The 144179-nt window shown below is 35.6% G+C and overlaps 1 protein-coding gene and 2 non-coding genes across 7 annotated transcripts; 2 read left to right on the forward strand and 1 right to left on the reverse strand.

Annotated features, from left to right (window-relative positions):
- Window positions 1-20656: 20656 nt before the first annotated feature.
- ARHGAP5 (Rho GTPase activating protein 5) lies at window positions 20657-92301 on the forward strand. Of its 5 annotated transcripts, XM_069486426.1 has the most exons (8): window positions 21017-21226; window positions 26927-27022; window positions 33203-37066; window positions 58621-58768; window positions 81116-81193; window positions 84374-84505; window positions 86664-86769; window positions 90781-92301. In XM_069486426.1, the coding sequence occupies exons 3-8, from the start codon at window positions 33350-33352 to the stop codon at window positions 91103-91105; spliced, it is 4506 nt and encodes a 1501-aa protein (XP_069342527.1). In that variant the 5' UTR covers window positions 21017-21226; window positions 26927-27022; window positions 33203-33349; the 3' UTR covers window positions 91106-92301. The 5 variants fall into 5 exon arrangements, with proteins under 5 accessions (XP_069342535.1, XP_069342545.1, XP_069342527.1 ...); XM_069486434.1 differs by lacking the exons at window positions 21017-21226; window positions 26927-27022 and adding an exon at window positions 20657-20688; XM_069486444.1 differs by lacking the exons at window positions 21017-21226; window positions 26927-27022 and adding an exon at window positions 20813-20849.
- Window positions 92302-125474: 33173 nt separating this feature from the next.
- Window positions 125475-125581, forward strand: LOC138380987 (U6 spliceosomal RNA). The gene has a single exon (XR_011232945.1). It is a non-coding gene; the product is annotated as a U6 spliceosomal RNA (small nuclear RNA).
- Window positions 125582-126615: 1034 nt separating this feature from the next.
- Window positions 126616-126722, reverse strand: LOC138381072 (U6 spliceosomal RNA). Its single transcript, XR_011233018.1, has one exon. It is a non-coding gene; the product is annotated as a U6 spliceosomal RNA (small nuclear RNA).
- Window positions 126723-144179: the final 17457 nt, after the last annotated feature.

Below are 144179 nucleotides of genomic sequence, written 5' to 3' on the forward strand. Positions count from 1 at the left end.
CACTGTAATATAATAATCTCTTTATAGGTCTATCTTTGTTAGACTGTGAGCTACTTCATTTTTGTATACACAGTATCTAGTACAAAGCCCAGAACACAGTAAGTATTTAATGTTTGTTGGAAGGAAGGAAGGAAGCAGGCAAGGTATTATACCTTTCATCTATATTAACAAAGAAAAAAAGAAAATGTTAAACTGGATAATATTTATGAGGAAGGCTCATTAAATGTTCTTGCTTTCACCCTTTAGTTAATACTCTTAGATCTGCAGTTTTACCAGCTATGAAATACCAGCCCCTCTCCCAAAAAAGCTTATAAGTTATAATATGTTAAAAAATTACAGGGTTGTAAGGCCTCTGGATATTACTTGGTTATAGAACCTATACCAATACTGCCCCCAAAAAGGGAAGAAAAATTACTTCCTAGTTCAAGGATGCATATAAACTGTGAAATTAAAGAATTCTCATTAAATAGAGATCAGGTAAGCTATTTAACTAGCATTTCTAGAATCCTCCATATTCTGTATACAGTGCCAATGCTTTTGTTTTCAGGAAAATTCAGTTACCCAATTGTCAATTCATTTCTATTCTGAATTGATTGTTAATAATAAAATGATACTGGTGTCTTCTTATACTTGAAATTCAAAACTTAATTATTAAAAACAAACACTGTTTCATTGTCATGAACTACAGCAGCTCCTTTCTTTCTGTTTGTCTAAAAGTGAGCTTTGGCAGTGGGTAGCAAGATTCCGGGGTTCTAGTTTAGGAGCAAGTATTAACAAGTCAATTAATCCAGCCAAGTTTATAATTTCCATCCTAATGGCATTGCTGATCATTTCTTAGATACTTTGAAATTTTTTTAACACTTGAATTTTTTTTGCAATTCAAGTTCTTCATTTGCAAAAGGAAGGTAAAAATACCTATGTGAAGATATGAAGGTTAAATGTGAAGGTTAAATGAATAATGTCTGTGAAACATCTAACAACATGGTGTTTGGAGGGTAGTTAATGTTAATGCTCAATAAATGTTATTCTCTTTCTCATCAGGATTTTGTTTATGACACCATGTTTTATTCAGATTCACCTGTATACAAATGGGTTGACCCCACTACCATGTGAACTCATCCAAGGCAGGGATTATGTCATACTCGTCTTTAGATTCCTAGCATCCAGCACACTTATGTTTGACACATGGGAGGTGTTTAATACGTATTTATGGAAGGCAGGCAGGCAGGCAGGCAGGCAGGCAGGCAGAAAGGATAGGAGGAAAAAAGGAAAGAAAAAAGGTGGAAGAGAGGAAAGGAGAGAATTAAGTACTAGATAAAGTTGAGTACCATGGAACAAAAATTATAATACAGGTTATTACATTTTAATCATTTATGTTTTATCATATTAATTATAACAATTCTAAGAAATTACCAGCATTATAAAATATATAATTAAATTCTCCTTCATAGTTTTGAATGGAAAAAACCTGATATATACATGAACGAGCATTACTGAATGAAAATCACTTGTCAAAAATATAACCAATGTGAGATGGGGCTATGATTTTGATGGTATGTGTCATTTATGTCAGCAAAATGAGAGGAGTGTCACCATGTTTCAGGGCTCTTATATGGCACTTAGAAAACTGCAGTATGCAATCTACTTGTTCTGTGACATAGTCAGGGTGATTTATCACAGGTAAAATGCATGTGTTTTATGCCTTTTTAGTGATATGCTTGACACACATTACAAAATGGTACAATCTGTGTGGTATAAAGTTGCAATGCATACCAATCAAAGATGTTATACATTTGGGTTACATAATTAAGTGTTTGAAAATGCCCTATCTGATATCAAGAAAAGAACAAAAAGCTGATACCAAGACAGTTTTTAGCTTTTTCAAATAGAATTCTAGTACCCCTTCCATAAGGTGTGCTATGGATCTTAACTTTCTTTATTTTAGGCTTTTTGTTGCTATTGTTCTTTTCTCTTGGTTAACAATTGATGCATACTGGCTTTGTTTTTTTTTAATTTAAAAAAGTTTTAATCATAAACACTTAAATGGCATAAAAGCATAAGAAGTAAAAAATTCCTTTTCACCATTTCCTTACCCCCTTTCCATTGTACTCCATCCACTTTCCTCCGTAGGTTTGCATCCTTCCAAACCTTTTCCCAAGCAATATGCTTTTTTCACTTAATATGTCTTGGAGATCTTTTGATGTTATATAAATAGACCTCATTCATTTTAATAGTTGCATAGTATTCCATACCAGTTCTAACATAATCTATTTAACCATTCCACTTTTAAGTAAATAAATTTGTTTTCCCTTTTTTTTTTCCTATATAAACAGTACATCAATGGATGTTCTTGTCTATTTACCTTTCTACAGGATAGAGTCCTAGAAGTGGAATTGCTGTGTTAAAGGACATACCGTTTTTGAGTACCTCTTAAAATAATCAATTGCAACACTTATTATTAATAGCCCTTTGTTTTGTTATTCTTCCCTATTTTATATGAGGTTGGAATTCTGCTCTGGTTTAACGGATCCTTGAAATACTTTGAGATGTCATCAAAAAGAAGCTTTAGCTTCTCAAGCAGAAGGGGGACAAAGGAAAGATTGTGTACTTTTATTAATTTAATCAGGAAGTTCTAATGATGTCTTATTGTTTGGGTTTTTATAATAACAAGATTTGTTTTAAAGTTGAGTTCAGTTTAAGTTTTATATTTATTCTATTTTGTACCACATCCGAGGAGAGTTTAACTCTTTAAATGGAGTAGTCCCTTAAAAAAATTATTCCACGGCATGGATTTCAAGGCACAGGCAAAAATGGAATGAAGTACTTCTTAATAGATTAGATAATTGTAATCTAGTTCTACTGAAGCTCCACAAAATGATTGCTAATTTAATGTACATTTTCTTTTTTTTTTTAAACAAATGCTCCCATTATTTCCTTTCTATTAGAAAAAGTGAGGCATTTAAGAATTCTGAATTTTTAAGCATTGAAAAATGAGGGCTTTAGACTACAACTATATGGGTCATATTTTGAATTATGTTTTTAAAAGGGCATGGAGATTTCTAAGAATGGGGATATATCACAACTTCTCACATGGGAAATTATAAATAATGTTCAAAGAAGATTGAGGAACCAGGGCCACAGAGTTTTGCAAAAATATTGGATGGTGGCTTAAATTATGGGCCACTGGGCCATGGCTCCTGGACTTCTATATTCTCCCTGCACCTTCTTCCCCTACCTATACTATCTGCTATGATCACAAATGAGAGTTGACCTTCTTTATCACTTTTATTGTTAAGTCTATGCTACAGCCTCAAAAACCAGAAAATTTTAAAGTGGAAAAGGGGTCCTTGGGGACTATTGACTCCTTTCTCTGGCCTGAAGCAACAAAACTATGAGCTGCAGTCTAGTGTAATCACAGTTCATCTGTCTTTCCAAGTGATTCCTATGGAGTTTCTTCCTTTTATCTTTTTTTCCATTTAAAAAAACAAGGGATAATGAGAACAGAATGAAATTAACTCAAATCAAAACTTAAAACTACCCCTTTCCACACCTCTGCACAAGTACCTATTCCTTGACCCTTTCCTACTCTGTTCATGACAGCTCTTCTATTCCTTCAGACTCCAGTTAGTCATCACCTCCTCAAAGAACCCTTCCTCAGTACACCTTCATTCCCCATGGAGAGTGTTCTGTCATGATTGTCACTACAGTTTGATATTGTTCTTTTTCCTGTTTGTCTCTCACATTAAACAATGAGGATAGGGATTTGTCTTTATCTTCTTATCTCCAGCACCAAGCACAACATCCAGCATTCATAAAATATTGGTCAAATGAATGGCCAATTGGCTGATTAAGCCAATTGGACAAACAATTAATTAATAGATGTCATCAGTGTATTTCAATCTAGAGGAAGAAGGATGGTTTAGAGGTCACTGTCTACTTTCTGAGTCCACACTAAAGCCACAGTTATTTTACTTATACTTCTTAAAGTCTTTATGTAGGAAGAATAACCATTACTTTGGAAAATGCCTACTGCATGATTTAGTGGTTGTTGATGTGCCAAAAGGCATCATAACAGCAACTGTCCATCCATCATTTGGTAATTACTGGATTCTCACTCAGCCCACAGAAGTGATTCCAGAGGTTTGCTACAGAGTCCTCTGATCAATTAGACTGGGCCAAACTGATATATAAGAATTTGAATTTTTCTAGGGCATTTGTACCAAGAAGCATTCCAAAATTTGTATGTGATTGTGTTTAGGTTCAATTACCCTTTTTATTTGCTAGGATGAGTATAAGCATGATAAGACCAGTATCAGACTAAATATGCTGTGAAAATTGCTTAACAGTGGCATTTGGAAAACATGGATAAGTGTATGTGCTTTTATAAAAGTGATTAAACTGAAACATGATTAGCAAAAATTTAAGGTTCAAGATTAGCATAGAAATTAATTTCTGAACAAGCAGGTTGTCTTGTTTCATTTAATTGCTTCCTGTGTGATTATATAAAGCTGAAATTAATTTCTGAACTTTTTTCTTTTAGCTTTGAAAACTATAGTTGTGCTTCTCAACTTATTTGTGTCTATGTCTAGAATCACATTTGGTGTCCTCTTGATCATGCAGTGGCCAATCAGGGCCTATTTATACCCTTGTGAGCTTCTGACCCTAATTATCTCATGCAGCACTTTCTAGTTTGTTTCTGAACCATCCCATACTCAGTATATTTTTGAAGATCCTCCTCTACTGACTCCGCCAGGAGATTCTGGGAAAGCTTCCTGAAGAGACTGCTTAGCAGCCTTGAATCTGCAAGTGCTTAATCAGTATGCAAAGCCTGCTCCTCTGGTTTGGAGAGTCAGCTTCCATAAATGCATCTATTTCCACACAGCAGAGTAACTGTGAAGGTGGCTGACTCCTTAGAGGGGCCTAAAGTGGGGTCTAGTCTTCCTATTTCACTCAGGAATGAGACAGATAAGATAAGAAGGAAAGGCTGAGATGACAGAAGTCTCAATGCCGTACTCCTGACTCTGTGGAAGTTTTCTGAGTTTAAGTTCCTCATGTCCTGGGTTCTATTTTTCTCCCTTCCACTGCCAGCTAACCCCCGGACCTTTATTATGCTTATCTTATCTTGACATCACTCCTTAGATTCTTAATGTAATTTTTTATACCTATATGAAATGTTAATATACTAAGCCCTTGTTAAACTGGTACTGGTTTATTCTGAACAGTAGTTCTATTGCTCCAAATTGAAGGCTACTCTTCTTCCTGGTACATTGGGTGTTCGGTTGGTCTTAAAACATTGGGCATCTCAAATTTCTTGGCTGTCTCTTCATGTCTAGACTCCCAGTATTTTAAAACAAAAATGTTTTCCTATGATTAGGCTTTACAATGGTGGTATAGTTAAGAATAAAAGCTATTCCTATGGCCACCTAAAATTTTCAGTGAGAGTTCAAAATCATCAAGAAAAGGAAGAGATATGTACAGGGCATTTAGATATTAATATATGTGTTTATGTATAAAATTTTAGTTTTAGAAAAAACATGGTCAGAAGAGTAAAATAAATACTAATGATAACTCTAAAATCATTACTGAAGAAAAGTAAACATAACAAATAGGTCATTAAATATTAAAATTAAAATGTGACTTAATATTTTAAATTAAAGAATATACCAATTTATTGAAATTTCTAAGAACAGCACTTATTAGAATTTTACTAACTCATTTGTTCTCAAAATTTTCTTGCAAATTCTATTTACATAAAGAAGGTATAGTTCAACTTCAACATTTAAAAAACATACACAAACTCTGATATAGCAGCATTACAATCTTTTATTCAATTATAATCAAATAGCATAAACTAGAAAAATACTGAGTTAACTGTCATCGGTAATTAGGAAAATGATAATTTCAGAGAAGAGAATCACCTACAGTTATTATTTCAATAACTTACTCATTACTATGAAGAGAACATAAACAGCTTCTTTTGGCATTCTTTGCAGAAATCATCTCCTAATGAGAGTGCTGTTCTGATCTCTGTCACTGACTTACTATGTGATGCTTTGGACAGACTTCAATGTTTCCATCTACGATACAGGGATAAAAATGTTGAAACTTAATTTTTAAGATATATTGACTGTTATGCTCTGAATATGTGTGTCCTCCCAAAATTCATATGTTGAAACCTAATCCCCAATATGATAAAATTAAGAATTGGGTCTTTTTGAAGGTGATTAGATTATAAGGGTGGAACTGTCATGAATGGGATTAATTCTCTTATAAAAGAGGCCCAAGGGAGCTTGTTTTCATCTTCTACCATGTGAAGACACAGTAAGAAAGCACCATCTATGAGGAATAAGCCCTCACCAGACACTGAATCTTCCAACGCTTTCATCTTGGACTTTCCAGCCTCAAGAACTGTGCGAAGGCCAGGTGCAGTGGCTCACACCTGTAATCCTAGCACTCTGCGAGGACAAGGCAGGAGGATTGCTTGAGCTCAGGAGTTGGAGACCAGCCAGAGCAAGAGCGAGACCCCGTTTCTACTAAAAATAGAAAAATTAGCTGGGCGTCACGGTACGTGGAGAGGCTGAGGCAGGAGGATTGCTTGAGCCCAGGAATTGGAGGTTGTAGAGAGCTAGGCTGATGCTACTGCACTCTACCCCGGCAACAGAGTGAGACTCTGTCTCAAAGGAAAAAAAAAAAAGATCTGTGGGCAATACAATTCTTGTGTTTATAAATTACCCAGTCTATGATATTTTTGTTATAGCAGCCCAAATGGACTGAGACATTGACTAAATGAAATACAAAAGATAAAGCATTATTTAAGAATAGTCATACTGAATATTTGTAATGGGTTCACTAAACATGAATATATAGGGATAGTGATAAAATTTTTTACAAGAACAACTTCCCTAATATGAAAAACATAGTAATATTGCCACACATTGACATTTACATCTACAGATGGCATTTAAATCCAGTTGTCTATGGTTGCTAAATAAAGGACATGATATAATCAAAGAACTTTTAGAGCTCAAGGGATTCTATCTCCTTATTCTATAGATGAGAAAATTAAGGTTTGGAAAGAGAGAAGGTATTTTCTTATGTGCTCAAGGAATTACTACAAAGCCAGGTCTCCTCAGTCTGGTTTTTATTTCCAACCTGTTGATCCAGATCCTGGGAAGGCTGACTTTTGCTAGGAACCCTTAAATATGCATACCAAGCATTGTCTGGAGACTTAACATACAGTGCCCTATAGGTTCTATTTTTCAAATGTACATAAATGCCACTGGGATTAACAAAATGCACTCATTTTAAAATGGTAAGAAATTCATGGGTTTTTAAAATCATTTTGTATTTGTCCCATATTTTGTCAAGATACAAAATATCACATGGAAACTGTTGAAATTTCTTGAAGTGAATATGAAAAGTTTGGGAACCATGGCATAACATCCCTTCTATTTATTAAAACTATGGATGATTCAAAATGTCACAAATATTAGAAAGGGATAATGATTTAATCCACCATTATTCTTATTTATAATAATAACTATTATTATTATTAACTATGGGAACAGAGGACCAGTAGTACTGGTCTGAGACCAGTACTCAGTCTGAGATCGAGGACTCAGACAAGTACTCTGATGAAGAAACACTATAATATGATAATCATGTTGATATTAGTATGTACAATGTGCCACTGGAGCACTACTTACCATGAGCTTTTACCAAGTGAAAGGTAATCTCTTTGTTTTATAGGCATGTTAAGATACATATTTTAATGGCACTTTTCACTTGACAAGACAAGTAGCATAGGCACATACACCTTTTATCCTGACTTACCAGCACCACACCTGACTCTCTCTGGTTTTTTAAACACCTCCAGAGAAGCCTGCAAAACCCTATAGAATTTAATTTTTACACCCGGAGCTGTCAGGACATTCTTCCTTCTTTTTAACTTTATGGTTGTGTAAGCTCACTTCCTTTTGTTCATTCTTCACTGTATCCTTTATCTGCTTAAAAATAGTTTTCCTTTTCTCAAGCAAAAGAATCCAAGTTACTTCAGCTTTTATGGAGCATATTTCCCATAAATTAGTGTTCTCAGAACTATTGGTATTAAGTTGTGCTCAGTGAAGAGACAGTGAGCTGCATATATCACTAAAACAAAACATTCCGCCATGAGTCTGCACAAAGGCAGGTTCGAAAAAACGTGCCAAGGCTTTCCAAGATGAAACAAGGACCCAGGATAAAATCCTTATTACCATTCAACAAACCAACTGGACATTCACAATCAGAATGTTCTCAGTGTCTCCTCTGCTGTTATATTCTGTGGGTTCCGTGCTTGCCTTGATGTATGTGTGTCATTCCCATTAACTTTCATCAGTTTTACAGGCACATCAAAAGAGACTGACCCCTGTATGTAAGGAGCTGCCATTAACTGTATTTCTCAGGAAACAAAATGCCACAGGAATAACATTACATGAAAATATAGCCAAGGTCTTCCTTAGGGCCTTCTCTCCATAGCAGAATCCGTCCCTCAGTTTCCCTTGGCATTTAAAGTACTTGGAAGTCCACATAAATTTTTGCATTTAGAAGAAAAACTAAGATTTTTAGGCTAAAAATTTGGCAGCCCAGAAAAGTCTAGTTTTTGTTTAAACAGTTTGAGAAATAGCGCACATTACTAAAGAATTATGAATATTATTTCTATTGGACGACTAATACATGTACAAATGTTGACATTTTTAATTCTGGAATTTTCTAAATTCATTTAAAAGGGTTGATGTTTTATGTGTTTATGATTTTTATATTTTATACTACTGTTATTGATGATTCTCCTGCTGCTACTGTACTATTATTACCACCAGGAGGACTTATTGTGTAAGAAATCTGTATTTTGCTTTTCTTAAAACACCTCCCTTTATCACCTTTCTTGGAATGTTCTGCTAAACGTTTAGTTACATTGAAGGAAATGGAAACAGTATATGAAGAAGGGATGGCTTTTATGAAATGGAATTTGTGGAATGCCCTTATATTGGATGTGTTGCAGACATCCAAATTCCACAGAAACCCAAATAAAAACAGTTATATGCCAGTTAAAACAAGACTTCACTCAGTCTCAGAATGGCCTCTATGTCATTTGGTGGCATGTGGCTAACCTAAAGACTGCAAAAAATAAAACCACGAGACTACAAATCTGACAGTAGAAGAGAATAACAACAGAGTTGATTCAAAGTGCCTGCAAACATTCACAATGTGAGTTTTGAAAACACCCTAATCATATAAGTGATTTGGGCAAGTTAGTTGGTCAGTTTGATAAAGGAGAAATTATTGCCCATTCAAATTTGTCACTCAAAAAAAGACTCTATCATCCATCATCTATCTATATCTACTTATCTATCTATCTACCTATCTTTTAAAATCATGCTTGTAATGTTTAAAACCAGAAATTGTAAATGATGAAGCTATTACAGTGTAACAGAAATTGAAAAACTTATTTGCTCTTCACTAAAAGATGTAATCTATTAGCCTACTTCTCAGTTAAGCTCCAATCCTAGGACATGAAGATGAGCTTGTTGCAGGTAGGAATCATGCCTTTCCTCTTTATATATCTAGCTCGAGCAGTCTTTGGCACATAGTGGGTGCAAACTAATAATTGTTAAATGAGAGATTGTCTTAAAGCAGTACTCCCAACAGAAAGTCTAAGATTTAAAACTCGTGTTTATTATATTCTACCAATTACTGTAATGTTAAGGAATGTTTTCAATGAGAAGATATAATTAGCAAGTGCATCATTAAAAAAATCCTCTTTTTTAAATTCTAAGAAAATATGAAGATATATAAGAAAACATATAAAAATGTAAGATGATATATAAGAAAGTATATAAGATGAATATATTTTTTAGAAAATTACCCAGAGAGAGCCACTATTAATATTTTGATATATTTCCTTCCAGGCTATTAAACTACTCATTTGTTTTTTATATTTGTACAAATTTGGGATCATATTGCATTTCCAGAATATATTAAGCCCCAAGTAGATCTCATATATTAATATAAAATAATCCAGAGTAAACTAAAAATGATTACCCTATAGTCAGCTTATACATATCATTTTTAAACAATGAGTTCTCAACAAAATTAAACTAAAAACTAAAACAAAATATGATATAGATCAAATTAATAGAACTAGGGGGACTCAGGAGAGTGTCTGGATCTCTAGACTGTCAGCATTCCTAAAGTGTCTCTACTCTGTATGAAGACTCCATTTTCAAAGGAGGACATTTCCTTTTTAGTAACTTAAACAGAGTATTTATTCTCTATGTCTTAGGAGAGTTTGATAGGCAAGAGTTCTCTCTAAGCTACAGGTGTACGTAATGGCATCTGACCAGAAAATACCTTTGCAGAGACCTATTATTGTAATGATTTAGCTAAAAATACTTATCAGAATGGTGGGCTGTGGCCGTCAATTACACTGAGTTAACTGATGAGATGATTGAGGAGATGAAGAGTTTTACCCTCAGGTAAATGCAAAGAATTGTCAGCAGCCTTCTCCATTACAAGGCAAACATACAGAACACTGTCAAAGCCAGAACTCTTTTATTAGAATTAGGATGACACTTGGGATGCTTACCACAGTAACTTGAACCCGCAGGCCACACTGAGGATGTACACATAGTAAATCAGAAGTGAGTATCCAAACTGCAGTAACCTCTTTTCTTTCTAATCCCTAAATCACTGTGGCACATGATTTCTTTGGGGCCAAGAAGTTGCCTTGCACTACAAAATATTAAAAGGCATGGCAGTATTTTGAGGTATCAAATGAAAAGATCACGTTGAACTACTCTAAAATTGTACTCCCTTGGCTTAAAAGAGTTAACTCACTTTCAAAGACACTTACTAACTGAAAATGAATTAGGCACCAAGGAGAAGGTTAGTTGTAGTCACTCACTTTCAATTGATATGCCTCAAAAGTCCTGTGAAATGCTCACATTATTAAGAGGGAGAGCCCAATTGTAAGTGGATTAGGTAGCATACTGCTCGCTGCTTAATAGTCCTTCACCCAGATTTTCTGATAGAGTGAATGTACTGTTTCTACAAGTCAAAAAGGATAACTGACATCAAGCTATCCTGCTTGTACAAGGAGGAATAGGGAAAGTCTAAACAACCATGTATTGCCAGTGAAGTAGAATGACTGTAAAAGAATGCCCTAAAAGAGAGAGTATTTTATTCAATGACATTGTATCTTTCACAACTTTTTGCAAATTGGGAAAAAGAAGTACTACTAACATGCAAGGAAATGGGGAAGTGTTGCAAGGAAAATATTAATATAAAATCATCACTGCATTAAGAAAACATTTTAAGAATTTGTTTTGAAAGTTCAATCAAAGAATTTAAGATCCAATTGATTAACTCAATTATAAGACTAACAACCCAATTTAAAAATGAGCAAAAGATTTGAATAGATACATTATCCAAGAAGAGATATTTAATACCAATGGCTAATAAGCACATAAAAAGATGCTGAACATCATTCATCATATAGCAAAATGTGAATTCAAGCTACAATGAGATACCACTTCATACTCAGTAGAATGGCTATTATAAAAAAGACAGACAATAATAAGTATGGGTCAAATTGTAGACAAACATGAAACTTCATACATTGGTAGGAATATAAAATGATTTGGCCACTTGGAAAAATGTTTGGCATTTTCTTATACAGTTAAACATAAATTTACCATCTGACCCATCAGTTCTACCCATAAGTATCTACTCAAGAGAAATGAAAGCATATGTCCATACAAACGTTTGTATGTGGTTGTTCATAGCAACATTATCCATAATAGCCAAAAGTGGAAACAATCTAAATACTAATTAATGGGTGAATAGACAAAATGTATATCCATGCAATGGAATACTATTGAGCGATGAAAAGGAAGGAACTAGTGAAGCATGCCAAAATATGTATGAATTTCAAAAATATTATGCTAAGTAAAAGAAGCCAGATCCATAAGATCATATATTATATTATTTAATTTATATTAAATATCCAGAAGAGGCAAATCTCTAAGGACAGAAAGTAGATTAATGATTATCTGGGACTATAGATAGAAATGGCACTGGTTATAAATGGGCACAAGGGACAAAAATATGGCCTGAATAGATTTCTAAGCAGTGTTATAGGGACCCAGGATGGGCTGCTGGATGCTCTGGATTGTACTGCTTGGTGACAAAGTGATGAACAAATTTTGAGAGTCTAAAAAACTACAGGCTTAGAAAGTACAAAGCAACCTTTTGGCAAAGAGGGTACAGAGTAGGTGACCTTATGACTCAGATGGAACATGCTTGTTCTGGGAAATCTGGAGATTCTAAGCTAATGAAATAGATTTTAGGTATGGGGTTTGGTTGAATATAAATTTACTTGGTTTCATCTGGATGAAGTTTTTGTTTTTGTTTTTTATCTTTGTGGGGAGGAATAGAGTAAAGGACCCCAGACAAAATTGAAAGGGAAGCTAAGAGTAACAGCTTTGTCTTAGATATGGTGATGGGTGTAAGTGGGTGTTAAATTAAGTGTGAACCAGGAAGAAGTGAAACCTGGTCTGCAGGCTAACCTTGCAAAATTAACTTCAAACTAAACAATGTTAGAGTGGCAAAGAGATCATCCTATGGGTGTGGAAACCAGCTCAGGGAGAGTCAATGACTTCCAAAGATCACCTGAGATAAGATTCAGGCCTCCTGACTCCCTAGTTCGGTGGTCTTTTTACTACAGGCTAATTTGTACATGATAATTCCTTTACATTGTAATATGACTATTTTTACCTTTTCTTTAAACTTGTATTGATTGTGCTGTGCTGAGGAAGATAGAGTGGAGGAGGAGCTGTCCAAGAGAAATGCCCCAACTTGGAAAAGCAGCCCTCAGTTACCTGGTGTGGTGGAATCCAAAGGTAACCCAAGTGTCAGCAAATCCAGATGGGAAACTACCCAAATGGAACACATTTTATCATAAACCTTATGGTCCAAAAGGGAAAGACCAGAGCATGTGGACAGATCAGCTCAGCTTTATCAGTATTAGAGAAAACTATCTATTGTCTATACCTAATAGCTTCTGAACACAGAGTGATAGTATAGAAACAGAATTTTAAAAATACACTCTGTTCCTTGAGACCATCTGCAATGCAGGCAATGCTATTGATTGGCACATTTACATAATTAAAAGTAAAAGGAGAGTCATCAAATATAATAAAATGTATGTCCTTTGCTCGATATATTTTTGCCTGAATGAACTTATAAAAAAGTCATTAAAGACAATACAACCCAATGGTGGTGATGATATGTTTGCCTAGATAATTTCATTCCATTACATCAGAGGTTGCTGCAAACAGAACCAGGCAATGCCCAATGTGTCCTGCAAGAGGCCCAAGAGAGAAGGAAAAGAAGATGGAGAATCAAAAAGAAAAAGAAAGGAAGAAGGAAGAAACACCTAAAGTAGGGATAAGAGGGGAAAAAAAGAAAAGGAAAGAGAAAAAGAGAAAATAAAGAGATATATGTGGTAGGCAGTTTAGTTGCTTCAAGACAATTTACCTTATCTTGCTTTACATACTGTCTCTGTCTTTCAAAATTTTCAACTGCATTATAATTCAATTTTTTTTTTTTTTTTTTTTTGAGACAGAGTGTCACTCTGTTGCCCGGGCTAGAGTGCCATGGCATCAGCCTGGCTCACAGCAACCTCAAACTCCTGAGCTCCAGTAGTCCTTCTGACTCAGCCTCCTGAGTAACTGGGACTACAGACATGTGCCACCATGCCCGGCTACTTTTTTCTATATATTTTTAGTTGTCCAGCTAATTTCTTTCTATTTTTAGTAGAGACAGGGTCTCACTCTTGCTCAGGCTGGTCTTGAACTCCTGAGATCAAACAATCCTCCTGCCTTGGCCTCCCAGAGTGCTAGGATGACAGGCATGAGCCACCGCGCCCGGCCAATTCAAATTTTTATTGTGTAAGAAATAATATGCTCATTGTAGAAAATCAGAAAATACAGCAAGCCAAAAAGAAGAAAATAAACATTAGCTATAATCCCACCATCTAGATTAAATCTCTATTTACATGTTGGGCAATAATATAGTCATCTTGTTTTCAGACATTTATTTTCTTTTTACAAAAATCATACTGCTCTTGCTGTTTGCTAGCCTTGTAGTACATAAAAGAAAAAAAATCATACTGCCTTTATCACTCTGTAGCCTGACTTTTTTCCACATAAAATATCATGGTTGTTTTTCCACCTCAATAAATATATGCTTCTAAAATATCATTTTAAATAATTGCCTCCAAATCTTCTGTAATCATATATTTTCTCCCAATTATTTTTAAAATTCTTATATGATTGAAGTGTTTATTATTTTTGGTGCTCTCATTTGATTTTTGTATGTTTTCATTAGTATGAAGTTTCAGTTTTTAAAAAAATATAATTACAGCCTTATTTGTGGTGTACTTTTAATTTTTTATAATCTTTTATTTTGATAAAAAGTTGTACAAAAAGAAGATAGAGGATACAGACTATAGTAAATGGCTCTCTTATCTATAAGTAATTAATTTTATTCATGTCCATTTTATTGTTTATTCATTGCTCTGTCAACAACTAAAGATATGCTAAATAGTCTTACAACTATTCTGTTTATGTCCATTTCTGTATGTTTTTCTAACAGTATCTTTTCTATGTGTTAAAGGCACATCACATGGTTAATGAGTGAAAGTAATAAGTATAGCACTGTTATGGATAATCTTCTACATTAAAAAGCAGAGATCATAAAAAATAAATAAATAAATAATTGCCTCCATTTAAATTTAATTTTATAATTTGATTTATAGGATGCATAGAGCTCTTTATCAATTTTTGCCACATCACTTTTACTTTATCATGTTTGTAAAATCTGAGAATTCCTAATGTAAATACTTTTGTATTTACAAAAATAAAAAATAGTTAATGTCTATTCCTATAAGAACTAGACTGAGAAACCAATGAAGTACGTGGTATAGCCCTCCCTTGGACAGTGCTGAAGAGGGATGTGAAATCTAGTTGGGGAAAGAGGATTAGTACTATTATTCCTCACTATAAAATAAATGTATATGAAAGAAGCTATCTGTCCATCAGAAAAATCACATTGTAATTTGAGAAATATAGCTATACAGATGCTTCTTGACTTACAATGGGGTTACGTCTCAGTAAACCCATCATAAGTTCAAAATATCATAACGTCGAAAATGCATATAATACATCCGACCTACTGAACATTATAGCTTAGGCTAGCCTACATTAAACATGCTCAGCACACTTACAATAGCCTATAGGCCAAAATCATCTAACATAAAGCCTATTTTATAATAAAGTGTTGAATATCTCATGTAATGTATTGAACACTACTGAAAGTGAAAAACAGAATGGTTGAGATTATGGATGCTCAAAGTTCAATTTCTACTGAATGCTATCACTTTTACACTATTCTTCAAAAAGCCAAAAATCATTAAGTTCAATGAACCATTGTAAGTCAGTGACCATCTATATTTAGAAGTACGTATATATTTATTGAACTAGAAGAATAGCTATAATATTTTTGGCTTTTTGAAGAAAATGCAGAAGCATGGATTGACAGAATAGGTGTTTACCATCTATTGTATTTTATAATAATAGAGAAAACTGACAGAAATGTAATCGTAAAGTGATTAGCCACCTTATTGTTGATTTCAGAAACTCTTATTCTGCACCAGTCTTTTTGTTTCCTGATGTTTCAGACCCATAGTTATTTGTTGCTAGTAACTCACATTTACCTACTAGAGAGATGTTATGTGGAGACCTGTGGGTTGTACTTGGGGAAAGACATCTAACTCGACTTTCACAGGCTAATTCAGCAATTTCTTTAAAAGATTTGTATTTTCCAAAGTGATTATCTCAGCTGGCACTTCAAAATATAATCTAAAGCCTTCTGTTAGCAATAAATCCACAGAAATCCATAAAACCTAGAGTGTTTCATATTATTATCATCAAACATTTATTGAGCTCTCTACTAATGATCTTCTAGTTATTGTATAGAGCCAAAGGTTCATTTGTTATTCCTACCTAGAGGGGCTCACAATCTAAATTTGGTCTAAAGAGAGTGGAAAATTCACAAAAGTTACGTTCATGTAGTTAAATAGTCAAGCAATACAAGTTCCTGTTTCCCATTGTAATGATTTACAAATGACAGTGGTAACAATCTCAAAGAGAGAATTCAGATCCTTCAGTTAGCAACCCTTGCAATTATTTTTTAGCTTTATGGGGTTAACCTTATTCGAGTTGATTAAATTCAAGCTGCGATCTTTCATAAAAACTCAATGGAGGGTCCAGATGGCCCAACAATACCTCCTTTTGTGAGAGAAAATAATTTGAAGACTTTTGTCTAATTAAAGTATTTGTGCTGGTGGGACCTGAATGAATTGTTATTCCTTTAAAAGGAGTCTGCATTACAAATAATCTTTATAAAATACTAATTATTTAAAAATAGATTGCCACTTTCACTATTTCAGTTATGTCCTAGGACCACAGTGGCATGAGCATGACATTTTCAAGCTAGACTCTGATACCATCTTTGGGATTTCGGTCTGAAAATACAATTCTAGAAAATCAACAGAACAAGGCTCCATGGAACAAAATGCCAGGAAGGTCAATGCATTACTTTCCTCCTGTTCCAGTCCCACGCTCACAATTACCTTAACTCTTGTCAAAATATTTTCTACAGTTACAGCCAAGACATAATTAGCACCTTTTCTTCATGTTGGAAATATCATTGGTAGCCATAAAACAAATTTGGGGAAAGCACTTAAGCACCTTAACTTGGCAGATGGTTACAGTGGATAGGAATACCATGATTTGCCTACCTATAGGAACAACACACCATCTTATCCTGCCATCCCCCTTTCCTCCAGTAGTCCTAACTGTATGAGACAGGAACAAAAACAGAAGTCTAGGCAGGAGGTGGGGATAAGGTAGGGGGTAGAAATGAGTTGTGAAATGCTATAGGAAATTAAACAAATAGTCTTACCTGTACTTTGGTTATTTAATTACATCATTATTCTCCAACTTCTTTGCGTATTTTGTCTGTAATCAAGGTGATATTCCGAGGTAGTTTATTCTCCAAAACCCTATTGTATCAAAGAGGCAAAAGTATTGGTCAATTTTGTCGTGAGTGGAAAGGCCCTTTATTTGGCTTTTTATATGTTCTTGGTTGAGGCTACAGAAGCCAAAGTTGTTATGATCAAAGATTTCCAGCAGGGGGTGCAGCCGCTTCTGTAGGGTAAGTTCTTTTGACGCTACATCACATGCAACAGTTGAATATTGCAGTGTTACCGTTGATGGTAGAAGCTGGATTATGATACCATTTTTTTAATGACTGTCATGTCTTTTGATCTAAAAGAGACCATGCATATTAATACTTTATTAGAATGTATTGAAGAACTCGAAATTTGCGAAGAAAATTTAAATTAAAAACCTAAAATGCCTGACAAATCTTATTCTGCTGATTTTTTCAAAGTAAACGATGAACAAAGCTTCGGGTGATTTTAATTACCCAGTACAGCAGAACGTATGCTTAAATTTTTTATTCTAGATAAGAAGAGTAGTGTATCTGAGAGGGTTTGGTAATATTGATTCCATTTCACCCCCATATTTGCATGTGTGTGTATATGTGTGTACGTGTGTGTGTGTGTGTGTGTGTGTGTGTGTAAAAAGAATAAATTCATCATCTTTTCAAAATCTCTCCTTTTGGGTGGGGTGGGTTTTTACAGCTTTTTCTCTGAAGGCATGGCTCCTGATCAATTTTAAAAGATGCCATCTTATCCTTTGTTTTTTCCCCTGCTTTTTAATGCCTTTTATTTATGATACATAAGCATTATCAACCACAGAATTTTGACCCCCAATTCCCATTTTCAGATTTTTATTGGTACAAAAAACTGTATATTTTCTTTTTTGAGAAGAGCAAATAATATAAAAACAATAAAAGTGATAACTTATTTGTACAGGTAAGCAGCTTTAGACTATTAGTATTAATAAGATGCAAAGTCCTACATTTCTAGGCTCCCTAAATCAAGATGGATGATGTAGGACTAAAAATAATGTCAGCTATGAAAATTGTTGTTTGAAAATCACAACTTTTTTTTTTTTTTTAACATTTTCTGGTGTTTTCATTATGAGAAAATGCAATTTCAAGTCCTCCCCCTCATCCTGTCCTGTAATTGAAAATCACACCTTTTTAATTTTTTGTTTGTTTGTTTTTTGGTTTTTTTAGACAGAGTTTCACTTTGTTGCCTGGGCTAGAGTGCCATGGTGTCAGCCTAGCTCACAGCAACCTCAGACTCCTGGGATCAAGCAATCCTACTGCCTCAGCCTCCCGAGTAGCTGGGACTACAGGTATGCGCCACCATGCCTGGCTAATTTTTTCTATATATTTTTAGTTGTCCAGCTAATTTCTTTCTATATTTTTAGTAGAGATGGGGTCTCACTCTTGCTCAGGCTAGTCTGAAACTCCTGAGCTCCAAGGATCCTCCTGCGTTGGCCTCCCAGAGTGCTAGGATTACAGGTGTGATCCACCACACCTGACCTTTTTAATGTTAATATTTCCTTTAGCAGCTCCAATTTATTTGATTTTGGTTTATGTTGATACATGTTCATGATTACTAAAATTTCTGGTTATTTAGGAAATGATTTTTAAGGTATCTTTAGGGTAGACACCCTATAGTACTTAACATTTTACTCAGGTTATACCTTTGAATTGGCTTCATGTATTTTTAAGTACTTTTTTACAAAGATCAAAAATACATTTAAATGCATTAACCTTTATACCTATATAAGTGGTGCAGATACTTATGGCATTAGTACCACATTTTGGTTGTTGGACCCCTTCTCCCCAATTTCCTTCTCTCCTCTTTTTCTTCTTTTCCTCCTCTGTTTACTTTCATTGCAAGTTTTCTTCAAAGTCCCTCTTCCTAGCCTAAAGTTTGTAACTGAAAGAATTAAGTACCTACAGACCTTATTTAACCATTCAGTAGGTAGCATTCAGATGCAAGGGAGTGGCTGGAGTAAGGAATTCTAGTCATGCCTTTTTAAACTTAGGGAATAAGATACATACAAAAATTAGAAATGTCTCTCCTGCCTTTATCTATTAAGTTTACCTTTGAGAAATACAGAGTAGAGGGGCAGGGGAATGGAACAAACGAACAGAACTTCTGCTGGAATATTGTGACAGATTTACTGACAAATATTTTCTAACAGATTTTTACCAACAGGCAGTTTTTGTTTTCTTTACTGACAGACCATAAATATACTTCTGGTTGGCAGCAGCTGCATCATTATAACACCAAAAAGCAACCTTGGCTAACTTCAGTACCTTATGTAGCATAAGAAATAAAGAATATCTTGAATTTAAAAGACTTTTCATATGTTAACTTTACTGATGATAAACTATTTTCAATGCAGGAAATAAATCTTTCCCCAAAGAGAAATTCAACACCAATTATTTCTTCCTTTTAGACTTAACAATTTGGGGTAGATTTGTGTTTTTGCTCATTCTTTTATCAATTGGCAACTGTTTTTAGACCTCTGTGTAAGGCAGATTCTGATGACCTTGGGAAAGTCAGAGGACTTGAGTTTCTTCAATGGTAGAAGCAAAGGCAGTGGTTTCTACCGTCCTTTTTCCTTCATTGACTGTCAATGCCCTGATGAGAAATACATCGAAAGCCCAGTGTACTGTACCCCCAAACTTGTGCAATTTCTAGAAGTCTCAAAAAATATTGAATATATTTAAGGCAGTATAATAAAAGCAGGTGGCCGATAGTTCCTAAAGTTGGGCTGACAGTGGTGTCAGCAGGGGTCTTTTGGGACCACTCAACTCCACCCCAAGTCTTGACATCTTGCTCAACTTCCAGTGAAGAACGGACTGAATCAAGGGCTTGCGTCCCTGTGCCTTGTCAACGGAGAAATGGACTCCCCTTCTTGCTCCCATGGAGTTTTGCCTTATGGGTCTGTGTAGCACCAGGTCTTGGGCGAGTGATCCCCCGCCAGAAAACTGGCTGCACACAGAGGAGCATGCATATAGGCAAGCATGTCCCTGCGAACGAGTTTGGGAGCATATTTTCCTCCCTTTCATTCTTTAATGCACAGAGACCATAGGCGGATTTATCGAGAAGCATTCAGTACCCATGCCATGTTTTGCAACAGAAGGTTTCTTTGCAGTATTGTGGTATGCTCTGAGTTACGACCAGAAACCGGAACACAAGGAAAGGGTTAGAAAGCAGAGGAAGTTCGGGGACGACGGTGCTCTGGACTGCACGACAGCAGTTTCTAAGGCGTAGAGGATAGGGTGGGTGGAGGAGGAGCAGAACACGGAGAAGGGAAAGCTGAAGAAAAATACTCACGCCAATGGGTAAAAGGGAAAAGGTGAGAAGGAATGGAGTAGGAGACGGAACCAATGGTGGGAGAGGCGGAGGAAGAAGGGGGAGGGGCAGAAGCCAATCGGGGAGCGGGGGAAAGGAGGGAGCGGGGACGCGAGCGAGGACGCGGCCTCGCGCGCTCGCTCCCCTCCCTCAGGCGGGATCGCTCGCGCCTTCCCAGGCTCCCGGGAGACGAGGGCAGGGGCGGGGCCGTGCCGAGCGCGCGGCGCGGCTGGCGTCGCGAGGTGAGGGGGGCGGGGGCGGGGGATTGTGGGGCTGGCGGCGCGGGCGCGTGAGTGCGCGCGCGCGGCCAGTCCAGGCTGCGGCGCCGCTCCGCCCCCGGCCGGGTGTGTGGCTACGCGCGCGCGCGTGCGTTCTGGCGGTGCGCGCCGGGAGAGATGCTGAGGTAAAGTTCGGGAGAGAGGGAGAGATCCGTCAGCGAGAGGGAGCCCGAGTGGCCGCCATTACTGAGCCCGGCACGGCTGCGGGCGCAGGGGAAGGGGGGAGGGACGGGGCCGCTGCTGGTGGCGGGGAGGGAGGGTGAGTGGGTTACCAGGCAGCGGGAGCTGTAGGGCTAGGGTTTCGGGGCGTGTGAGTTGCGGGGGGGTGGGGGGAGGTGGCTGAAGGGACGCGGCGCTCGGTGAGCGCGCCGGGGAAGAGAGGCGAGCAGAGAGTGGAGGAGGAGGTGGCGGCGGCGGGAGCGCTCCCCAGGAATGTCGCTGCCGCCGCCACCGCCGAGGCTACTGCCGTTGAGGAGGAGACGAAGGAGACCGACGTTGTTAGGTAGGACCTTGCGGCCCCCTGCTCCTCCGGGCCCGCCCGCCCCCTCCCCGCCCGGACACAGACCCTCCCGCGGCCGGCTGCCCCGCTCGGTCGCCGCCGCCGGTTGTAACCAGTTGAAGGGGCTGGGGCCCCGCGGCCACCGAGGGGAGCCTGGCGCCGCGCTCCGTTCTCACAGGCCGGGCGGGGAGCAGCTGCTGCGGCGGGCTACGGTCGGCGTGAAGGGCAGAGAGGCCGGGGGAGGGGGTGCTTTCTCCACAGGTGACGGGGCCGGGGTCGGCGGAGGCCTGGTGGTGGCCAGGGATCGCGCCGGCCGCGCCAGGCTTTCGCTCTCGCTCGCCGCCCTCACTTGCCCGGGTCTCGGGTGGTACGTGGGGAAGGAAGGTGGCGGTGTCTGTTGGCCGGCTTGCTGCTGTTAACGAGTTCCACCTGGAAGGGGGAGAGAGGGCGGGCGCGGATTCTGGGAAACATAATCTCGGTTGCAAACTTAAACGCTTTTCAGGGGGATCGGCCCTTTTCACTTTTTCCTTATCTCCCGGACTCCTCCCTGGGTTCTCTTCACCAATTTTCCATCTGCTGCTAAAACTGGGGGTAAGGTATGAGAAGTTGCACTGCGCAATCAAAATACAGAGCCCTACCGGTTGACTGAGACTGGATTGAGGCTTTGATACTGAGTTTTCGCTAGAATAACCTCTAGATTCTTCCTCTGTTTCCACTAAAGAAAAGTATCGGGGTGGGGGTGGGGAACCGCGCGGGAGCGCGCGCGCACTTACCCACACATAAATACACTCACTCCCTCACACCCTCCCTCTACAGCGTTGTTAGAAATGCAAGTGAAGTGGAGGCTCTGGGTGTAGCTGAGGCTGAAAGGTGCTCGGAAGTGAGGGCAAACTATTAGGACGTCTAGTAAAATTCCGAGAAAGTTGTAGGGGAGACGCTTATACTTTTACCACATAATAGAAATCCGGCTTTGCCAATGTTTAGTAAATGGGAATTTAAATGTTTTAAAGCAGACCAAGATAGGCATACAGACGGATTTCTGCACGCGTTTTTAAGTTTAAATTCCCATCAATAATTTGCTTTTTCCTTTGTGATAGGTAGGAAACAAGGACAATATTTTATTAATAAAAAATGTTTAGGTGTGAAAACAGTGAAATGTGTCGCTGTATTTACTAGTCCTCGCTTATGTTGCTTTCTACAGGTGTTGTGGGGGAGGGGGGAGTGTTGCCAGTTCCACTTAAATCCAAAACCAACGTTCACTTTGAACAGAATGTTAGAGGATGTTTGTCTGTAATGAGTATCTCATTCACTTCATGGAAGATTTCTTTAAATTACCATTTGAAATGGTTCTAACAAAAATGAATCTAGATGAAACTGTTTCAAATTCGGAATAATATTTGGTTTAGACATATATTAATGTGTTTGGAAATGTTTACTGTCAATTCCAGTTTATTTGTAGTTTGATAAAATGGTACTCTTATTCAGTATTTTTAGATAAATATACTGTGTAGGTAATCTGGGTAGTTTCCAGAATAAGGTTTTGCTTTCAATTTAAATTCCTTTCTCATTCTCTTTCATCTGTACTTTGTAATTGACCCCATTTCTTGCATCTATGATGCATAAAGCAGAGCAAGAGAGTGAATAAGCGTGGGTCACCAAAAACTTGGAAAGACAAATTATGACTAAACAGTGCAATGACAGGCTAGGCATACCTATGCTTTTAACTTTCAAAAAATAGCACTATCGATCCGATTGACTTAAAGCAGAATCAGTCAGACGGTACAGATGATTAGATAACTATCGATTTGGTTGTCTTGTGTAGGCTACATTTTTAACCCAGGTCAGCATGTCTTACTTCACCATTCTTTGTACATTAATTATTAAGAGCATATACACTTTGATATAAGAATTATCACAGAATTCTGTTATTTTTATCAACTTTTTAGTGTCCCTCCCCCCATTTAAAGTACTTTAGCAATTTTAAAAATGTATTGCAAAATTAATATCTGAATTCCTTCACGTGGTTCTTATTCTAAATGTTTTGAAAATCATTTCCCCTTCCTTGTTTTGTTTGAAAGGGAGATTTAGTACAGTGATTGTTTTGGAGAAAATGAATTATTTTGACCTTGAAGGTTAAGATTTTTTTAGGGAATAAAATATTGTATTTACATTCCTTTTTTGGATTTGAGGTTATGATACAGCTTAAAATAATAGCTTTGTAACTCACTTTTTTAATTGAAGAAAAAGTTAATGTCATGTGAAGACTGTACTTAATTTTTTCAACATTAAACAGGACTTTAGGTAACTTTTGGTTTTTAGTATTCATTTCTTAAATATGAAATGGCATTATAGAGATTTTCTTGGTAGCTACACAGTAAGTTTTGTCACAACTGCAGTTTCCATAGATACTATGTTAAGAACTATTTGGGCTGTAAACTCCGTTTTTTCTTTGCACATCAAGAAGGTATGGTATGGTATAACTGACTCAAGAAGCATTGTATAGCGTTCTGTTTTAGTTATGCCTGTGTTCCTAAAAGATGTTTGTAATATACTTTTAAAGTACACCAGGGGAATTTGATTTCTAAAAGAACTACAAAGAAACTTTGATGCAAAGTGACGCATTGTTTGGTAATTTGAGTAATCAAGCTCTTACTTGCTTAAGTGCAGACTTTTGTCGATCATTTTATCAAACTAGGAAAAACCACATTAGAAATTAAGAAAAGTCATTCAACACTAAGAATTTTAAGTATGAACTTTAATTGGTTTTCAAACTCTGTTCCTTGGATTCCTATGGTTTTTTCCCCTAGATTCCTTGAGACTTCCTCTGACCACCCACCCTCCCTAACAAGGGCAGCTTTTATTTTTGTCTGTTAAATGTCTTGTACTTAGATATAAGAGTTCCTTTAAAAAAAAAGTTCATCTTCATTTTAAAAATTGTAAAGCCTCTGATTTGTTATTCATGAATTCAAATTACTTTTATACAGAACTTACTATGTATGTGACTGACCCTGGGAATACGCAGAAAAATTAGAGATATAGTGTAGCTCAAGCTTTAGTTGGAGAGGTAGTAACTATAAAGGAGTAAATAGTTAAAAGTACTAAGAGATGCAGAAAAGAGAACACCTATTTTTATCAAGGCCTCTTTGAGAATTCTTCACAGAAGAGACATTTTAATTTGAGTTTTAACTGCAAGTAGGGGTTTGAATGTAAGAGAAACAAAAAAGGATAGTCTTTTTTTCCCCCCCACCATATTTTAGAAGCTGACTGTCCACATGCCTTAGGTTTGCAGTGAAATGAAACAGATTGTTAATGTTTGCTCATATCTGTGTATTTTACTTCTCAGAATTAGAGCTATTGTGAAAAGGATTTATGCATAACTTTGTAATTATGTGGTTAAAATATGACTAGTATATGTCACTTGGTTAGATTGTCAAGCTTTTCATCATGAAGAGTTGATGGTAAAAAGTGAGTTTTCATTTTTCTAGCTTCAGATTAGATTTAGCCTATTTATTACCCCTGACCAATATTTTATTGAGCAGCTGGACACTGTGAGTGGTACAAGAAGTATAAAATATTGCTCCCTTAATAGAGCTATTACTTTCGTGAAGAGAGAGCGTGACAGCGTAGGAATTTGGGCTGTATATAGGGTAATACATACTGATTTAAAAATTGGTATAAAGGAATTTAGATAAAGGAGATGCTACTTGTAAGAAGCGTAGGATTGGGATACTAAGGGGGAAAAAGACATTTAGCTAAATTAATGACAGTGTGGGCCAAAAGCAAAGGGAAAAAGGACAGATTGACAGGTAAGGAGAAAATATAAAATAAAAATATAATCAGTTTGTACCTTATGAACCAGAGTGAAAGATTTGGGAAAGTGTTAACACAGGGGTAATAGAAAGGGTGATGGAGAAATAAACACAGCGATTGGCATAATTATCTGTCCTAGTTGGCATTTTCAAACAACCTTGAAAAAATTCTTGCCTTGCCATCTTATACGGTATAGTTTGTTCAGTTTCTTCCTGTTTGATTATGTCCTCTGATTCAAAATAGTATGTTTCTTTATATACTTTTCAGAACCAAGGTAATACCTCTTCTTTGTAAGGAACTACTAGAAAATTAACATTCCTATGATTGGGGAATTGAAAGATCAGATTTTTATTCCTCTTTATTAACCAAATATGTCATTCTTCAGATGTTTCTTTATATATAAATAAGAGTATTAAATCAAATTGTCTTTCAGATAATTTTCTGAAGTTTGTTACCTTGAAATTTTAAATTACTAAGCTTGACCTTGCCTCATTTCATTACTGAAGTTTCATTTGTCTTTGGAAATAACACCTGAAACTCAGGTGATACCACCATTTATCTGTTGCTAAAACTGATTAGTTTTTCATTAAGAAACACTCATTTATCTTTTATTTCTTATATCTAGTAGCCAGTCACCAAACTCTCTCACTTGAATTGCTCTTTTCAATTCTATTATAGTAGTTCAGATGCTTTGAGGCTGTAGTACTTGTGTATCTCCTGGGCTTTGTGCTCCACGAAGTCCAATCTTATATTCCACTTCTAGACTAATCTGTAGTGGCTCCTTATTGCCTATTACAAGGTATAACACCTGTTTGCCCTTGAAGACCTGTAGTCATGTCTTATATGTTCAACCATATTTCTCCACTTTCCACCATGCCTACTATGCTCAACTACTCCACCCTAACCACACACCTGGAATGACTTCTCTTTAAATCAAAATTTAGTCTATTTTTTAAGGTTCATTCAAATCCGTCCTCTTAACTGAAACTGTTAATCCGTTTCAGGGGTCTGCAAACTATGGCCTCTGGGCCAAATCTGGCTGGCTGCCTATTTTGTATAATGGCTTTCTACATTTTGAAATGGTTGGGGAAAAATTAAAAGAATAATATTTTGTGTATTTTGTGATGTGTGAAAATTATATGGAACTTAAATTCCAGTGTCCCTAAATAAAGTTTTATTGTAACACAGCCATGGTCATTTATTTGTTGTCTAAGACTGCTTTTGTACTACCACAGCAGAGTTAACTAGTGTGACAGATAACTGTATGGCATGCAAATCCTAAAATATTTGCTACCTAGCCCTTTTATAGAAAAAGTTTATAAACCCTGATCTATTTCAATCTTTCATTTCTTTGAATTCCTATTGCATTTATCAGAATCATGGTGTAGCACATTGCCTTTATCTCCTCAACTATGGTACTATAAAGCTTCTTAAAAATACAATGTAGAAAGTGCCTTTCAGACCTTTTTTTTAAATCCGCGATTCCTTTTAAATCTACACCCCTTCCTTTAGATTCTTATTCAGCTTCTTAATGTTCCCATCACCAAGCATTCTCATCATTAAGAAAATTGTTAAACCTTATCTGATGTTTGTATAATGAAAATGATCATTCCTCTCCTGTATATCTTTATAATATTAGATGTCAAATTATCCCCCCCCACTCACCCCCACCCCTGCCCTTCTTGATTCTCTAAAGTGGGGAGAAAAGACACTGGAAGGGAGTTGAACATATTCGTAGTACTGACTTAGTGGACTTCCCTGTAAGTACCTTTGTACCTTCAGAACCTCTGACATAAAGCTAAGCAGAGTAGCTAAGCACAGTAATTACTTATGGATTGTTTACATAGGTTGATACAAATGAGATGACCTTTGGTTCTTCTGTTTTCACCACAGAATAAGGAAATGGAGTACAAAGAGTTGGAATAACTTTCACAGCAAGGCCTGAGGGCAGTAACGTTATCAGAGAAGGGTGTAGATTAAAATAATAAGGTAGGTGGTTAGCCTGTTTGAGAATAGTTGTGGTCATTGGTTTTCAAATATTTTTCATCAGTGAAACTTTTAAAAAAAAAAAAACTTGAAATGTTAAAAGATAAAAATAGATGTTTACTATATAAATTGTTGAAATGTTTGTTAGGTTCTCTTTTCATTCGATTATAGTCTTAAGATTAATTTGGTTAGCCTGTTTGAGAATAGTTGTGGTCATTGGTTTTCAAATATTTTTCATCAGTGAAACTTTAAAAAAAAAAAAAACTTGAAATGTTAAAAGATAAAAATAGATGTTTACTATATAAATTGTTGAAATGTTTGTTAGGTTCTCTTTTCATTCGATTATAGTCTTAAGATTAATTTGTAGGAATGATGATTTTTTTTTTTAAGGGCTTCTTTCAACCTAAAGATTGTGTGCTTATATGGTAGAAACCTTGGTTTAAAGGTAAAATAAAATGTGGCATATGAGCGACTCTCCTGTAGGTATTACATTGTTAAATTAGCTATCTTATGTATGTTAAGACTTTTTCATTTTCTCTTCACAGCATCAATAAATTTGTCATTGAGAATTAGCATAGAGAACATTAAGAAAAGTAATATAACACACTCTTCATTTTATAGTCTGCAGTTGATTTTATTCTTAACTATTTCAGACAAGTTGTAACTATTTCAGACAAATTTGCTTAAGGTTGTGGAATATATATGATACCTTTGGGTTTGGCTTTTTTGAATATTTGTTTATATAAGAGATATTGTATTCATTTGATTTAAAGAAGATAGAACATGTAATTACAAAGATCTGTCTGTGTAATTAGGTGTTGGGAATGTAATTTCCTATAATAATTTATGATTTTTAAAAGTCTTTAAGCAGCCAAATATTTTGAATCAATTATATTTGGGATTATACTCACCTTCATTTTGAAAATTGATTTTTTTAAGTTTATAAATAAAAATTAGATTTTTATTCTGGGTGGATACATTATTATAGATCATAATTAGCCTTGATTCTGATGGCTTCATTTCTTTTTGTTTATTTGTTTGTTTTTTGTTTTTTTGAGACAGAGTCTCACTCTGTTGCTGGGGCTAGAGTGCTGTGGCGTCAGCCTAGCTCACAGCAACCTCAAACTCCTGGGCTCAAGCAATCCTACTGCCCCAGCCTCCCAAGTAGCTGGGACTACAGCCACCCAGTACTGTGCCCAGCTAATTTTTCTATTTTTAGTAGAGACAGGGTCTTACTCTTGCTTAGGCTAGTCTTGAACTCCCAAGCCCAAGCTATCCTCCTGCCTTGGTCTTCCAGAATGCTAGGATTACAGGTGTGAGCCAGCAGGCATGGCTCAGGTTTATGTTTAAAAAGGAATACTCTGGTTGATCTGATATGAATTAGACTAGGGAAAGGGAAGCAGGGAAGTTAGTTTAGAAGACCTTGGAGTAATGTTGAGTCAGAGATGTCGATGGATGGGATCAGTGTTACAATAGTGCAGGCAGAGAAAAGTGGTAAATTATGGATATAGTTTGAAGATAGGGCCAATAGGAATTTCCTTACACAGTATAATATTAACAATTTAAAAGCAATGTTTTAGAAATTATGTCTTTTATTAGTACATGTGACAGTTTGGTGAAAAGGCACAGAAGTTTTAGTTTAAATCTTGAATTATTAAGAATCTATTTTTTCATTTTTCTAGATTCCTTCTAGAACTTTTTTTTTAATTTGCAGAAAGCCACTTTATGTTACTAAAACTCCATTAAAAGGAGCGTATAATGTTTGGTCTAGTAAAATATCTTAGAAAACTTAGTTGGGGAGATAGCTTAATTTTGACAGACAATTGTAGGACAGTTTTACCTGAATATATTCTGTAAGTATTTCCCTGATACAAAATAAAAATTTATAAGATAATCTTAAAGGCAAAAGTGAGAGACTGCATTGCAAACCATTAAAAGCAGGACTGTTGCTTAAGAAAGTAAAAGATTGGGCATGAGGAGACTTTCACCCTAATCTAATAACTTTGAGTAGGATTATCACTACTTTTGTCTAGGTTCCTTTGTCAGTAAAAATGTAATGCTAGATGGTATGAGAACAAGTTATATGAAAGTAAGCTATGTCAAAAGTTGAAAAGATATACATGATTGACACAAATAGGTAGTACTGTTAACCATATTTAAAAGGAATTTTCAAATTAAACAGCCCATATATAGTTGAAGGCGTTGGTCATAAGTTTATTAATGGGAGCGTGAAAAACAAGGGGTTTTTTTTGTTGTTGTTCTTAGCACCAGAAACAAACTGCCTTAGTTATTTAATGGAGGGTGGTTTTGATCTGGATGTTAGGGGCCAGTGGATAATTTGTGTCTATATAATCTATCCCAGTGTTTCAAATGAAATTCCCTTACAACCTGTTACAGCAATTTCATGAGCTCTGTCTTTCTCCCTTGAGTTGGTAATACCAGTCATCCGAATAAATAGTGAAATCCTTTTGAGGGCAAAGTGACAACAATTTTTTTCTAGTATAGGGTTTCTCAGGCTTTTTTTTTTTTTTTTTGAAAACACTTTTTTAAAACTAAAGGTTCTAAGTTAAAGAAACCTATGAATCAGATAAAGAAGATAGTACTCTGGTGAGAAAGTTGGGAGGAGAGAGCAGCTATTTGTCCAACAGCCTCTTTCCATCTCTTAGGTGGAAGAATTTTTCTACCACAGACTGAAAATCACCAAATGGCGGGTGACTAATGACATAAGCTTTGTAGCCAACTTCAAAATACCAGTAGGTAGTCTACCCGATAGCATTGTTAGAAGGACATGGATGTTCCTCCCTGTATCAAATTGGCAGTTTACTGTGAATTGGTGTGAAACCATAAAAGTCACACAGACTACTTTATTTTTAATTTAAACTAATATTTGTGACTCAGAGACTGTTACTGCCAAATTAATTAGGAAGTGTTGAAACCTTAATATCAAAATTTAACCTCAATATAATAGTTTTATTTCTTTCTCAGATAAAAAGCCTTCCAGTTTCAGTGACTAATAAAAGGGGTCATGACTTAATGCCTTCACTCTTCATTTATTTTAAGACCCTTTTCTTTCTGGAACTTTGGAACTTTAAAAATATATTTTATGATAGGATGTTTTCACTTCTCTGTCTTTCTAAAGGTATAGAGTGTATCTCAGTAATTTGGAGTTTATGCTATAGGAGAGCAGAAGTGAGTTGTAACTTTCAATGAATGATAGTATTCAGAATTATATTGTTTGGATAAACATGTAAGAAATATTAATAAAAATGTGACTGTTATGGTAAGGATTAGGTTTGTAGTTGAAAATTTTCTACAGTACTTAGGTCCTTACTATATTGTGTTGTTTTCTATTAACCAATCTATGTCTCTGAAACTGGAAGGCAAGGGACAATAGTCTTAGACATCTTTGAATTACTTGTAGTTTTCAGAATCGATGTTTCTTTAATGAAGAGTTATATTTCATTATGTATTTTAGTGATTGTACTGCTTAAAGTAAAAATTCCCAAAGTAATCATTAAATAAATTTTCTTTTGATGTATACAGTATATCATCTGAAGATTTTGCTTTTCTATTAAAAATAGATCTTGTATTCTATTTTCAATTTTTTCTGTAATTGTTAGTTATGGAATCATTGTGCTATTTTCACATAATTAATTTTACTTTTTATCACCATGTATAACTTTTGTTATCCAATTAATATGGGTTTTTTTTCTGTAAATATCCATATATAAAGTAGTCTGATTGTTCTTTTACACTGTTTTTTTGCACAGTTTAGGTAAAGAATGTTAAACTTGATGCTAGGTACAAATTTTCAGTTTGGCCAGATGAAGATTTTTAAGAATTGTACTTAATAAAAAAAAAGTTAATAGGATTGGATGAGATTTCCCTAATTTTCTTTTGCTACTTGTTACCATATACATACCATGATACGCTGCTACATATCATTTGTAAGTAACAAGTCTGATTGTATCACTTTTCATAATAGTTTCCCATGGTTTCAAGAATCAAATTAAGAAATGGAACAGGCCGGGCGCGGTGGCTCACGCCTGTAATCCTAGCACTCTGGGAGGCCGAGGCGGGTGGATTGCTCAAGGTCAGGAGTTCGAGACCAGCCTGAGCGAGACCCCGTCTCTACTAAAAATAGAAAGACATTATATGGACACCTAAAAAAATCTATATAGAAAAAAATTAGCCGGGCATAGTGGCGCATGCCTGTAGTCCCAGCTACTCGGGAGGCTGAGGCAGTAGGATCGCTTGAGCCCAGGAGTTTGAGGTTGCTGTGAGCTAAGCTGACGCCACGGCACTCACTCTAGCCTGGGCAACAAAGTGAGACTCTGTCTCAACAAAAAAAAAAAAAAAAAAAGAAATGGAACTAATATTTATCAAGCCCTTTTTGTTAGACACTTCACATTTAAAAAAATGATTTAGTTCTTAAACTTGTGTAGGTATGCAGTCCCATTTTATAGATGAGAGACCATGTGTAAGAAGTTTATGGCTTTACTGCTGTCATCAACTAGTGAATGATGGGTCAGATTTTGAAATCAATTATATTTACACATAGTTTATACTTCTTGTGTTGCTGCTTCAGTATAGTAATATTTTTATTACAGAAATGAACCTGATATTTATTTTGTTTGACTATCAGATGGCTGATAAAATTAATATTTGGTTGAGGCTGATGGAAGAAAATTTTAGAGTATAAGAATAAATCTGAAATTTTATTTTCAAAAATTACATACTATAATTTTATGAGAAATATTAGTCAAAATTTTAATTATAAGAACAATTTGTCTTCACCATTAGTTAGTGTAACGCATGTGTAGTATAGTTGAAACAGATGTTTACTTGCAATGGAGGTCAGTGGACAAGCCAGGTATTTGGGGCAGGGGCAGGGAGAGTGGGGGCAGAGGTGGTCTTTTCTTAGATTTCTTTTTGTTGTTCTTTATATTCTCTATTTTGTATGGATTGAGGATAAATTTTATATGTGTTGATATGCATTACTGGATTTTTTTCCTATCTTGTAAAATTTTTTAAGGTACTAGGAGTGATATATTGCTTTTAATTCAGCCTCAAAAGAATGTGAAGACTCCAAATAAAACTTTTTAAACAGACTGATTCATTGTCTATTCATTGAATATAATCAAAATTAAATTTCTTATAATTCTTAGACGTTATCTAATGTTGCTAGTATATCAAATAATTCTAAAAGATTGTCTCACATATATAATCTGAAAATGCTTTAGCTTGGCACCACTCAAAAGGTGGTCTTTGAGCTCTTTGTAACTACTCTGGGAGGAAATAAATCCAGAAATTAAGAGCATCTAGAAATAATTTGGCAATAGTTTTATGTCTCTTGAATGTAATAAAAAGTTGAGGCTTGGCTTTTTTAAAAGTTTTGTTTATATTTTACAAAAATTTCATTTTATATAGTAAAATTTCATTTATAATTACACTTTTTTATTTCAGTTCTTACAGATTTGAAATGAAAATTGCTCATTCCCCTTAAATAGTTTGAGAAGCCCTGATCTACTTAAATCTTGTCAGTATTCGTATAACTGTCTACTTATTTCTATTTCCCTGTTTAAGTATTTGAATGTTCTTTGTTGTTATGGGACATAAAATTTGATAGAGTTCACAAGAGTGTGTTAAAACTTATTGAAAAAATTTTTTTGATTCTAAAATTTTGTTAAATTCGTATGAAATTCTGTTTTAGAGAATAAGTTTTGAGAAACCCTGTAATAGAAAGCAGGTTGTTTTGTATTTTTAAAAGTTGTGAGGGAGTTTCTAAGGCTACAAGTAAATTTTAGTTATCACCAACATAGCCTTCAATCACAGAAGGCAGGAAAATTAAGGGAGTGGCAAGTACTAGTTTTTTCCTCAAACTCATAAGAAGGAGTAATTAGAGGCAAAATGCACATTTGGTTAATAGAGGTTTATGTTAAAATTTGTGAGACATTACATTAGATTTTGTATTTAATTGTAATTTTTAGGTTTGCCTTAAATTTTGAAGTCATCTTGCATTTATAACAGTAAATCATAAACTACGATAATTTCTTAAAGTACATCTAACATCATTATTAACATTGTTATTAACTTGCATGGTGATTTGTTATGAACATCTTTAATATGTGTAATTCATTGTATTTCATGATTAAGATTTGTCCTTTCTCCCCCTCTTTCTAGGAAGATGATCCATATGATCTTGAAGACCTTTCTGCACAGAAATGAGGGAAATACAAAGAACCAATCTGTATTTTGAGATGATTTTATTTTCAGAATGAGAAGTATGTCTGGTTACCTTTATGAATGTAGAGACATGAGAAGAGAGTTATGATGGCAAAAAACAAAGAGCCTCGTCCCCCATCCTATACTATCAGTGTAGTTGGACTCTCTGGGACTGAAAAAGACAAAGGTAACTGTGGAGTTGGAAAGTCTTGTTTGTGCAATAGATTTGTACGCTCAAAAGCAGATGAATATTATCCAGAGCATACTTCTGTGCTTAGCACCATTGACTTTGGAGGACGAGTAGTAAACAATGATCACTTTTTGTACTGGGGTGACATAACACAAAATGGTGAAGATGGAGTAGAATGCAAAATTCATGTCATTGAACAAACAGAGTTCATTGATGACCAGACTTTCTTGCCACATCGGAGTACGAATTTGCAACCATATATAAAACGTGCAGCTGCCTCTAAGTTGCAGTCAGCAGAAAAACTAATGTACATTTGCACTGATCAGCTGGGCTTGGAGCAAGACTTTGAACAGAAGCAAATGCCTGAAGGGAAGCTCAATGTAGATGGATTTTTATTGTGCATTGATGTAAGTCAGGGATGCAATAGGAAGTTTGATGATCAACTTAAATTTGTGAATAACCTTTTTGTCCAGCTATCAAAATCAAAAAAACCTGTAATAATAGCAGCAACTAAATGTGATGAATGTGTGGATCATTATCTTAGAGAAGTTCAGGCATTTGCTTCAAACAAAAAGAACCTTCTTGTAGTGGAAACATCAGCTCGATTTAATGTCAACATTGAGACATGTTTCGCTGCACTGGTACAAATGTTGGATAAAACTCGTGGCAAGCCTAAAATTATTCCCTATCTGGATGCTTATAAAACACAGAGACAACTTGTTGTCACAGCAACAGATAAGTTTGAAAAACTTGTGCAGACTGTGAGAGATTATCATGCAACTTGGAAAACTGTTAGTAATAAATTAAAAAATCATCCTGATTATGAAGAATACATCAACTTAGAGGGAACAAGAAAGGCCAGAAATACATTCTCCAAACATATAGAACAACTTAAACAGGAACATATAAGAAAAAGGAGAGAAGAATATATAAATACTTTACCAAGAGCTTTTAACACTCTTTTGCCAAATCTAGAAGAGATTGAACATTTGAATTGGTCAGAAGCTTTGAAGTTAATGGAAAAGAGAGCAGATTTCCAGTTATGTTTTGTGGTGCTAGAAAAAACACCTTGGGATGAAACTGACCATATAGATAAAATTAATGACAGACGAATCCCATTTGACCTCCTGAGCACTTTAGAAGCTGAAAAAGTCTATCAGAACCATGTACAACATCTAATATCGGAGAAGAGGAGGGTAGAAATGAAGGAAAAATTCAAAAAGACTTTGGAAAAAATTCAGTTCATTTCACCCGGGCAGCCATGGGAGGAAGTTATGTGCTTTGTTATGGAGGATGAAGCCTTCAAATATATCACTGAAGCTGATAGTAAAGAGGTATATGGTAGACATCAGCGAGAAATAGTTGAAAAAGCCAAAGAAGAGTTTCAGGAAATGCTTTTTGAGCATTCTGAACTTTTTTATGATTTAGATCTTAATGCAACACCTAGTTCAGACAAAATGAGTGAAATTCATACAGTTCTGAGTGAAGAACCTAGATACAAAGCTTTACAGAAACTTGCACCTGATAGGGAATCTCTTCTACTTAAACATATAGGATTTGTTTATCATCCCACTAAAGAAACATGTCTTAGTGGCCAAAACTGTACAGATATTAAAGTGGAGCAGTTACTTGCCAGTAGTCTTTTGCAGTTGGATCATGGCCGCTTACGGTTGTATCATGATAGTACCAATATAGATAAAGTTAACCTTTTCATTTTAGGGAAGGATGGCCTTGCCCAAGAACTAGCAAATGAGATAAGGACACAATCCACTGATGATGAGTATGCCTTAGATGGAAAAATTTATGAACTTGATCTTCGGCCAGTTGATGCCAAATCGCCTTACTTTTTGAGTCAATTATGGACTGCCGCCTTTAAACCACATGGGTGCTTCTGTGTATTTAATTCTATTGAGTCACTGAATTTTATTGGGGAATTTATTGGAAAAATAAGAACTGAAGCTTCACAGATCAGAAAAGATAAATACATGGCCAATCTTCCATTTACATTAATTCTGGCTAATCAGAGAGATTCCATTAGTAAGAATCTACCAATTCTCAGGCACCAAGGGCAGCAGTTGGCAAATAAGTTACAATGTCCTTTTGTAGATGTACCTACTGGCACATATCCTCGTAAATTTAATGAAACCCAGATAAAGCAAGCTCTAAGAGGAGTATTGGAATCAGTTAAACACAATTTGGATGTGATGAGCCCAGTTCCCACCAATAAGGATGTATCAGAAGCTGACTTGAGAATTGTCATGTGTGCCATGTGTGGTGATCCATTTAGTGTGGATCTTATTCTTTCACCCTTCCTTGATTCTCATTCTTGCAGTGCTGCTCAAGCTGGACAGAATAATTCCCTAATGCTTGATAAAATCATTGGTGAAAAGAGGAGACGAATACAGATCACAATATTGTCTTACCATTCTTCAATTGGAGTAAGGAAAGATGAACTGGTTCATGGGTATATATTAGTTTACTCTGCCAAACGGAAAGCATCAATGGGAATGCTTCGAGCATTTCTATCAGAAGTTCAAGACACCATTCCTGTACAACTGGTGGCAGTTACTGACAGCCAAGCAGATTTTTTTGAAAATGAAGCTATTAAGGAGTTAATGACTGAAGGAGAACACATTGCAACTGAGATCACTGCTAAATTTACAGCATTGTATTCTTTATCTCAATATCATCGGCAAACTGAGGTCTTTACTCTGTTTTTTAGTGATGTTCTAGAGAAAAAAAATATGATAGAAAATTCATATTTGTCTGATAATACAAGGGAATCAACCCATCAAAGTGAAGATGTTTTTCTGCCATCTCCCAGAGACTGTTTTCCCTATAACAACTACCCTGATTCAGATGATGACACAGAAGCACCACCTCCTTATAGTCCAATTGGAGATGATGTACAGTTGCTTCCAACACCTAGTGACCGTTCAAGATATAGGTTAGATTTGGAAGGAAATGAATATCCTCTTCATAGTACCCCAAACTGTCATGACCATGAACGCAACCATAAAGTGCCTCCACCCATTAAACCTAAACCGGTTGTACCTAAGACAAATGTGAAAAAACTGGATCCAAACCTTTTAAAAACAATTGAAGCTGGTATTGGTAAAAATCCAAGAAAACAGACTTCACGGGTGCCTCTGGCACATCCTGAAGATATGGATCCTTCAGATAACTATGTGGAACCCATTGACACAATTTACAAACAGAAGGGCTATTCTGATGAGATTTATGTTGCCCCAGATGATAGTCAGAATCGCATTAAAATTCGAAACTCATTTGTAAATAACACCCAAGGAGATGAAGAAAATGGATTTTCTGATAGAACCTCAAAAAGTCATGGGGAACGGAGGCCTTCAAAATACAAATATAAATCTAAAACCTTGTTTAGTAAAGCCAAGTCATACTATAGAAGAACACATTCAGATGCAAGTGATGATGAGGCTTTCACCACTTCTAAAACAAAAAGAAAAGGAAGACATCGTGGAAGTGAAGAAGACCCACTTCTTTCTCCTGTTGAAACTTGGAAAGGTGGTATTGATAATCCTGCAATCACTTCTGACCAAGAGTTAGATGATAAGAAGATGAAGAAGAAAACCCATAAAGTGAAAGAAGATAAAAAGGTAAGTTTGATTTATGGTCTGTGATGTTTACAAAGTTGCTTGCTTTTATTTTTTAAAATATATATATTAAGGTAATAGATTGGACATCAGTGAGAACTTAGACTTATTCAGTAAATATTATTAGTGGCTCTTTTTAAATTGAATATTCTGTGGACATAAATTATCTTTATTTTAGTGCATTTTATTTGTGCTTTATTTGGGGTAGAAATTTGATTTCATGTTCTTCAGCATAATTCTAGGTGAATGTTTATTCTTTTTACAGATACCCAGATTATGAAGTGATTTTGTTAATTTTTCTGTTTGTAATCATCCTATATGTCTGTTTTTCTCTTCTGACCTACCAGTTTTGCAATATTAATTTGATATACCTATCTCACTCAGGGAATTAATAATGCAGTAAAACTAACAATTTACAATCTTGGATATTTATTAACATTTCCAGGCAGCCTCTTTGTGGATTGTGGTATACTGCCTGAAGGCATACAGAGTAGTTTCTGAAATTTGAATTGTAGAATTCTGACTAAATGGCATGCTTTCATCTTACAGATTTTTAGTAGGTATTAATTCATCTGATGGTATTAAGCATTAGAAACCTAAATAGGTATGCTTTTTTTATTAGTTCTTTTCACAGTGATAATTTTTAGCAGCTTCACTTCTAGTACTATTTGACACTAGATTGCACACAAAATTTTATTCCCAGATTTTTCTGGTCTTAAGATAGCATTGAATGAGCTTTTATTCTAATATATTGATGATTTCTTCATCAGTTAAGTCCATAGTCTTATGAATTATCAATACATATTTTCTATAGCTGAGTGCTGTTTATCAGCCTCAAATTGCAGATAGGGATATTTTGAATAAGCTTATTCTAGGTAGTTTTCCTACATATAGTAACTATCTGCCTATTATAGTTGAATAGACTCCATTTGATTTTCTAAGTTACAGTATTTTCTTATTTTATCCTTAGCTAGCCTATTCTGTCATTAACTAACTCTAGATTAGGCATGTAAACTTTTTAAATAAGACTCACCTAGACTTATAGAACGTACTCTTAACTTAAAGCACACACTACCAGCAATGAATATCTCTGGCATCTCTTTACATTCACCCTAATATCACTAGACCCATCTATACATTTTATCACTGCCAAAAGACCTCAATATTTTTCTTTTAATTTGCTTATATTAAAACATCACAGGCTTTCCATTTTTAAATTGCTTTTATTTTTGAGTATGTTATTTTTCTATTTTTGTTCCCAAGCCTACTTAATGGCTTTGGAAACTTTTTATTTTGAAATACTTTCAACGTAGATAATAGTTACAAGAATAGTAAAAGGAACACCTGTGTATTCTTTGACCCAGATTTGCCAATTGTTTACATTTTGCTTCACCTGCATGAGCAGTTTGTATATGTGTGGGGTTTTCTTTAAGCCCTTTGAGATTAAGTTGGAGACATTATACTCTTTTTGTCATTAAATATTTCATTATGTATTCCTTAGAGCAGAAGCATTCTCTTTAATAGTAGTATGTATTTTTCATATTGATGCATAGTCTTTCAAATTATACTTTTAGTATAATTTTATACTTTTAGTCAAGAGGCAGATGAAGGCATTTTGTTGTGAAGTGATAGAGGTATAAAAACCACAAGAGAAATCAACGAAGATAAATGTTGATTTTTTGAAAAGACTAGAAAAATAGACAAACCTCTGGCAACATTGGTGAGAAAAAGAGAAGGCAAAAATAAGTACTGTGAATGAAAAGGAGGACATAGTCACAGATAGATCAGATTAAAAGGATAATAGAGAACGCTGTCATTTATGCCAACAAATTTAAAGCTTAAACAAAATGAACAAACTTCTAGAAAAATAATTTACCTAAACAGGAAAGCTTTGAATAATCCTGTAATTATTAAAAAGTGAAGTAGTAGATTTTCCAAACAAGGAAATAGTAGGCTGGGATAATTTTACAGGAGACTTTTCAAGGAAGAGGTCATTCCAATGTTGTATAAATTGTTCTTGAGAATAGAAAGCAAAGAAATACATGCTTCAATTTATGCTATCCTTAATTCTAGAACCAGACAAGGATGGTGTAAAAAGGAAAATTATAGTCCCATTTTACTCATGAGGGTACATATAGAAATTTTAAATGAATTACAGGTCCACAGACCAGACTCTTAACTGCTATTTTGAAATTCATTAACCTATGAAAACCAAAAGTTTCAGAACTTGCCAACACAACCTGATTCGATCTATTCTCATTGGTGGCAAATCCTGACATGAACAGATGAGAGTTTGCTTATAATCATTGTTATTTAAAGCAAATATCCATGGAGTTCACTGTGAAAATATTAATGTGTTTGAGTACTAGGTGCTGAGATTGTTACATAATATACTTTGTGTACCATACATTGCTGCTAGTAACTAAAAAGTTTGAATTCTGAAACATACCTTGCTCCAAGAATATTAGATGAGGGATTTTGGACCTATAATAACAAAAAACCTCAACAATATAAAAAAGGAAAACTATGTCCACATTGGGTTTATATCACATGTGCAAAGGATGGCTTAATAGAAAATCTATACATGTAGTTTACTTTGTAAACAGACTAAAGGGGAAAAAATATTACAGTGGCAATAGATGGAGAAAAAGCACTTGATAAAATTTAACAAATAAATGGGAAAACTAATAAATTAGGAACAGATGAGAACTTTCTTAATGCGAAAAAAGATATCTGCAAACACACAAACAAGCAAAATTTATAATAAAAGTCATCTGTCATCCTACATGGGGAAGTACATTACCTTTTCAATCAGGAACAAGACAGGGCCACACTATCACCACTTATATTCAGTATTACATGGAAATCCTAGTTAAAGCAATAAGATAAGAAAAAGAAAGTAAAAGTGTTGGAAAGGAGGAAACAAAATTATTTCTGACTCATTTGATTATCAATATAAAGGCCAAAAAGGATCTACAGGCAAAGTATTAGTATTAATAGGATTAGCAGAGTAGCTTAATATAAAATCAGTAATCAAAATTCAATTTCATCTCTCTGTACATCAGCAACAAATAACAAGAAAAACTAATTCGAGAAGACATCATTTACAAAAGCATTGCAGATTATCAAGTCATTAAAAATAATCATAACATGTAAAACCTCCATGTGGAAAAGTATAAAAAAACTTCATTGAAAGACATTAAAAAGACCTAAATAAATGTCACAGTTCTTGCCTTTTTGTCCATTTTTATGGCATATCATAGAGAAGCCAATATTCTTCAGGCTGAGCTCTAGTTTCAGTATTGTTTCATTGGAAGTCTCAAAAGATTTCCAGAAATTTCACACAATGATTTTGATTTATATGGAAAAGTAGAGGACTTAGAATAGCCTGGATACTTGTGAAGAAGAAAGGCAGGGTAGAATGGTGATGGTGGTGGTGTGTGTACTAGTTCTATCATATAAAGTAAAACTTTAGTATTTTTTAAGACAGTGTTATACTGGTGCAGGGGGTAGGCACATTGGACAATAGAATAGAAAGTCCAGAAGTAGACCTCTGGTTTAGGGCTGTCTTTCCAACACAATAGCCACTTGAGGCTGTTTAACATTTGAAATGTAACCAGGCTGAATTGGGATGTGCTGGTCTAAATGATAAGGAAAGGCATTCTTGAAAAGTATCATTTTTAGTTAGATACAATAGGTAAATATGAGTTAAATAGGGGAATGGTGGGGTGAAATGCAGAGTAATTCTGAGTATGTAGCATATGCATGTGATGGGAAAGAACATAGTGTATTCTTAAAGGAAGTCAGTGTGTTTGGCCATTGATCTAGGGCAGGCACTGGCAAACTTTCTGTAAAGGGCTAGATAGCAAATATTTTAGGCTTTATACATACAATGTCTATTGTAACTGGTCAAATCTGTTGTAGTGCGAAAGCAGCCATGGACAATATTATGTAAGCTAATAAGCATGGATGTGTTCTAATAAAACTATTTTCAAAAACAGATGGCAGGCTGGATTTTTCCAGCAGCCATATAATTGGCTGACTTTCTAGAGAAGAGAGCAGCATAAAGAGAGACTTAAAATAGGGACCAGACTCTGAGACCTGTTAGCAATGTTAGAAATTTAGCTAAGAATACTTTGCAACTAGAAAGTGAGTGGTTTTGTTTCTTGAGATCACTTGGTTACAGTATGGAAAATGGGTTGAGTGAGGGCTAGAGAGGATATAGAAGACCAGTTAGTATATTACAGTAGTCTTAAGTGAACCATGATGAAAGCTTGGAGCATTTGGCGTAGGGAGAGAGAATGGTGGCAATGGAGAATGGGATGGATTTGAGACATACTTAAAATCCATAGGATTTGATGATATGCTGCATATGGGAGGCGAAGATAATGAATGAGATAGGAAAGATACTCCTAGGATTCTAGCTTATTCAGCTTCATCGGTGACGATGCTGTTCATGAGAGATAGAGCATTGGAAATCCGCCAGGTTTGGAGTTGGGCAGTAACAATTATAACTTTAGTTTTTGAATTGAAGTGGACATGTCACGTAGGCAGTTATGATTCCTCAGCAGAGGTCTGAGTTGAAGGTATATATTTAGAAGATGATGAAATAGATAGAGATGGCAACATGAAATCCCGTAAGGAATGAATACAGAGGATTGCCTAACTGTATTGAGGAACTGCCAATATTGAATGGTCGAATAGCAAAGATGATCCTTAAGAACAGTAGGCAGAGAGTAAGAATAAACCATTTACCTTTTTCTTAGTTGGTTCCCTCGCCTATAAATTAGGAATTATAATATTTCTCTTGGAGTTGTAGTAGAAATTGGAAATCTGCGTTTCAAGTGCTTGGCATATAGCAGTGCTAAATAAATGATGCTATAGTGTGCATCAGGCCTGAAATATACTCCAGATATACACGGCCTGTATTTCAGAACAATGCTTTGTCTCATTTGCGGGATTAGTTTTCTGACTCATTTTCAAATTAAATACTCCTATAATTTTTCTTCCTGAGTTTATGCACCACTTTATGTTTTTTCTACAAGAGAAAAGGTCATTATGTTTATCTCCATTCTTTGATTCTGGAATGGGAGCCATTCCTTGACACCTGAAAAACGTAACTTTTAGGCATCGGTGAAACCTAAGGAGGGCTCAGAGATATGTTTCTCTTAAAGTCAGCTTAGTTGTCATTCCTGCCAGAGACAGCTTTATGCTTGGCTGTCTTTTGCTTTATATTCCAAAATGAGTTTAGTGTTAGTTATAGGAACAAAACCTCTAAGACATTTTTGATTGCAACCAGCAGTGAGAAGTATTTTTTAAAAAAATGATGACCCATTATACACGCAGATATTTCTACATAACTGAAATGCAACTTCACAAAACAATACTTACGTTTATTGTACAGTGGGCCCTCTGTCTCCATGGGTTTTGTATCCTCAAATTCAAAAAACTGTGGATCAAAAATATTCAGGGGGAAAAAAAATCAATACAACAATAAATAACACAAATTTAAAAACAATATAGTATAACAGCGATTTAATAGCATTTATATTGTATTGGGTGTTATAGGTAATTTAGAGATGATTTAAAGTACACAGGAAGATGACCATAAGTTATATACAAATACTATACCATTTTATATAAGAGACTTGAGCATCCTCAGATTTTGGTATTTGCGGAGGTCCTTAAAGTAATCCTTTGCAGGATACTGTGGGATAACTGTATATGTTATTTTGATTTTTCTGGTCTATAAAAGTGCAAAAGTACTGATTGTGATCTACTGAATTGATTTAGTAACTACTAGTGTTTGAAAAACAGTGCTTTAAGAGAATGAAACTGAATGAGAAAATACGAGTCGTATTAATAAAATGCCGGTTTTTGTTTTGTTTTTTGAGAAAGAATTTTGCTCTGTCACCTGGGCTAGAGTGCAGTGGTGGCAGTGTCATAGTTCACTGCAACCTCAAACTCCTGGGCTCAAGTGATCCTCCTGCCTTAGCTTCCCAAATAGTTGGGACTACAGGCAGGTGTCATCAAGCCCAGCTAATTTTGCTTTTCTTTTCTTTCTTTTTTTTTTTTTTTGGTAGAGTTGGGGTCTTGCTCTTGCTTAGGCTGAAATGCCAGTTTTTCACACATAAATTCAATGAAGTGACGTATACCTTTGTTTAAGCTAGTTTGTTTTTTCTTTGTTATCTATTTCAGTTCTGTTGGCTTGATTCAGATAGAGTAAATAGTAAAATACTTGGTGAATTTTGTGGTACATTAGTGTAAACTGATATTCTGATTTTTCATTTTTAACTTCTTTTAAAATTGTTTTCGTATCTTACTTCCAAGTCCTGAATCTTTTCATCTTCTTATTTATATTAGCAATCACTGCCTCCTATTTTGTTCTCAAATGTTCCTTCCAGTTCGTGTTCTCTTCTCTGTATTTTACTGTTCCCTTCTTACCTAAATCCACTATCAGGTATTGTGTTAACGATTGTGCTGTTTTAGCCATTGTAAGTGGGGTTTGGAGCCTATTTGGGAGAATACCAATATAGGTATTTTAAAAAAACCTGAAGACATATTAATATATAGAGAGTCACTAGATGTTGATTTTATATCTGCAAATAGTAACTTGATACCATGTTGTTAATATGGTAGATCTTTAGAATGTTGTGAATCTTAGGTTTAGAATTATTTGACTTCTGACTTCTAGAACCTCATTTGATCTGTAAATTGTTCATTCTCGATATAAAAGTAATGAAATAAGTGAAAATGTTTTCTGTTGAATTACATTAAAATGCATAGATTATATACCTGTGGTTACCAACCCCTGGGTCGTGGACTGGTACTGTGGTACCAGTCCTTGGCCTCTTAGGAACTGGCCTGCAGCCATTCCCCATCACTTTCATCACTGCCTGAGGCCCTCCGCCCCTCACCGGGGAAAAATTGTCTTCCATGAAACTGGTCCCTGGTGCCAAAAAGGTTGGGACTGCTGGATTATAGGGTAAGCATGCTTTTTGTTTTTAGTGTATATCACTTAACCTTAGTTGTTAGATTAACTGTCACTGTGCACATCTGAGAGAAATCAGGTTCTTAAAGAAATTTTAATGAAGGCTAAATAAAAATTGGACATTAAAAAGCTTACTATAAAAACAACAATGCTTACAGATCCAATATGTTAGGCTTGCACTTCACTAAGGATTCTTCATTTAGCAAAGTCTTGAAGTGATTGAAAGTTTCAGATTTTTCTAATTTTTACCTATTTTTCTGGGAGTTATCTTGATTAGATTACTCCATTATATCCATTATTACCTTGTAGATAGCCCTTTAGGGGAGAAGGTGAGGTCACCATTGTACAGGAAGTATGTTTATGAGAGTGAGAAAGCTGCTTTCGCAGACCCTTCAACCAGCATCTTTTCTAGTCTCTTTGACTTGAATTGGATCCTGCATCTACTTCTAACCAATATACTCTGGCCAGGGGAGTAGAATTACCCTTCTGAATTTAGGTCTGAGCCTTTATCATGAGAGCTTTGGGTGACATTGGCTTTCCCCCAAATTGAAGTAATTTCTGAAGGATGAAAACCACAATGTCTACTATAGGGAAGATTTGTGTCTTGTTTATAGTTGATCTGTGTGGTCTAGTACAGTACTGTATGTTGTACTGTGATCATTTAAGCCAGTATAAATATATGGCCTTGTTTTTGTGGCAGTTATAAAAGAACTGTTTATGTATTTGTTAAGTAATTACAATTTATTTTGACTCAAACTCATTTTATTCACCAGGCATTTTATTAAATGCCTACTATCCAGAACACTGTTAGAATCCGATGCAGGTCTAACTTGGTCATTGGCTCTGCTCTAGAGGGATTTAGTCTAGTAAAGTTCATTTTGTTGAAAATTAAATGTTTTATATTTTCAACAAGGTTTAGCAAAACTGGTTCTTTTCATATCTTGTCTTATCTGGAAAACATTTACTTTGCCTACCTTGCCTCCCCTCCCTCCTTCCTTCACTTCTTCCCTTCTTCCGTTTTGCCTTCTTTGCCTCCCTCAGGATCTCACTCTGTTGCCTGGGCTGGAGGGCAGTGGCATGATCATAACTCACTGTAGCATTGAACTCTGAGGCTCAAGTGAGCCTCCCACCTTGGCCTGCTACTTACTTAGCCTTTCTTCAGAACCATTTCTATTGCTTTTATTAAATTGGGTAAATTGGTCTACCTATGATAGATTAACTAGATCTATGGTGTTTCTGTAATTGCTCATAAAGTTAAAATTTGTTTCTTCAACATTTTTGGTGCTGGCTGCACCAATTTATGACAATATATAAATGTGGATATATATATAGCACAGGTATTTCTGCCTATATTTGCTGTTTCTTTGAATTTGTTTTCATGTTGTCCATTTGACCATGATTTATTGCTTTTCAAATTCAGATTGAAATATTAGTTGGTTAATTTTTAAAGTATATTTCTAATTCATGTGTTTTAATGAGACTTAATTTAAAAGATTGTGTCAGTGGCATACTTGGCTTTCACTGCTTTAAAAGTAATTTGGCAAACATAAATTTCTTTGGTGTGGCTTTATTTATACCTTTTTCTTAGTGTTTATAGCAGCATATTGAATGGTTAGCAAAAAACTGGCATCGTAATAATTATTGAAGTTACTCATTTCTGAAGCATATTGATTGTAGTTACTAAAATATATTCAGTTAACGTGTCAAGGAGGTACTTAACTCCTGTAACATAAAATAATTCTGTTCTTACTATATTAATGGACATTGTTACTATTGGAAGATTATAGGTAAATTTATAGGATTGCCAATTGTATGTACTCCAAAATTTGGTATACTACAAATTGTCTCAGTCCTAGAAGAGATGTTTTACAGTAGATACAGTTTTATGATTTCTAGTTCTGTCGTATTTTCCTGTAATCTCAGTTGATGTTATGAAGGAATACTCAAGTAAATGAGGCTTAATCTGTGACTTTTAAATAAGACAAACCCCAGAGGATAAGAGGATTGCTTTTTTTAAAGTAGTAGTTTTTGATGTTTCTAATCCTTAGACTATATGGGTGTGACAAAGGAGATTGTATGATCTTGTGATTGTACCTAACTTTGTCCATATAAAAAGTACACCTTGTAAACTTTGTATACAGTAATTGTTTTGAACTTCTGGGAAATTGTTCTTAGCCTTTGCAAATCTAAGGAGAGGTTTAGTTATTTTCCCTGGGAAAATGCACATGCAAAGAATCTTACTGGAGTTTTAAGGGTTTCACATCCTGAAGACCTGTGGACCCCAGATTAATAACCCTATTATAAGGTGTGAGGGAAGAAGAAGACACTGAAATTTTTCTTCATTCTTTACTAATGCTCTGATTGGCACACCTTAGAATAACAGAAAGTACCTAACATATAAGGAGGGAAGCAAAGAGAGCAACGGTGTTTATAGGATTGAGATGCCAAATTTAATGAAAAACTTATTTTCATTTGAATATACTTGATAATGTATATTTGGGGATACCAGGTAGAAATCTCCCCATTCACTTGAGTAGCTAGATATTTTGCTGTAACTCTCTCCAGGTGACTCTAGACTTATTTTTTATTTAAGTTGATTAATGACATAAGTAAAGTAGCTGCCAGATAATATATGTTGAAGTACTTTTTCAGGAAGATGCTATCTTAAGAGAATACAGTTTCCTGAATCAAGGTTAGAACCATTTTGCCTGATGAGTATGTACAAGAACCTAAACTGCATTTATTTACACTGTTATTTTCTCTTCCCTCATTAAACCTGGTGTTAGAGTAAAAGTGTGAGAGAGCCTTCACAAGGGCTGTTTTCTGAAGTGTTTGGACTTTCAGCCAGCACCTACATCTTTTATAAGCTTAAAAGAGAGGGGATTAACACATTGACTGCTACGCTAGAAAAAAAATTTTTTCCTTGGGGCCATGGTGTTTTATTACAAAAATAGAATACAAACTTTGAAAATAAAATGATCCTTTCTAATTTAATGAAAAAAATTGTTATTTTTTTTTTATTGTTTTCTGTGCGTGAGTTATATGCAGCTTGAAAAGTAGTTCTTGCAGCTCCTAAGGTGAAGAGTTGTGTGAGTTACATGTGCTTCACAAAGCCCTAGGCTCAAAACTAGTGAGTTAAATACAACTCACGTGGCAGGTAATGTGTTAAACCTTCGTAGAGTCCTGGCTCTCCACTAAAGGCTTTTTTCTCACATTGTTGTGTTTATACTATAGCATAATACTACTATTTCCCACCTAAAGTAATCACTTTATATTGTAGTTTAATAATATTTGGTTTTGATGGTATAAGCTTTTTGAGGACAATTATGATTATTGTTCATCTTTGTATAACCTATAATAGTGTTTCTCAGTCTTGAGTCACGTGTGGACCTTTATTAAAGTTAACATTCTCAGACTTTTCAGGAATATATCTGTAGCCAAACTTGAGTTGTTGGTCCTTGTTTTTAGTAGCCTAGCACAGTGAAATGAAAAACAGATTTAATGGTCACCAGGGGTTAGGAAAATTGTTCTGTATCTTGACTGGTGGGGAATAAAAAAAACCTACACGTGTGAGAGATTACAAAGAACTAAATACACACAAATGAGTACAAGTAAAACTGGGAAATGTAAATAAGATCTGTGGATCATATTAATGTCAGTACCCTGGTTGTGATATTATACTGTAGTTTTATAAGATACTACTATCGTGGGAAACTGGGCAAAGGGAACATGGGATCTCTCTTCATTTTTTTTGGTTTTTTTTACAATAGCATGTAACTGTAAATCTACACTTATCTCAAAATGTTGTTTTAAAAAAGGTCATTGTAATAAGACAAAAAGTAATGACAACCTTAAGATTGTGAAAATGAAATGAAAGCAACACATTTTACAGCGAAATAAAGTATGATAAACAAGCCAAGTATGATAAACAGCAATAGCATATAACTCTGACCTACTGTAACGCATTCCTGAACATCTTACCCAATCATGGTGAGGATAGGGAAGTAAAAGCTATGACCTATAAGTAAAAACCTATTGAACAGGTACAAACATGCCTTGTATGACTGACTTCTAGAACCTCACAGGAATTTCCTTAAAGATAACATTCTGCTATACCAGGGTTTCTCAACTTCAGCATTACTGATAATTTTGGGCTGTATAATCTTTTGTTGTGGAAGTGGTCTGTGAATTCTGTAATGTTTAGCAGCACTCCTGATTTCTACCCACTAGAAGCCAATAGCATCCCCCCAGCGACAACCAAAAATGTCTCTAGACATTGCCATATGCTTCCTGGAGGGCAAAATTGACCCTGGTTGAGAGGATTTGTCCCCAGTTTTACTTGTACTCGTTTGTGTGTATGTTTAGTTCTTTTCAATTTTTCAGATATATAGATTTGTGTATCCCCCACCACAGTCAAGATGCAAAACAGTTCCATCACCAACAGATTCCTTGTGTTGTTTTTTTATAACCACACCCTTCTCCTTTTCACCCCCTCCCCCATCTCTACCCCCCCCCACTAATCTGTTTTTCATTTCTATAATTTTGTCATTTCAAGAATGTTATATAAATGGGAGTATATACAGTATATAACTTTCTGGAATTGACTTTTTTCATTTAGCATAATTCCCTTGAAATTCAGTTAAGTTGTTGCATGTATGAACAGTTTGTTCCTTTTCATTTCTGAGTACTATTCCATGGTTTGAATATATCAGTTTTTTAACCTGTTGAAGGGTTGTTTCCAGTTTTTGGCTATCTTGAATAAAGTTGCTGTGGACAGTCAAGTACAGGTTTTTGTATGAACGTAAGTTTTTGTGTCTCTGGGATAAATGCCCAAGAGTACAATTGCTTGTTTGTATAATAATTTCATATTTAGTCTTATAAGAAACTGCCAAACTGTTTTCCAGAGTGGGTGTACCATTTTAAATCGCCACCAGCAATGTATGGTGTGTCCAGTTCCTCCACATTTTCACCAGTATTTATGGTACAATAATTTTTTTTTTTTTTTTTTTTGAGACAGAGTCTCGCTTTGTTGCCCAGGCTAGATTGAGTGCCGTGGCATCATCCTAGCTCACAGCAACCTCAAACTCCTGGTCTCAAGCAATCCTCCTGCCTCAGCCTCCCGAGTAGCTGGGACTACAGGCATGTGCCACCATGCCTGGCTAATTTTTTCTATAAATATTTTTATCTGTGTGTATGATTTCTTTCTATTTTTAGTGGAGACCGGGTCTTGCTCTTGCTCAGGCTGGTCTCGAACTCCTGAGCTCAAACAATCCGCCCGCCTCGGCCTCCCAGAGTGCTAGGATTACAGGCGTGAGCCACCTCGCCTGGCCTCAATAACTTTTTTTTTTTTTTTTTTTTTTTTTGAGATAGAGTCTCACTTTGTTGCCCAGGCTAGAGTGAGTGCCGTGGCGTCAGCCTAGCTCACAGCAACCTCAAACTCCTGGGCTCAAGCGATCCTCATGCCTCAGCCTCCCGAGTAGCTGGGACTACAGGCATGCGCCACTATGCCCGGCTAATTTTTCTATATATATATTTTTAGTTGTCCATATAATTTCTTTCTATTTTTAGTAGAGACGGGGTCTCGCTCTTGCTCAGGCTGGTCTCGAACTCCTGACCTTGAGCGATCCACCCGCCTCGGCCTCCCAGAGTGCTAGGATTACAGGCGTGAGCCACCGCGCCCAGCCCTCAATAACTTTTTAATTGAAGTTTCTCTCCTTCATTCACCATTACTTCAAGCTGTTCTTTATGTTGCTTTCTGAGGGATAGCACAGTGCTATAATAAAGTGCCTGATCCCTCTCCCTGCAAACTAGATTTATAGCCTGTGTATAAAGTTAAAATTCCTCAGTTAGCCACCTAACTGAGGTTAGGTGTACGCAGTATGTGGCTCTTGCCTACCTTTCTACCCTTATTATTCACTCCCACATATACTCTTAAATTCCAGGTATGTCAAAATAGATGGAAAATAATAGTGGCTATCTCAGAGGTATTGCGAAGATTTAAGATTATGCATATAGAATTAAGTGCCTATTATATAGTAACCAGTAAATAAATGGCAGTTTCTGGTGATTTCTAAGTTCTTGTCCTGACTTACAGTAATCACTCAAATGTTTAGATGAGTAAATGACTTATAGACTAGATGCTTTCTCAATTCCTGAAGTGTCTCTCACCTCATCCCTTCCTATATCAAAAGGTCTACCTTTTGAAGTCTGGGTTGGGTTAAAGTCAACTATTTTTTCGACACTTAATCACATACTATTTTGTATGTGCTAATAATAAAATAACTGGTAGTGAGGTGTTTTTTCATCATAATAGGTTATGTGTTTCTTGAAGGTATTAAATTCCACTGGTTTTTGTATCCTTCATAATAACCTAGCATGTTATAGTGATTTCTTAGTTGTTACACACTGTTGAAAGTATACATCATCTTATGTCCAGATGAATTCATATAGAGTTGGCTATTTAAGTCTTCCTGTAACTTTATGACAAATAATCATTATTTCGTAGGAATCTTGACTAGGTTAGGATGCTTATGCTTAGACATGCCTATCTAGTGACTGCCATAGGAATGAAGAATTAGGTAAATGAAACTGTTTCTGTAAACTGGTAAACCAACAGTACTTTGTATTTTAACAGAAATCTTGTGTCATGAAGGCTTTCTCTTGCCTATTTATGGTTTTGTTTCCTTCTGTCAATGTTTACTGAGTGTCTACCCTGTCCTAGGTGTTGTGCCAGGTACAGGTACCAAAAAAGGGAAAAGTGACCAAATTTTAGATAGCATTTTGGAAGTAATAACAACAGGGCTAATGATATGTTCACTGGAGAATAAAGGAAAAGGGAAAAATCAAGATTGTCTCCTAGATTTAAGGTTTGAGCAACTGGATGGATTTGCTAAGATAGAAAAGACTCAAAGTGAAAGGTTTCAGAACAGAAAAAATAAAGACATGTTTGTGCTTTTTATGTTATATTTAAAATATCTATGTGAACATCCAAGTGGAAATGTCATAGTCTAAAAATTAGGTGTATGAATCTGGTACTCAGAGAAAGAGTTATCAGGATGTAAAAGAATTTAAACTTGTGGGATTAGTTAAATTCACATAAGGGCAGAATACAGCTAGAGAAGGAAGAGCTCAGAACTGAGTTGGGGGTTAGAAGAGTTGTTTGTTGGGAGATAAAACTGAAAAAGAAATCCTTGGTGAGAAAAGAGAAAAACTAGTTGAGTAGTGATATGGGAGCCGTAGACCAAGTGTTTAAGGAAGAAGTTCAAGAAAGAATGTTGCTGAGAGCTGAAGAAGGATGAAGAAAATTTATTTTTTATTTGGTAGTATATGATCATGACAAGTAGTTTAGTGGAATGCTAGGGAAAGCCAGCTGGAAGTGGGTTGAAGAGTGAATGGGGTGTGAAAAGTAGAGACAGTGAATGCAGATGACATTTTTAAGAAATTTTGCTATGAAAAGGAGCAAGAATTGGGGCAGTAACTAGAAGGCAATGTGGAATCAAAGAGTTTTTGTATTTGTTTTTAAAGATAAGAGAGATTAGAGAGTATATATTTATAAGAATGACCCAGGAGAGGACAAAATGATGCTGTAGGAGAAAAGGGATGGGGAATAAGAGTAACTGAAGGAGAGAAGTAAGAGAGGAAAAGGTATCAAGGATTTAGATGATAGGAGTGGGGAATGGTGGCTTATATAACTGAACTTCAGTTATTATAGGAGGGAAAAGATGGAACAGGGTGGAGTTATAGATAGGTTGGTCATGGTGGTAATATGAGGGTGTTCCCATGTCTTCTACTTCTCAGTGAAGTGTGATTTGAGGACATTAGAAAGGGAGAGGGAGGGTAGGTAGTACATGTATTATGTGGGTTTCCTTAATTGCAAAATATGCTGGGATATGTTGAAAATCTCTTGAGTGTGGAACAGAGTGTATGGGGACCAGAGAAAACTCATATTGGAAGCCATTAGGGGAAAATATGACTTCTGATCTTTTTCCTTTTTGGAAAGAGAAGGATTTAAATTTATATATGATGGATAAAATTTTTAAGACCTCACCACTTTTTCTGGTTACACAAGTAATCTTGATCCTTTTAAAATAATTTCCTTTACAAAAGAAAATATATCTTACATTAAAAATTCTGTATAATTTCCCCTACTTTTCTTTCTCTTTCCCACTATGCCCTCATTCCAAACCCAGAGGATTATTGTCATAGTTTGGTATTTGTTTTTAATTTTGGCTATATTTAACATGAATGATTTATTTTTACAGAAATGGGATTATACTGTTTATACTATTCTTAAAATTTACCTAATGTGTGTGTGAGTCTACTAAAATTAACCTTAATTCAAGTCTTTATTATCATTAATTTTGACATACTTGAGCTGATAGATTAGAGGAGATCATTTAAAATTTCCACCTGTTACTCTGTTTCCATAGATGTTTACTTATTTCTGCTATAATTTGTTGCTATGTGGTGGTTTGAATTCTGGATAATTGTCAAGTGAGTCTTTATATAGTTAAAGATTTTTTTGCCTTGAAGACAACTCCAGTGTTAACATTGCTCTTTTAAAAACAAAACCTCATTACTTTCACTCATCCTTTCACTTTCAGCTCTTTGGAGTCTCTTTGTTTAAATGGCTAGTGGTTAGTTGGGTTTAGTTTTATACCAAGACTTAAAGTCTTTTTTTATAGCTGATCTTACTTTATTTATAATTATTTTTATATGTTTGTTTGGGGTTTTTTTTTTTTGGTTTGTTTTCTATTTTTTAGTCATCATTAGCAAATATATAAAAAGGAACTATCTATGTGCTGCTTATTTTTATCTTTAAATATTACATTAAGCTCCATTTCAGTTTATCATCTTTACTCCACCCCACAAATAATAAACATCATACCTATTGTGCACTAGTATAATTACATTATCTCTTGTATCCCATTTCCCCCTGTTAGGATAAGTTGAGGCTTTTGGTTCTGGCCTGTTATCAAATTATTTTTACACTTTATAGCTTTACCTGCAAAATTATAAATTATATTTTATTTAATAGTCATACCACTGTTACTTAGAATTAGTTCTATGTTCAACTATGTACATTGTTCACTGTTAATGTTTTTCATAACACAAATTCTTCAGCATAAGTTGTTTTTTAATGTGTTTGGTTTTTCAGAATGACTTTGAGAGTGCTATAATTTAAATATAATTATTATATATTTGAGAACTTTTTAAAAAAATTAGTTACTGGTTTTACACACCTGAATGACGTATTGGCTAAGTAAAGCATTCTCAACATATTCTTTTCCCATGAACATTCTTACAAATGACTCTTCTGACTTGAGTTTTACTGATCACTCTGAGGCTAGCCTGATATCTTCTCCCAACTGTTGGTGATTTGTTTTTTTCAGCCTGGATGCTTTTAAGATTCTGAAGCTTACTGAGTTCAATATAATATGTCTCTAACTTGATGATTCACTCTTATTTATTGTTTATCTTTCCTAATACATAGTAAGGTCATTCATTCTACAAATTAAGCTCATTATTTTAGAAGACACCTCAGATATCTTTCTGTACTACTTGGACTGATTTCTTTCACAGTGTATCAGGTCTTTGGGGTATGTTGATGATCAAAGCAAATAAAAATTCCTGCCCTTGTGTCGAGCTTAAATTATAGCGAGGGAGACCAATAATAATAATAGTAATAATACATGAGTAAATTATATAGTGTTGTGGAGAGAAAAAGCAGAGTAAGAGGAGTTGGGAGTACTGGGGAGGGGCTGGGAAGACAGCAGTAGGATGCAGTTTTTAATATGGTGGTCAATATAGAGAAGGTAAAGGGAACAGCCAATACAAAGTCCTAAGGCAGGAGCATTCCTGACATACTAAAATAGCAAGGGAGCCATGTAGTTTGGGGAAGAGAATGAATGATGAGAAAAGTAGAGGGAAATGAAGTCAGAATATTAAGGAGCAGAGTCTAAGACATGCAGATTGTATATGGCATTTCAGGCTATTATTTGGGGAGCCACCTTCATCTGGCTGCTCTATAGAGAATGGCCTGCAGAGAATTTTGGTAGAAACAGGTGGTATTAGTTAAGCAGTCAATGCAGTAATCCAGATCTGTGAAATGGTGATAGCTTTATGGACGAGGGAGTTAACAGTGAAGATGGTGAGACATAACTTCCATTATATTTGTGCGCTTAACAATTGGAAGTAGGATATGAGAGAAAAAAGAGAGATCAAGGATGACTGCAAGATCTTTATACTGAACAACTGAAAGGATGCAATTGCCAACAACTGAGATGGAAAAGGCTGAAGATAGAGTACATTTTAAGGAAAGCATCTGGAGTTTGGGACATGTTAAAAATAAATCTCTCTTAGTGTTTCAAGTGAAGATGTCAGGTAGGTTGTTTTACATTAGGTTAGAGTAGGAGAAAGAGCTGAGCAGAAAATATTAACTGTACCAAGAGGGTGAGCATAGATGGAGAAAAGACAATCAGGGACTGAATTGTGTGGAGTATTCACAGTGTTACAGTGTTGGTGGGGAGGGACCAGCAAAGGAAAGTAAGAGTGGGAAAGCGAGTAAGGTAATAGGATTGGTTTGCTAGAAGTCCAGTGAAGAAAGCGACTGTTTTCCAATGGCTAGTTCTCGTCTTAGTTTTTCAGCAATCATTGGTGATGGTAATAAGAGCAGATTTAGTGGAGTGATGAGGGTGATAGACTAATTTGAATGCACTTAAGAGTGAATGGAAGGAGATAAATTGGCAACAGCTATTATAGATGACTTCCACATAGTTTGTCTGCAAAAGGGAGTAGCATCTTGGAGCAGTAACTACCAAGGAGAGTAAGATTGAGACTTCTTTTTTAAATGGGAGCAAGGGCCTGTGTGGTGCTTTTCTCCTGTAATCCCAGCGCTTTGGGAGGCTGAGGCAGGAGGGAGGATCTCTTCAGGCTAGGGGTTCAAGACCAGCATGAGCAACACAGCAAGTCCCCATTTCTGGGGAAAAAAAAAAAAAAACACCAAAAACTTAGCTGGGCGTGGTGGCACGCACCTGTGGTCCTAGCTACTGGGGAGGTTAATGTGGGAGGAGGATTACTTAAGCCTAGGAGTTAAGTATTACAGTGAGCTATATGATCAGGCCACTCCAGCCTGGGCAGTAGAGCAAGACCTTGTCTCTAAATAGATTAGATAGATAGAAGCGAAACCCAGCGTTTTTTGATGTGTGTAATAATAACATAGTGGGAAGGGGGAACTCTGATGGTCTTTTCCATTTTATTCTGATCTTTTCAATCATATTAAGTCTTTTACTTGGTGCTTCTCAAGAGCGTTTTGTTTCTGTGATGGCATTTTTCCTTCTGTTTCTTTACATTTCGTCTTCTGTTGTCTCATTTCTTTGATTTTTTTTTTAACTTCAAGAATCACGTCTAAAAGAATAGAGGTCCAGATTTTCTTGTTTCCTGGATTGGTTCTTTGAAAGCCTACTCAACTGCTTTTTGACACTTAAGTTTTGTCCGTTTGTTGGTTACCAGTGAAGCAGTTGAGGTGTTGTGTGTTTTTTTTTAATGTTATTCATTATAGTATTTATTTGAGGATGTTGCTTAGCTGACTCCTTACTGTATTGCTGATTATACTGAAGCAGGAGGAACAGTTTCTGGAAAGAGCTATTTTTTTCTCTTCCTGGTCCTGTTTACTTATACAAATAAGACCTTTTAATATCTGCTGGACACTTAATTGATAACATTATTTACATTTATTGTGAATGGAATGTTCATGCTACTGTGGTATGCTTTTCAGACGTGAAATTTGGTTAAGTAGCTAGAAAAAAGGCTGCGGGCATTTGCATTTAAGCAGAAATCAAGATATGAATGTAGTCATGAATCAAAAATTGAATTATAGATTAGAATTTGTTTTCCACTGGCACAATTATTTGGAGGTGCCATTTCTGACTAAAGGTTTGTCAAAACTAGATAAAAATAACAAAATACCATACCACTCATTTTTCTCTTGCGTTTTGGAGAACCTTGGTGGCATTTTATAGCAATTGTAATCTAGGCTTAGATAGTTTAATTTATTAACTGGGTTTTAAATTATATAAATCATCTTGAGTTGGTATAAGTTTGTAGCTATAGATCAGCAACTCTTAACCAAGGGGAGCATATCAGAATTACCTGGAGAGTTTTTCAGAAGTCACCTATTTTAAAAGAATTCCTTGAATTGATTATAATGGTTAAGTACTATCACAGAAAAAAGGAATTGTATATGTATACATTTTTGTTCATCACAATAGCTGATATAGAAGTGTCTGATTCACAGCTGTTTATTTTTCAACATAGAATTTTCTTTTGTAGCAGTATCATTAGTTATTAGTAGTATAATTGAAAAATTAGTAAAGTCCCATAGGCTTCTGTCCCAATATATATGGATTAAAACTTGACTGTCAGAGCAGTTCTGTGTTAATAAAGTATCCCTTTAGAGTTGGCCAGAAATTCCTTACTATAAGCTACTTAACCTTTCATTACCTTAGATTACTAGCTCTGAATATTGATGTAACTGCAGAAATTAAATAACTTGCCCTTATAACTTTATGGACCATACATGGGATATATTTACTGAGCATAATATAAGCCAGAGAATCTACCTTAGTTTGCTTTCCTGTCTCAACCCCACAATTTAAGTATTCAGGGCTGCCTGGATAAAGTTTAGACTTCACTTTTTCCTCTTTCCCATGACCTCAAGGGTAGAGATGGAATGATTTCATAGTTATCTGAGAGTTTAGATGGGCTCCTAATGGCCAGTATTAAAGAGAGGATATCTTAAGGGCGGATTGGAGCAATTAGGACTACCTACCTAGCTTATCTTACAACTTTTGTGTTCCTCAGGTGGCTTTGCAGACTATTAAAATCTCTTTTTACCTCTTCATTCCTGTTGTTCTCACCATTGATTAGGCATTGTTATTTTCATTAATCTACCTAAGTGTAATCTATTTCACCTTTGTTATCTCTCCAAACAAAAAACATCTTTGCTTCTGTTTTCACTTTTCTAATCAATCAAAGGATAATGTAGCCAGTAGTGGGCAGGCTGCAGAGCACCTTATTACTCCTGAGAAAGAAGACCCAGCCACTATACCCCACTTCAGCTTTGAGGTTATAGACTCTTCATTTTCCTTTCCTTGCACATCCTTCTGTTTTGGTGGTGGTGGCGGCAGTGGAAGGATCATTTAACGAGTAAGGATCCATGCCACTTGATTTTTTGGGTTAGGTCTTGAACCAGGTCAAACACACACTGCAATGCCCTGTTGACTAGACACACTTGATTATGTTGTTTGTAGTCTGCATATATATCAGAGTTGCATGTAATCTGTATCACCAGAGAGTAGTAGTATATGAAGATTTGGATTTAATGAAAGTTTGCTGGGTGGGGTGACCTGAAATTGAAAGGATTCAGTTAAGTATTCAAAATATCCAGAGACTTGGTAGAATACAATGAGGGGTTCATCAAAGGAAAAACTCTTCCAGGAAGAATGGGAAACTAAGATGAGGACTGCTCTTTCAACCATTGAAAACCATACCTGTGCTCCCTCTTCTACCTCCCCATCCACAGCTTTCTGATTAGAAATAACGTTTTTATCCTATTTGTAAGCCAGTAATGACAATTAAGACAAATATAAATAGATTTGTGATTTATACCAAAGAAAATAAACACTTGTAGATACAATTAGACTGAGAAAGGAACTGGGGCTGTCTGTAAAAGTGCTCTTAGATCCTTTTTAAATTTCTGAAAACTTTCTTTTCTTCCTATACTTCAGAGATTATCAATGGAGTTTGTACAATAGAATCATCTGTAGGGATGCTTGCCATACCCTACTCCAGAAAGACTGAATCAGAATCCCCTCAGTTTGATTCCAGAGAATACTACTTAGGTTTTTGAGATATTCACTCCCTGGTAAAGAATCATTTTCTTTCTAATGCTAGATTGAAGTTAATACTCTGAAATTTCTTATTTAACTTCGTTTTTAACTATTATGAAAATGTTCTGTACATTACTTCTGAAAATTATCTTAATATTAAAATAAGTGTCCGTAGATAGGAAGAAGGGACAAATGATGGGACTAAAAAGTTCATGGAGTTACATAGCCTCATTATGTATATGATCAATAATTAAAACTATATTATGTTCTTACAAATACAGGTAGACACAAAAACTTCACTTGGACTTGCCTCAAAGACCAAATAAAATTGACATACCACACCTAAACTGAACCAGGCATTGCTTACTCCTAGTTTGCCCTTGTGTTGGCATTGAAAAATGATCTTTTCTAATCTCTTTCTACCTATCCAGTCTTCTATTATTTTTCAAAGGAGAACATTTTCTTCTAGTCAGCCATTTTTTTTCTATTCACTTTTGTCTCTCTCCATTGCTCAAGTTGCTGCTTTCTGGCAAAATTATAGAGTGCCATGTTGATCGACATTTAGGTTGCATGTGGCTTTTAAATATTTGTTTTGTTCCAAATTGTGTATTTACTTTGCTTGATACTAATATTCTGAAAGAAATTAATACTTTTAACTTGAATATGTTTTCTTATAGCAGAAAAAGAAAACTAAGAACTTCAATCCACCAACACGTAGAAATTGGGAAAGTAATTACTTTGGGATGCCCCTCCAGGATCTGGTTACAGCCGAGAAACCCATACCCCTATTTGTTGAAAAATGTGTGGAATTTATTGAAGATACGGGTAAGATGGAAGTATCATTGCAAGAGATTTGATTTAAAATTTCACTTTTGCTATACCAACAGTTTGTCAAATGTTTGTGATTTGTTAAAGCTAAATTTTGAAAGACCTGTATAGTTTTAAATTATTAGTATTGATTGTCTTGAGTATTCACTTCTTAAGTAACCATCTGATATTTGAAAGAAGTTTTGTTGTTAACCAGTAGTGCTTTTGTTGGACTTCTCTTGAACCTAATAAATGGCTAAGTTGAATGCTAAAATGTTAAACTTACCTTATTCTGGAATTTAGAATAGGTTGATTATTATGCCATTTAATCAAGAGATAGTCATGGTTTGAATCAATAATTCGAAAGTTTTCAATATTTTTAAGTATAATACTGTTTATTAGTTATGACCCATTTTACACATGGATTTTCTTTTTAAAACTTTTAACAATAGTTGAAGATGTGTGAAAGGCAGCTCATTCTATTTGTGCTGTTACTATTTATTCAGCAGTTCCAGCTTGATTTGATATATATGTATTTTTAAGGAGTGTGTAGATATCTTGCTCTTTTAAAAACAAACCTGCTCTTATGTTTATTTTACCTAATGTAAACTGTTAAAACTAAAAAAAAAAAAATGAGTGGTGGGCATATCGGAGGTGGATAATAGAGGCAGAAGATTGAGTTGTAGGATACCCATGTCATATCTAAAATACCCTGATTTTTACCCAGATGTACATTTTATCCTTCAATTTGGTTATCAGCTAAGTTCTGTATACATTGGATTGTTTATTTGGTGAGGAATGCTGACTCTCATTTTTAATAAGGGAGTAGAATGTGGGGAAATGCCATTATTCAGAAGTATTACAGTTGAAACAGCGAATATCTTCCCCCTTCAATTAATAAGTATTAATTTATAGAGCCTACATTTGTATATGCTCTTAATCATTTACTTTTTCCTTCAACTAGTACTTGAGAAGCATTATTAGGCAAATTTCTTGTCTATATGTTTGTTCATCTTTAACATAGGAATGTCAAGTTTCTTGTAATATTAGCTTCCTTCTTTGGATTTAAAGAGTTCTCATTTTCTCTAGTAATATAATTAGGCCTTATGGATATGACTCAGCAATTAGAAAATATTTTCCTTCAGTGATTGAAAAGTAATACTGAAATAATGATAGGTTAGCATTTTGTACATTTATTATAATTAAAAATTTTTCATTTTGTGAATATTTTCATAGTAGTTAAGTGATTTGGTTTGAGGAATATGAATGAATTCCAAGTATAAGATAAAATGCAGGTCTAGTCCAGTTCTTAACACAACATTGAATTAGTTTAGGTCAACTCACAGGTAATTTATATATTTAAGTGCTTTGGTAGAAAGGTACCAATAGATTACATAGTAGAATAAAACATTAAAGCTAGTTCTTTTGTTGCCATCGTTGTAGTATATTGCTTGAGTTTATTACAGATTTTAAAGCTAATTAGTTTTAGCAGAAATTCCCAATTGATTAAGAGTTCAATTTACAATCCTCAGTATGGACTGTAGCATAGCCATGCTATATTTAAAGTTCAACTTGTACTAACATAAATGCATTGCAGTAGTTATTATTGAAAATTGTATTTTGTTTATAGATCCTTCGATACATTGACATAAATGATCAGTACTATTGTGTTATTATAATTAGCCCTCTTGTGTAAAAGACCTGGTGCAGTGGGTCATGCCTGTAATCCTAGAACTTTGGGAGGCTCAGGTGGGAGGATTGCTTGAGGTCAGGAGTTCAAGACCCTGAGCTTGCAAGAGTGAGACCCCATCTCTACGAAAAATAGAAAAATTAGCCAGGCATGGTGGCTCATGCCTGTAGTCCCACTTACTTGGGAGGCCGAGCCAGGAGGCTCACTTGAGCCCAGGAGTTTGAGGTTGCAGTGAGCTATGACAACACCATTGCACTCTAGCCAGGGCAACAGAGAGAGACCCTGTCTTAAAAAAATGAAAAAGAAAATAAAAGACTGAACTTTTTTGAACAACCATGAAGAAAATAGGCTAGTTTTCTAGTTTTATTGATATAATTTACATACAATAAAATTTGCCAATTTTAATTGTACATTATGAATTTTAATAACTCCATAGTCATGTGTCCACCACCACAATCAAGATACAGAATATTTTCATCACCCCAAAAAACATCTAATCGTTATTAAGTATAATGTTAGCTATTGGATTTTTGTGGATGCTCTTTAACAAATTGAGAAAGTATTCTAATATTCCTAGTTTGAGAGTTCTTATACAAAATAGGTTTTGATTTTGTCATGTGGTTTTTCTGCCTCTGTTGAGATGTTCAAATGGTTCTTTTTTTTTTTTTTTTCTGTTTATATGATGAATTATATTAATCGACTTTCACATGGTAAACCTTGTATACCTGGAATAAACACTGCTTGGTCATAATGTTTTATCCTTTTTATCTATTGCTAATTTCAGTTTTCTAATATATTAAGGATTTCTACATCCTGAGGGATATTGGTCTGTAGTTTTCTTGCAGTGTCTTTGTTTGGCATTGGAGTGAAAATGGCATCAGATTGAGATTATTTTCTGGAAGTATTTGTGTAGGATAGTAATATTTCTTTCTTAAGTTTTGGTAGAAGTCACCACCGAAACTATTTGGACCTGGAATTTTGTGACAACGTTTTTAACTGTGATTTTAATTCCTTTAATAGATATGGGACTGCTCATATTTTTTATTTCTTCTTGAGTAAGAGTTGTTTGTGTCTTTTGAGAAGTTTGTCCGTTTCATGTAAGTTGGCATAAGGTTGTTTATAAAATTCCTCATTATCCTTTTAATGCCTTGTAGCATCTGTAATGATGTCTTTCTTTCCTGATACTTCTAAATTGTGTCTTTTTTGTTACTGTTGTTAGAGGGTTATCAGTTTTGATCATTTCAAAGAACCAACTTTTACTTTTGTTGATTTTCCTTTTTTGGTCCATTTTTAAATTCATTGAATTTTAATTTCTTTCTCCTTTTGTTTCGCTGTAGTTTCTAAAAATAGAAGCCGATTTAACTCATTGGTTATTAGATTTCTAAATGTTTGATAATTTTCCAAATCTTTGTTGTTCATTTATCGACATTTTTTTATAGCCCAAAATATGATTTATTTTGAAGAATGTTTGATGAGACCTTGAACAGAATGTTTATTATACTGTTGTGTGAAGGATTCTATAAATGTCAGTTAGGTCAAATTCTTTGAGAGTATTGGTCAAGTTTTGTATATCCTGACTAATTTTTGTGTTTACTTTTGCTTTTTTAGTTACTTAAAGAGTACTGTTGAAATCTGTCTCTGTTTCTCCTTTCACTTCTATTAGATTTTACTTCATGTGTTTTGAGGTTCTTCCTCATGAACTGACCTTCATTGTGAAGTATTTTCTTTATGTTCGGTAGTATTTTGTTCAGGAGTCTACTTTGCCTAATGTTAATATAGCCAATGATGTTTTCCCTTGAGTCGTGTTTGTGGTATATCTTTTTCTGTACTTTTGCTTTTAATTTATCTATATTTATAAAGTGGATTTCAACATATCGTTGGGTCTGGCAATCTTATTTTTCACTGGAGTGTTTAAATCATTGGCTTTTAATGTTATCAGTGTAATTTGTAAAAATCTGCCATGATATTTTTATTTTCTATTTATCCCGTGTGATCATTATTCCCTTTTCTTTTCCCACTTTCTTTTAGATTGATTGAATATTTTTAATTCTGTTTTATTTGTAATATCAGGTGACTAGTTATATCTGTCTCTTAGGATTTTTTAGTGGTGCTTGAGTTTGCAATATACATCTTTAATTATAGTTTACCCTCAAATGATATATCATCATAATGTGCAATATAAGAACCTTGTGCTGGGTGCTATGGTGCAGGCCTGTGTACTAGCTTCTTGGGAGGCTGAGGCATGAGGATTGCTTTAGGTTAGGAGTTCAAGGCCACACTATGCCACAATGACAACTGTGAATAGCAACTACTGCATTCCAGCCTGGCAACATAGTGAGACCCCATCTCTTCCAAAAAAAAAAAAAAGGAAGAACCTTGTAACAGTATACTTTGCACTATCCCTTGTTCTATGTTATATATTTTAATCATTATAATAATGTATATAATTTCTGCTTTAAACAGGAAATTTTTCTTGTTATTGAAAGACATTTTTCTTAACATAATTACGTAAAAGCTTTATTGAAATATAATTCACATACCATACAATACACTCATTTAAAGTGTACAGTGGTATTTTAGTATATTCAGAGTTGTGCAGCCATCACCACAATCAATTTTAGAACATTTTCAGGACCTCAAACAGAAGTCCCATACCTGTTAAGCAATCACTGCCTATTCTCCTCCACCACCACCCTTGACTTTCTTCCTCTATAGATTTGCCTGTTCCTGGACATGTCATATAAATGGAATCTTATAATGTTGTCTTATGTGACTGGCTTCTTTCATTTAACATAGTGTTGTCAAGTCTCTTACTATAGTATATATCAGTGCTTCAATCCTTTTTTTTTTTTTTTTGGAGACAGCGTCTTGCTCTGTCACCCAGGCTAGAGTGCAGTGGCATGATTATAGCTCACTGCAACCTCAAACTCCTAGGCTCAAGCAATCCTCCAGGCTCAGCCTCCCAGGTAGCTGGGACTATAGGTGTGCACCACCATGCCTGGCTAATTTTTTTATTTTTTGTAGACACAGGGTCTTGCTATTGCCGAGGCTGGTCTTGAACTTCTGGCTTCAAATGATCCTCCCACATCAGCCTCCCAGAGTGTTAGGATTACAGGTGTGAGCATTCCCTTTGGGGTTTTTTTGTTTTTTGTTTTTTTTTTTAAACTAGTCTGTGACAGATTACCTTCATTCCTTTTTATTGCTGAATAATTTTCCACTGATGGATACTTGGTTTATTTACACTTTTTGACTCTTGTGAACAGTGCTGTTATAAACATTTTTGTCATAGTTTTTGTGTGGACATATGTTTTCTCATCTATTGGGTATATACCTAGGAGTAGAATTGCTAGATCATATGGCAACTCTGTGTTTAGCCTTTTGAGGAACTGCCAGATTGTTTTTCAAAATGGCTGCACTATTTTGACATTCCTACCAACAATGTATAAGAGTTCCAGTTTGTCCATATTTTTTGCCACTATTTATTTTCCTCTTTTTTGATTATAGCCATTCTAGTGGAGATGTGAAATGGTATCTCATATGGTTTTGATTTGCATTTCCCTGATAAACTAATGATGTTGAGGATCTTTTTAAGTGCTCGTTGGCTTTTCATATATCTTCTAGGAGAAATATCTATTCAGCTGTTTTGCCTGCTTTCTAGTTGGATTGTTTGTCTTTTGAATTTTAGAGCTCTTTATGTATTCTGAATACAGATTGCTTTCAAATACAATTTGCAAAAAATTTTCCTCATTCTCTGGGTTGTCTTTTACAATTTCTTGATGATATCCTTCCTTTGAAGCACAAAGTTTTAAATTTTGATGAAGTGTATTTTATCAGTTTTTTAAAATTTTGTCACAATGTGCATGGTGTCATATCTAAGATGATTTTGCCTAATCCAAGGTCACAAAGATTTTACTCTATATATATTCTAAAAGTTTTACGGTTTTAGCTCTTACATTTAGGTCTGTGATCCATTTTGAGTTAGTTTTTGTGTATGGTTTGAGGAATAGCTCCAGTTTGATTTGTATGCATGTGGATATCCATTGTACAGGCACCATTTATTGAAAAGACTATTCTGTTGAATTGTCTTGGTGCCATTGCCGAAAATCAGTTGACCATAAATGTGAAGGTTTGTTTCTGGACTCTCACTTGTATTCTGTTGATCTGTATGCCAACTCATATATGCCATTACCACTCTGTTTTTACTACTGTAGTTTTGTAATAAGTTTTTAACTCAAGAAGTATGAGTTTTTCAACTTTATTCTTCTGGATATAGAATTCTAGGCTGATGGTTTATTGTTGCATTTTCTTTTTGTTCAACTCTTTAAAGACTGCTTGTTGTCATGATGTATCGTGATATCTCATGAGAAGTCTGCTGTCATTCTCGTGTGTTTTTCTGAATTTGGTGTGTTCTTTCTCCCTCAACCTAAAGCTGTTCATTTTCCCTGGTTTACAGCAATTTTATTAAAAATAGTAAAATTATTATTAAATAATTTTAATCTTGGAAAATGTGCATGTGTTCTAACACATTAACTGCCATTTGAGTTGTATTTAACTCGTGGTTTTGAGCCTGGGGCCTTGTGAAGCATATGTAACTCAAACGTCTCAACCTTGGGAGCAGCAAGAACTATTTTTCAAGTTGAATATAACTCATGCACAAAAATAAAAAATAGAAATTTTTCATGAAATTAGAAAGGATTGTTTTGTTTTAGAAGTTTTTATTCTTTTTCATAATAAAATACCATTGACCCAAGGGAAAAAAATTTTTTTCTAGTATGGCAGTCAGTGTGTCAAACATTTCTGCTTGTTTCTGGTGCTTCTTGGATCTCTTGGTTTATAATTTTCAAATTTGGAAAGTTTGAGGCTGTTACTTCTTAAAGTAATTTTTTCTGTTCTCCCATTTCCCAGCCCTTACTCTTACTTGGGACTCCAGTTGCGTGTGTGTTAGACCTTTTGGAATTGTTTAAGACCTTTTTTTCTTTTGTGCTTCATCTTGATTAGACTATTGCTATATCTTCAAGTTTGCTAAATTTTCTTGTATGGTCAAATCTACAAATCCCATTTAAGCCTTTTTTTTATGTGTTTCATTTTTGTACCCATCATATGCTTTCCTGTATATCTTTGAGTATATAAGATTTATAATAGCCGTTTTAAGATCTTTGGTTTACTAATTCTGTCATGTATTATTTCTGGGTGTCTTTCTGTTTTTTCTCCTTGTATGAGATATTTTCCTACTTTGGTAGTTTTAGTGTCAGACATTCTGAAGTTTACATTGTTGGGTGATGAATTTTCTAGTGTACCTTTAAAGAATGTTACATTTGTTTTTTCATGTGTTAAGTATTTTGTGAATCAGCTTTTGGTCCTCTCTAGACTTGATTATAAGTTTGTTATGGCGGATCCAGAGCAGCTTTTATTCTGTTACTTATTTAGACCTATAGTAAAGCATGAGGATTTGACCTAATGCCCCATGTATTAAAACATCTTTTGAGAATAAAATCTGGACTATTCTCAGTCCTGGCCTTCAGGAAGTTTTCTTGCATACATGTGCAGTATTCAACCAAAGACTCCAGGGACTTCTCTGTACATGTTGGAGCTTCTTTCTCTGTGTATCTCTCTCTCTTTTTGGTATTACATCCCTCAAATTCTAGCCCCCTTAACCTTTCTGAACTCCTTTTTCTGTCTTCTCAACTCTGGTAGACCGTTTGGGTCTGTCGGGATTCCACCTCCCGTTACTACCACCTAAAATCCCTCCAGGCACTAAGTTGCAGACATTCAGACAGCTTGCCCCATTTACTGCTTTTCCCCTCATGGATCACAGTTTTGATCTGCGATTAATGTTCAACGATCAGTATTCAATGTCTGAAACTGGTGTTTCATATAATTTTTCTAGTTTTTAGTTGTTTACTGTGGGAGAGCAATTTCTATAGCAGTTAATCCTTCCTGGTGGTACCAGATGTCCCTATTTTTATAATAGTAAAGTTGTTCTAATAAGTTCCAGTTGGGAAATGACTCTTGAAATATTAACGTAGTTGAAAGTGGCTAAAAAGAGAGAGAGTGAAAAGAAAGGGAATGGTAGGCCTTTTTGATCAGTGAGTTAGGATGATGATGATAAACCTGATAGATATGTGGTTGAAAAAGAACTCAAAAATGCCTCTCAGATTTCAATATTAGGGTGACTTAGGTGGTATTCTGTTAATGAAAATAGAAGTTATAATATGAAAAGCAGATTGGACAGTTTCATAATTGAATCATATTTTGAATATGTTAAATTTCAAGGTGCCTGTGGGATATCCATGTAAAAGCCAAGACTCAGTTGCATATATGACTGTGGATCTCTGGAAAATGATTTGGTCTTTAGATACTGTTTTGGTAATTGTCAGTGTCTAGATATTAATGTAAGTTATATATATTGATGGAGTTCAGGGTGAACATCTAGAGTGTAAAGAAAAGTTTACAATGCAAACAGGTTGTATGTACAAAAGAGGAGCCCTAAAACACTAGGGAAAAGTATTTTTAATAAGAAGGAAGCATAGTTATTAGCATTGAATGAGTGAGAATGATTTTTTTCATATTGCTTTTTATTGAGGTAAAATTCACATAACATGTAACTAACCGTTTTGAAGTGATTGTCACCCCCAGGACAAACCCCTGTATCCATTAAGCAGTTACTTCCTATTCTCCCCTCAGTCTAGACGTTGGCAGTCAGCCATCTGCTTTCTGTCTCTCTGGATTTACTTATTCTGGATATTTCATATAAATGGAATGATACAATATATGACCTTTTCTGCTTCTTTTCACTTAGCGTTGTGTTTTTGAGTTTCATCTGCATTGTGACATGTTACCATTGTATGGATGGATATACCACGTTTTGCTTACTCATTGATCATTTGGTAGAGATTCTGGTTGTTTACCCCTTTTGGCTATTGTGAAAAGTCCTGCTATGAACATTCATGTACAACTACTCAAGTACCTGTTTCATTTCTTTGGGGTGCATACCTAGGAGTGGAATACTAGGTCATATGGTAATTCTATATTTTAACTTTTTGAGGAGCTGTCAAATTGTTTTCCACAATGGATGCACCATTTTACATTCCCACCAACAATGTACAATGTTCAACATTTCTCCATATCCTTGCCAGCACTTGTGTTCTCTATGTCTGTGTAATTCTAGTCATTTTATCCCTTTTGATAGGAATTGAATTTAATCTGTAGATTACTTTGACAGTATTGCCATTTTAGCAATATTAAGTCTTCCAATCTATGATAGCTGGATGTATTTCCATTTATTTAGGTCTTCTTTAATTTCTTTCAATACTGTTTTATAGTTTTCAGTATACAAGTTCTTGCCTTGGTTAAATTTATTCCTAGGTATTTTATTGGACTCTATTATAAATGAAGTTTTCCTAATTTTATTTTTGGAATATTTTGCTGGTGTATAGAACTGATTTTTGTGTGTTGATCTTGTATCCTGCAACTTTGCTGAACCAATTTACTTGCTCTGTTTTTTTGTGTATTCTTTGGGGTTTTATGTGTATTTTTTTGTCCTCTGTGAATAGGGATATCTTTACTTTCAAATTTGGATGCCTTCTATTCTTTGTCTTGCCTAATTCCTCTGGCTTAAACTTCCAGTGTGATGTTGAATAGCAGTTGTGAAAGCAGGAACCCTTGTCTTGTTCCTTATCTTGGGGGAAAGGTTTTATTCTTTCATCATTGAGCATGATATTACCTATGGGGCTGTGGGTTTTTCATAAATGCTCTTTATCATGTTGAGGATGTTCCCTTCTGTGTTAGTTCCTTGGGGCTTCCAAACAAAGTCCTACAAACCAGGTAGCTTAAAACAACAGAAATTTATTCTCTTATATTTCTGGAAGCTAGCAGTGTGAAAGCAAGGTGTGTCAGCAGGGCCATGTTTCCTCTGAGACTCTAGGTAGAATTCTTCCTTACCTCTGGTGGTGGCTGTCAAACCTTGGCTTGCAGGTGTATCACTATAGTCTCTTTCTTTGCCATTCTCCGGGGGTGTGTGGGATGTGTGTCTGTGTGTGTGTGTGGTCTTTCCATAGGGACATCAGTCATATTGGTTTAAGGACTCCACTATACTCTAGTATGACCACACCTTATTTTAACTATTTATATCTGCAAGGACCCTAGTCCAAATAAGGGGTGTGTGTATGTATGGTCTTTCCATAGAGACATCAGTCATATTGGTTTAAGAACTCCACTGTACTCCAGTATGACCATAGCTTATTTTAACTAATTATATCTGCAAGGACCCTAGTCCAAATAAGGTCATCTGCTGAGGTATTTGGAGTTAAGACTTCAATATATCTTTTTAAGAGACACATAGTTCAACCCATAATACTTGTCATTCCTAGTTTATGGGTTTTTTTAAAAATTATTATGAAAGGATTTTGGATTTTGTTAAATGATTTTTCTGTATCAGTTGAGATAATCATATGATTTTTTTTTTCCATTGTATTGATGTGCATTACATTGCTTGATTTTTCTTATGTTGAACCACACTTGCATTCCTGAGATAATCCCACTTGGTCATCCTGTATGATCCTTTTTCTTTCTTTTTTGGGGGGCTTAGGGGGAGTTCTTCATCATCAGCAAAATCCTTTTAATCTGTTGTTGGATTCAGTTTGCTAGTATTTTGTTGAGGACCTTTTTTTTTTTGAGACAGAGTCTTTCTCTGTTGCCTAGGCTAGAGTGCCGTGGCATCATCACAGCTCACAGCAACCTCAAATTTCTGGGCTCAAGGATTCCTCCTTCCTCTGCCTCCCTAGTAGCTGGGACTATAGGCGTGCACCACCATGCCCCACTAATTTTTTCTATTTTTAGTAGAGACAGGGTCTTGTTCTTGGTCAGGCTGGTCTCCAACTCCTGACATCAAGCGATCCTCCTGCTTCGGCCTCCCAGAGTGCTAGGATTACAGGTGTGAGCCACCATGCCCAGCCTGTTGAGAACCTTTATGTCCATATTCATAAGGATTATTGGTCTCTTTTGTTTTCTTGTGGTGTCTTTGACTTTAGTATCATTAACATCATATAATGAGTTAGGAAGTGTTTCCTCCTCTAGAGTGGTATTTTAATGACAGTGTTCTCTGGTTTTAAAAGTGTACTGTCTTCAGAATCTATTGAGGCATTCTTGAGTTAGAGACTTACGCTTTCTAAATTTTTTTCTGCATTTTATGGTTTTTCAGCTTCCTGCTTTGTTGTCAGTGTACCTCCTGCTGCTGCTAATCTCATTTTGCTGTTCTAATTTTCAAATTCTAATCTGTGGGTCAGGAAAGACAAGGCAGAGTTTATAAGTTGTGTTTTTGGTTAGGTTAAATAGAATTTGGAAAAACCTCAGGTGTTTCTTCTATAAACAAAATAATAGATTATAGTGGAAGGGCTTTGTGATATCTTACTGGCTTTCATAGCCCTTTTTTCAGTTATGATAGATAATCAGATGACCAAATTCCAGATAGGTGAGGTATTACTTTTATTTGCCAAAATTTTTATTTGCATGCAGATATACTTAATCTGGAATGCCCTACAATTACAAATGAATTATTAAGAAGTAAAGACTCTCTCTAAAGCATAGCAGTTACATTTCTGGTAAATGTGAGTTGAAAGGACAAATGTTAATGGCATTCTCTATATGTTGGTCTAAAAATTGTGTTTGTGTATTCTTTCGAAACACTAATAATGGATAAAATATTAATAATTGAGGTAGAGTAGATGAATGAATCTTTGTTTTATTGCTAATGTAAATATAACTTTCTTAAATAAAACCTTTCTCCTAAACTTCAGCTTACCCACTTGCTGTTTTCAAGAACTCCCACTTTTTTCATCACTGTGATGCTTTTTTACTAGACATCATTCCCTTGTTTGTTTTGTCCTGCCTTGTCTGGATATTTCTTGATCCTTTTTTATGTTCACTCCCTTATGTGCCTCCTAAACTCCCATTTTATTCACTTGACAAAACCTCAACTTTAGTTAAACACTTTGTGTTTGAGCCAGAATGAGGGAATCATGGCTATAGAAAAACATAAATTATGCATTTCATTTTAAATATATGACCACACATCTTAAGTTATTGTCCTATATTTCCCATTCACCTAGTCAGTTCTCTTGCTCTCAGAGTTGTTTCTTTTTTAAAAAATCATGTTTTCTTTATTTCTTACAGTTTTGAAAATTTTTGAATCTTCAGAAATGTTGCAAGAATAGTATGAGTGAGCATCTGTTTACCTTTACCTAGATCCACTAATTATTAACTTTTTGCCACATTTCTTATCCAACTTTTGAGGGGATGATAGGAGTTGCTGAACAATGTGAGACTGAGGTACAAATGTCATGACTCTGTACTCCTAAATCGTTTAGCATATATCCCCCAATAACAAGGACATTCTTGTCACGAAACCACAATGTAAGTACCATGTTCAGACAATTTAATATTGGTACAATTCTATTGTCAAATATACTATCTATATTCAAATTCTCTGAATTGTGCCAGCAACGTTCTCTTAGAACTTTTTTGTTCAGTCAATTCAGGATCCATTCAAAGATCATGCATTATATTTCTTGTAATGCTTCTTTAGAATAGCTTTCTAGCCTTGTGTATATGTGTTCATGTCAGTTACATTTTTTTCAAGATTCTAAGACAGTTGTTTGCAGAATGTTCCTAAATTTTATTTGGCTACTTCATGATCAGATTCAAGAGAAACGTTTTTGGCTGGAATTCTACATGGGGCTTAAGTATCTTTCTCAATCTATCACATTAGGAGGAGGCACATGATGTCAGTTACCAAAAGACATTATATGTTGATTTGGGGATTTTAGGCTTTTAATAACCTTAACCCAGTGTCAGCTAAGTGCAGAAAATGGTGTCATTGACACCCGAATTTAATGATTCATGTGTGACCTGTTTATTTTTGATACAGTGGAGACACTATAAATTAGCTCTTGAAGCATTTCTTTAGATTGTTTTAGTATGCCTGTGTCTAGCAGAAATTCCTTGAGGTTTTCTAGTATACTAATGTAACCTTTTGTGGTTCCTACCTTTGAGGCCTATTTTTATCTCTTAGAAGAACGTTGTTGTCTTCTTGAAGTAGCTGGTAACAAACTAAAAGCTTTTTGTTTTACCTCACAGCCATTAAACTATAATCTTCATGAAAGTAGGGACCTTTGGCTTCTAAAATGGTGTCTGGCACATAATTAAATCCTTAATGTTTAAAAAATGAATTCAAAATACTTAATAGCCCTGAGTGTTTGTCCTTGTAACATTAGTTACACACAGATAATTTTTCTTTTTAGTCTTTATTTTCCAAATTAAAATTAGCATTGCTTTTTTCCTACAAATATAAAGCATGCATGATCATTGCGAAAGTCTAGAGAACAGAGGCATTTGTGCTACAAAGGTTTTGTCCATAATTTAAATTTATATCAACTGAATAATTTGCATTGTGCTAATCATTAAGTTCTATTATAAAAACATGCGTTTTGAGTGGTTTTATGCATTTTGATAACAATGGGTGATGAATGTGATAAATAGTGTGCAAGATGCTCTTTGCTAATAAGGAAAGAAAGGCCATTCTTAGGCAAAAGCTATCTCAAATGCTTTGTTTTTAAGTTAGATTGAACCATATGAAACTTCTATTTTTGTGGTTGACAACCAGATGATGTACACCGATAACACTTTTTTAAATTCTTTTTCCTGTAGGAAAAGGAATGTTGTGCAAGTCTGAAGAAACACACTAGCCCTTACCCTTTTTATCCCCCAAGTGAAATAATTAATAATATAATAATCTTTTACTGAATGCTTACTATTTGCATAGTAACCTTTAGTGTGCCATAAAATAAGTGTTTATTAATTCATTTAATTTTCACACTTCAATTGGGTGTATGTGCAGTTACTATCTCTATTTTACCGAAGGAGAAACTGAGGCTCAGAAAATTAATTAATTTGTATGAGGTCACACAATTAAATTCTAGCCCAGGCTCCACTTAACCATTACTGCTTAAAGCAACTACCTGTTTCATTACAGCAGAAAAGAAAGTACAGATAAATCCCTAAGTAATATAACTAAAAATCACCTGTGATTTCACAATCATGAGATGTTTTTCTGTAGATTTATACAATATATAAAATACATGTTTAAAAATACCTAATTTTTTGAAATGGAGAAAATTAAACTTACTGTTTTGTAATATTTTTAATACCTGACTGACTTTTTCCGTGTAATAAGAGATTAATCTTTGGAGTTACTTTCTATGGCTTATTTAACATGTTCTGACTTGTTATATTATATTCTAACATGTTGATAATTCTAGTTTGTTCAGTCATCCCCTGTATCTGAACATAAATCTCCAAACATTTCAATATTCTTGGCAATTATCTTTATATATGCCTTTATGTACTTGTATTTTTATTTTCTAGGAAAAATATCTAGACATAAAATTGCTATGTCCAGCAGAGAGAAGAAACCACTCACCCACATAAAACAAATGGGAGGAATTTCAAAAGTATGTTTATTATATATTGAATGGAACAAACTAATGACCCTAGCTTGCTCACCATGTGACCTTGAGGAAGTCACTTCACTTTTCTAAGCTTGCTTCCTTACCTTTAATAAGGCCTCTTGTTTGTTATTTTGAAGATGGAATAAAAATGATGCATGTAATATTTACTATGTGAACTTTTTAATCATTATATGTAATGAAAGTAACAACATGAAATACTGGAAATCTGCTTGTTAATATTTCTCTACTAATGGTTTAGTGGCAGGAAAGTAGTGATTAATTTAAGTTCAGTAAACTGAAGTTGTAATAAAACATATCCACCCCCCACTGTGGAATTTTTAAAAATTTGTTTTTGATAAATTGAGAAAAGAAAATACTGTTTTTAGTCTTATTCTAATAATGGCTTTGTGCCTGAAATGTTAAGTACCACTGCTAAAAATTCTTGTTTCATTGATGTTACTTCATCCCCACCAGCTTTTTAGCATGTGAAAAATCTCATTTCACTTTAGCCCAAGTAAAGTTTCATTAGTAATAATATATCATTAAAAACAGCATAAGCGTATTTATTAATACTTCAGCCATTGTTTTAAAACTCAAAATAACTGGCCTGTTGGACTAAGTACTATGTAATATCAGGGAGAGTATATTTTATGTCTTAAATTACATGTGTGTTCTAATACATAGCACATAGGCATTTAATTAAGGTATGTTAAATGCTATTTCAAATCCAAACACATCATTATATGTCTCCCCTTGTTGATATTTCTTTTGCCTCTGCATACATCTTTAAGTAGCTTCAATAATTTATAGCCATCTTATTTAATGTTGATGTCATTTATGCATATCTGATTTATATTTGCTTTTGGGCCTGGGCCATCATTAATTTATAAGAATGACTCCCAGATCTTTGTTTCTCACACCGCAAGGTTTTCCTATATTTCTAACTGCATACTGAACATTTCTACTTGGATGTGATGTCTTGGACGTAATGAGATTAAAATGCAATTCATCTTGCCCCAAACCACTGTCTTCTCTTGATTTTCCATTTTTTCATAATGCCATTTGCATTCTTACAGTTGCCCGGGATCAAGTATTTCATTCATCTGACTTTTCTTCACCTATTGTGCCCACATTCCATTAATTGCTAGTTCTTGCTCATTATTATAAATATTTGTCTTAGATCTATTTTACAGGGTCGCTGCCACATTAAGATCTATACTATTAATACCACATTTATATTATTCATTTCAATCCAGTTGTCCCCTCACTCCCAAATAAAATATTGAGTGCCTAGAAAGAAAATACCTAAATTTCATAGCCCAGGAATTGAGGCTTTCTTTATCTAAATTATTTTGGTTGCAAGTCAACAAAAATACCTTTAATTGAAATGAAGTGTATGTTGTAGAAGCCAAAAGCAACTCACCTAGCAGGCTAGAACCAGGCAGTATTCTATCAATTTCTTTTGTAATTCTTTTCTCTCTCTAGATTACCTTGTCTGTTCATGGATCCTAGATTTTTAGGTCTAAGTTTTAACCGTATATCAAAGTAACCAGGTACCTTTGAATCACAATTCTAGGTTTCCAAAAGAGAGAATCTGATGAGTACAGCATAGGCAACATAGTTCTAGTTACTTCTTAATTTTACATTGCCAAATAAATAATCAAATAGTTCATTTTTGGATAACTAATGTAGAATATGTTTTACTATGTTTAAGTGAATATTGCATTGGGCAGTTTTCTTGAAATATGATTTCTACCATTTACCCATATACCTCCCTCTGTGGTCCACATCAAGCAGTAAGAATGCACTCTTAATTCAGTGGGATCTAGCTTCAATAAACTTATATACTACTAATTCTTGTGTTTTTTCTCCCATGTGGGCTTTTAAATTTCTCTTTGAGGTAAAATTCATACATGAAATTAATTATTTTAAAGTATACAGTTCAGTGGCATTTAATACATTCACAATGTTGTGCAACCATCACCTCTGTTTAGTTCCAAAACATTTCATCACTCCAAAAGAAAACACTGTACCCATTAATTAGTCACTCTTCATTCATTCTTCTCAGTCTTTCTGTCTCTGGATTTGCTTGTTATGAGTATTTCATATTCTGAAATCACAAAATGTGACATTTTGTGTCTGGCTCTTTCATTTAGCATAGTATTTTTTAGGTTCGTCTTCATATAGCATGTACATTATTTTCATGACTCATATTGTATGGCAATACCACTTTTGTTTATCCATTGATGGGTATTTGGGTTTCCATTTTTTGGCTGTTGTGAACAGTGCTGCTGTGAACATTAATGTACAAGTATTTGAGTACCTGTTTTGAGTTCTTTAGAGTATATATCTAGGAGTAGAATTGCTGGATCATATAATTCTATGTTTAACTTTTTAGGAACCACCAAACTGTTTTGCACAGCAGCTGCACCATTTTACATTCCTACCAGCAGTGTACAAGGATTCCAGTTTCTCCACATTCTCACCAACACTTGATGTTTTCCATTTTTTAATTATGATCTTCCTTAGTAGATGTGAAGTGATAGATACCTCATCGTGGTTTTCATTTGCATGTCTCTGATAACTAATGATGTTGAGCATCTTTTCATGTGCTTGTTGGCTATTTCTATATCTTTGGAGAATTTTCCAAGTCTTTTGCCCTTTTTAAATTGGGTTGTCTTTTTCTTTTTTTTTTTTTTTTTTTGAGACAGAGTCTCTCTCTGTTGCCCAGGCTAGAGTGAGTGCCGTGGCGTCAGCCTAGCTCACAGCAACCTCAAACTCCTGAGCTCAAGCGATCCTCCTGTCTCAGCCTCCCGAGTAGCTGGGACTACAGGCATGCGCCACTATGCCCGGCTAATTTTTTCTATATATATTTTTAGCTGTCCATATAATTTCTTTCTATTTTTAGTAGAGATGGGGTCTCGCTCTTGCTCAGGCTGGTCTCGAACTCCTGAGCTCAAACGATCCGCCCACCTCGGCCTCCCAGAGTGCTAGGATTACAGGCGTGAGCCACCGCGCCCGGCCAAGGGTTGTCTTTTTCTTAATGCTTTTCCTTAGTGAGTTGTAAGATTTTTTTATATATTTTTGGTACTAGACCCTCATCAACAAAGTGATTTGCAAATATTTTATCCCATTCTATAGATTATCTTTCTTGATAATGTCCTTTGTTGCACAAAAGTTTTAAATTTTAATGAAATCCAATTTTGTATTTTGTTGCTTATGTTATTGTAGATAAGAATCCATTGCCAAATCCAGGGTAGTGAAATTTATCGCTATGTCTCCTTTAATCCCCTATGTTTTATATTATTAGCTCTTACATGTAGGCCTTTAATACATTTTGAGTTAATTTTTGTATATAGTGTAAGACGGGGATCCAAATTCATTCTTCTGCATGTGGATATCCAGGTGTCCCCGTGCCATTTATTGAAAAACTATCCTTTCCTCATTGAATGGTCTTGATACTTTGTTGAAAATCAATTGGCCATAGATGTATGTGTTTATATCTGAACTCTCAATTCTATTCCATTGATCTATACATGTTATGCTTTGCTGTTACCACAGTGTTTCGATTACTATAATTTTGTATTCAGTTTTGAAATCAGAAAACATGGAGTTCTTCAATTTGTTGTGCTTGTTCAAGATTCCTTTGGCTATGTGGTTCCCATTCAGTATGAATTTGAGGATTCACTTTTCCATTTCTGCAATAATAGTCCATTAGATTTTGATAGAGATTGCACCAAATCTGTAGATCAGTTTGGGTAGTATTGTCATCCTAAAAATATTTAGTCTGCCACTTGACAAACACAGGATATCTTTTATTTATTTAGATCTTCTTTAGGTTCTTTCAACACTATTTTGTAGTTTTCAGTGTACAAATCTTACACCTTCTTGATCAAATTTATTTCTAGGTATTTTATTCTTTTGAGTGATACTGCAAATGGAATAGTTCTCTTGATATCATCTTCATATTGCTCATTACTAGGGCATAAAAATACAACTGACTTGCATGTATTGATATTGTATACTACAGCTTTACTGAGTTCTTGTATTTTGCTAGTATTTTGGGGGGATTTTTTATATGTAAGTCATGTCATCTGTGAATAGGGATAACTTTACTTCATTCCTTTCCAATACGGATGCCTTTTATTTATTTCTAGTTCCTTAAAGTTGACCTAATCTTAATGTGATCTTTTAATGTAGATTTTTATAACTGCAGATTTCCCTCTGAGCACTGCTTTTGCTGCATCCCTTAGGTTTTGGTGTATTTTTCTTTTTATTCACCTCAAAGTATTTTCTGATTTTATTTGTAATTTCTTCTTTGATCCATTGGCTGTTTAAGAGTGTGTTGTTTAATTTTCACTTATTTGTGAATTTTCCTTTTGTTACTGTTTTCCAGTTTCATTGCTTTGTGATCAGAAAATATGCCGTATATTATTTCAGGCCCATAACGTTTATTTAGACTTGTTTTGTGGCCTAACATGGTCTATCCCACAGAATGTTACCTGTACATTTGAAGAGATTGTACATTGTGCTGTAGTGTTCCATGTGTCTGTTTGGTCTAGTCAGTTTATAGTGTTGTTCAAGTCTTCCATTTCCTTAATCTTCTGTCTAGTTCTATTCATTATTGCAGTAAATTATTATATCTCTAGCTTTTACAGTTGAACTGTATATTTCTCCCTTCAATTCTGTCAGTTTTGGCCTTATATTAATATATTTTGAACTCTTTTGTTAGGTACGTGTTTATAATTACTTTATCTTCCTCATGGATTCCCCCCATTATTAATGTATAGTGTCCTTCTGTCTTAAAGTCTTTTTTTTCTGATAGGTCTGTTTTTTCTGATATTAGGATAGGTACTTGAGCTGCCTTTTAATTACTATTTGCAAGAAATATATTTTTCCATTTTCTTACATTCATCATATTTGTGTCTTCAGTTCTATAGTGTCTTATAAACTGCATATAGTTGGATTATGTTTTTCTTTTTTTATCCTTTCTACAAATCTCTGTCTTTTAATAGGAGATCTTAAATTATTTTCTTAGTCATTACCTTGGAGATTACAATTAACATCTTAACTTTATAACAATCATGTTTTAGTTAAAAACAACTTCATGTCAAAAGTATACAAAAACTGTGCTCCTTTACAGCATCAGTTTCACACCCCTTTATGTTATTGTCACAACTTATATTTATACATTGCCCGTTAACAAAGATTTATAATTATTGTTTTTATGCACTTTTAAAATCATATCAGAACAAAAAGAGAAGGTATATATCAAAAACACAGTGCTACTATTGGCTTATATACTTACCTGTCTAGCAGTCTTTACCTTTGTTACTTACTTTTTTTGGTACAGCTTAAGTTATTTTCTAGTGCCCTTTCATTTCAGCTTAGAGAACTTCGTTAACTCCCTTTTTATCATTCTTTATAGGGCATGTCTACTGGTGATGAACTCTCTCAACTTTGATTATCTGAGAATGTCTTCATTGCTCCTTCATTTTTGAAGAATAATTTTGCCATATACAGAGTTTTTGGCTTACAGTTTTTTTCTTTTAACACTTTAAATGTATCATTCCACTGCCTTCTAACCTCCATAGTTTCTGAAGATTCCTTGTATGTGACAGTTGCTTTTCTTGTTTCTTCATGCTTTCCTCTTTTTGCTCTTCAGTCTGGATAATCTCAATTAACCAACCTTTAAGTTCACTGATTCTTTCTTCTGCTTGCTCAAATCTGCTGTTGAACCGCTCTAATGAATTTTTCATTTCATTTATTGTACTTTTCAGCTCTAGAATTTCTACTTAGGGCTTTTTTTATAATTTTGGTATATTTATCGGTATTCTCTATTTGTTGAGCCATCATTCTCCTGGTTTCTTTTAGTTCTTTGTTCATGGTTTCCTGTAGCTCTTTGTGAGTTTTTAAAACAGTTGATTTAAAGTTTTCGTCTAGTAAGTGCAATGGCTGGGCTTCCTCATGGATAGTTTCTATTAATTTATTTATTTTTTCTGCAGTGAACCATACTTTCTTGTTTCTTTGCATGCTTCTTAATTTTTTGTTGAAAATAAGACATTTTGAACATTATAATGTGGCAACCCTGGAAATCAGATTCTTTCCTCTCACCTGGGTTTGTTTTTGCTGTTTGTTGGTTATGTTGTTTGCTTGTTTAATGACTTCTTTAAACTATTTTTGTAAAGTCTGTATTCTTTGTTATTTGTTGCTGCTGAAGTCTGTGTTCCATTAGCTCAGTGGTTAGCTAGTGATTTATTAGTTGCCCTAAATGCCTGGAACAAAAGGAAAAAAAGTACTTTCTAAGTCTTCTTTCAGGGAGCCACCAGACAGGTCGAAATCTACAACCACAATTCTTTGAGAATAAGGTCATGTTGCTTCCTCTGGCACTTGTAACCTGCACCCAGATTGTTGGCTGCTATCCTCATGATTGTCAACAATCTGGGGTGTGGATAATGGTAGATAGGTAATTTAAAGTTGCTTTCTTCACCTTACAACTTTTTTCTGACCCTTTTTGGCAGTCTCTGTGACTTACTTATTTCATCCTGAAGGTATAAAGAAACAGGCAGTGAAAATCTAGTTTTGCATCTGTTAGCAACTCAAATAGAACTTAGACCATTTTAAAACTTCAGATATCAGTAATATTGTGCTTAACCCTTAATACTTAATGGTTAATGACCTTTTCTAATGAAAGGAAAAAAATGATGATACTCAGTTAAAAGATAATATTTTAAATATCTAAGTTTTTGTATTTAGTTTTGGAATATTGAGATAGATGTTTAATTCCTTTATTGTTTGGAGGTCTGGGATAGATCCTTTGGGTACTTTAAGTCCAAGTAAAACGTGGATAATTTACATCTAAATAATTGAGTTGGTGTTTCTGTTTTTTCAAATCACTCAGTTATTAGCAAGCAAAAGGCAAGATTTTTAGCATGGATAATTAAGTACTTTATAATCTTCATTTAATAAATAAAATAAAACATTTTTCACTGTGTAAGTTTCTCAACCTCAGCATTATTGACATTTGGGGCTATTTTAATTCTTTGTTGTTAGAGGCTGTGTATTCTAGGATGTTTAGCAGCATCCCTGGCCTCTACCTGTAGGATGACAGTAGCTCCCCCTCCTCCAGTTTTGTCAACCAAAGATATCCTCAGACATTGCCAAGTGTTCCTTGAGGTGCAGTATGCCCCCAGCTGAGAACCATTGCACTGTGTAAAGACCCCTGAGGTTGGAAAGGCACTGCTATGACTTTTAGGAAATTTGCTGCTGAGTGTTTCACTGTAGTACACCATAGAAAGTACTAAGTGGTAATAGAGCTTAGATAAAGTGCTATGGGAGTTCAAAGGAAGAAGAAATTGCTTCGAATTGGGGGTAACAGAGAAGGTATCAATGAGGAAGAAATGATTTAACTGGGCTATTTAGATGTGGAGTAACAAGAAGAATTCATTCTATAAAAGAGTACATTCACAAAGTCAAGACAAATTTATTTAGTTCATGTAGGTAGCATATGTAGGTAATGTAAATGAGAGAAGTGGAAGAAAAGGTGGGAAAAGTTCATTGAAACTGGATCTCAGAATATAGGTTCACATTAAATCAGGTTTTGTCTTAATAGGCTGCATCTTTTCCAATCCTTTCACTAGAGAGAGCAGGCTTTTCTTGTTGGTTTTTGTTTTATTAGTTTTGGGGATTTTTTTTTTTTTTTTTTTTTTTTGCATTTGCTCATTGGTGTTTCTGGATTGCAGGCTCCTCCATTGCCTGGTCAGGATACATAAGAAGCCAAAAAAAAAAAAATAAAATAAAAAACAGACAACCCAGGGAACTTACTGTCATGTTGTTCTTAAAGTTTCAAGGTCATTAATCAGTCCGTCTTCTCTCCACCATTCAGAGACTTCTTATGTTTGATTTTTATATATTGTATCCAGTGTTTTTAGCTTTATCTAGTGGGAAGAATAGGGAGAAATATGTCTGCTCATCTTGTCTGGAATTGAATGTCCTAAATGGTTTAAAATATAAAGTAGTCCATTCACTTTTTAAAAATGCTCAAAAAATATTTTATTCTTAAAAATATTTTGCCACCATATTTTTTGTAAGTAACTAAATTGTGTGTAAGATTGTACATTCTTTGTAATAGATATATATGTGTTTGTAAAAGCATGTGTATTTCTTTTTTAGGGTTATGTACTGAAGGACTCTACCGTGTTAGTGGGAACAAAACTGATCAAGACAATATTCAAAAGCAGTTTGATCAAGGTAAGAAGATAATTATGTAAAATAAAATCATCATTTTATTGTTTTCTTTATTAGAATTTCATAGTAGGAAGATTAATTTTTATTTGAAAACTTCCAAAGGATATGGATGTTAAAGGGAGAGTTTTAAAGTAGGGTTAGAAGTATTAAATAGAATAGATACCACAGTAAAGGTACAGGAGAGCTGGGAAAACTCCTGTTGTCTTTACACTGGCCATTGCATAATTTTGAGCCTTCGACTTGAGGAGCTGGGTACTAGGGAATTATAAAAGGAAGTAGATGATATGAAATGTTTAAAATACATTTTCAATAAAAGAAAAGATTGAAAAGAACAATAAGAGGCAGTTGGGTCAAGAAAACGCAGTCTTGTATATGTTTTTAATGTAAGTGTGAAGGCAGAAGAGCTGCCAGTAAATAAGAAAGAAGATACTAAAAGAGCAGGCATTCAGTATTGAAACAAAGTCCTCCTTACGTCCAAAAAGAATGGAATGCAATAGAGTAGATTTTGTTTTTGAAATAATGAGAAAATATTTCTTACCTGAGACTGCAGGGAATAGTATAAAACAAATATTTTTGAGGTGAGATTAGATATTGTGTGGCCCATATATTCTCAGTTTCTTCTCATATTTCATATTCCTAATCCAGTAAGCTATCTCACAATTGTGACTGAATCTATATAAATCCATCATCAGAATTAGAAAAGCAATAAATTGACTTATGGTAGGTTAGTATCTCTGTATATCAAACACAGTACTTATTTAAAAGTTTTCTTCATGATGTTGGGATGACGAACCATTAGGAGTTAAAAAGCTGAATTTCCTTTTTATATTAAAATAAATTCTGTATGTAATCAGAGATTTAAATGTAAAAAATGAAAACTGTTAAGTACTAGGGAGAAAAACTGATTGATATTTTTATAGTCATGGAGTATGAAAAAGCCTAAACTTGATATGAAACCTAGAAAGTAGTATGAGCAAGATGATAGACTGGACTACCTAAAAATGTAAAAATTCTGTATGAGAGTTTAGATAAAACATAAACAAAATCAGGAGACAAACTATAATCTTGGGGAGGGTGCAGAATAACATGCTAGACTAAGCAATTTATATCAGAAGAGAGCGACCAATAAATACATGAAAATATGTCTAGCCACTGTTGATGATAAATAAAAATAAAACAAAAAGGTTATATTTATTTTATTATCAGAATGAAAAAGTTGTTGGTAGGGTATAGTAAACAGGTATCTTATACACTGTTGATTGCGGGTGCCTTTTGAGGGGCACTTTATGAAAACCTGTTAAAATGCCGGTGTCTTTGCTAGAAGTCTTTGCATAAGCATACCAAGATAGACTTACAAGGGCATATGTTGGAATATTGTTTGTAATTTTTTTTTAAAGGGTTGGGGGAACCATCCATGTGTCTAACAAGTAAAATGAATACTAGGTAGCAATGTAAAATAATAAAGATTTATGTTAAAATAGCAGAATGTCACTTCTTGAGTGGAGGGAGTATGTGTGTGCATGTGCATGCCTTGTTGCCCAAGAGTATTGTGTAGTCTGTATCCCGTTTTTAGAAGATATTAAGGAAACTGTTTAGACATTATAAATTAAATTGGTAGAATTCCACTTCCAGAATGAATACAGGGTTGTAGTTAATACCAAGGTTCTTGAATTTGACTTCCTAGTTTTGCTTTCTGGTCCTGCCATTATCTTTGTGCACTAGGCAAGTCAATCTTTCTAAATCTCAATTTTTTCATTTCTAGAATAGAGTAACTCTGAGAATAATGAGGTAATGCATATGAAGAGTTTTCTGTGCCAGGCACCATATTAAATGTTCATTGGGAAGCTATTATTACAAGGAAGGTAGCCCAAGGAAATAAGCTTTAATACATGCAAGTGTTTCTCATAGCATCTTTGTAATATTTTTATGATGTTTTTAAATTAAAAAACCTAAATGTTGAGAAATAGAATATTATGTAAACTGTTCAATCTTAGGGGAATATTATACAGCTGTTAAAATTGTTTATGTAGGGCAAAATGTTTAACAGTTGGTGATTCTGGGTTAAGGATATATGTGAATTCTTCATACCATTCTTGCAACTTTTCTGCAAGTTTGAAATTACATTTTAAGTAAATGTCACCTGGCAAAAACAAAATGTTCTTAAAAGTTCATTGTGAAATTTTAATAACCTCAAATAATTCCTTAAAGTGAGATCCAGTATAAAATGTGTAGGTGATTTGGCTTCTTTTTTTTTTTTTTTTTTTTTATGAGCAGACAAGGGCTGAAAGGAAACATGCTAAAGTATAAACAGTGATTCTCTCTAGGTGATGAGGATACTTTTTTTCTTTTTCCTGTTCTGTAGTTTTACGATAAGTGACTTGTTAATATCACATTAACTTTAGGATATCTATCCCCTTTGTATGTTCATTCTTGTTTTTAAATTGGAACTTCATTGATAACTAAGCCATTTTATATAAAAATTTTAACAATAAAGTTAAAAGGTTCAAATTAGAATTTATGTAGGTTGAGTATCCCTTATTTGAAATTCTTGGGGACCAAAAGTGTTTTGGATTTCGGAGTTTGGGGTTTTTTTCTATTTTAGAATGTTTGCATTATACTTAACCAGTTAGGCATCGCAGATGGGAAATGCTTCAATGAGCGTGTCCTTTGTGCATCATGTCAGCACTCGAAAGTTTAAGATTTTGGGAGCATTTCGGATTTCAGGTTTTGGGATTTGGGATACTCAACCTATATGCATAATTCCTCTCTTTTATCTTTCTATTTCCTTATAGCTTATTTTTATTTAAAATAAATTTTTTTAGAGACTAATCTCCCTCTTTTGCCCAGGCTGGACTCAAACTCTTGGACTCAAGTAATCCTTTCACCTCAGTCTCCTGAGTAGCTGGGGTTACAGGCACATGCCATCGTGACTGGCTCTTGTGGCCTCTTTTAAATGGCTTAGGCAAATGAAATAAATTTAAAAGATAGATATTAGTAAAGTTCTGAAATATACTAATAAATCTAACAGCGTTTTTAATTGTAACATAAAATGCTTCTTGCTTGGTTGTGTTTTCCCATATTTATGTAGTTTGTCAACCTATAAAGAAAAGTGGCCAGTGAGAAGACTTGAATTTATATTTAGACTTTTCTTATATAAATTAAAATTTTACTTTTGTCTTGTAGATCATAATATCAATCTAGTGTCAATGGAAGTAACAGTAAATGCTGTAGCTGGAGCTCTTAAAGCTTTCTTTGCAGATCTGCCAGATCCCTTAATTCCATATTCTCTTCATCCAGAGCTACTGGAAGCAGCAAGTAAGTATAAACCTCTTTTTTATGAGAGGGATAATAATGGCAGTTTTTGACTATTGATTGCTGAGTATTAAAATTTGTCATTTCACTAGAATAAGTAGCTAATAAAACTTCAACTTCCTGGAACTCTTTCTTAAAGCTATTTTCCTCTAAATAAAATCAGAATCTTTGGAGATGGCCTTCAAGAATATTCAATTTTACCTAGCCCCCAGGTGACTTAAATGCTCCTAAAACTTTGAAGATCATTATACTAGATGTTTGAGGTTTGTGTTTTTAATTCAAACTCAAAGGTGTTTTAAGAAAATTAAGTAAACCCTTCAAATGAATTATGTATAATGTACTTCAGTAAAATATTAACTTAACAGGGTGGTATGCACCCATGTCCATTTAGTTTTTTAAGTCAAAGAAATTTACTTTGGCCTTGTTTTATACCCGTTTTGTGTTGCTATAACAGAAGACCACAGGCTGGATAATTTTAAATAAATTATAAAGTAGTTTGTTTCTTACAGTTCTGGAGGCTGAGAAGCCCAAGGTCAAGGGCCCAGCATCTGGCGAGGGCCTTCTTGCTAAGTCATCCCATGCCAGAAGGTGGAAGGAAGGGCAAGAGAGCATGCAGGAGGCAGGAAGTGAGCTAAACTCATCCTTTTATCAGGAACCCACTTCTGCAATAACTAACCCATTCCTACAATAACAGCATTAATCCATCATCTTTAAAGGTCCCACCTCTCAACATTGTTGCCTTGGGGATTAAGTTTTCAACACCTGAACTTTGGGGGACACTTTCAATCCATAGCAGACCTCATGTTGTAAGTCATTTTTTGGGAAAAGTAAGACAAGAACATGGGTGCTTAATATTTATTCCTACTTCAGAATCATTCATCCACATGTTTCCAGGAAACAGATACTCATTTACCGGGAAGATGAGACCTAAGGTCTATTTGACCATCAGTTAACCTAGTTCTTCATTCACATTGTTTTTCAATGGCAAAAATTAATGTATATTTTAAATATTTCTCTCTAATATTTCCTTTTGGTCATAAATCTTCAGGTTTTTTTTTAAGTGAGACTACTTCATTATAGTTTTAATTATGTTAAAGTTCTCAGTTTTTTAAATTAAAAACATTTCAATATATTGTTACAAGGTATTGTTGCCTTATACATACTCCCATATGTAAACTGAGAGAATGGTTGAATTGATAGCTTAGATTTTCTGATTTTTTTACCTTAAACAGTAGCGTCAGAACATCCCTACTTAGGAAATTTTTGAGGACCGATTTAGAAGTAATACGTAACAAATGAGAATTTGTTGGTACTTGGCTATATTACCATAATGGTATGGTATGCACATTGGGCTTAGGAATGAAAGAGGAAGAACAGGAAAGTACTCTTATATCCCATTTATCACAGGACCCACATTTCAGTTATCCTGTTTCATAATTGCATAGATTTCGGGAGTAACTATGTTAAATACTCACACTGCCTATAAAGGAGAATTTTTGATAAGCAAAGTACGTTACAAGTAATTATAGTGGGGATAAATCTATGGCCCAAGGGCCATGTTCAGCCTGTCACCAGTTTTTGAGCTGAGAATACTGTTTACATCAAAAGGAAAAGAAAATTTCATGATACATTAAAATTATATGAAATTCAAATTTCAAAAGTTTCATTAGAATATAGCCATACTCATTTGTTACATACCTGTCTATTATACTTCTTTTGTGTTACAAGACAGGATTGAGTAGTTGTACCCACAAAGCCTGAAATATTTGCTCTCTGTAGCATGAATATTAAGAGCCTAACAGATTTATAAGTAGTTAATTCTAAATGAATATCTGATTATATAAATTGCATAAGTAAATTGCTGATATACTATTTCCCATTTTACCAGTGCTGAGTCACTTTGATCTTCGATAATTAGGTTTACTTGTAAAAAGTCTATGGTAATAAATTATGTTACAGAAATACGTAATGTTAGTTGAAGTGATTTCTTAATTTAGATAATTTAGCAGGTTCTTTAGAACATTTTTTAAAAATTTGTTTACCTATCCTAATAAGCTTCAAATACATTCTTAAATATCTTGTAGTAAACATAGCAGGAAACATCAGATAATTTTAAATGTGTGACTTTCACACTGATTCTTCACCATTTTTAATTTTACAGAAATCCCAGATAAAACAGAACGTCTTCATGCCTTGAAAGAAATTGTTAAGAAATTTCATCCTGTAAACTATGATGTATTCAGATATGTGATAACACATCTAAACAGGTATTTTTATTTTGTTGGGGTTTTTTTGCAAAGAAAATACACATTTTAAACATGTAAACTTTATAAATTGGATAATTATAAGATAGAAAAAAGGGACTCAAACGTATGGTTCAATTTTGGTTCTCTGACTTATATTTTCTAATTAATAAGTGACACATTTTATGACTAGACTCCAAGTCTTAAAGAGGTTTGATTTGTTTTTTCTACCACTTTGGTGGTGGTATGTATCTTGTTTTTGTTTTGTTTGGATATCCACACAGTGAAATTTTATCAGAAATGTTGTTTTGCTATCTACCCTGTTACCTCAAATTCAGGCACTAATCCTTGTTTTAATACCTTAAGTATGTCAAGCTTCAAGTTTATGCTTTTTTCTAAAAAGATACTCTTCCCAACACCATTTATTAAGTGAAAAGCAGTATTAATGATTAAAAGCTCCACGTGTGGAATCAAACAGGCTTTGGGTTGAAATATTGCTAGTTCTTGACCTTGGGGCAAATTACTCATCCTTGCTAAATCTTGATATTCTCAACTATAAAAATGAGAATAATACACCTCACAAAGTTGTTCTGAGAACTAAATGGAATTATTAGTATTTGTATTAATTTTTTCAAAAGTCTATTCTTCATAATCCTTTCCACTGGCATTTTAACGAACTATAGTTTGGTTTCTTAACTAATGAAATCAAGGCCCAAACCAAGTGCATTTCAGTCTATATGTCTTAAAGAGATATTAACCAGAGTTTAAAGTGTTATTGTTGCTATGAATACAGTATAAAATTATATTAACATTTCTTACAATCCTTCCCTCAAGTCCAAAGTAGCAGCATACATAATATTGTAGTATGTTAGTGCAGCTTCCTTTTTTGGAAAGTACAATACCATACAAGTGGTTGGTACTGTGATAACAGGTGTGCACAAGATACTATAGGAAACCTTATCCAATATGGAGTACAGGGATAGTTTGTGAACATACTATTGTCTGGCTGAAAGAAGAATTGGACTTCATTAAAGATAGTGGGGAAAAGGGGGAAGAGGGCAGAACATGTTCAAAGAATCAGCCCACCATTAAAATTACTTTAAATACTTACTGCATTCCAGAACTATTTGGCTCTGATGTTATAACAAATAATACAGCCAAAAGCATTTTTGATGCATTGAGAAATAGCAAAGAGACCTATGTGATTGGAACAGAGTAAAGGATGGGCATAATAAGAGATAAAGTCAAAAAGTGTTGCTTGTTGATAAACAGCTAATGAAAAGGAAAAAAAAAAGGAGAGGAATGATCAGAAAGGAAAGACGGGGACAGTGCCATATCTCATAGGACACTATTATTAAGAGTGATCTATTGACTAACCTTAGTCATCAAAATGTCTTACTGACAAGATAAGGTAGTTGCTTCAGAATATAAATCACATATTGCTAAGCACACTGTTGAGTTCAAGTAACATTCTTTTTTGCGAAGGATGGAGGGGGTGCTTCCTTAATGGAAGAAACATTGCATGATTTACACTCTTTTACTCTGAGTGATATGGGAATCCACTGGAGAGTGGAACAGAGGAATAGTATAATCAGACTTAAATTTTAAAAGGAATACTCGACTGTAATTGGATAAGGCCCTCTCTGTATGCCAGGTATTCTAAGTGCTAGGGACCCAGCAGTGAACCAAATAGACACCCATTGCATGGAGCTTACATTCTAGTATAGGAGAAAAACAAATGTATAAATGTATGATCGATGAATTGCAACAGTTGCAAAAATTAATACATGGAGTTATTCTTTGGTTATATTTTCTTTTACTCTCCATATCCAGAGAGTGTCAAATCAGTTTTTTCTCCTAATTATTTTTCAAATTTTCTTTCCTCTGCCACTGCTTTAGTTCAGACGTTATCATTTCTCATTCAGGGACCTCTAGTTTTGTTGTAATTGAGCTCTTTCTCTGCCAGCTCTCCATCTAATCCTCCCTTGATCCTGATGCCAAAATGATCATTCTAAAAGATCTCTCTGTAAAGATCACTGCTGATTAAATAGCATCCTATTTCCTTAGGATCAAATCCAAACTGTTTAACACTAAGTGGTCTGGCTCTAAGTTCTTCAGATGCATTTCCTTTCCTTTTTCCCTGCACACCAAGTAAGCTCTACTATATTAAACTAATAGCAGTTAACCAAAAATTACTCCCCAGCAATCTAGTCAGTGTTTTAAAAGGCCCTTCAGGGGGTTCAGATACACTAAAGGACCACTATTTTAACTGAATTCCCCTTGCATTCCACCATTCTTCCTATGCCCATCACCTTTGACTTAAACATTACCTCTTCCAGGAAGTGTTCCTTGGTCATTCTCATCTCTTTCCTTTGTGTTTTTTGATTCTTCAATTAGACCTGATGCCCGTGCTCTTATGTCCTTCAACTTTGTAGGTATTTCCAGAGATTAGCACTTGTCTACTACAGAGAAACACGAAACTGGCACTGGTAGCTACTTAACATTTTTTAACAAAAGGTTTATTTTATTCTGAATATTCTAATTTAGTCTCTTTTAACAAATAGTCATGACTTTTACCACAGAACACATGTTTTCAGGCCATATATTTTACCTCAGACGAGCAACTTCTGTGTTTGGGGATTTTCCTTTGGTTTGGAGTTAAAATTTTTTTGATCTGTAAATTTATGTTCCTGTTTACCTTGCATACTTCTGGATTATTTCTTTGTGTGTGAAATGAGGGGGTTGGATAAACTCCCAATTTAATAATTCTGAGATGTTGTTCAAGATTTGCTTCTTCTTTGTTATTAAAGATGATGGTAGAAGTTATTTCTCACATATTTAAAGGACTGGATACAAATTTGTGAGTAATGTATGACCATTTGTAAATTATTGTTAAAAATAAGAATTTTAAGATAGAATGTGTTATGAACTGAATGTTGCCTTTTAAATGAAATTAATGTGCAAGATATTTAAAGATTAAAAAGATTTTTTTTGTTGTTGTTGTTTTTTTTTTTGTTGAGACAGAGTCTCACTTTGTTGCCCAGGCTAGAGTGAGTGCCGTGGCGTCAGCTTAGCTCACAGCAACCTCAAACTCCTGGGCTTAAGCAATCCTACTGCCTCAGCCTCCCGAGTAGCTGGGACTACAGGCATGCGCCACTATGCCCGGCTAATTTTTTCTGTATAGATTTTTAGTTGTCCATATAATGTCTTTCTATTTTTAGTAGAGACGGGGTCTCGCTCTTGCTCAGGCTGGTCTCGAACTCCTGACCTCGAGCTATCCACCCGCCTCGGCCTCCCAGAGTGCTAGGATTACAGGCGTGAGCCACCGCGCCCGGCCAAAAAGATTGTTTTATGGTATACTAGAAACTAATTTTTTGAAGGTTAAAAATACTCCTAGTTGGGTTACAATAAAGTAATTTTTCCAAAGCTTGGTAGAAAGAGATGGCATACCATAGTTTATCTTTTAATTTCTCACAGTAGTCCAAGAAATTAGATATGCAATTATCATTTCCTGTCACCAGAAACTCACTAAAATTTGTCACATGAGGGAAAGTTTTTTTCATACGAATTATATATGCTTCCATATGTAAATTTTTAAACCCCAGGTGCAACTTCCACTCTCAGAAGAAATGGATTTTTACTGCTATCTCCTGTTTTACAGTGTACAATTGTCCCTCTGTATCCATGGATTCCACATCCATTGATTCAATCAACCATGGATCAAAGATATTTGGGAAAATTAAAATAAAAAAATTTTTAAAATACAGTTGCTAATACTGTATTTTACATAGCATCTGTATTAGGTATTATAAGTAATCCAGAGATGATTTAAAATATACAGGAGGATTGCATTGGTCATATGCAAATACTACACCATTTTATATAAGGCCTTTGAGCATCCTTGCATTTTGGTTTCCTCAGGGATCCTGGAACCAATCCCCACAGATAACAAGGGATGACTAGTTAAATGTAGAATGCACAAAAAAGATGTAATGAGTTTTGATTTCTAAGTGTTTTTTCCTTTCATAATTTCAGGGTTAGTCAGCAAAATAAAATCAACCTAATGACAGCAGACAACTTATCCATCTGTTTTTGGCCAACCTTGATGAGACCTGATTTTGAAAATCGGGAGTTTCTGTCTACCACTAAGATTCATCAGTCTGTTGTTGAAACATTCATTCAGCAGTGTCAGTTTTTCTTTTACAATGGAGAAATTGTAGAAACCACGAACATTGTGGCTCCTCCTCCACCTTCAAACCCAGGACAGTTGGAATCAATGGTACCACTTCAGTTACCACCACCATTGCAACCTCAGCTGATACAACCACAATTACAGACGGATCCTCTTGGTATTATATGAGTAGAAAGTGATTGCAAACAGCCTGGAATTGGACAAAAAGCAAATCTAGACATGCATGTTTCAGGGTTCAGTAGTATACTTCATGTTTCATACAGATAATTCACATTCAAAATGACATTTTCTCTTTGAACTATATGGTATTCCTTATTCACTTACATTATAAATCTAAGACCATGTGATAAGCATGACTGGAGAGGTTTAATTTTTATAAAACAAAAATAGCTATAAAAATACAAAGCTGCTGCTGCATGTAACCTTATTGCAATCAATATATCATTCCTGTGGCATTTTTGTCACATTATATTGTGAATAAAATTTTTCTATAGAAATTAAATGATTTAAAAACTCACCTATATGAAACATTTAATGCTTTTCAGCCTGCTTTGTGGCTGGTTTTGTTATTTGATGTGCTAATTTGGTCCACTTAATTTACATTCTAGCAGTCAGTGTAGATAACTAAAAGCCCAGTTAAGTATTTTATAATTTTAGGCTACTTATGCCATGCTTGGGATGTTGTTTGAAAGAAAAAAATACACTTAACATAGCTCACATTTTTGCACCTTCATCTTTATTTCTGAGTAAAACCTGTGGATGATTTGATGAGGGGCAAATGAACCTATTTCATTTACACACACACCAAGGACGTGCTTGTGGCTAAAGTGAGTTGATAATGTTGTGCAAAGGATAGTTGTCACCAACTCATTTTTTTATAGTCCCTAATGAAATAAACATTTTGTATACTGTTAATTCTGTAAACAGATGCATGTTCAAAAGATCAATGATGGTCTTGTAATCTTAATCTAATATATTTTAGATATTTTAATTTTTTCCCTCTTGGGGAATACATTTAGTATAGTGTAGAAAATACTTCATGACATTTTCATATAATGTTATATAACTTTTCATACATAAACATGAAATTTGTTGTAGAAAATTCTTTAAACCAAACATTTTAATCTAGGACTTCAAGTTAATCTATTCCTTGAATCTATTTTTATGTGGCCCTTAAAAACATATCCCAAAAATCCATTGCTAATATAGCAATAAAAATACTTTGGGTACTGACAGACTCTTTGGAGTGTGTATATTATAAACTTGTATTCATATTCTTTTCTGTGATGTGTTGTACTAAAGTCCAGAATGGCTTTTGTACCATTTTTAAGCCAATATTTTCCCCTGATGTTGGTACCAGAGTTGCTTTTCGGGGTAAACATTTTACTAGTGAAGACATAACCAGAACACTAAATTATGGATAAAAATTTCAGAATAGGTGGCACAGGTAAATTTTGTTAGGCTTTATTCAAAATTCTTTCATTATCAAACCATGCCACTTTTTTTCTGGAAAGGAAAAATATGGTTTGTTTTTCATTGCTAGCTTATATTTTGTTTAGTAAAGAAAAAATTCTCTGGTCAATGTTGTAATCTTCATTCATACTGCAATTTTAAGGTTATGTGTATTATAGTAAATAGATGATTTTGAGATTCAAGGCTCCTAAGAGTTTGATTTGCTCCATTTTTTTCTAAAATAAATATCGTCTTTCTCAACTGTTCTGTTCTAGGTATTGTACTTCCAATTTTAAACTTCCAAACCGAGATGTTGACATGAACCAGGCTGCTGTTGAAGTACATGTATATTATAAATTATCTTATTTGTGTTATACTCTTACATGTTATCTTTTCTAAGAAAACAAAGTCCCTATTATTCCTATTGCAAAGCACACAGGAAATAAGAAAGTACAGTAATTTTTAAAAGAAAAAATCCGGTAAATGTAGTATTCTTAACTTGTTCTATATTACTTATACCTATTGTCTATATAGCTTTAATTTATAGCTGTCAGTTTAACATTGGCATGTCTGGCAAAGAAAATTAAACTTTAAAGAGTTTTATAAACTGTTTCTAGGTTGCTAAAGAATTTATTTTTCTACTATATATGGTATAGACAAAGCATCAAACTATGTACAGGAAAAAAGCCTGACTATTTCTATTGGAAGTAGGCTGAAAAGAGAATTTTCAGAACTGTTCGTGTCTTCAGTTCATTCTGTCATAACTTTGCTATTGTAATATGTGAATCCCAGTTTATTTAAGCTATTCTCTTTTATACTGTGTTAATTTAATGTTCACCTGCATTTAGTACCATTTTTGTTATTAAAACTAGCATTTACCATTTTCACATTAACCACCTTGTACCTTCCCCAAAATTTAGCTCCACTTTTTTATTCATTCTATCATTGATTTGACACACTTCATAGTTAGCCATTTAAATAGTCTACATTTGGTTCAATTGACCAGTAGGTTGCAGTTATTGAAAATTAAAGTATGGTTTAAAGTTCAGTCTGTTACACTGAATTGATTGTGTTTGTTTTTGCAAAGGGTTTAAATACATTTTTAAATATTAGAAAAATAATTCTAAGAACAAAATAACAAACTTTTTTCTGGTAAGTTGCTGAAAGGTTTCACTGTTTAGGGATATATCATATATGAGAGTTCTTAAAGGATTAAAGAATAGTAGATAGTTTCATAATTGTGGGTAAATATCAAGGCATTATATTTTACAATATTAAATAAAATTCCATCTATACATGTTGCCATTGTTTCATTTCAGGTTTAGTGCTTATAGTTATTACAATATTGGACTTAACAGGATCTAGATTAGCAATATAAAGAAGCATACTGATACTCTGTTTCAAACTTTCAGTAGATGAATTAAAAGTCAAATTCTATTCAACAGACATTTATTAGGGTATACAGCTAATTTAAGAACAAAATTCCAGACACAATATATTTCTGCTCAAAATGGTATTTGTTAGTAGTGCTTTTTCCCCCTGGCATTTACAATGTGTAAATACTGTAGGTAACAGCAATCTAAGTTAGCCAAAAAGCAGCTTTTATTTTCCATACTGTATGTAAATAATATAGATCTGATTTTTTGTTGTTTTTTGTTTTTTTTTTTTTTTTGAGGTACTGGAATCTTAATTTCTAATATCTTTTAGATATAAACAAAAGGGAACAATTGGAATAAGAACTTAGGCCTTAGCTTCCATGGTGATTTTTAGTTTTTTATACAGTAATAATTGTGATGCAATTTGTCAACTGGATATAAATATATATATATAATTTTAAAAAGTCAAAAGTGCTTTGTTTCTTTGTTTATAATTAATGTAATTTTTGTGCTTCACCCACAGGATGCTGCAGTAAATTAAATATCAGTGAAGCTTCTGATGTATAAAGAATGCTATTAATAAAACATTAAGAAGCTGTGTAATTTTAAGTTATAGTTGCCTCTATTTTTACCATATTTTTGGTAAAAATCAGCTAATTTTTTTTTCAAGTAAAATGTGAAAAATAAATTTATGTCAGTGTGATGAGAATTTTCTTAGGGAGGTGTATTGAGCTTTCACTACACCATGAAAGAAGATCCAAAATTCATTCTGGGTGTATATAGATGAAAAGTGGATTTTTTAAATGGTCAGGAAAAACAATGCACAGATTTCTGAGACTCAGGTGTTACCTGGATCTGAATTTTGAGCTGTGGCTAGACATTATTTTGAGCCACTGGAAATATTTTGAAGCCTATTCTAGTTAGAGCTGCTAACATCAAAGAATATATTTGTTTTCTCTTCATGGTTTGTGAATATTAAGCCAAACTTTATGAGTGTATGTTTTCAGATTCTATGGATCTGGTGAGGTGTTTGACTTGAATCTTTGTGTTTATCTTGAATTTAATAATTTTTAATTAAGTAACTTAATTCTTAGGCTGAACAGTTTCTGATTTGTTTCAGTATATATGGAACATGTTTAATTTTTTTATTGTATTTCAACTCTTGAAGTTCTTAGCCTTTTCAGGTTATCAAATATCTGAAAATAAAATTTTCTAAGACTTAATAAGGGAAGGGACTACTCTTGAAAATTGTTTTCTTATGGTAGCATGTTTGTGTACTTGAAAAGACTGTACAAGAATTAATATCATCTCATGTTCCAGCATCCAATCATTTGATGTGATCCAACTACATGGTCTTTTAAAGCCAGTTAAAATCTACTAATTAATGAACTTCAGGAATTTTCACTATTAAGTTGAACCTCATCATTCCTATGTACGTGACTCCATTTTTTTCCTTCACTAGTTTTGTTTCTTTGTCAGGGGGAGAGGGGTAGAGAGATCCACAGAATCCCATATTGTTCGCATCTTAATTAAATTGTACGATGTTTGTCTTTCATGGAAGTTTTGCAGATAGAATGATTTTGAAAAGCTAATCAGTGATAAAGTTAACATTTTAGTTATTACTAAATATATAAAATTATAAACCTTGAAAATTAATGTAGTGCTGGCAGTTCTGGGTTAGTCATGTTTACCTGTAGTTAGGAATACTAAGACTTGCTATGCACTTTGTGAGTAGCTGTCCAAGAATTTGTAGTTGAGAAACAACTTAATACTTGTTTATTCCCATAGTGCAGATTTTCTGTTCAATTTTATTTGCCTCAAATGATTAAAGTTATTGTGAACAATTTAGTAATGGCCCTCTTGTCCTAATAGTTTGCCTAATATTTAGTTAAGATTTTCTTAATGTTTTAACAGTTTTCAGATTTATTTTTATACTAAATTTTATTTGAATATGTGGTGTGAGTTTAACAATTGGCCTATTTATTCTTTGCTTCACTAATTCATCCAGATTCGTTTTAATTTTGTTATCTGTATTTGCTCACCAGATCATTTTCTTGTGACCTTGAACTGTGAATATTTTGTCCTAACCATTTAATATTTTCTAAGTACTTTGAGTTATTGAAATATTTTACCAGCTTTAAATTTGGGGCTCTCCAGATTCTTGGTATTTAATTTTGTCCAAATAAATGTCTATTAGGTGTTCAAAGAAGCAGACTTATATTCCATTCCCTAAAATAAGTAAAATCAGAAGCAATACACACTATCTTACTCTTATTATTTATATAGGACTTGGGTTATTTTTAAATGTGTAGGTGGAAAGGATAAAAAAATACCTAGCTAAGAGAACATAGTCTTTAGATAATTCTCAGATTTACTTGGAAATTTCATTTTTAGATTTTTCATTTGTTGGCAATTAGATGTATAGCTGCTGAATGTTTTTTGGTTTATAGTATTTGAAGTGAGAGAAACCATTACCAAAATGTACCTTTAAAATACAAACTAAAATCTGTTTTATCCAGTACTTTAATTACAAATGACTATTGTGTTACCTTAAAATCTGTTTAAATTTAACGTTATTTTTATGGAGTTAGCAAACTTTTTCTAAGAAAAGACAGTAAATTTCTTAGGCTTTGCAGGCCATATGATCTCTGTGGTACTTCTCAGCTCTGCTGTTGTAGTGTACAAGTAGCCATAAACAATATAGAATAAAGGAGCATGACTGTGTTCCAATAAAGTTGTGCTTACAAAAAACAAGCAGTGGACCAGATTTGGCCCACAGTTGGTTGATCGCTGGCATTAATTGTTAGTAAAATTAAATCCTCCAATTTTCACCTGTATGGAATAATTTATGCTATCTTAATTCAATATAGGTTGGAGTGAAATTTTACAAAGGATGATAATTATCCTCTATTTCTATCACAACTGTTTCCAAAGGATATTGTCTTTTTCAGTTTATTTAGTAATAAGGTGAGCTATGTGAAATGGTTCTTTTAAAAGATCTTATTACATTTTTAAAACTGCATCTGGAGGTAGGATTAGAGACACAATTGTACACATCAGAACTTAATTATTTTCAACAGCCTTATTTCTGTTCTTAAGGATGACTTAAGAGTTTTGAAGGCAGTAAATGCTCTCCACATTCTCTACATTAATCATGACCGCATAGTAATTATCTCAAATTGTACATAGATTAATGACATTAATACTTAAAAACCCTGAAATATCAAAATCATGTCCAGAATGGATGTGGAAGTATGCAACAGTTATTTAATGAATGTTCTCCCAAGGTATAGGCCCTACTCACCAGTCAATACTTAGGTTCCTTTGGAGAATTCATGTAGGAAGGAAACTGTATGTGTACTGATTGTAAACAGGCCTTTATTTAGAGGATAAATTTGATGGAAGGTCAGAGAATTGTAAATGGAAAGAAACGTGGTAGTTGTGGGAACTTCTTCCAAGTCACACCTCAGTGAATATCTGCAAACATTCAGAAGAGAGATCTTACAGTATGGTGGTCCCCAACTTGACATGGCATGACTTAGGATTTTTCAACTTTACAGTGGTATGAAAGTCATATGCATTCATGCTCCTCGACTTACAACAGGGTTATTTCTGAATAAACCCATTGTAAGTTGAAAATACTGTAAGTCAAACTAAAAATCAAATGTTTTGACTTGCACTATTTTCAACTTAACAGTGGTTTTATCAGGACATGGCCCCATGGTGAGTTGGGTATCTGTGTATGTGTTAAATGTGAAGGTAGGGGGTCACCAAAAGATCACATTTCTCTGTATGCCATAATGCTCAACCCTGGAGAGACCTATAAATGTATTGAATTTGAAAAGGCCTTCACCTGTAAATCGGTCTGATTGTACATCAGAGGATTCACACTGGCAGGAAGCCATATGAATGCAGTGACCATGGAAAAGCCTTTACCCAGAAGTCACAACTCAGTGTACATCAGAATTTCATGCTGAAGAGAGGTACTATTACATACTGAGTGTAAAAAGATGGTCACAAGTCAAATTTGCTTACTGAATGGAGCCAACCTCCAAGATGGACCCCAGTGATCCTAGCTCCTGGTATTTGCTTCCTTGCATAGTCAGTCCTCTACTTCATTGTACCAAGATTGGTCTGTGTGACCTCAAGCATTTTATGTGAAAATAATACTCAAGTGAAATTTAAAATAAAAGAAGCCGAACTTGGTTATACAAGTTTTTGTTGTTTTCTTAACCATAGTAACAAGATACCTAGACCTTTCTCAAACTACCATATCTTACAGAAAGCCAGGTTCCCACATATGTAGAATAAAAATGACTTAACAAGAAGGGATTTCCACTTACATTAATAGTAATGTAGAATGATTTGGACCAACTCTCCAACTGAGGGCATCCTGAAAAAATGGACAAAATTGTTTCAAAAAATGAATTTGAAGGTCATTAGAAAGCTTCAAGATGGTGAAGAATTACAGCTAGAAATTGGGGGAGAAAAAAGGTCCAACGTCCTGCAGGTATTGGTGAACAAAAACTGGAGTTCAAGACTCCCAAGGCCTCAAAGTATTTCTACAGTTTTGCAAATTTGCAAAATAACAAGCATGTGTGGAGACAACATGAGTTAAAACTGAGAGAGACAACACAAGACATTAAAATACGCTTACTCAGACTAAGGAGATAAAAGTCATGATGAAGAACTTAGCAGGTAACTGGGAAATACAGAAAAGTACCAAATGGGAGTTAATAGAGCCAAACATTAACTGAAATTAAGGACTCAACGGATGGGCTTATAGCAGATTACTCAGCTGAAGATAGAATTCATGAACTCAAGGACTGGTCAGAAGAAAACAGAATAAGAACTGAAAAAACATGGAAGATAAGAAAGGTCTATCATAAATTTAACTGAACACCCCAGAAAAAATAGAGGGGCAGAAGCAGTATATTAATAGATAATTGCTGAGATCTTTCCACAGCTGTCAAAATAAGCAGCTGATTCAAAAAGTCTTTCAAATCAATCCCAAGTAAGAAAGAAAAAAAATGCATACCTAAGCAAATGATAAAACTGAAAACTAGACAAAAATCTTAAAGGCAATCAGAGAAAAAATTGCCTTCAAAAGTATACCACTTACACTAAAAGCTACTTTCTCAGTCAAAACATAGAAGCCAAAAAACAACAGTGGAATATCTTTTCCTAGATTAGTTCAATATCTAATAAAAATCGCCTTTAAAAATAAAGGTAAAATAAAAGATTTTCAGGAGAAGTAGAAAATATTCCTAAAATGCAATGCTGACTTATACTTCAATAAAACTGAGGGAGGAGTGGGGGATACTGAAGTGTTTTTTAGAAGAAAACTATCCCCACGTGGAATATTATGAATGAAAAGCAACAGAAATGGTAATTATGAGGGTAAACCTAAATTCATGTTAATGTAGAAACAAAAATAGTGTCCTATGGATTTAAATATATCATGAATTTAAATAATACATCTTAATCGGAAGAGATGCAAGTAGAGTTCGTGTTGGAAAGTTCCTGCTTGTCCAAGAAGAGGGAAGTACCAATTAATGTTAGACTCTGTTATGTCAAGGATGCATATTGTAATTTCTGTTGTAACCACTAAAATAATAGTAGAATGTAACATCTAAGCCAGTAAGAAAGAAAAAAAATGAAATAATAAAATATTTCAAGAGAGAAAAAAGGAAATAACAAATAGAACAAAAATATGGTACATTTAAGCCTAACCGTTAATAATTGCATTTACTTAAAAAAAAAAGTTTTAAATAAAATTGTAAGACTGGATTCAAAAAGTCACAAAAACATCACAGGCGGTTTACAAGGGCCACACCAAAAATCATAAGGATACAGAAAGGTTCAGAGGGAAAAGATGCTATTATAAACAATTGAATGCCAATATATTTGAAAATTTGAGTGAAACAGAAAAATTCCCCAGAAAGTACAACCTATCAAAATTCACATAAAAAGAATAGAAAATACAAATAATCTGACATCCACTAAACTGAATTTGTAATTGTGGCTTTGCAGGTAGCATTTTGCTAAATAAGGAAGAAATAACACGAATCTTTTATAAAGTCTTCAGTGGATCAAAAAAAAGAGAAAACACTTTACCTGATTTTATGAGGCCAGCATAATCTTGATAACCAAATTTAACAAGGATGTAATTACAGGGTAACCTCATTCATGAATATAAATGCCAAAATTTTAAATAAATTTTGTGTTTGGCAAGGTACTAAAAGGAAAATACAGGGTTGGTTTAACTTTCAAAAATCAATCACTGTAACTCATCACATTTCCAGGATAAAAAGAAAAATATGATTGTGTTGATAAGAAAAATGCATTTTATAAAAAGATCATTCAAATACTAACAGCTGGCATTGTCATACTATTATTACACAGAGTCAAATGTAAGGCAAAAAGCATCAATAGAGACAGAACATTTTATGATGATAAAAGTATCAGTTCAGGAAAATAGAGCAATTCTAAATTTGTAAACACCTAATTATAGCATTAAAATTCATAGAAACTATTAGAAATATAAGGAGAGAGAGAAAAGTCCACAATCCAAGTAGGAGATTAACACATCTCATAACTGATGGGACAAGCAAATTTTTTAAAGAATCAGTATCAAAAATTAGACAAAATGATGAGTAAACATGACATGATATATATTAGACTAGCTATCTCTATGAAAAAAATTATAAATATTGCACATATCCTGAACTACAAAGCAAATCTTAAACTTCAAAGGATTAAAATCTAGAGTTTACTAGAAGAAAAGAGGGAAAACAAGACACTGGTCTAGGCAAAGATTTTCTGGCTAAGACCTCAAAAGCACAGACAACAAAAAAATAGACAAATGGGACTGTATTAAACTAAAACACTTCAGAGCAAAGGGAATAACAGAGTGAAGAAAATCTGTTAAATGGGAGAAAATGTTTACAAATTGTTCATCTGGCAAGGGACTAATAGCCAGAATATACAAAGAACTCACCAATAAAAAATATGAATAGACATTTCTCAAAAGAAAACATAACAGCCAGTAGGTATATGACAAAATGCAGAACATGAGTAGACATCATGGAAATGCAAATCAAACCTACAATGAGGTCTTACCCCAGGTTAGAACAGTTATTATACAAAAGACAAAAAAATAGATATTAGCAAGGATATGAAGAAAAGGGAGCCCTTATACACTGTTGGTGGGAATGTAAATTAGTATAACCCTATGGAAAAGAATATGGCGATTTCTTAAGAAAACTAAAAACAGAACTACCATGTGATCTAGCAATCCTACTACTGGGCATTTGTCCAAAGGAAAAGAAATCAGTGTATCAAAGAGATACTAGCACTCATATGTTTATTGTAGCACACTGTTCACAATAGCAAAGATATGAAATCAACCTAAGTGTCCACCAACAGAGGAATGAATAAAGAAAATTGTGTGTGTGTGTGTGTGTGTGTGTGTGTGTATAATGGAATACTATTTGGCCATAAAAAAGAATGAAATGTCATTTGCAGGCAACATGGGTGGAACTGGAGGTCATTATGTTAAGTGAAATAAGCCAGGCACAGAAAGAAAAGTACCACATATTCTCACTCATGTGGGAGCTAAAAAAAAAATTGATCTCATGGAGGTAGAGAACAGAATGATAAATACCAGAGGCTGGGAAGGGTGTGTGGGTGGGAGAGGAGGATAAAGAGAGGTTGATTAATGGATACAAACATACAGTTAGATACAAGTAAGTTCTAGTGTTCAATAGCATAGTAGGGTGACTATAGTTAGCAATGATATATATTTCAAAGTAGCTAGAAGATAGGACTTGAAATGTTCCCAACACATAGAAATGATAAATCCTCAAGGTGATGGACACCGCAAATACCTTGACTTGATGACTACACATTGCATGCATGTAAACAAGTACATGTACCCCGTAAGTGTGTAAAATATGTATCAATAAAAGAAAGAGTTCTCTGGTCACATTAGAATTAAGATAAAAATCAGCAACAAGAAGACAAGAAAATTCCCAAATGTTTGGAAATTAAACATATGAGTTAAACTGAAAATGAAAAATATTTTGAACTAAAAGTGAAAAAAATCAAATCTTGTGTGATGTTAAAAATGTGGGGGTAGCTACAACCATGCTTAAAATATATGGCTTTGAATACATACAGTAGAAAACCTGAATATCAGGAGGGAAAAAAGAGTAAAAACTGAGGAAATCGAAAATAAATGTGCAGAATAAAGCCCTAACTCTTATCTTTGAAAAGACGAACATGGAGAGTTAGCTATATTGTTGGAAAGGCCCATATGACAGCACATTCAATAGTATTGGGGTTTTTGCAGTTCCCAACAGGAGAATTACAATATAGACTGGAGTTCTGGAGCAAGCTGTGCCATCTGCAGCAGAGAATTATGTACCTTTCAAAAAACAGCTCCTGGCATTCTCCTGGGCCCTGGAAAAAACAGCATGACCTTGTAGCTCGAACTACCTATGATGAGTTTGATTCTTTCAGATCCATCAAGTCACAGCATCAGATGGACCCAGCAGCAGTCTTGTCCTAAGATTGAAGTGTTATATCTGTGACTGGGCTATAGCGGGGACAGAGGACCCAATTAAACTGGCATGAGCGAGTAGTCCCCGTCTCCTCAACCATTGTTGCACTAGAGCCCCCTCCTCAGCTCAAAACCATGTCCATGTGGCAGTCATGGAAGTGCACTACTGACATCTTATGAGAGAATTGCCTCTAGGATTGCAGTCAGCTGACAGTCTTCAGCTGCAGCCCTTTCAGAATCTACTGCAGTGTTTAAACTCAAGACATACTATCCCTGAGCACCTACAGCCAATGATCAAGCATGGGGTGAGGATGAGACAGGTATTAGAGTCTAGACCTTTCTGCCCACCAGTGTCTCTTCTTTGGAATATCCTTATACTTAAGTTCCTGTTGGGTTGGCCAAGACTTTCTCAGAGCTGCACTGCAGTATGAAGCTCTTACCCAATTCTCCCAGTTTTTAGTTTCGCAGGTTTCAATCCTGCAGAACTGAAATAATCAGGATTTTGCTATTTCTGCTTCCTCTCACTTTTATCTTTCACAGGCATTTTCACAAGTATATCTCTTGCACTTCTAACTCCACCTTGGTGTCTGCTCTGAGTTGGTACTGGGAGTGGTCTGAGAAGGCAGGTGGTAAGACGGGATTTGGGGACCTGGATCGCTTACCACCCAGCTGGCAAGGAAGACTCCATCTCAAGTGGTATGTTGGGTCTGAATAGTCCTTGGCATGAGTTGACAGCCCACTTTCACCAGTGATGACTTAGGAAAATATCCCAGTGGAGAACACTTTGTTTGATGCAATGACTCAAGTGTTTGAAAGATACATAGAGAACACAGCATACAAGTTCAATGAGATTGGCCAGCTATTATAGACAATTGGCCCTACAAAGGGATAATGAGAAACTGCAGGTGAAAAACAGTTAAAGGCTAAGAGCATTTAGCAAATTACAAAGAAGCTCTTATCTCCTACAGTGGGAGAGTGGACACAGCTGAGGAGCATACTCAGGATTTAAAATTTAGAGTCACAGGCTTTCAAAGAAAATTAGGTGCTCAATCAAATAAAATCTATTACGCTAAGGTCAGCATCCTGGTTGTTAAAAACAGGAGACTCAGAAAATATTAATAGAATGGGGACATCTGGGTGGATCATCAGAGGATTATGGCTGGACAGACTCCCCTAAACTCTCAGAGAGGTAGCCTAGCCCTCCTGATTAAGAGCTACTATTTCCCCTCTGCAGGAAGACACTGCAAAAATATCACACCTGTCAGGCAACAGGTGTTACCCTCAGGAGCTGCTCTCACTTCTCCTAGTTGCCAGGCCAATAATCAGTGTCAGCTCTTAGCAGTGCCTGGCTAGGGACATGTGGGCCTAATAAGAAAGGGAAGAGATTACACCCCAAAAGAGCTATAAAATTAGCTAGCATGTACCAGCAAGAGCTAGGGGAATGCCTCTGGATTGAACTTGGAGTGTTCATGATAAAGGAAGCTAGATCAGAAGACTGGATACATAGGAATTCATTAACTTAAGGCACTTTCTAACAATATGGAATTTAACACTCTGGTGGGACCCAGGGGATAAGGCAAACTAGGGTGGCTATTAGAAACCTGGAGAAAGCAGTAACCCACAGCGAGCAAAGTTGAAATGCCTGAGTTGCCATGGCAAACGGTGGAGGAAGTGATTAAAAAGCTCAGAAGTGGCTGGGTGTGGTAGCTTATACCTGTAGTCCCAAGCACTTTGGGAGGCCAAGGCGGGAGGATCACTTGAGGCCAGGAGTTTGAGACCAGCCTGGGCAACAGAGAGACCCTGTCTCTACAAAAAAAATTTTAAAACCCCAGCTGGATGTGGTAGTGCCTGGCTGTAGTCCCAGCTACTCAGGAGGCTGAGGCAGGAGGATCGCTTGAGCCCAGGAGTTTGAGGCTGCAGTGAGCTATGATCATATCACTGCACTCCAGCGTAGGCAACAGATTGAGATCCAATTTCTAAAACAAACAAACAACAACAACAAAAAAACAAACAAACCTCAGGAGCATTCACATTATGGAAAAGTTAATTATGTGAGGTCAAGACCCACCAGAGGAATATGTTTCATGGGAGGGTCCAGAAAACACATCATTCACCTGGGCCTAAGTATCCATAGGCACAGTAGGCACAGTGTCAGGGGCCCATAAAACTATTTTAATTTCTTTTAAAATAAGAAAAATTGAACTTTTAGGTCAAAGAAAATGTTCTAATATATAGTATTAGTATATTTTTCTTTATACCAGTAAAAATCTAATTTTTAATACTTTTTTAAGGAATAACAAGGTCCAAAAAGGCAAAGTGCCCAGGGCCCACGAAAATCATAATGCAGTTCTTCACTGCAGGCTGGGGATGATGGTAGGAGAGGTGATCACAGAACTGAGCTTGTTAAAAGCAATAGGAATGACGGGCCCCAACACAGGTGGCACATTGAATTACCAGAAGGCACAGGCCATAATTACCATAAAGACCTGCAAGGTTGGAGAGACAGCCAGGGAGGCTTGACCTGCAGGGAATTGTGGAGGTAGTTAATAGAACATGGCATCCCTAGGAGCAAAAGAGATGGACATTCAATGTTGGTACTATTTAAATATCTAAGTAAATAAAAAGAAAAGGGCAAGTATAGAGAAGCAAGAGGCAAGGGCAACTGCTTCAGTAAAAGTTAAAATCCCTTGCTCAGTTCCCTGACCTGAGCCAGTGTTCAGACTCAGAGCCAACTGAAAAGGCGAACAGGTCTCAGAAAGAAAGACTCTACAACACCCAGCAAGTATACTATAAGATTTCCCCAGTCCTTTCCCAGAGTGACCTAGATTTACACAGGTGATTGTATGGTTGGAACAGAAGAATACTTTACATTTTGAAAAATGTTGGACATAGGGTCTGAGTTGACATTTGATACCTGGAAACCCAAAGCATCATTACCACTATTTGTTAAAATGGGGATATATAGGGGTCAAATAATAAATGGATTCCTGGCCACAGTTCAGCTTATAGTGGGTCCATTGTTTCCACAGACCTATCCAGTGATTATATGACCAGTTCTAAGTGTGGAAGTAACCCCCACGTAGTCATTGGCCTGTAGGGTAAGAGCTACAGGTGGGGAAGGCCAAGCGGAAGCTTATGAAACTATGTTCGACTTCCAGCCAGGACAGTAAACCAAAAACATTATCCCATCCCAGGGATGGCAGCAGAGATTAGTGTCACCCTTAAAAATACAAAGACTGCAGGGGTAGTAGTCTCTATCACATCTCTGTTTAATTAACTAATCTGGCCCCTGAAGAAACCATAAGGATCCTGGAGAATGTAGACTATTGTAAGCTCAAGCAGGTAGCCCTAAGAACAGATATAATGTCAGATGATATCATTGATAAGAGCAGATTAATGAGGCCTCAGGTACATGTTATGTGGTCACTGATTTGCCAAGTATGAGAATATATTCCAAGTAGGAAAGAGAATCAGAAACAGTTTGACTTCACGTGGAGCAAACAACAATATTTATTTCCAGTCTTACCTTAGAACTATGTTAACTCTCCTAATATCTGTTTTATAATACATTTTGAAGACATCAGAGTGTCTAGACATCCCATGGAACATCATTTTGATCCATTAGATTGATGACTGCTGATCAGGCAGGGTAACCAAGAGGTAGCTAGCATGCTGGAGTCCTTGATAAGATGATGCACTCCAGAGGGTAGAGAGAAACCCTGTAATAATCAGGGAGCTGCCACTTTAGTGGAGTTTTTAGGGGTCCAGTGGTCAGGCACATGCCAGGATAGTCCCTCTAAAGTAAGAAAAATTGGCTGCATCTTGTATCCTCAACTACAAATAAGGAAACACAGCACCTGGTAGATCTCTTTAGGCTTTGAAGCAACACATTCTACACCAGGGTTTCTAAGTCTTGGCATTATTGGCATTTGGGGCCAGATAATTCTTGTGTAGAGAGCCATCTTATGCATTGTATAGTAGGATGGGATGTTGTCTTGGTCTGTTTATGTTGCTATAATAGAATACCTGAGACTGAATAATTTATAAAAAGAAGAGGTTTATTTAGCTCATGGTTCTGCAGGCTGAGAAGTTCAAGGGGCATGTTGCTGGCATCTGCTTATCTTCTGGTGACGGTCTTCATGCTATGTCATAACATGGTGGAAGGTCAAAGGGAAGCAGACACATAGGAAGGAGCAAAACCCAAGGGGTATCCTCGCTTAATAACAACCTGCCCTTGTGGGAACAAATCCATTCCCTGGAGACCAAATCCCTTCTGGAAAGGGTAGTGACTCATTATAATTGGAAAAGACACATTTTTTGTATTTGGATTCACTATTCAAGTGCTACAGAGTGTTTGATCCACCAACAATAGAGAGAATAGATGGGTTTAGGAACCACAAGGTGGTTCCCAGTGACCATCTTGAGGAATCTGTGCTTCCTGATCTGGTAACTCTGGGCTCTGTGAATTTAGAGTTTCTGTTTCCCAAAGGGGGAACACTTACACCTTTGAAGTTTAGGCTATACATACCACCCGGTTACTTCAGGCTTCTATGCTGAGTGATCCAGCATATAAGAACAATAACCACCATCTTGACAAGGGTGATTAATCTTAATCATCAGGAGGACGTAGAGCTGCTGTTATACAATGGGGCCAGGAAGGAATATGTTTGGCACTCAGATGATCCACTTGGTTGTCTCTTGGTACTTCTTTTCTTAAATTTGACAATAAATAAACAAATGCAGCAGCCACAGCATGAGAAGTGCATAGTGACTAGGGGCTCTGTGTTAAGGTCTGAGTAATACACCAGGAAAGCACCTAGATGAGCAAGGTGCTGGCTCAGGGTGAGTGTAATCTGCAATGGAATGTAGAGGAGAGACTCTATGAGTATTATTTGTGGATTCAAGAACAGCTTCAGTTTCTACAGAAGCTATGGTCTTACTACTAACCTTGTAAGTTTGCCCCAGAAAAAGCAACTCACTAAAAAGGAGGAGTAGATGCTCTTCGAACTTATAAGGAGATATGGTTCTGAGCTGTGAACGGGGTGGACTGTAGTGGATGCTGTGCTACACTACCCATATCCCCCTTGCAGCAATGAGAAACTCAATCCTCCAACTTCTGAGAGTGATAGAAAACAACAAGCTCTCAGCTGTCAGCCCTCTCCAGGAAATACCCTTGGCTAAAAGGAGCCACTTTGCCCAATGTTATAATCCCTTTCCTGAGGATAGCCTACATCCAATTACTGGTCACTATGTGGGTATAAATGCTCAGCTCCCGCATGCCAACTTGGAATAACACTGAAGGGCCATGTCAGTTTCAGAGTTCCTGGTGCAGTTGGCTGAGGCCTTTGTTATAATTGTATTGCATCCTACTTTCTTCCTCTGTTCAATTCTGCTTTCTTATTTTCCATCATTGGCAATGGTGTCCTGCAACTGGTTTTTATTGGATCATGATTTGCAGGGATTTTGCAAGCTGATTGCTGTCAGCTTGGCAGTTTAAAATCAGTCATGGTGGGAGTATTTATACTACAGGCATTAGCAAAGCCTACAAATCAGGGCTTTCCCCCTCTTTCCAAAGAGCAGGTTAGTAAGCATTTACCAACATGCCTCTCTGCCCACAAGTGTCGATCGCAAGAGCACTCCCTAATAAACTTCCTATATGTTAATCTGTGTCTGAGTCTGCCTTCCAGGAAATCTGATTTTCAATGGTAGTAATAGATCTTTATATCTGTAACCTCCTACATAGCAATGAGGCACAAGAAGAGGTCCTTGAATGAAGGCACAAATTCAAATCAGAACTTAGTAGGAAATACAATGACCAACGCATCCTTGTTTGCCCAGGACTTTCCTGGTTTTAGCATTGAAAGCCCCACATCCCAGGAAATCCCTCAGTTCCAGGTAAACCAGGATGGTTGGTCACCCTAGTGGGCAAGTAGGAACCTAAAGCAGGGAAGGCTAAGCCTCAGGTATTGGACTGACTGCTGATTAGGGCAGGTGTTTTGAGGTGGTACCAACAGGAGGCACATGAAAGATGTATTTGAAGTGACTAGGGATGGCTGTAGGTATTAACAGTAGTCTGATCAAGTAGGGCATAGCCCTACACATGCAGTCATGGGTCTGGAATTCAAGGGCAGGATTCTAGTACCCCAGAGTATTAGCAATGGTGAGATAAGACCCAAATCACAGAATAGAAGAGCAGGAAATGAAAGACAGGACATAATGCAGTTATTTAAATACTGGGACTAGAATTTAGGCAATGGCTTAATCACAAGGAACTATATATGGGCCTAATTTCTAGAAGCTGTGGAGAATTTGGGGTAGGACAATCTACAAAACTGGCTTGATTTAGAGTTGCCATATGTTAGTTCTGGGGTTCCTTAATTCACCCATCCTTGAGTCTGGGGCAAAGCTGAGTCTGCAGGAGAAAGCTAAATGACTCTAGCTAGAGGGTTTAGATAGCTTTGGTAACAGCAAATGATGAGAGTTACAGTTCTTTTTAACAGTGTCTGGAGAGCTAAGTGTACCTATTCTATGACAGTGGAAGCTGAGATCCTGTCTCAGGTAATAAATTCCAGAGTCCAGGACTCAAGTTTGTAAGGACACATTCATGTGAAAAATCCAAATGCATCATTTATCACAGTGAGGCCATGGCCAAATCAGAATGAATTCTCTAGCTTGTAACAAACCACAAGGCATGCTATCTCTTTATAACCATCTGCTCTCTAACAGGAAACACCAGCCAGGCTGGAGGCTTGGCAGGGTTTTCCTTCATCTTCTTTGTTCTTATTCTCCTCTTCCTTGTCTTTTCTTTTAGCTTTCCCAATTCCTTGCTAACAGAAAATTTCAAATCTTGATACCTGGCACTTTAATTTTCATTTTCCCAGTCCAGAATGATAACCCTAGTCAAATACAAGTAAAATCTAAAAGTCTCACTATCTAAAAGTATTTTATGATTCTCTATATTAGGCATTAGTCTCTTGAGTCAGAAATACATTTTATCTTGATAATAAGAAAACTCAGGATTTTTCTGGGATAGCAAAGAGTGAACAGATCTAATGAGAGTGGATATAGGTAGTGGCTCATAACTAATACAGTGAATCTGTACTCTTCCCTCCACCCACATTCCCTACCCCATTGAGGGAACATCAGTATGGCAGCTTTTTGGAGGTGAGCAGCCAGCCACTTCATGCATGCCCCTATCTCTTCTTCTATTGTCTTTTTCTACAGCCACTTAAAAAGCAGGACATTCTTTTTTATACTAACACAAAATAAAATATTAAACAGCCTCCTGTGAAGTGTGATAAGCCAAAAATGCAAAATTTCTTGAAACTGAATCTTTTGTCCAAACAATAGGATTATTAAATATGTGATATTTAGAACTTCCTAAGCCAGATCCTAGGAGAAGCATTGTCATCTTACATAAGTTAGATCCACTTAGAAACATGATATCTCTACCAACACTGAGAAGGGGCAGGAACAAGAACTTACTATAGAGCACCTACAGGTTGAACGCTTTCTGTCCTGGGCTTAGTAAATCTAACAATCCTACCTTTATACAACCATGCAAAATATATGGTGGATTTGAACCCTGATTCTTCCAATTTCAAAGCCCATGTTTTGCACAATCTCAGCTGCTTCTCAATCACTTGATTTGTTAACTGGGCAGAGGTGGTGGAAACTGTTGGTCATGTGAAAAAGGAAAAGTCCACAGTGCTATGAATTCTTATTGCACCAGGAAGTGGGAGGTAAGCCTGCAAAGTTGATATTGCTCTAGTTTTGATCAATTGGAAAAAATCCAATTCCAAAGTCAAGGCGGAAACATTTTAATTTCTGAGGTTGCACAAAATAATGAAAAGAAAATGAGCAGTGAGCATATTCTTTCACTAAGAACACTAACATAATTCTTATATTGCTTTCAATGGTTGATGGGGTGCTGACATTTAGTCCTTTCCCACCTCATTCCTACCCTCAGATAATATTTGTTTTTCAGTATACCATTAGAGGTTTAACATAAAACTTGAAAATTCAGTCAATCCTTCCTTTTCTGGTCAGGAAGTATTCAAATAATCTTGGGAGAATCATCTAAAAGATAACCAAAAGATGGCCAGGCATGGTGGTTTGTACCTACAATCTCAGTGACTTGGGAGGCTGAGGTGGGAGGATTGCCTGAGGCCCAGAGTTTGAGACCAACCTGGGCAACATAGCAAGACCAATAAAAATAAAAATCATCTGGGCATGGTGGTGTGCGCCGGTAGTCCCACCTACTTGAGAAGCTGGGACAAGAGAATCCCTTGAGCCCAGGAGTTCAAGGCTGCAATGAGCTATGATTGCACCATTGCACTCCAGCCTGGCAACAGGGCAAGACCCCATCTCTAAACCAAAACAAAAGTAAAAGATAACTGAAGGAGATTCCTTCTTTGGTGTGCTGTAATTTCCAAATTACACCATCCTGTAATCATATCAATCTGATATGATTGATAATATTTTTCTATGAATTTGCATCTTTCATCTAAATTTTCAAGTTTATTGGCACAAAGTTGTTCATGTATTTCTGTTATCCTTTTAATTATTGCTGTATCTGTAATGTCCCCCTTGACATTCTAAATTATTATTTTTACCTATTCTCTTTTTGTCTCATTAGTCTCACCAAAAGTTTGCTAATTTTATTAATGTTTCAAAAAAATCAAACTGTCACTTTATTGGTTCTTCCCATTGTGTCTTTGTTTTCTATCTCATTAATTTCTGCTTTTATCTTTATCATTTCCTTCCTTCTACTTTCTTTGTGTTTATTGTGTTACTTTTGTAATTCCTCAAATTGTTTGCTTAGATCATTAATTTAAAATTTTTCTATTTTCTTTAATACACATTTAAAATAAGTTCCACTCTGGATAGCACATTAGTTGTATTCAACAAATTTTGATCTATAGTGTTTTCAATCATTGCTTATTTTGAAATATTTAATACTTTCTATGTTTTGTTGAAGCATTTTAAGTATTTTATTTATTATTTTATTACTAAGATAAGTGTGTTAAAATCTTCCATATGATAAGGAATTTGCCAGTTTCTCCCTAAGATTTGTCAGGTTTTGTTTTATATAATTTGAAGTTCTTTTATTAGATATATATAAGTTCATGATTGTTAAACCTTCCTAGTAGATAATATCATCCTCTAATGTCTCTCCTTATCTCTCTTTATGCCTTTTGCTTTAACATCTATTTTGTTCATTATTAATTTTGCTTTGCTGGTTTCTTTTGGTTAACATTTCCTAGGCATGTCTTTTTTTACCCTTTAGTTTTCACCTTAGTGTGTCTTCAAACTTCAGATGTTTCTCCTATATATGGCATAGAGATAAATTTTTTTTTTTTTAACCCAAGACAACAGTTTTTGTTTTTGGGTTGCAAAGTCCTATTTATATTTTTTGTAATCACTTGTATGCTTGAATTTATTTTTACCATTTTATTTGTGCCTTCCATTTGTTCTACTTTCTTTCCCTCTCTCCTTCTTTTTCTTGCCTTCTTTTGGCTTCAACTGAATTTTTTGGTTTATTTTTCCTCTACTATTAATAGGCATTTTTACACTCTGTGTCTATTCTTCTGGTATTATTCTTGAAATTTTAACATGCTTTCTTTACAAATTCTAAAGTTAGTCAATACATTTATCCTTTTCTTGATCATTATAAGAGATTAGAATGCTTTATAAGTCTGATCACTCCCATACTGCCTATATGTTTATTTTCCAGTATTTTAGTTTTATTATAAGTTATACCATTATTATTACTATTATTTTATACAGTAAACATTTTTATTTACTCATATTTATCATTTCCTTTGCTCATCATTTCTTCTTTCACCTCAGACCTTTCTCCTAGGTTAATTTTCATTCTTCCTAGAATATATTCTGTAGAATTTCTTTGAGAAAGAATCTCTAAATTTTGGTTTATCAGAAAATATCTTTATTTTTTACTTATTAAAAAATAGTTTCACTAGATATACATTTCTAGGTTCACAGTTGATTCTGAAGATACTATTCCATTGTCTTTTACTTCCACTGAAGCTTGTGAGAAGTTGGCTATCAGTCTAATAATGGTTTCTTTGTAGATAATCTGTCCTCTTTATTTGCCCTTAATCTTATTTTTGTCTTTGGTATTCTGTTGTTTTAGTATGATGTGTCTAAGCATGTCTTTCTTTTCATATATACTGCTTCAGGTTTTTAAAGTTTACTAAACATCAGTTTTAAAAGTTTTCAATCATTATATATTTAAATATTGTCTCTTTTCTTATTTTATCTAGTCTTTATTGTTATGGACTGACTTGTGTCCTACCAAAATTCATATGTTGAAACCCTAACCTCCAGTGTTACTGTATTTTGTGATGAGACCTTTAGGGAAGTAATTAAGATTAAATGAGGTTATAAGGGTGGGGCCTCATCCAGTAGGACTGGTGTGTGTTCACGTTCTCCCTCCCCTCTCTCTCCACAAGCATGGAGAAAAGGCCATGTGAGGACACAGAAAGAAGGCAGCTGTCTATAAGCTAGAAAGGGAAGCCTCACCAGAAACCAGCCTTGACAACACCTTGATCTTGGTTTTGTAGCCTCCTGAACTGTGAGAAAATCAATTTCTGTTGTTTTAAGACAGCCAGTCTATGGTATTTTGTTATGATAGTCCCAGGGGACTAATATACCTACATTCTAAAAATGTATTCTGAAAAGTACCTACTCACTTTAGTCTCCGGGTCTTTTAAACTCTCTTTTATATATGTTTTAATATTTTTGTGCTACATTCCATGTGATTTCTTTTATTCTAACTTCCATTTTAGTAATTCTCTTTTTAATTATAGATATTCTGATATTTAATTATAGATAATTCAGCTTCTGGAAATATATCTTTGAGAAACTCTCACATATATACATGAAGAAACCTCTATTATAGAGGTCAGCAAACTTTTTCTGTTAAGGGGTGTATTGTAAATATCTTAGGCTTTATGGACTACATGATCTCTATCACAATCACTTAATTCTGCGGTATGTGCTTTAATATGTAAATGAATAATCATTGTTGTGTTCCAGTTAAACTTTATTGATGGACATTGAGATTTGATTTTCAGCAAATTTTCATTTGTCACAAAATATTATTCTTATTTTGATTTGTTTCAACCATTTAAAAATGTAAAAACCATTTTAGCTCATGGGCCATACAAATATAGGTGGCAGGCTGGATTTGGCACATGCATTGTAATTTGCCAACTCTTGTCTATAAAGAATGTTTTAAGCAGCCTTGTTTTGGTAGCGAAATAATTGGTACAATTATAGGAGAGTGAATAAATTTGAAAATGGTAGTATCTTTAGGCAAGCGATACTATCTAGCAGATACATGTATTACTATGGTAAATTTTGAAAATATAATTTTGAGCCAAAACCAAAGCAAAGCAAAAAGTTACAGTAGAATATTATAATATAATTTAAATAAACTTTTTAAACCTGTAAAAGAATACTGTATATTGTTTATGGATAAATACATATGTGGAAATTTATTTTTATTTTATTTTTTATACATTTTTTTCTTCTGTTTTTTTCATCTTAAATTTCTTTTTTTCTTTTTTCTTTCTTTCTTTCTTTCTTTTTTTTTTTTTTTTTATCACAGTTAGCCTCCTCAGATGAAGAAAGTTATTTTTCAAACAGATGAAAACTGGAATTTGGGGAGAGAGGAAGCTCGGAGAGTTACATAAAGGATTTAAGATATATATGTAATATTATTTTTTAAAAGCTTGAAGCAAGTCAGGCAAATAAATACAATTATTTATGTACTTTTCTTATATTATTCTCTATACTTGCCTATATGTTTGAAATGTTTCATAATTTAAAAATTATTTAAGATTTCATTAATTTGCACAATATTAACATGGTATAAAATACACATCCTGGTTTATGACCTCAGATAAGTCTTTTAGCATCTTTGCATCAAATACAGAAAGTCCTATTTGATTCACGCTGTGTCACCTGCTTGAAAGCATTCTGAGGAGCATAAAACACTCTAAAAATCCAAGAAGATTTTTTTTTTTGAGACACACACACACACACACACACACACACACTCATTTTAAACCTTTTCCATTGTGAAATATAGTCCACATACGGAAAGGTGCATAAAACATTAACGTATAGTGTATTACCATAAAGTCAAACCACAGAGCCAAGACCCAGATCTAGAACACTGCCAGCTCCTAGAAACCCCCTGAATAACCCCATCAACTATGATAATCACTTCCTTGCTTTTTTTTTTCAAGGTAGTATTTCTGTTTGTTTGTTTGTTTCAAGGTAATATTCTTGATGAATTTTGCTGTGAACAGAATTCATACAATATTTCAAAGCAAAGATCTTTGGAATGTCTGTGGGCTCAGGGAGAAGGAGATTAGGAAATTCCTGACTGGATTTTTGTTGAGATCTACCTTTTCTTCTACTAAAAGGGAGGCCCTGGCTTATGCTGTGCCTCAAATGGCACATACAGGCTGCCACACTCAAGCTTGTAATGTGTTAGGCACTATGTATACTTATCTCATTTAATCCTCAAAACAGCCCTGTGAGATGAGAAAACTAAGCTTCTCTAAGGTCAAAGAGCCAAAGACAAAGGTAAAGGAAAGAAAAGTTGTACTTAATTCATAAATATTCAAGACTAATCACTTATTTAAATTTTTCTCAAGGTAAAATGCACAAAAGCATAGCTCAATGTGATTTTTCATTTGATTTTGCCTCTTTGAAGTATTTGTATAATTATCATTTATTTTATCTCTGGAGAACTTGAAAAACATTTTTCTTGGATCAAAGAATTTTGAACATGTTTAGGTTTCACTAAAATTCTTAGGAGTGTTTATATATATACTTTTGAACATGTTTAGGTTTCACTACAATTCTTAGGAGTGTTTATACACACACACACGTGCACACACACACATATACTTTATGTAAAAAACATTATATATATAGTCAGCCATGCTAGAAATCTGCTGTTGCAGCGAATGGATGCTCAATTGACAAAAAGTGAAATAGTTTGGCTGCTTTATTCTTTGAGCTCATCTAAACATGCATGTCACAAACTCAGGACAAAAGCAAAGCCTCAGCTGAATTGTTAAAACAGACCTCCAATCTAACCTGGGAAGGCTGCCTGCTGAAGTAAAAGGCAATCAGTCTAAGTGATGCTCCAGAAAGACACTTCTAAAAATAAAACTAACCAACCAATTGGAGAAAAAAGACACTACTGGGCATTTTGACTATGGTTTTATTTCATTAAGTTGCTGAGTCTATGCTGAGTTACAAGAAGTAACATTCAATATATAGTTTCCAAATGCCTACTCTAAGGCATTATGTGGAGGGCTCCAGAGGAACACAAAAATGGATGAACTGCCATCCCTACTGGTAAGGAGGTTACAGTCAAATGAGGGATAAAGATAGGATATACACAGATAACTATATGAGGCAATGCATAAGAACTATGAGCAGGAAGCAGAGGGAAAATGAAACAATAGTTATTTGAGCCAGACATGTTTCAAAAATCATCTTATTTTAATATTACAATAATGTGATGAGGTATGTTTCATTCCCAGATCAAGAAACTGTGGGCTAGCACAAAACACTAACTCAGGACCACACAAGTAAATGGCACAGCTGAGATTCAAATCCAGATGTGACGTGCCTGAAAGTGTGTGTTTCTGACAACCTCACAGGTTAAGAGCCATGTGATCTATAGAAAAGGGGTCCTTTACTGACCATGTCTCTTGGAATAATGAGAAGGGACTAAGGAGGATAAACCATTTTATGATGACGTCAGACATTATTATGTGTGCCATTCAAGGTGATTTGGAATGATTTTCTTAGTCCAGAATGTGACACATTTTCAGCTGGAAGACATGGGAGCAAGGTCTGATCAACAGGTACGTTCCTGCCTTCTACTATCAGCCTCAACCTCTACTTTTAAAAGATACAAGTAATTGAGTTTTATTACTCACATGAATACCAACACTCAAAATATTCTCATAAAATAGAAAAAAAAAAAAAACTCAGCCTCACTGTATAAATTGTAGGGGTCAGTTTTCATTCTTATTAATATTACTGTTTATATAATCAGTCATTTTGATTATTTTCTTTTTGTTCAGGTGATGGAGCAGCCCCAGTTGTCCTTCTTAAATTGCTTGCCTTCACTTGAATATCTGCTCCATGGTTTCTTAAGAGCTACCATCATTGTCATCATTATTTTGAAAGGCAAGTGAATATAAATATAGATTTCTATCATGGATAGACTCAGCTGACAATCAGCAAAGGTTTCTCTTCCATATGAGTTGTGTGGCATAGGGATGCTCAAGATTAGCCCAGAAAGGACAACTTGGTACTCTCTGGTTTAATTTCGGTTCTGCCATTAAGGCACTGGGCTGATCATGTTGCCATCTGGCAGGGTCTCTCTTTCCAAGCAGGCAATGACTAATGATACTTGTCACCTGTTGCCCTCCCTGAAGTGTTGACAGAGTTTACTAATGAAAGATATCATCATTTCTCAAAATGGTATAATCCATGGTAGAAATTAAAATAATAGGAAATAATCTCACCCATGTTTTACCTTGCACAGGTCTGCCTTGCTTTGAGAAAGCTGTTTTTATGACAAGATCTGAGATCTTAGTTGAGATTACTAAAATTTTATCTTTTCATTGATGTCAAATGTAGCTAAAATTTTAATGCCTAGAATCTCTTTCTGTTTCCTACATTAATGAGAACCAATATAAACATCAGGGGTCAAAAGCAACAATACGGTTTTGTGGTAACAGACACTTAAGCTGGTGAAATGGTGCGGGACAACCACATGACTCCCAAACAATGCGAATGTATGAGGTGCTAATAAGACTTTTAGAGTCTAAAACTCTTACTTCCTATACCATGCATGATATGATAAATGAGATGTTCATATATCATCTGATCTTCATGGATTTCAAGCCAGTAGGTTTTAAAAATCCCCAGTCACTTACTAGCATCATTCCTTAAATATTCAAGTCCTGAGGAGAAAGTGAGAATTCCCAGTGAAAGGGATGACAGTGGATCTTAACAGGGAGATGTACTTTAGTTAAACACGCAGTCCTCATGCTCTTAACTTGTGTGTAATAATCTGATGAATTATCAATATATCCTTTTTAAAAGAGTGTGTGAAAAATAAAATGTACATAAATGTCCACTGGTGAAATATGGCTTCATGTTTTGAAACTGTGTTTTCATCATTCAGTGAGAACAAAAGTATGTGAATGGAGCTCAATATAACATGTAACTCGACATGCAAATATGTGATTCACACACCCTTTCTCAGAAATGAGTAAAATGTGGTCAAATATTTTATTTTTTAAATATTTCATTTACTTCCTTGTATTTATCACCAGCTGAAATTAACTTATTTATTTACTTGTATACTTTTATAGTATCTGTCTCTTCCACAGTCAAGTGAAATTCCATGAGGCAAGGGGTGTAGTGTCTTAGTCACTGCTGTACCCCTGGTGTCTAGAACATTGCCTGGCACATACATAGGTGCTTAATAAATACTTAACAATTGAATAAAGTAAATTACATATTAAATGAAGGAATTACTATAAATTGAAAAGTATTCAGTGAACTACTTTAGAAGTATATGTATATATTTCTCAACTCAACTTGACTGAAGCCTCCAGAGAAATGTCTACCAGCTTTACTAAGTGCCTTGTGTTGATGGGATCAATATATGTTTAGTGAAGGGGGACAGATAAAGTTCCAAAAACCATGGTACCCTGGCTAGAAATAGTAAACCCTTGGGAATTAGACTTCAGCAACAGTTCATTTGTTCTGATTCTTTCTTCTTTTTAAGCATGCTTTTTTATTGTGGTATAATTTATAATGGTGATATGCACAGATCTCAAGTGTATAGTTGATATGTCTTGACAAATGTATACGTTCACATGTAATCTACATGCTGATCAAGATACAGAACTTTATTTTAGAAAGTTCCACTATACCATTTTCTAGTTGATTCCCTATTTCCCCCTTCCCTCTAAGCAATTGCTATTCTGCTTTCTATCACTATTAGAGTAGCTTTTCTTGTTCTTAAACTTTATATGAATAGAATCATATAATATGTACTCTTTCACGTTTGGCTTCTTTTGTGCAATATGGCTGTGAAATTCATCCATGTTGTGCGTATCAACAATGTGTTTCTTTTTATTGTTGAGTAATATTCCATTCTATGAATATACCACAATTTATTCATTCTCCTGTTGATGGACATTTGGATTGTGTCCAGTTTGGGACTATTATAAATAAAACAATTGTACACTTTCTTTTTTTTTTTTTTTCTTTTTTTTCTTTTATTTTTTTTTATAGTTTATTTTTTTTTTCAATTTAATTTTACAGAATCAAAGAGTCTAACAGTATATCTTGTTAGATACAGTATGTCCTCATAATGTATACATTATTTCTTGTTGTACACTTTCTTAAATGAATCTTTGTGGACATATGTCTTAATTTCTCCTGGATAAATACATATGAGTGGAATACTCTTGACACCAGGTCACAGTATAAAGAATATGTTTATCTTTACAGAAAAATGCCAAACAGTTCTTTAAAAGTTGTACCATTTTACACTCCCATTAACAATGTATGAAGAGTTCTAGCTGCTCCACATAATTGCCAATATTTGGTATTGTGAGCTTTTAAATCTCAGCCATTCTAGTTGGTGTGAAATGGTATTCATTGTGTATTAACTAGGAGTTCTCTGATGATTAAAGATGTTGAGCATCTTTTTCATTTCCTTTTTAGCCATTTGTATATATATTTTTTGTGAAGTGTCTGTTTAAGCCTTTTGCCCATATTTTCTTTGGGTTGTTCTTTTTATTGTTGAGTTGTGTGAGTTCCTAATTTATTTTCAATACAGGTCCTTGTTCTGATATTTGATTAAGATTATTTTATCCCAGTCTCTGGTTTGCCTATTTTTTTTTAGTGGTATCTTTTGATGAGCAGTGTTTTTAATTTTGATGAAGTTCAATTTATCAACTTTTTAATGGTTTCTGCTTTTTGTGTCCTGTCTTAGAAATCTTTACTAACCCCAAGGTTGAAAAATTATTTTCCTATGTTTTCTTTTAGAATCTCCAACTCAAATTGATGTGTGTGTACTTAAAAAAAACACAATTGAGTTTTACATACCTTTTTAGGTAGAAGCTCTCAGAAATATTATGACTCTATGGAACTCTACTGGGAACCCATAAAGAAAAATATTTGATTAAAACAAAAGTTTATTGTCTAAAACAGAAAGCTGATTTGAGTTGATAAAATATACATTCAAATAATTTATTACTTGTTTTTTTAAAATTTTTTATTGATACATAATAATTGTACATATTCCTGGAGTACATGTTATATTTTGATACAAGCATATGACATATAATGATCAAATCAGGGTAACTGGGACATGATTCACCTGAAACATTTATCATTGCTTTAGGTTGGGAACATTTGAAAACTTCTAGCTATTCTGAAATATAATAAATTATTAACTATGGTTGCCCTATTACACTATTGAACACTAGAACTTTTTCCTTCTATTTAACAGAATTACTCCTTCACCAACACCTCTTCATTACCCCTTCCCACCTCCCTTACCTATCTTTAATAGTCACCATTCTATTCACTACCTCCATGAGATCAATTTTTTTACGTCCCATATATGAGTGTTAAAATGCAATATTTGTCTTTCTGTGCCTAGTTTATATCACTTAAAATAATGTCCTCCAGATCCATCCATGTTTCTGCAAATGACAAAATTTCCTTCTTTTTCATGGCTAAATAATATTCCATTGTGTACATACACCACATCTTTTTTATCCATTTGTCCCTCGATAAACACTTAAGCTGGTTCCACATTTTAGCCACTGTGAATAATGCTGCAATAAACACTGAAGTGAAAATATCTTCTGGTTATATTTTATGTCTTTGCCTCACCCAAGTGAGGTTTAGAGGCATGCCCTTCCCCTCTACAATGCTCACCGTGTCTGTGACCATTAGTTGTGAGTTTGCCTCCCCAACCCTCTAATCCCTGAAGAATATTACTATCGTGTGAGCACCATAGTGTTGATCAGTTAGTACTTGGTTAGTTTTATTCAAGAACTGAACATTATGGCAATTCTGAATCATTTGTATCAATGGAGAACAACATGGGCACAGATGTGTCTTGCATCATTTCATCATTGCTTTTTATAGTTGCAGGTTTTTTCCTTTGGTTTTTGTTTTTCGGTTTTTTTTTTTTTTTTTTTTTTTTACCATGACATTTTTAACCTTTCATTTCATGCGTAAGCGTCAGTAGTCTAAAGAAGGTAGCCGGCCCCCACGGAGCAAGGAGGACTGGGCTGGCTTGGAGCAGGTGTCGTCTCTCTGAGGTCCTCTGGGAGCTGGGGAAGTGACTGGCACACTAGATCACTAGGGTCCTGGTCCAGCAGGGCTCTTCCCAGAAAAATATGGAACGTGTCACCAGTATTTCACCCTTGACATTGGGGTCTTGTGCCAAAGGCTTTGCTGAAGTGAGCCCCAAGTTCAACCCTCTGGGAGATTCTTTCCAATGAATCAACCACTCAGTTCACTCAGTTCTGGAAGCTGGTCTGAGATTGAATTTTTTTTCTTCATAATTTAGAAATAGAATATCTAGATTTGACTGAAGTTTTCCATCTTATCGTGTTCTATGTACTGATTACTCAAGAATTTCAAAATTGTTCATAAATAGTTTCCTTGTGAAAGCTATACAGTATTTGGGTATCTTCAATGTTAAATTAATCACAGAATAACAGAAGCAGCATGAGATCGGGATTCTGAGGTTCCTGAGCTTGAACGTTGTCTCTCCCCCAACCTGCTTACATTACCAGTATAAATTTCCAAGGCACATAATTCCTTTGAGCATCACTTTCCTCAGCTGTAGAATGGATAACATCTGTCAGAACTATTGCAAATACTAAATGCAGTCTTGCATGTAAAATGCCTGACAAGTAGCTGGTGCTCAGTATTACCCTCCCCCTGCAAAGTTTTTCTATTTCTAATTCTTGAGTTATTACCCTCCCCCTGCAAAGTTTTTCTATTTCTAATTCTTGAGTTATTCTCTCCAGGAAAGAATACACATAAAGCTAGAGAAACTCTAGGAATTAGCTTTTTCTGTATCAGCCTATACAGTGTTCCTCAGAGTAGGATCTAGAACCTCTTGGAGTCTTCAGACAGATTCTTAGGGGTCAGAGGGTTTTCCAGAGGAGTTTTTAAAGAAATGGTTTTTAATTGGGATGATAATCTTAAAATATTAAAGTAAGCAGAAACTAAAACATCTGGATATTCACCTTATAACTAAGCACTGCCTTGGGATTTCAATATGAATCTGCATTTATGTTTGCCATATCATTTAACTGAGCTAAAGGATGGTCACTGTGATAGTGTTTGTAACTGGCTCCTGTTAGGTTGGCATGTTCTACTATCTAAATGACAGCAATGGCCAGTGTCTGCCACTATACATATGTTGAATTATTTGTCAATGAAGGCCAAATTTCTTTTTCCTTGTGATAACATACATATGACTAACATTTTCAATGACTAAGACTTTAGCTTTCTATGTTTTAAATAAATCAATATTTTGATTTCACATCATGAAAACAACATGCAACTGAGTAATGTGCTACTTTGTAGGGGCTAAGGAGAAATGAAAAGAGGTAGATTGAATAATGTAAATGATGTATTTGCACCTGAAAGCCAAATGCTTTCAGGACATGTTGTATAAATAAAGGTGTAACGGTAATTTGAATGTTCTAAAATGAAAACAGTAACATTAACATATTATTTATGATCAATTGTGAAATGTTATAAATGAGTCATTTTCAGTATCTACTAATCCCATTTTTGAAATTCTGTGCTGTCAAGCCTCATTTATGGCAGATGCAGTGCTGAGTCTGTGTGAAAAACCTCAAGGCATGTGATGCTTTTGTTAGACTTACTTCACTACAGGAACCTGTCTGCTTTGTTTTGGGGGTGAGAGGGAATTTTTAAGTACACAGACTCTCTCTGTTAATCCTTTTCTTTCTCTCTTGCCAACAATTGTTGGAATACTGGCCAAACAGAATCCCAAGCAGAAATAAATAAAACACAACAAGAAGACTTATTCCTTCTTTGCCTTTAGTGGTCTATGAACTCAGGAATGAAACTAAAAAAACAGCTTAAAAAATATGCCTAAGAATTTAAAACTAACTTCAGATAATCTTTCCTACTCCAAATTTCAGCAATATTTGATTGGATATATATCTAGTGGTGATTTCAATTACATTGTTATGCTAACTCTATGTTGAATTAAATAATATAGCTTTAAAGAGTCATCAAGTAATTATATTGGCATTCAAAAATTGCTCACTGGTAGTGTTAAGCATGAGGACTGATTTTCTTAAACTACCATATTTCCTAGACTCTCAGATCCCATCTATTCTGCGCTGTACCTTGAGGCTATGTCTTTCCACTAGCACACTCAACAATGGTGATTTAGTTTCAGCCAAACTCATCAATAAATTAATGTTGTTAATTTGAATTTTATTGATTTGTAGTTTTGTATTTAATTTGTAAATCTGCTTTGGTTTTAGAGTTGTGTAACAGCTATAAGAAAAAGAAGTTAATACCCAGTTTTATGTTTATATATATTTAAAGAACAAGAGAAGTAATTTCAGTAACACTGGAGGTCTAGGGAGAAATTTATGCTTTAAAAGGTGTCATATATAAATCACCTTGTAGAAATTCTGTCCTATCTCTTTGAACATTGCATTGTTCAGTAATGCCATGATTCTGAAATTAAGTTTTCTTGCTATTTCTATACATACCTGATAATTTAAAATGATTTATAAAGGTTTTTCCAGGCCAGGCACGGTGGCTCACATCTGTAATCCTGGCACTCCGGGAGGCCAAGACGGGATTGAGGTCAGATAGTTCAAGACCAGCCTGAGTAAGAGCCAGACTGGCTAGCCAGGTGTGGTGGCCCATACCTGTAGTCCCAGCTACTTGGGAGGCTGAAGCAGGAGGATCCCTTGAGCCCAGGCGTTCAAGGTTGCAGTGAGCTAGGATGACGCCACTGCACTCAAGCTGGGGCAACAGAGTAAGACTTGGTCCCACAAAAATAAAAATACAAAGGTTTTTTTTCCTCAGTGGATTTGATCTGCTAACTTTCAATTTTTTTTTCTGTATGTGGTAAACCTTTACCCTCTTTTCAGAATATAAAAAGTTTATAAGTGGTCATCCAGTGGTATAGCCTAACTCTGAAGAAGCATACAACCTGTAGGGGCATCAAGTTCATGACACTGTAACTCTGACCATCTTTACAACTATCGATTCTTCTAACCACTTCTAACCACTATCCTTTAATAATTAAACTGTTTAGTTGTAAGGTTTTTAAGAGAGTGAGAACATGAGGGGGTTTTGAAATATTTCTTCAAATCATAAAATTGAACATCAATTTACTACTTGATAGCTTTGAAATCAGAAAGCCAGAAGTAGCTTACTGGAAAGACAGGCCATTAGAAGAAATATATTAAAGCATATTTTATTTGTAATTGGGCAATTTAACTCAATAAGAATGACATTTTTGCCTAATTTTTTATGGGGGGAAGAGAACATAGTGTTTTGCTTTTTAAAAGGTGGAAAGAAAAATATTAATATTATAACTATAAACACAGAAAGACAGGCTTAGCAACAATCCCTGTGGGCTTTCTGTTCCCTTCTTTGTTTTGGTCTCAGCAATACCAGAAACTCTTATATGATTTCACATTATTTTCTTTTGGTACCTCAGAAAAATGGGTACCAATTTAAAAATTTCTCAAAATTACTGATTTTTTAGCAGGTTTTTACTTCAAAATATTGTGTCACAGGAAGGGGTAGGACGACCACAGGAAGGAGAAAAAAAGCAAAACTCCAGTTATTTTATAAATATGCCATATTCCTTATTAAAGGTGCCATTTTAACACAACCCAGGCAGATATTTGCCTTTCACTTACTTCAATACAGAGAATACTGTAACCACATCAATACCAGAGTCTTTGACCTCTGGCATGATTGCTGCTGTAGTCAAAATCAGAATATTTAACACTAACAGAGTATTTCTTGTAAGTAGGTTTCCTGCTGGTTTGTATCATAACAGGGTAAGGGTGAGAGTGCTGGGAGGTATAGGAAGTACAAGAATGATGCTCCCGTTCAACCCTAAGTGCAATTCTCAAATCCACCTCTCAGGCCAAATGGGTGGGCTTCAGCCTGTCCTTCAGTGTTGAGGGAGGGGTGGTGCGGCACCTGTGAAGGGGCGTGGCCACTCGTCTGGGCTCCTCCGCCCCTGATCCCACTGGCGCCTGTGCATAATGGACACGGGCAGTGAGTTACCTGCTGGGAAACCGCGGAGAGGAAGGGCGTCACCGCCCAGGCCAACGTCGTCTGTCCCCGACAGGGGCCCGAGACACTCGCGCTGATGCACGCGGAGCCAGGGCCAACCTAGAGTGTAGTGCGTACCGTTGCGGAACTGAGTGAACTGAGTGAGTCGTTGGGAAGACTCTCCCGGAGGGTTGAACTCGGGGCTTACTTCAGGAAAGACTCTGGCACCCAATGTTAAGGGTGAAATACTGGTGACACGTTCTATATTTTTCTGGGAAGACCCCTGCTCGACCAGGACCCTAGTGATCTAGCGGGCCAATCACTTCCCCAGCTCTCAGAGGACCTCGGAGAGACGACGCCTGCTCCAAGCCAGCCCGGTCGTCGTTGCTCCGCGGGAGCGGGCAAGGATGAGGCTCCCGGCATGCTCCGCGAGTGGAGCTCTGCGGCCTGAGAACTCTCAGGCCCCGGCCTGGGGCCCGCGCTGGGGCCCCTTACCCAAGGTGCTCCGGGCTGTAATTTGCATGTCCCACCCAACAGGTATACTCACAGGTCAATCCAGGCCAGGCGCGGCGGCCTGGCGATCGGAGCGGCAAACACGCGAGCCTCGTGACGTGGTTTCGTTGCATCAAACGTCCCTAAAGGCTCTGAGGTGGACGGAAAAGCGCGCAGTTGGGTCACCGTAACTAAGAAAGGCGAAACGCCATCGTACCTTATATAGGCTGTGGGCAGAACCTGAGTCGTGCTCGCTTCGGCAGCACATATACTAAAATTGGAACGATACAGAGAAGATTAGCATGGCCCCTGCGCAAGGATGACACGCAAATTCGTGAAGCGTTCCGTATTTTTGGGCAGCTCGTGGAGACAAAAGGTCGTACGATGAAAACAGCAGGTTTTGGAAAGGTAGACCAACAGGGCTCCCTTAGGGCCTGTGCGGTTTCCCACTTACAACGGCGGCTACGTGGACACCTGCGAAGCTATATGGGTCTACATACTGGACTTAGTGCCCTACCGGGCCACCTTGCATCGACAGCCTTCTGGCGTCTCTATGGCGCCCCAGTCTCGTTCCTGTGAATGAAATTACCTAGGTGATACTTGTATCTGCATCTAGATATTTATTTTCATTGATTAAAATCTGCTTTTGATTTGGGCAATGAACTTTTGTCTTAAATCACCTACCACAGAATCTGTCCGATTTATGTAAACCGGTATTTCTGAGTTCTCCTTAGAGGCTACATCAAAACAGAATATTTGTGAAAACAGATCTTAATGGGCTCGCTGCTTCTAGCCAGTATTCAGTTGGTCCTGGACGTCTAGAATCCACGGGCATAGGCCAACGTTGATCTTACCCGATAACAACCCAGGCTCGGCCCTGGGTAACAGTCTCTGCCTTTGTGCAGCTGGCAGTCTAAGGCAGTCAGGTCTAAGATGATGGAGAACGGCACAAAGTAGGCGCAAGAAATGAACGCTAATGTTTTGTTCCTTTAATAAGGACTCATTAATTTAGCAATGATTTAGTAAGGGTTCATGGAGCACTTCACGTGCCAGGCGATCTTCTAGTGAACAAAAGCCAAACTACCTGGGCCTCTGAAGTTTGTGTTGTTGGGGGAGACAATACCGTAAGTCAGTTTCAGATTTGTAAGTTCAATGAAGGAGGCACAAATTGACCTTTATCCATTTCCGAGATTCGTACTAACATATTTGCACACATTAACGCGTTAATTCTGATCTGTTTTCATTTTCATTTCATAGACCGCCTCACACGAATATTTTGGGTGAAAATCACAATTTTAATATCAGGTGCCACCCGTTTTCCTTTTGCCTCACATTATTTCCTTAGCGCTCATCAGTAAATAGTGAACCGACTTTCCCAGGATCAGGGCAAAAATATGGAACGCTTCACGAATTTGCGTGTCATCGTTGCGCAGGAGCCATGCTAATCTTCTCTATTACCGTTCAAAAATAATCTTGCGATATGTGCTACTGAAACGACGACGACTTTGTCTTTGCCCACAGCCTATATAAGGCACGATGGCGTTTCACCTCTCTTAGTTACGGTGACCCAACTTCGCGCTTTCCCGTCCACCTCACAGCCTTTAGGGACGTTTGATGCAACGAAACCACATCACGAGGCTCGCACGTTTGTCGTTCCGATCGCCAGGCCGCCGCGCTGGCCGCAATTGATCTGTGAGTATACCTGTTGGGTGGGACATGCAAATTACAGCCCGGGGCACCTTGGGTAAGGGGCCCCAGCGCGGGCCCCTGGCCCGGGCCTGGGAGTTCTCGGGCTGCAGAGCTCCACTCGCGGAGCATGCTGGGATCCGCCGGTGTTACTGCCTCCCCGTAGCGCCCGGCGTCTTCGAGGGCCCAGGCGAGTGGGAGACGCCATGTCTGGCTGCTGCTACGCGAAGAGGGAAAGCCCAGGGTCGGCTCGACGGCATTAAAGCAGGTCGTTAAACCACTTAAACTTCCTGAGATTAATATTAAAAAAAAAGTAATCAGCCAACCATTATCACACCTAGAAAAGTTGAGGTAATTTCTTAGTATCACCTAATATTCAGTCTACATTCAAATTTCTTTGGTTGTTTCAGATTGTCTTATTATATGTCAATCAATTCTTTGATTGTCTTATTATATGTAGTTGAATTGTCATAGGAATCCAAACAAGGTCCCACATTGTATTTGGTTGCTGTACACTTGGGTCTCTATTATCCACTACTGGTCCCCACCTCATTTCTCCTCATGCCATAGATAAATTGAGGAAACAGGATATTTGCCCGGAGGAATGTTACAAATCTTGGATTTGGTTCATTTTTTACTGATGATGTGATTTAACTTATTTATGCTTCATGTTTCTTGAAAATTTATAGTTAGATCTAAAGGCTTAGTGAGATTCTGGTTCTATTTCGTTGTTAATTTAAGCACACACGGTTCATTGGTAGGGTGTGTACTTCTTACCGTCCGAGGAACTTACTGTATGGCTGTCGCGGTGTTAGTGTTGTGTTGCCCAGCCCTGACCCCTGGATTCCGGCGGGGTCAGCAGTCTGACCCCTCTGTTGTAAAGTTTCCCATGAATCTTTCATTTTCAGTGTTTTACATAATTTGGTATCCAACTTTTTGGCACCAGGGACCAGTTTCATGGAAGACAATTTTTACGGGGGTTGGAGTGGGGTGGAGGAAGGTTGCGGGGGCGGAGATGGTTTCAGGATGATTCAAGCGTATTACATTTATTGTGCAGTCAAATCTCTCTATTTGCAGCCATTCCCCAGCACTAGCATCACCACCTCAGCTCCACTTCAGATCATCAAGCATTAGATTCTCATAAGGAACAAGCAGCCTAGATCCCTGGCATGCATGGTTTACAGTAGGGTTCCAGCTCCTGTGAGAATCTAATGCTGGGGGCTGATCTAACAGGAGGCGGAGTTTATGCAGTGATGCAAGCGGTGGGGAGCTGCTGTAAATACAGATGAAGCTTCCATAACAACCCCCACCCCCTGCTGTGCAGCCTGGTACGGTCAGGCCCAGGGGTTGGGGACCACAGTTTTAGAATACACTCATGAACGTTGTCCAAGTAGGGGGTATGGTGGTTTGGTTTTTGCTTTGTTTTTAATTGACACATTGTATTTGTACATATTTGTGGGGCACAATTTGATGTTTTGTTACATATTTATGTTGTATAAGATCTACTCAGAGTAGTGTATCCATTATCTCATACATTTATCATTTCTTTGTGATGAGAACATTCAATAGCTCTCTTTTAGCTATTTTGTAGTGTACAATATTTTACTATTAACCATAGTCACCCTACTGTGCAATGGAACACCAGAATTTATTCCTCTTATCTAATTGTAACTTTGTACCAGTTGACCAATGTTTGTTTTTAACCCTTGTCTTGTGAGTTAAAAGGATGTAGCCCCAAGGCCTATGGTGGCCAAGTTCTGTGCCCCATGGAAGAGAATTGAGAGAATAAGACCTGGAAGAGAAACAAAGAGTGTGGATGTCATTTGAGTCTCTGGATCATTCAATCTGGTGACCGGATGGTTTCCATAGTTTGGTTACTTGACCTAACAAATTACCTTTCTTACTTAGGCTAAAGTTGTTTTTGTCAAAATGCAAATACGGAATCTTAAATGTTTTGAGTTTAGCAGAAGCCAATAGTGTTGTCATGTTGCAAATGTCCAGTGGGAAGACATGAATGTGATTATAAAGGCATAGGTGAAACTGGGAAAGCACAGCTTTAATCTAGCCTAGTCTGTATTTTCACTGCTAAGAGGCTCTTCTGCATCTACTTGATGCTGGCCCTGAGTGCTGGGTCTCTACCTCTCCCATATTTTGCTGCCCTTTGGTGACACTTTCTTATGTGGAATCAATTGGAAAAGCAAAAGTAGCTCTTTCTCACTTCGTCACTTATCTCTGTTTGAACGTAGGCTGATGTTTCTTTTCTGGATATTTTCTGAATGTTGCTTTCTGTCAGGCTGTACATTTATTGAAAGCTCCATTTGGTAGGACAGTGTGCTGGGGTGTTCAAATTTAACACTTTGGAGTTCCTTACCCTGTTCTCTCATTTGTGTTAACACAGTTCTCTTTTCTTCAAACCCTTGGCCTCCCCTACCATCTTTTCCTCATGTTTCTTCTTTCATCCTGCATCTCCCCATCTATATTCATGCATCACTAACTGAACATGTTTACCCAGTTCACCTTATGCCTTTATAATCACTCTCGTGTCTTCATACTGCACATTAAACACTATTGGCTTCTGCTAAACTCAAAAATATTTCAGATCCCGTATTTGCATTTTGACAAAAACAATTCTACTCTTATAACCATTGGTTAAGTATATGTGAATGTCCAATAACTTTTTTAGGGGAAGTAGTATTCTTTATCACATCTTTTAGAAGTCATGTAGAAAAACGATGAAGTAGGTGGCTATTTAGTTAAATAATCTTTTGTGTCTTGAGTTCAGATTTGACTCATTTGAGAAGAAAGATGAGTCTTAATGGCATTGTTAACAAATTTGCTTTAGGAGAGATTTGCTAAAACTATTTGTCTCAGCTTATCAGATTTTTAATAAGAAAAAAGTTATACTTTTATATTCTGGAATATTTGGACTCTATCACCAATAAACATAATAATTTCAATTATTTACATTAACAGTGGACTAAAACAACTACCTTTTCTTAGTGGTATATAAAACTATGGTACATCTTACAATCAATGACATTTCAGATCCAAAGAGATGTATCTCATTTTTCAGAGAAGGAAACAGCCTGTGGTGAATGTATTGACTTCCTGGGGGAATACTGGCACTGCTCCTACCATCTTCTGAGGTCATCTTCTGAGGCCAAGTCCATTGCTCTGTCTACCATACCACTTGTAGTGTTACTAGATCACCCATGTTTGCAGTAGGTAACAGAGAAAAGAAGAATAAAGACTCAGACCTGCCATTTTACAACCATATTTCTGAGTTCTGCTCTTTTGACTGTAACAATGGGCACACACTGATAAGTAGAAAGTCAACCTTGTTCTTTTTATTCACCAAGAAGGAACATTCAGTGATGTGACACAATTGAAAGTCGAAACCACAAGTCATTTCCCCTTCAGGAATTTTGCTCTAATTAAAAAGAAGAAGAAACTTAACCCAAATCCACACATCCTTTTTAACAGGGAACAGATGAATCACTTAGAACCACAGCATCAATCACCAGCTTCACCTGGTATGAAATTGGTGCACTCAAGCTGGGGAACAGTTTTCAACCTGGCCTACAGGTTGTAATCAACACAAGAGCTTTTTAATATATCAATGCCTGGAGAGTCTGATTTCTTTTCTTTTCTTTTCTTTCTTTTCTTTTCTTTTGAGATTGGGTATGAGGGGTTGGGTCTCACTATGTTGCCCAGGCTGGTCTTGAACTCCTGGGTTTAAGCCATACCCCTGGCCTCAGCTTCCCAAGCAGCTGGGATTACAGGTGCATGCCACTGCACCCAGCATGAGATTCTGATTCAATTGTTCTAAGTGGGGCTTGGATGTCTCTTTTTGCATTCTCTGTCTGCTTCTCTCTCTCCTCCTTTCCTATGAGCTCTCAGCCTTTATAAGATCTGCTTTGGGCTTGTTAGCACCCTTCTTTCTTCCCTCACGCTTCTTTTTTTTTTTTTTGAGACAGAGTCTCACTCTGTTGCCCAGGCTAGAGTGCCATGGCGTCAGCCTAGCTCACAGCAACCTCAAACACTTGGCCTCAAGCAATCCTACTGCCTCAGCCTCCCAAGTAGCTGGGACTACAGCCATGTGCCACCATGCCCAGCTAATTTTTTCTATATATATTTTTAGTTGTCCGGCTAACTTCTTTCTAATTTTAATAGAGACGGGGTCTCGCTCTTGCTCAGGCTGGTCTTGAACTCCTGACCTTGAGCAATCCTCCTACCTCGGCCTCCCAGAGTGCTAGGATTACAGGCGTGAGCCACTGCACCCGGCCCCTCACGCTTCTTTTTTTCTTTCCATCAGACACGCTATACATCAGGTGAAGCTTATCTTGAGTTCCCCACCAGGCCCCTTCCTTTGCCACTTCCTTCCTTTTATGGTCGTATCCTCTTCACTCATGTTGTACCCAGTGGCTCCCTAGGACTCCTCCTAAATGTCTCGATTAGAACTCCAAGGATCTTTAAAAACTCACCAGTCTGGGTTTTATTTCTTCAGGGTTCTGCTACCTAGTCCTGTAAACTAAAATATGCTAGAGCAGTATTTCCCAAGCTTGCCTATTGATAGACTTCCAGACCCAACTTCTTACTGTTTCCAGGGGATTGGCCTATGCCAGTGCATTCAAAGGATGATCGGGCATATCTCCCAGATGACTTATTTGTGTTTTAGTGGCTACTTTGAATGACACAAGAAAGTCATTCTGGTAAGATTGATGTGAGATATTTTTGTGCATGGAGCCCTTTCACAGCAACCAGTTCCCTTAATGTGTGGCAGATAACTTCATGTTGTGTTTCACTGAAGGGAAAAAAAGACTGTCAAAGATGAACTTCCTTAATTTCTTGTAATTACTGCAAATTTACGTATGTACATTCTTATTCTCTCTTCTAGTCTCAGAGATATGTCCCTTGTATAGGAAAAACTTGGGCCCAGGTGGAAAACTGCATTGTCTGTAAATCAAAATCTGATTCCAATTCTATGGAAGCTATTTTACAACTCTGTAAGCTGTAGATAACTGATACCAGTTAATAATTCTTGTTTATAGACATGAAAATTCTGTCCTAACCGAAATTTCAATTGACTTCTCTCTATCACTGTGGAAGAAGCTAGTTTTGCTTCCAGTTCCACATTCATTTCAACATTCCTTTATTCCATATAACCATATAAATTTGTGCTTTTTTGATTTCTCTTGAACTGGTTATAACATTTACCATGTTCCTGCATTGATTAGTATGTTAAATAAAATCTTTAATACATGTTCATTTTTTATCTGTGTGATAGGCATGATTTTACCTTTTTTTTTTAATTGTCTTTTACAAATTTGGAGGTCTTCCTCTGATTTGCTTACTGCATTCACCTAACAAAACCAGATATACTTTTTATCAGACAAGCTTGGGGGCTGCTTTTACCCAGGCACATTTTTTTCTTGGCTTTCCATGATAGAACTTTGCTGACTCTGTCTTTCTAATTTTAATATTCTTCTCTAATAAGTTTGTGGTTTGTCTTTATTTTGTTTCCAGCCAACAAGTCAGTGTCTACTCTTGGTAGCAATGATTGGGAATTTGGTGTTTTGGTCTAACCATTTGGTCAACTCTGTGAATGGACTAATGATTTATAGAGATCTAGTCTCTGTTGAGTGAGAGACTACAGTGAAACTAGTTTATTAGTCTTGTTTGTGTGCTTTTCATCTATTTTGGGCTAATGAATTAAGAATGTTGTGCCCACCAAGAAGGGGAACAGTTCTTTGATATTTGAACTGGTAAATTTTTTGTGCTTGTGTGTTTACTCTTGACCCATGACTGAAATTTTAGAATTGGAGCTATAAACTCTGTGTCTGTATGTTTGTAATTCAGAAAGGTCTTTATTTTTCATTGTATGAATGTGTAATGTTTTCCAAAATCCAGATGGTATTAATAACTTAGATTATAAAATTTCCTAAATTAAAGGAGCCCTGTTCTGATTGGTTTAAGAGATAAATAAGTGCTTATAAAAGTATGGTACTCCAATAATTCCCAGCAAATAAGGAAATGGAATTTCTAAAAATTTGAATGTGCTAGATTTAAACAGTATTTTGAAAGCAACCAGCTCAGAAATATGTTAAGAATTGAAATTCACATAATTTACATAAATCTTTCATAAACTAGACTATTTTATTAATTTTGATTTAATAAAAACAGCTTTCTTCTCTGATTTATCAGTGTTATATATATAATACAAGTACACATTTTTATTGTACTTGGGTGTGTTTTTTCTAAACGTATACAGGTTTACTAATCAAATAAGCTAGCATCGCTTCTATTAACGCTTGCTTATGAAAAATGTAAATTTGAGTTTGACCAAATTGAATCCTTATACTGATGCCTTTTTTTGGGTTAGTAATTGTTCTGTAGCGTGTCAGGTTGAAGATAAATTTCCAAGATCTAGATAACTTAAAATCTTGGATCAGTATTAAATTGGACTAATTAATAGAAAATTATTGTATACTTAGATCATTTCTAAGTAAGATAGGATACTAAAATATTAACTATTAAGCATAATTTTAACTTTACTTTTGTTTTTTATCTTCATATGCTATGGACAGGCTATATCTTTGGGTCATATTAATGAACATATTCATTTTTGCCACTTTGAGAAGTTGTATAGGGGATATCAGTGACTGTAGAAAGTTGTATGATGTGTATTCATGAGCTCTGCTAGTCTGATAAAATGCTGGGGTGTGACAGTTCACAATTATCCTCCCCCCCAGTTTTCTCTGCAAAATAGCAGTTACTTTGGTTAAAAGTTATAATTATTATAAATGATTAAGACTATACTTAGAGACAGTAGTTTCAGAGAAATATAACTCTGTATGTGCTTCTGTTTTTTTCAAGGAAAAGAGTAGTTTTGTTCTAAAGCAGCAGCATGAAGTTTTTTATAATTATTACCTTATTTTCTTTTAATCTCTCTAGTATCTATAGTGTGGTCTCCTCTTTTATTCCTAATGTTGCTAATTTGTATTTTCTTTCTTATTTTCTTGATCTGTCTAGCTAGAATTTTATCAACATTATTGTATTTTTTAAAAAAACAGTTTTTTGTTTCCTTTTTTTTCTGTTGTTCATTTTCTGTCATTAATTTCTGCTCTTTATTACTGCATTCCTTCTGTTTCCTTTAAACTTTAAAACTTTCTGTTTACAAATTAAACTTTAGGCTTAATTTGCTCTTTTATCTCTAATTTCTTATGGTAGGAGTTTAGATTGTTAAGTTTAGACCTTTCTTTTTCTTCTTCTTATTCTTCACCTTCGTCTTCTTCCTTCCTTTCTTCCTTCCTCCTTCCTCCTCCTTCCCTCCTCCTCCTCCTTCTTCTTCCTTTTCTCCTCCTCCTCCTCCTCCTCCTCCTTCTTCTCCTTCTCCTCCTCCCCCTCCTTTGTTTTTTTTTAATACAGGGTCTTGCTCTGTCACCCAGGCTGGAGTGCAGCGATGTCATAATAGCTCACTGCATTTCAACTCCTGGGCTCAGGGATCTTTCCACCTCAGCCTCCCGAGTAGCTGGGCCTACAGGCGTGCACCACCACGCCAGGCTTCTTCTTTTCTAATATAAAATTTTAAAGCCATATATTTGCCTCTAGGCCTGTCGTCCCCAACCTGGTCCGCTACTGGGTCCATGGCCTATTAGGAACCTGGCTGCACAGCAGCAGGTGAGCGGCAGGCTAGCTAACAAAGCTTCATCTGTATTTACAGCTGTTCCCCATCCCTGGCATCACCCATAAGCTCCGCCTCCTGGCCAATCAGCGGGTGGCATTAGATTCTCACAGGGAACCTGTGAACTGCCTGCAAGGGATCTATATTGCGTGCTCCTTGTGAGAATCTGTTGCCTGATGATCTGCAGAGTAGCTGAGGTAATGATGTTAGTGCTGGGGAGCGACTGCAAATACAGATTATCATTAGCAGAGAGGTTTGATTGCACAGTAAATGCAATGCACTTGAATCATCCCCAGACCATCTCCTCGCCCCCAACCTCTGTGGAAAAATTGTCTTCCATGAAACTGGTCCCTGGTGCCAAAAAGTTTGGGCACTGCTGCTGTGGGCACTGCTTTAGCTGTATCCCACAAATTTTAATGTGCTATGTTTATATTTTCATTCATTTAAAAATATTTCTCTCTTTTTTTCTTTGTCACATGGGTTATTTAGATGTTTGTTTTTAGTTTCAAATATTTGGGGATTTTTCCAGGTATTATTGCATTCTTTTTCTAATTTAATTCCCTGTGGTGTGATTTCAATTATTTTAAATTTATTGAAACTTGTTTTCTGGCCCAGCATATGGTATGCTTTAGTGAATGTTTCATGTGCACAGGAAAAGAATATGCAGGTGGTTGGCTAGGACTGTCCTATAAATGCTAATGGGCCAAGTTAGTTGAAAATGTTAAAATCATGCATATCCTTACTGATTTTCTGTACTTCTTCCATCAATTATTGAGAGGAGACTGTTGGAATTTCCAGGTATAATTGTGGAGTTCTCTGTGACCTTTCAGTTCTGACAGTTTTTGCTTCATGCATTTTGAAGCTCTGTTGTTAGTTACATACATATTTAGGATTCCTTTTTTTCCATGGCAACTGTCTCCATCACACACATATTTATTTATTTGCTTGTTTTCTGTCTTCCCCAACTAGAATAAAACTTCCAAAGAGCAAGACTTCATCTGTTCTTTTCATTGCTGATCCCAACTATCCATAACAATGCCTGTCACAGAGTCTGACCTCAGTACTTTCTGAATACATTAATGTATAATAAAGCTACACAACTGTAAGAATATAATATTTCCATGACTCTACCCTACTTACTTCATGGTAAGATTGCTTCTGTTCACACGGGGCCATTTCAAAAATAACTTAGATACCCCAGTGTGCTCTTACACTGCACAACCAGTACCACAAAACAGTGTTGCTTTGGGTTCTCAAGGTCTCAGGAAGATGTTACTGAGATAATTCTTTGTTTTAGTTTGCTCCTTTTATCTCATCCATCTTTACTCTAGTTAGGATTTATCCCTGAATCATTCCAGAATGATGGGTCTGAGTGACAAACACCCAGACTCTGTTTCCTCACCCAGGCTCCTATTGTGAGTCTCCACTCATTCCTTCCTCACGGGACTGTTCAGGCCCTTGTATAAAATGACTACTGTGGGCCAGCCTCACTGCTTCTAGGAGTGGCTCTGTATATCCCTGGATCGTAAAGGTGAGTGGGAGTTAGGTCTCATGCTAAGACCTCAATGCATACAGCATTCACATTTCACATTTCCTTATCCACACTGTGTTTTCACTTCCCTCACCAACTCTGTTCATTCACATGGCTGAAGGTTTTTGTTTCCCAGGAAATTTAAGCTTCAAGTCCATCAGAAAACTGAGGCTTCTCCTGTTGTAGCTGCACATAAAGTATTTATCAATCACATCTTCCTCTCTGATTTATTTATTTATTTATTCAGGATACTATGGGGGTACAAACATTTTGGTTACATGTAATGCTGTTTTCCCTACTCAAGCCAGGATACAAGCTTGTCCTTCCCCAATACAGTGCATTCCTCTTCCATTAGTTGTGAATTTACTCCCCCTCCCTGCCCCCCGACTGGCACCCAGTGAGTATTACTAACATGTGAACAACTTAGTGTTGGTCAGTTAGTACCAATTTGATGGAGAGTACATGTGGTGCATGTCTTTCCATCCTTGTGATACCTCACTTGGAAGGATGGGCTCAATCTTCATCTGGGATAATATAAGAGGTGCCAGATGACCATTGTTTTTTGTAGTTGAGTGGTATTCCCTGGTAAACATATACCACATTTTATTAATCCACTCATGTATTGATGGACATTTGGGTTGTTCCCACATCTTTGCAGTTGTGAATTGTGCTGCTATAAACATTCGAGTGCAGATGTCTTTATTACAGAATGTCTTTTTTTCCTTTGGATAGATGCCTGGTAGTGGGATTGCTGGATCAGCTGGTATTTCTTTTTTTTAGCTCTTTGAGGTATCTCCACAATACTTTCCACAGGGGTTGTACTAATTTGCAATCCCACCAGCAGTGTGAGAGTGTTCCAATCTTTCCACATTCACGCCAGCATTTGTTGTTTTGTGACCTTTTGATAAGGGCCATTCTCACTGGAGTTAGGTGATACCTCATTGGAGTTTTGATTTGCATTTCCCTAATGATTAGAGATGTTGAGCACTTTTTTATGTGTTTGCTGGCCATTAGTCTGTCTTCTTTTGAATGGTTTCTGTTCATGACCTTTGCTCATTTATTGATGGGGTTGTTTGATTTTTTCTTGTTGATTTTCTTAAGTTCTGTATAGATTCCTGTTATTGTCCCTTTATTGGATTTATAGAAAGCAAATATTTTCTCCCATTGTGTAGGTTGCCTATTAGCTCTAATGATAGTTTCCTTGGCTATGCAGAAGCATTTTAATTTGATCAGGTCCCATTTGTTTATTTTTGTTGCTGCTGTGATTGCTTTGGGGGTCTTTTTCATAAATTCTTTGCTTAGGCTGATGTATAAAAGAATCTTCCCAACGTTTTCTTCCAGAATTCTTAAGGTTTGACGTGTTAGGTTTAAGTCTGTTATCCATTGTGAGTTGATTTTTGTGAGAGGTGAGAGGTGGGGATCTATTTTCAGTCTTTTGCATCTGGATATCCAGTTTTACCAGCACCACTTATTAAATAGAGATTCTTTCCCCCAGTGTATATTTTTGTCTGGTTTGTCCAAGATTAGATGACAGTATGAGGATGGTTTTATATCTGGGATCTCCACCCTATTCCAAAGGTTTGTATCTCTGTTCTTGTGCCAGTATCATGCTGTTTTGCTTACTGTAGCCTTGTAGTAAAGTTTGAAGTCTGGCAGACTGATGCCTCCCAGTTCTTTTTGCTTAAGATTGCTTTGGCTATATGAAGCCTTCTCTGGTTCCATACAAAGCGTAGAATTATTTTTTCTAAATCTGTAAAGAATTAGGGTGGTACTTTGATAGGGATTGCATTAATTCTGTAGATCACTTTAGATAGTATGGGCATTTTAACAATATTGATTCTACCAATCCTTGAGCATGGTAGGGATTTCCATCTGTTTAGATCTTCTATAATTTTTTTCTCAGTGTTTCGTAGTTCTCCCTATATATGTCTCTCACCTCCTTTGTTAAATATATTACTAAATATTTAATTTTCTTTGATGCTGTTGTGAAAGGTGTTGCGTCTTTGATTTGATTTTCGGCTGGATTGTTATTGGTGTATATGAATGCCACTGATTTGTGTGCATTAATTTTGTATCCTGAGACTTTACTGAATTCATTTGTCAATTCCAGGAGTCTCTTGGTTGAATCCTTAGCATTTTCTAGATATAATAGCATATCGTCAGCAAAGAGTGATAGTTTGACCTCTTCTGCCCCCATTTGGACACCCTTAATTCCCCTGTCTTGTCTGATTGCTCTGGCAAGGACTTCCAGCACTATGTTGTCTGGTTCCTGTTCTAAGTGGGCATGTTTTCAGTTTTTCCCCATTCAGTATGATATTGTCTATTGGTTTATCATAGATCGCCTTAATAATTTTAAGGAATGTCCCATCTATGCCTATTTTGTTAAGTGTTTTTATCATAAAATGTGCTGGGTTTTGTCAAATGCTTTTTCTGCATCTATTGAGAGAATCATATGGTCTTTGTTCTTGAGAGAATCATATGGTCTTTGTTCTTGCTTTTATTTATGTAGTGAATTGCATTTGTTGAACCAGCCTTGCATCTCTGGGATAAAGCCTACCTGGTCATGATGAATTATTTTTTTGATGTGCTGTTGGATTTGATTTGCTAAGATTTTGTTGAGGATTTTTACATGAGGGATATTGGTCTGTAGTTTTCTTTTTTTGTTTTGTCCTTTCCTGAATTTGGTATCAAGGTGATACTAGCTTCGTAAAATGAGTGGTATAAAACTGGAGATCAATTCCAACAGAAACACTCACCACTTCACAAAGTCATGGAAATTAAACAGTCTGTTGCTGAATGACTACTGGGTCAAGGAGGAGATCCAGATGGAAATGAAAAGAGTCTGAACTAAATGATAACAGGGCCACAGTTATCAAAATCTGTGGGATACAGCAAAAAGCATTCCTGAGAGGAAAACTAATAGCATTAAATGCTCACACCCAAAAGATAGAAAGCTCACAAATCAACAAACTAATAAACTGTCTAAAGGAACTGGAAAAAGAAGAGCAAACTAATTCTAAACCTAGCAGAAGAAAAGAAATAACTAAGATCAGAGCAGAACTAAATGAAATTGAGAATAAAAGAACTATACAGAAGATCAATAAAACCAAAACTTGGTTTTTTTAAAAGATGAACAAAATTGATAGCCCTCTTGCTAGATTGACAAGAACTAGAAAGGAAAGGACTTTAATAAACTCAATCAGAAATGAAAAAGGAGAGGTCACTACAGACATCATGAAAATATAAAACATTATCTTTGAATAGTATAAAAATCTATATGCCCCAAAACTACAAAATGTGAAGGAAATGGACAAATTCTTGGAAACACACCACCTCAATCAGGAGGAAATAGAATTCCTGAACAGACAAATATTGAGCACAGAAATTGGAGCAGCAATAAAAAAATCTTCCCAAGGGGGGGGGAAAAAAAAAAGCAAAGCCCTGGACCAGATGGGTTCACACTTGAATTCTACCAAATCTACAAAGGAGAACTCATACCTACATTGCAGAAATTATTCCAAAACATTGAAAAGGGTGGTATCCTCCCAAACTCATTTTCTGATTTATTTTTAAAGAGGGAAAAGTTTTTAAATTAATTGTGTGTTTTGGGTGTCATGGAAAGATATTTGGGTCTGATAGAGTTCAAACCCCAGCTCCAACCCATGGACAACCCACATCCTCTTGTGAAAAAGGGATAATCCCTGCTTGCTTCTGAGGGTTTGACAGGATCTGTGAGAAATGCTTGTGCTTTGTGCATTGTAAAGCATGGCAAATGTGTAAATTGCTGTTGCAGTGAGAAGCTTTGTCAACTTTTAAGGTTTGCAGTGATCGGATTTTTGTTGTTGTTGTTGTTAGGGTCTTTGTATCAGAAACCTTCATTACATCCTGAAGAGTACCTGCTTATAGCTCTTAAGTGCAAAAATATAACCCAATAACCATTAGCTTCTACCTTGGAAACTATGACCATTTAAAAACAAAAACACTGGAAAGGAAACAATGTAACTTTGAGGAAAAGTACACTTGAGGCCAATCACCCTTTGTTCCCCTAAAGCTTAAAATATTAACTATCTGTTTAAACATGTTTCTTAATCATTTTTATAACCCAAAAGTTTTGTATGTGCGGGGTCATTGTTGTTAAATTCATGATGAAAATAAGATAAGATCTGCTGTCGCTTTGAGGAAGCTAAAACTTAAATGTCTTACTACTTCTGCCTACTGCTAGCCAATTGACTTTTGTTATTGTCTCAGCTGTATTCTTCAGGTTCAGACTGTATTCTTGATCAGCTGTATGGGTCTCAATGTAATCGTCTAGAACTTCAAAGGGGGAAACAACCAACATCCAACAGCCCAATAGTGTTTCCATGGAAACTCCTTCATCGTGATAACGTATAATAATTCTGATTCATGCTAAGTTTATAAACTCTTTATTTTCTATATCCTTCATTGGCTACTCATTGTCCATGACCCATAACTGTTGAGACTCCCAAGCTATAGTCCTAATTCCTTTTCAGTAACTCTAGGGAAGCTTAGCCACTTGGGGTTTGGTCTATAGAAGGTGCATATCTTCATCTCTGATTCAGTAGAGGGTACACTTCAGTGTGCTCAGTATCTCCCATCTCTGAACTTATTTGATCCAGATTCCTGGGTCCCAACCCTGGGGATTATGATTTACTAGATCTGGAGAGGCACCCTGGAGTCTGTAATTGAATAGGCACCCAGGAGATTCCGATGCAGGGCTCTGTGGGCTTCCCTTTGTGAATCACTGTGTTCTCCAACTGCTGGCCTGGTTTTTAATCTTTGATTTTTATCTTTTATCTCATATTCAAGGAGCCTAAAACTAACCTTCAGCCTTCCACAAATCAATACAGGTTTCTCTTCCCTGTCATCATTCCTGGACTGGAGTTTTGCAAATGTAGTTGTCTTCTTCCTCCTCCCCTTCCTCTTCCTCCTCCCCTTCCTCCGTACCCTCCTTTTCGTTTTTTCTCTACACTTCTTCTCTCTCATCCATTTATTCACTAAGTCCAGCTGGCTTCTCCTCTGCAGGCTTCATTCACATTACACCTCATTCTCTTGGCCCTCTAAATCCTTATCCTCATTGCCTCATACCTGAACTATCCAAAAGTCTTCTAACTTCTCTCTTCCTGCTGTAATCCTTTTTGCATATAATTGACTGTTATTTGCACAAACACTGTTTTCACCATATCACTCATCTACTCAAAAAACAGTAGTAATTATCTATCTCCCACATCAGAACCAAACACCAGTGCTTCTCTGTCTTCTACATTAGAATTTTATGTTTTCTATCAACTGTACTCCTCGTTACTCCAAAATATTGCTTATAATCCATTATTTACACATACTTTCTTTACTCTTGCCTTTGATTACATAGTCTCAAAATATATTTATTACAAACTTCAATGCTCATGGAACTTACATTGGTAAATAGAAATTTTGCTATATTGACTACATCAGTATAAATTCCTTCCCGTAGTCAAGGGCTAGAGAGAAAGCCAAATGGACTGATGGACTGATTTGAGGAGGACTTTGCATTCTTCTGTTTTATCACAGAGTTAAACTTCCCTTTGGTGGTTTCCTTACGTTAGATTGGATTTCTCTTGCTCAATGAACTTTGACCTTGAGCCTTTAAAGAAAGTGGAGTACCTTTTAATATATTATCTGTTGGTAAAATTTCCCTGATAACTATTATAACATGTTTTACTCTTCTCATTCCAGTCTTTCTATGTTTCTGGTAGCCACAGAGAAGCTCGTATTGGAAATGGTTTAAGTACTTGATAAATCAACAAGTTTCTTTTCACAGCACTTATAATTGAGGTTGACTGCTGTCCACCACTTTGAGAAAGACTTACAGTTCTTAACCTTTTTTTTTAATCATAGGTGCTATGGTTTGAATGTATCCCCTCCAAAATTCAGGTATTGAAACTTTACGGCCAATGTGATGGTATTAAGAGGTGGGGTGTTTAAGGGAGGATTAGGTTATGAGAGTTCCTTCCTTTATGAATGCTATTAGTGCCCTTATAAAAGGGCTTGAAGGAGCAAGTTCCCTTTTTGCCCTCTGCCTTGTATTATGTGAGGACACAGCGTTCAAGGCCCCATCTTAGAAGCAGAGACTGGACCCTTACCAGATAACCAAACCTGCCAACACCCTGATCTTGGACTTCCCAGTCTCCAGAACTGTGGGAAAATAAATTTCTCTTCTTTATAAGTTACCCAGTCTCATGTATTTTGTTATAGCAGTGCAAAACAGTCTAAGACCATCGCATAATACTCCAAAGGGGTACCTCTCTTCCTGACAATAACAAAGGTGTACTGAATCAGTTGTTCTCAAAGGATCTCTCCCTTTTCTTCTCTCTGGATAAGGTGGACAGTGTATATGTTATTTGAGTAAGTTCCTCAGGTGGTTTTGAAACCCTCACCCATTCTCCCTTGGGAATCACAGCTTTCAAATCTCCTAATTGCTGCTGCTTTAATATAACCACAGATTTTTGGCTTGATTTATCAGTTTCTGGAAGATTTGTGGTAAAATTTACCTCTTTATTTATGGTTCAAAAAAAAGTTTTCATTGCAATTCTATCACTTTTGTTTTATGTAATGAGGTACTTAGAAGTTTAAGATTGCTGTATTTCTTGAGGTTTTTTTTTATCTTTATGTAGTTTATTTCTTCATCCATATTAATGCTGTTGCATTAACTTTTATATTGCCTGATATTAATATTGCTAAGTATGTTTTCTTTTGGTTAATATTTGTTTGTCATATCTTTATCTTTTTATTTCCCAACCTTTGGTGTGACTTTTCAAAATTATGTTTCTCGTAAATAGCATTATTTGGATATTTAAAAATTGAACCAATCTCTTATCCCATTTTAAAATATGTGGGTTTAATCCAGGGGTTGGCAAACTTTTTCTGCCAGGCAGTAAATATTTTTGGTTGTGTTGACCTGTATCTGTTGCAACTACTAAAAAGCAGCCACAGACCATACATAAATGAATGGGCATGGTTGGATTTGGCCTACTGGCCATAGTTTGTTAACCCCCGGCTTCATCCATTTACATTTTTGTGATTGATGATATATTTGGACTTCTTTCTATCTTGTTTTGTGTTTTCTGTTTACCAGATGTATTACTAGGGCAGAGCTAGCTGAGGTTACAGATTAATCCATAGACCTCAATGGCTCAGCACAATAGAAGTATATATTTTATCATGTAAAATCCAATCAGTGGCACAAATGGGTTGGTCTGCTCCCTGCAGTCATTCAGGAACCCAGGCTCTCCCACTCCTGATACGTGGACTCCATGATTACATAAAAAGAGAAAGAGATGGTGGAAAAGGCTCACCTGCTTCTTAACTGCTTCAGCTTGGAAGTTATTTATATTGCTTCTCCCATTTCATTGATGAAAACTTGTCACATGGTCCCACTTAGAAGCAAGAGTGACCTGAGAAATGTAGTCATGTTGTAACTGCATTTGTATGTAGCCACTTCCAACAATAATCCTTCACTGTGTTAAAGGAACACAAACCTTTGGCAGATATCTGGAGACTTCTGCCAAAGCCATCCTTTTTCTTTGCTGCCTTTTTTTTTCTTTTCTACCTTCTGTGGAATTGATCATTTTTTTTTCCCTTAGTCTCCTTTATTCCCTTTGTTGGCTTGGAATATATATGATGTGTTTTTCCTGTTTTAGTAGTTTTAACATGTACTTAATTTTGGAAATTTCTATAAGGCCTATGTTTGTTCAGTATATCTCTTCTGTGATTAAGAAAAGAATCTCTTGGTTCCTCTCCTCCCCCATACAGACACTTCATACATCTTTGTTCTTATGTTGTCTGGGATTTTATTTCACCTTAAAAAAATGCAAAAAGTTGTTTTTTATAGTTAAGAATTAATTATACCACTGTTATGTTTTTGTCAATTTCTATGTACGTTGCCTCTGGATTATTTCTTGCCATAGTGCATTCCTCAATTTTGTTTGTTTTTTGTTTTTTTTTCCAGTGAGAGTCTGTGGGTGGTAAACTCCCTTAGTCTATTATACCTGAAT

The sequence above is a fragment of the Eulemur rufifrons genome, chromosome 2 (genome assembly GCF_041146395.1).
Source record: "Eulemur rufifrons isolate Redbay chromosome 2, OSU_ERuf_1, whole genome shotgun sequence".
NCBI lineage: Eukaryota > Metazoa > Chordata > Mammalia > Primates > Lemuridae > Eulemur > Eulemur rufifrons.

What these genes read in the sequence shown, in the direction of transcription:
- ARHGAP5 (XM_069486434.1), top strand. Translation starts at nt 33,350, where the DNA reads ATGATGGCAAAAAACAAAGAGCCTCGTCCCCCATCCTATACTATCAGT. An exon ending in GGAATTTATTGAAGATACGG is followed by an intron (nt 58,769 to 81,115) that starts GTAAGATGGAAG and finishes TTTCTTTTTTAG; the next exon opens with GGTTATGTACTGAAGGACTC. An exon ending in GTGATAACACATCTAAACAG is followed by an intron (nt 86,770 to 90,780) that starts GTATTTTTATTT and finishes TCATAATTTCAG; the next exon opens with GGTTAGTCAGCAAAATAAAA.